We start from the raw sequence: 121,896 nt of genomic DNA, 5'->3' as shown, positions 1-121,896 counted from the left end.
CACAGCTGTTGCAATGTGAGTTGTAAATAAAATGTGCAAGAAAAGGAAAATTAGCAAAAAAAATGTAATTTGTTTCACAATTTAGCAAAGTACATCTGTTTGCAGCAATTTATAGCACAGATGCATCTGTTGTCTTCTGTCCTATGTTATATACTGTACTGTCAAATTAAATATGCCAGTATATGGCTGAAGCTCTAACTATTTACAGCAGTGTTGTCCAAACTTGGCCACTTTAAGATGAGTGGACTTCACCTCCCAGCTGGCTGGGGAATTCTGGGAGTTGAAGTCCACTCATCTTAAAGTGGCCAAGTTTGGACAACACTGATTTACAGGATAATTTGCTCCCGTAAAGTCCATCTAGCACACTTAGATCTTCAACATATTTTTATAGGTCCTCCTACATTAAGAGGCCTGTGAAAATACATTTTATTTATTTTCACAGGCCTCTTAATGTCACTGTTTCAGCATTCATGTTTGATATCAGTTATATTTAATTTGCTTTTACACGTGTTTTTAATGTTTCTTATATGCTGCCCAGCATCATCAAGGGAGTAGGTGGCACACAATGGTCTATAGAATGTATAAACAGGTAAAATCTGACTCTTCTTTCAAGGTCATAATGGAATTTCTAGATCCTTTCATCAGTAGAAGCAAATACCCAGGAAGAAAGTTGTAACTGTGGCCCCTCAGATGTTGCCAAATGCAAATCCCTCACTATTTGCTGGGGCTGTACCACGCATTCAGAAGTGCTTCACAAAGTATGTTAGGATAAACAAATGCCTCTCTTCAGAGCAACCACATTCATTGCAACACCTGCAGGGTTGTCCACAGGGTATGACAAAAAAAGTCATGATGGTGCTTAAGGCAGTGTGATAGAAGCTCTGCCTGTTTTTTATCTTGTTTGTTTGTACCATTGTGGCTGCCATCTGACTTTTTGACTAAAACCTCTGGACACTCCTGAAGGTTTGTGTGTAGCTGCTTTGAAAGCTGTTCCCAATTGTTTTTGCATGTGTATGCATTTTCAAGCACTTGCTGGCAAGTGCCACACATAGGTTGCCTAGGTATACCCATGTAAACCACTTGGCACAGCTTTCAAAGCACTGATACAAGATCTACAAAGGACACAGCGGCTTTAAAACTCCAAAGAGAAATGCTTCATTTGCATTAATGCACCTTGAGAAGTATTTCTTCAGAATGCTTTGTACAGCCCAACTATTAGTCAGTGTGTTAATCACTGGAGCTCAGTAACATGTGGAGAGCCACAGTAATGCATTCCTGCAAAAAAAGCTACTTCTGCATCAAACGTTATTATGAACAAGTTGGAGTGGGGCTTTGTAGGCCACAGTACACATAATCAGAATTCTTACTACATTATCAAGGTTTTTCTACTTTTCCACAATTAAGTATGGTAGGCTTTTGTCCCTGAATGCAGTGCTGTACTGGGGGAAGCTACCATATTTTCACCTATATTCAAAATACCACCTGTGTTTCTAACTCTGCACTACATAGCTGTCTACAAGAAACCTGGTGGGTAAACCTGGATGAGACTCTTATTTTAGTGAAGAGGTATATTCAGTTCTGCAGCTCATCCTGGTTTTCCATCTGTTTAGAATGCATAGTAAAACCATGACTGTAAAATCATATTGGTTTTCAACAAAGATGGTGATACACTACTACATGATTAAAAATCTATCCATGTTCCAGTTAAATCTGAGGATCTCATTCTGTAGGACTAACAGGAATGGCAAGGAAAGCTCAACGAGAGATTACAGCTGGGGTAGTGGTAGAGGGAAGCAACCATGCTTTTAAAATATTGTATTCTCTATGTTATGAACTGTAGCTAAAATCCGTTAAGCATTCATGACAGCTGGATCTCCATGGAAATTTAACACACTAAAAGAACATAGCTATTTTAAGAACTGAGAAGTTGGGAAATCTATCTGTGGGAAACAAGCTGCTTTTCAGTCCTCACAGTAACTCACTGGGAAGTGGCTAGGATAAATTAATTAGGTGACAAAAGTAACATAAAGGAAAATTTGCTCTCAGTTGGAGATGATCTTTGTAAATCAAGAATTGCAATGGTCTTTATATTCTCTGTCCTGGACAGTTTTAGCAGGATCTGATCCTTGATTCAGATAAATGACATTATGTAAAACAAAATATGATGTTATTCTTAGGAAGATGGTAACACTCAGCTGGCAATTATATCAGATCAATACATTTCTTTAAAAATCTGTAATATCTTAGTAGGTCTTTCCCTTCATGGATATGGTTTTACAGATACAGAACCTCAGTCTGAACATAAGAGCAGCTCTTGTTGAATCAGACCAAGGTTCCACCTAAAATCAACATTCATAAATGTCACTCTAATGTCTATGGGAGATGACAAACTGAACATGAGCACCAAAGCACTCCTGCACTTGCATTTCCCAGCAAATAGCATTCAAGGGAATACTGGGATTGAGAGTCAAATAAATAAACAAATATACAGCTACTGTGTAACAACCATCAATATCCATGCATTTATCCAAACTGTCCATATTGGTGGGCATAACTTCAACCTGGAGTAATGGAACATTTGTTTTGGAACTAATTTTTGTTTTCAATACCCTACAAGATCTGGCTCAACAGCAAACTCTGCTACCTTACTCATCATCCTTAACATTTACGAAAAAATTAAAATACAACAATTTCATAACTCACTGTATACATCCTTCTATCATGAGAGTTGTCAGGGTGTTATTACTCTCTGCTTTCTGTTCTTTAATCTCTCTTTTCATCCAATAATTGCTAAATTGGCTCAAGGGTCCTTGGAAAGGCACCTCTGAAAGACCAAATCTGTTGTAACTATCATATCCGATCATTATAGCCACATATTTGTTGGTTCTCTTAAAGAATTGTAAAAGGTTAGTGAGAGTAGACTTACTTTTGTAAAAGTTATGTTTATTCTTCTTCACCAGTATTTGTCCTTCTGTATATTTGCAAACTGTTTTCCATCAATGTAACCAGACAAGTGGTAACATTAACCAGCTGGTAATATCCAGGATGCTGCTGGATCTCTTAGATGGATACTACCTGGATTCAGTGCTTTTTCTCAATTTGTCAGTAAGGTTTAGGGCTGCCCTTTTTGATTCAGACTTTTTGTCTAAATTCTAAGTTCTTCAGTCTCTCATAAAAAATATATTTATTTATTTATTTTTGTGTCCCTTCCCCTAACATTCATAGACTGCATCTGGGAACACCACGTCTGCTGTTTGACTGTGATCTTGCTGTCCATTCCTTGGCTTCTACTCTCAATGCCTGATTATTGGATTCTCAGTGATCCTGTGCTCCAATTTCTGCTTTTGAACCCCAAGACAATGTGCAATAAGGTTGCCCTTATTCAAAAACTTATTGTGGGTGAGGATGCCTACTTGGTGTGCTTAACTTAGACCTGATTGGGCTCGGAGGGGACTGTATCTCTCTCAAAAATGTGCCCACCTAACTTTCAGGTCCTGCATCAGCTGAGACCCCAGGAGTAAGGGGTGTGTGTGTTGTCATCTGTGAGTCTTGAAGGCCCTCAGAGGCTCTACTCCACAGGTAACCTGATGTGAGGTGCTCTAGTTAAAGTTGGGCTCTAGGATTATGCTGATATACTTGCCCTCCCTGCTGCTCAGCATTGTCCCTGCCTGAGCTGCTGAATTCCTTTGCTGGGCTGGTGATAGAATCCCTGAAGCTATTGGTGCTTAGAGATTTTAATTTGCTACCTGGTAGCAATGAGTCCAGGGCACCTCTGTAGTTCGTAGCCTCCACAGCAACCATGGACTTGTCTAAAGTCATTGATGGCCTCACACATATCACTGGCCATACATTAGATCTGATCTTTGTCTCTGGGCAGTTGCAGTGTGATTTTATAGTGGAGGACATTAACATCAGTCCATTACCATGGACAGATCATTCTCTGATTGCCTTCCAGCTCACTGATGTCACTCTCCTCTGCGGGGGAATAGGTCCATCTGATTGGGCTCCCCCAGGCAACTGGCAGACCCAATAGATTTCCAGAGAGAGTTTGGGTTTTCCCTGAGGATCTGGTGGGTGATTCAACTGAAGCTTTAGTCACTTCCAAGAATGGGTGGATGGATGGAGCCTTGGACTATATCACCCCCTATGCAGCCTATCCCTGTGGGCCAATCCTGGGAGACATCTTGATTTACTGCAGAGCTTCAGGAAATGAAGCACAAGAGCAGATACCTAAAGTGCTATTGGAGGAAGACTTGGAGTGAGTCTGATCAAACACAGGTAAGAGCATTGATATTCCATTATACTGCCATCTACACTTTTTCTTTCTTTTTAATTTAAAAGGTAAAAAGCCACGGTTCATTAAGTACAGTATTTATAAAATATTTATAGATGTTACACATATAGAATCCCAAACCATAACTCTCATGAAAAAGGATGAGATAGTTCCTAAAAGCAATGAATACATTACCTATGTGCAGTAAAACATTAATAAACATAAAACATAGCAAAACATTGTTTGGATTGCTTCACCACACGACAACATCCCATTGTTTGGGATGAAGTCCATTATTGCCTGAAATCCAGATTTTGTCTATTATATCCAATATTTACTGCGTCAAAGTCCATAAAATTGAGAGTTTGTAAAATCAGGCATTGCCTAGATCCAAGCTGGGTTTGTTTCAGCAAATGGTTGCATGAAGGGATCTTAAATAATCCCATGAATGCCAGCACTGCTACTTACTCTGTGAATGGGACCCTTTAAAAAAAAAAAATCTGCACAGCCTTTTCTCCCTACATTTATTTTTCTTTAGTTCTGCTCTGGGGCACTGTGAGAAAATAAAATGGATCCTTTTAAGAGGGACCCACTTACTGCCCTTGCTGCCTTCCACTACAGTTAGGTTTCACCAGGCACTTTGTTCATAGCTCCATTCAGCTTCAGCAGCATAAAATGTCTCCTTCAAATTAATTGGAGTCAGAGTAATATGACAGGCAGCAGAAGGCAAATGGAACTTAGTTCATGTATATCTGTGGAACTGTGGCAATCAGAGATGGAGGATGTCAACACGTTGTTTAATAACCTTAAAAAATCTGCACTGGCCAATCATAATAACTTGCGTTTACTTTTTGGATAAGTATGACTGCTTTTTTAAAATTAGCAATGAGCACAGAAAAGCAGCAAAGATTACACTATACACTGCACAATGTTATTGCAAAGCTTTTTACATAAAGTCTCAGACAAATACAAAAATAAAAAAGCAATAATCATTGTGGCCAATATTTTAAAAATAATTGTAATTATTTTGTTGCAATTTAAAAATATATACAAAAACAAATTAAGAGGAAGACATTAATATACACACATCCAACAAATTAATTAGTTATTAAGTTATAATACTAAAACAGACAAAAGAAAAATAAACAAACTGCCCTAAGAATTAACATACTAATTTGACATAAATCACCTAAATAGATGACATATTCATTTAATAACAATATATCAAATTACACATAGAAACTTGTCTATTTTTGTAAAATATTATGAAATCTATGTCACAGGGAAACATATTGTGTCATATTTTGATTAGTAGAAAAAATAAAGCTAATGTGATGCATTTCTTGAATTCAGTCTTTGATATCTGGGTAATAGTATTTTCCCAGTCTCTCAGTATAATTCTCTTGGCTACTCCTCACACCTGATATAACCAATGTTCCTCAAAAATGGTCACATTCCAAAAAGAAACCAGAACTGGCCATGACCAAATCATATGAGTTACATATTCTCATATTTCTCAAATTTGTTATACTGCCAACAGAGAAAATCTACAGTCCATCCTTTTGAGACATTCTTGAGGAGGCTAATACACTGGGAATAAACTCTTTCATGAATTAATTTTAATCTCAAGTTTAAGACTTGCATGCATTGATATTCCATTATCTGATATTCCAACTCTTTATTCCATGTCAGAAATATCAGAAATTTCAACTTCAAATATATTTTTGAACTTCTAATATATTTCCAATTTAATTAAAAAAAGACTCCATAAAAATGATAGTATTTCAGGCTTCTTTGAAGAGGCTAAGGCATCTGGTCCACACTGAGCAATTACAACATGCTTAAATTGATTATATTGGCACAGTTGTTACTAGGCAAAGATAATTCTATGTGTAGTTATTGAAATTCCTTAAAATAATAATTACCAAGTAACTGATTTAGAGTAACTATTCCAGATTCTGCCATACTTTCCAACTGAATGTTTTACCACCTATTTTTAAAGAAGAATAAATTATTCATGAGACTCAGCATCAAAATCTAAATTGAAATACGGCCCAAATATGTCTAACTGCTTATAAACCAGGACATGAGAGATCTTGTTGACTACATTGTGACCCAAGTAAATGCCAAAGTGGCATTACAATGAAGTCAACATAAATCCAATATGTATACTATTTATTAAAAGCAAACTATAAGGTCTTGTGTGTGTGTGTAGAAGGTTGACTTTAAAAAAGGCTAGACTGCCCATTCTTTTATAGTGATCATTTTAATTTGACTCACAACTGTACCCAGAAATTTAATTCTTATCACTAACCTAATATATGTAGAACACACCTATTAATTAAGATCTTTCTGATTCTGAAAAGTTTTTGTTCCTGAGATGGACTGCTCTTTATTCACATTATAAATAAATTTTAAAAAAAGGAATTATCTGGAAAACAAGGCAATTATTACTAATAGATTCATGGTCCAAAGGAAATTTTATAGTTGCAGAAAATTTATACTCTGTTCTGTTAAAGAACCAAGTTAGTACTTTGTGCACGCTCAGAAATTATACACTTTGCTTCCCCCCTACCACCCGCCCAGTAAACCACCAAGTAAAAACATTTAGGAAACTGGGCCATTTTCTAGAAAATCCATTCTTGTTCTGATCTGTAATACAGTTATCTGAATGATACCTTCTGTGCTCAGCATACTTTTCAAATGTATCCAGCCCATATTATTTCCCATTCCCATAATTATTCACAACTTCCTTGCCCTTGAAGGAATTGACAAAGTTTTAATCTTTATAGCATTTATTCATCTCAGTCTTTTAAAACCAATTTTGGTTTAAATTAATTTTGCCTTAAGTTTCATAATGTATACACAGAGAGAGAGAGAGAATGAGAGAGAGAGAGAGAGAAAGAGAGATTTTCAGTCTTGATTAAACATTAAACTAGATGGCTTTGTGTACCAAGTCAAAGGATATTATGATGAAATCTGAGAAATGTTCATGCTGTTTCTTTTCAGGATTCATCTGGGTTTTTCATCAGTGATACTCCCTTTCACTAAAAAGACAAAAATAATATCCATCCTTATTACAGAATAATTAATGAAAAGTTACGTTGCTCAGGAACAGGCAACACACACTTTACTTCTGGTCTCAAACCAGTCAAGCCAGTCCCTCCAAATATAATGTGTTGAAACAAATCTCTCATCTTGTATGTAACACCAGGGGCTAAATGTATCTCACACTGAATAAAACCAAAGCATCAACTACATCTCTTTTGATGTACACAACGTGCTTCTCTTTAATATTTTAGGGAAGATGCCTTTAAATAGTTTAATTCTGTACTGTTGCCCTTTCTCCTTTGGAACAGCATCCCCCTGGATATTCAAATAGCCCCTTCCTTCTTAGCATTTTGAAAGTCTATAAATACTATTCAAACAAGTCCTGGGAGGTTGAATGAAATGTTTGTTCCTCTACTAACAGATATGGTTTGAATGTGGGAGTGGGTGGATGAGGTAGATTGCAGCTATGTTCAAGATCGTATATTGTGATTTTATGGTTTTGCTTTGTTGACTGCATTTTGTTTTGCTTTACTCTGCATGAAGAAGAGTAGGAATCACAGGCCACTTGTGACGTATAGCCCATAAACCTTGTAAAATAAATAAATAAATAAATAAAAGACACAAAGACTTTCAAATGTTATGCAGTTAACAAAGACTACATAGTTGTCCGTACTTCTGTTTAAGTGTGCAATTAAAATGCACTCCCTGTCTACAGTGCAAAAGGCACTAGCATCTCCATTAGTCCCAGAGATATTTGAAGATTATGGAGTGTTATGATCACCTGGTTTAGCAGATTAGTTTACAAGATTTAATGAATTGAGTCAGATACCCACCAGCAGAAAACTGAGTGTCATTTGCTCACTTTACAAAAAGAAACACAGATGTACAAAAATACCCCATGGTAATTTTTTCTCTCTCTCCTCAAAAATTTATGCCAACTTTTTCCTTGATTGGATTCAAACAAATTATTATTGGAGGAGTAGACTGGTTCCAGAGAAAGCTATAGTATCATCTATGGGTGCCTTAATCTGCCTTCCATTTCATATAAAACAATATATAATTATAAATATATAACAAAACGGACATAGACACTGTTGCTCAGTGACCACACACATACTTTGCATGCAAAAGCTTCCACATTCAATTGTTTGCATTTCCAAGTTGGGCTTAGAAAAAAGCCCATGTCTGAAATTCTGAAGAACTATTTCCTATGTAAGACAGTACATGCTGCTGTCTATGTTCCTATATTAAACCTACCGGCACAGCTGCCCTGCCAACAGTCCCATCCTCATTTTGGTGTTTCTTTTGAGGTGGAAGTTCTGAGCTTTCTCTATAATCACGGCCTTTGATGTTCTGCAGATCAAGCACCACCTGGCTTTTAGATGGAAGAGGTGGTTTATTTTGGCCTACTTCAGACCTTGTTAATTTGATGGGATTCTTGAATGTTGACATAGAAGGATCTGAACTGGAACAAGGTTTCTGCTTGTTCTGCATCTTTTCTTTCAGTGCACTATTTTCCTCAGATTGATTGGAACAGGTATAAGAACGAAATCTGTGTGTGGGAACAAGGAAAGGTGGGGAGGATTGTTGTTTGCAAGGTTTGCTGCCATCGGTCTCTTGTAGCTTGGTGAAAGGGAAGTTCTGATCAGGAATGGTTGGGAGTTCTTTCCGTGAAACCTTGAACAATTCCTGTTCTCTCTTAAATAGAGGTTTGTCCTTGGATTTTGTGAAGTCATATAGTGGATTATCAATCATCTCTGGTTTTGAATATGCTTCATCTTGCAGCAATGGTTCTACTGTGCTTTTCCTCACCTCACTGTATCTGCAAAAGTTATTGAATTAAGAGAAAAAAGAAGGCCAGGTGACTATTAGACAAAGTTTGGGAATGTTCTGAAAAGGTACACTAATTAATTAATTATTCTATTAATTACTGTTTTATATTGTTGGAAAGGGAAGAGAGGCACTTGGGATTATCAACTCTAGGTTCCAGAATAATTTGATTTGCCTTAGGTTTTATGCACCTTGAGCTGAATGGATTTGCCATCATTTGATATTCCATCTTTGGCAGCACAGTGTCTTGGGCTGTCCAAGGAAAGACTCGAAATGATGGTGAATGCATATGAAAATAAAATATTAAGAAGAAGAAGAATAGAAATGCTGGACTTCATACAATAGCATGACTATAGTAACTTCTGTTGCCTAAAATTTAGAAATAACTGAATGCTCTGCTAAAGGACAGGCAAAATATGGGAAATCTGGACCATCTCAAAGTGGTGCAAAAAAACTTACAGTTGATCCTTTCGGTTAGTTGCAGAGTGAGCAGCAACTCTTGGAGACCCAGGAGACAGAGTGGAAGGTGTAGTAGGAGACTCTTGTCCCAACAGTGGAGTATTATCTTTTGTCTGCAGATCATAATTCCAGAAGGTAGGTTGTTGATCTGGTGAAGGGATCTGCTTAAGCTGGGTTGTTGCAGTGAATGGCTGAGAGGCAGCAGCCACCCGTAAATAGCTGGCATTGTTGATGTCTGCGGCCACCGCATTGCTGAGGGAAATGTTAAGAGTGAGAGAAATAAATAACATTGATAGAGCATGTAGTTATTCTGAAGAAGTTCCTGGGTAGTTCAGGCAGAGTAAATTTGAAGTTTTTTTTTTAATGCTTTCTTTATCTCCTAGGCTTAAAACATGTTTTACAAACTGCTGCTGTATAGTTTCTCTAAGGTGATTTCTGTGGCCCTCCACACAAGAATCCTAGATTATTGGATCCCTTTGATTAAGGTCTCAGACCCAGACATGCAGCAGAAAAGCAATGGTCACTCTGGTCACAAAAGCAGATGACCATCAGAATCTGAACAGGTGCATACCCCCCTCCTGGTCCAAAGAAACCTCTCAGCACCCACCAACTATGGTATCCTTTTGGGTGTTGGAGGCACAGTTCTGCAATGGTTCTGCTCTATCTCAGTGGATGTTTCCAGTTGTCAGTCATAAAAAAGGAGTGATCAAACCCATGATTGCGCCAGTGTAGAATACTGCAGGGGTCACTTCTGTTTCCCATATTATTTATCATCTATATGAAACCTTTGGGAGAGATAATCTATCAGTTTGGGTTCAGTAATCCAGCACGATGGAAATGTCGTTTGCTCATAAATATCTAGGCTTTTCAGGATATCAGATACCGTTGCTCTAGGTAGGGTTACACTCCCCCAAATAGCATACCTAAGTCTTGGTGTTCCTCCTGCACTCACAGCTCCTGCCTAGCTTTGGCTGGTGCACCAGTTGCAGTCTAAGCCCTGGCAACAGTAACTCATTCCTTTACTACCACATGGTTGGACTATTGCAACATGGTCTATGCACGCCTGCCTTTGAAGACAATTTGGAAGCTAGAATTGGCATAGAAAGTAGCAGGTAGGTTACTAGAGGATAAACCTGCTATTGCAGAGTAACCCTATTTTGTGGGTGCACTGGTTACTAGTAGACCTCCAGGCCTAATTCAAAGTAGTGGTTATCGGCTATAAAGCTACGTACATATGATGTGGGGCCAGATTACATCAGGGACTTCCTCACCTAGTATGATTCTGCCCATCCTGTGCAGACACTAGGAGAAAGTCTGTTTAGGGTCTCACCTCTGTGAAAGGGCTTTGGACCAGAAAACAGGCCGTCTCCATGACTGCCCTTTTGGCCCCTTCTCTCTAGCATTCAGGAAGACATTGAATACCTTACTTTCTAAAGGGAGATTTGGAATTTAGCTGAGGATCATTGGCCAACGTTTTAGTTATCTTTTTATCATGGTTTTATATATATAAGGAAGATTATAAATAGGCAAGCAGGCAGGCAGGCAGGCACCAGGAAGCCTATAATTGTTGGAGATATTGATTTGATAAGGGATCATTATACTTTTTCAGTATAGACTGATAGCTTCAACATCATTTTTACTGGTGACCAACTTAAAGAAGGAGGAGGAGAAACAGCTTAAAGAAGAAGCACTGTTGGAAATTGAACACTGTTCTTGGTTGAAACTACTTCAAATCTTATGGAAGTGAGAAATAGTGAAGGGTCATTGTTAGCAGCTTCCTTCACCTTCTTTTAGCTTCATTGTGCTTCTCTGGCAGTTGTAATATATTATGTCCACAGATGTTTATGAGGATATAAACTAGGAATGTGCATTTTTTCTTGGCCGAAGATCTGTGCCTGGTATTTGTACCTGATGACATTCTGGGGACTGTACTCTAAAACATACTGGCTGAGGCAAAACTAAAACTACTTCATTTCATGTATATTTACTTTTAATTAATATTCAATAGTATAAATATTTCTAATCATGTTTTACTAATTTCATTTTCTGTCCCATTGAAAGTTATCTTCAGAATTTATTAGCAATTATATACGAAGCTGGACCCAAGGCTTTTGGAAGCTGCATATGAATGAATGAATGAATGAATGAATGAATGAATGAATGAATGAATGAATGAATGAATATACATACATACATACATACATACATACATACATACATACATATATTCATATACTGTATATTATATTCTTTACAAGGGTGATACATCATCTGCATTTGTCATTTCCAATGGGGTAAAACAGGGTTATCTACTGGCAAGACCATGTCTCCAACCTGGAGGTCTTGGATTGCGTGGAGTTTACCAGCATTGAGTCCCTGATTATCAGAGCCCGGATGTGGTGGGTGGGGCACATCATCAGAATGGATGACCACCGTATGCCTCACCAGTTGCTCTATAGCATACTGGAGTCTGGGAAGAGGCCTTGAGGTCGACCACACAAGTGCTACAAAGACGCTGTGAAAGAAACCCTACGCCTCTGTGACATCCAGCCAAGGGAACTAGAAGCTGCAGCTGCTGACAGAACCCGCTGGTGAGCCCTGTGCTATGAAGACTTCACCGGCTTTGAAGATAAGCGCTGCCAAAAACTGATAGAAAACTGTGAGCGGCGTCACAGAATAACACGCACAGTTACTACAACAATGGACTTCCTATGCCCCCATTGTGCTAGACTCTGCGCTTCCAGACTGGGACTGCAGAGCCACCTCCATGTCCGCAGAAGAACTGCACAACAGTGTGTCTTCTTCAAACCTGAAGGACTACCATATGATCTTGGGCTTCAAGTTGTATACTGCTTCTTCACTTGAAGAGCAAAAATAAATTCATATTATCAATTTGAACTTTTGCTGACAGGTCAGCCATAAAGTGGATAGAGAACCCAAAGATGAAAACTAGGAGCAACTTCATGTCTTGTTTAAGTATGTTATCTGTTCACCTAGTTAATTTTCTTCCATTTTAAAATTACAGGACATTTTAATACTCTGTAGTTTTTTTATGGAATAGGAGCTCACCTATGTGCTTTCAGGTGTGTCCTGTATTAGACAATTGTCCTGCCTAACTCACAGAATTTTACCAAGAATTCAGATGACAATATCTTCTATTTTTAACCATCCGGTATTTTCCCACTGTTTCTTCCATTATTTTTCTTACCATAAAAAAATCCATTCAGGAGGCAATGTTTTTTGATTGGTAATGCTAGAAGCCATTTGAAAGCACATTGGCTTATAAACTGGTGACCCTCCTGCTAAAATAACCCATGTGGAATATGTAAAGTGCTTCAGCGTCAGTTAATTAAAGCCAGGCCAACTGTAAATTCTGAAACTGAAGTCACCAAAATAAAAAATAAAGCCAGTAGTCAGAAACTCAAGTATTATTACATATGTTCACAAGTAATTTAGTTCAGCTTTCAAATTCATGTCTTAAAAATACTGTTCACTCTTTAACAGGGAAGCATAAACACTCATTTTTTCAGGGTCCTCAGGTTATTGGCCGTACAGTAAATACATCCAGTCTGTCAAGGAAAACATTTCCTTGCATTTTTGCTTGAAGAAGCAAAATTGTAGCATCTTTTATAACATGTCATTGTGCAAACTGTGAGTAAAGATTATTGTATTTCAAAATGCAATCAAAACTCTATCCCAGCTAGATTAGGAAACTCTTTCAAGGCTTCTACAAACTTTTATCCCTCTGCAGGAGTTACAGCAAAGGATTGTTGTATCCTTTGTTAATGTTAATCCTAGAACATTTCAGAATATGAAGTACAAAATAGAAGAAAAATGTGACTGTGGAGTATGCACAAAGGGAATTCTTATTCCTGTCAGTAGATATAGGAAAAGGGGGGGAAAATTATAAGAGCTCTAATCATCTGGAGAGGGGAGGGTTAAGACTTCCTTCCTTAGGCATTATGCCCCTAACAGAAATCTCCCCACTTGTCCCATGATTAAGATAACAAAAAGGAAGAATCCCATCATGTGGGAGCAAGCCACACAAGTGATATAAATGTACAATGAGGCTTCCTCAAAAGTGAAATTCTGTGGTTACCGCACAAGATCTTCTCTGCAAGGTTCATCAAGAGATGCTGCAGTTCCACGAAACCGAGCAATGGCGGCTGCTTCTTTGGCTACCAAGTGAGTAGATCTTCTGCTGGAAATAGTAACCCTTTCAGGGAAAAGACAGGTTAGAGAATTTTGAAATCTTCCGAAAGATATCACTTTTTTTTTTTAACTTCAGTGAACACTGAAACAATTAGAACTCTTACAAGCTTGACGACTTACGAGGACGGCAAAAATACACGGCCTCAAATATGTGTATATATATGTTCAATATTTACTTATTAGTATAGTACAGTATACTATTTGTTAGCTAGATTAGTATCTTGCCTTTCCTCCAGGAGCTCAAGGCAAAGTCACCCAGTGAAATTCTGTGGCTGGGGGTGGATCTGAACATGGATCACCCCAGTCCTTTCCAACACTTTAACCATCATGCAAACACTGTTCTTAGTGATTGAATCATGAGGAATGCTGAATAGCCATAGAAAAAGATTTAGAAGAAGAAGGAGAATGGGATGCTATTTGGAAATTTAAAATTTAAAAAATGATAGCCTTATTTAAAATTAGAGAGAATTCTAATAGCTAATGCCATGACTATAAACTATATTTACAAAGAAATCAATCCCATGAGTTTGAGGGATTCTATCATTTCTGGTGAGAACCTAAAGCCAATGGATGGCTGTGGTACTATGTCTTTAAGGAATACATCATGATTACAGAACAAAAATTTATCCTCTGTCCTAAATTAGTGTTAAATGAGGTGAGAATGAAAACATATTATGTAAAGAACTACTACTATTCCTGTTGACAGCTGTGAGACAAACAACTGCTAAAAACTGGGAAGGTGAACACTGAAATAATTGAATTTAGGTCACAGAGGTCTGGGATATAGCAGTTACAAAAACACTGATTAAAGGTGATTAATGTTCTAGGATCAACAGGAAAAAATAGTATTGTTGTACCACCTATACCAACAATCAAAATGGTTCTAGATTATTGGTATGCCATGGGTCACATTAAAAAGTACTGAAATGTTTTATTTTGATCATGTTGAGTGGATATGCTTGTTTTGGTTAACCCCAGAATTTTAGGTAATGTTTGGTTAATTTGGAAATTTTAGAAACTATCACCCACAAAGAAAGACATGGCTTAAAACGTACCAAAATCACCTTGAAGAAATATTACTTCCATATTTTGTTAATAACAATTCAGTAACAAAAGCTATTCTTCTTTCTTCAATTCCTAAATAATTTTTGAAATACCTTCTTAACAGCAGTCTTAATACTGGTGTCTATTATTTGAGTGTTGCTTTCTGTAAACTGTAAAGTAGTATGGCTTTTCCTCCCAACAAATAATAAATTAGACAAAAATGATTACATTGCTATTGTGATTGATTGTGAGGTTATACACACACACACACACACATATCCTCACAATCAATCACAATAGCAATTATATATATATATATATATATATATATATATATATATATATATGGAAAAATATATGGAAAAAATATTATCTCACTCTCCAGTCATAACCTCAGGTTTTCTTAGAGAAAATATTTGACATTTTTTTACTGTATTTTTATGATCTGCCAGGTAAGAATCCATAGAACCAACTTTCCCAGTTCTTAACGTGCCTATATTGTGCTACAGACCATCTCTGCTGAGGATGTGTCGCTGCTAGTCCACATATCAATCACGTTTGCATACAGGCAGTTATCTGCCTTCAACCTACTTGCTGATTTGTTCCCATTCTTTGGCATGGTCCATACTGCTCAAGCCCCTGATTGGTTTTTGTCCAGTGGTCTCGTCTCGTTCAATTTTCACAAAATCTGAAGGCAAATAGACCCAAATGAAGTTATCAGTGCTTCTTTATACCTTTATAAGGTTATACTTATAATTATCACTGAATAACATAAAGTATTCATGAAGCATATATTTAACCTGAGGCCCAAGGCAAGTACTGTAGCTGAACTGCATGGTGAAAATAAGAAAAGTACAGCTGGGATGCTACCAGTCAAATAAAACCACTACACTTCTGAGAAGGCCCAACTGCTGCCTGAGACAGTGGGAAGGAGGAAAGCAATGTGAAATCAGATGCTCTCACTGCTGATTGTGCAACTTCTCATTCACCTTAGAGGGAGCATGACTGGAGCCACCCATACATAAATTTCCTTAGGACATTCCCTATCTGGGTAAGCAACATTATGCACAATGCAGAAAAAGAGTAAGAAGTAGTGAGGAAAAGAAATTAAAGGCAGAATATAAAAGAAAAGAAATGGAAATCTAACTAAATCTAGTTTACACCAATCCCATTCACTATACTTTTCCATATCTTTCTATCTTGCAAACCATTCTTGCTTTCACCACATCTGCATACCAATTCACTCACTACCTTTTGTTCTTTAAACTTTCACCTCTCTTTTTGAGGATCTCATCAACTCCATTCAGTCAGAACTTTCTTGATCCTTCTTTGCTCTCAACCCATTCACTCTTCTTTCATATATATATTTGTTTCATGATTTAGTCTTCATTCATTCTCTCTACATGGCAAAATCACTGCACTTTACTTCTTTCATACTGGCTACTTCACTTCTGAATTCAATCTACATTCATCATCTATTCATATTTCTATCTCATCTTGTTTTACCACACACACACTTAACTGACATATTTTCACTGTACTCAATATACGTTTATGTTTTTCGTAACACACCCAATTCTTTTATCCATGATACAAAGTGAGAAGAGGCATGCTGTTATACACAGCCATTTTCACTTCTTTCCTTGCAACAGACTACATACTACCACTAGTTTTCCACTAGTGTTTGCACGTTTTAAAAATTTTCCATTTTATTTTAGCATCTTAATCTTTTGTAAATATTCTACTAAGCTGCACAAATTCATCTACTTGCTCTGTTTTTTGCCCTGTATGTATAATTTGCAATTGTCACTGTGTATTCCCTATTAAATGCAATTACTTTAATCTTTGATTCATTAATTCAGATACTTATTCCTCATTGTATCATACAAACATTCACTGCAAATCCTTAAGGTTCTCAGTTAACAACATGGCATAATTTGCATTAAAAGTATGCATAAATTCTCATCCCTAACCAATACTGTGTATCTCTAACACCTCACTGCAAGCGAGTGTTCTTGTGTATTTATTCAGAAATACACTGAACAGTCAAGGGGACATTATAGAATGTTCTCTTCCTCCCTGCTCAATGTTGAGCCATTCATTGTGCATTCTATTCATTCTTACACATCATTTTTGAAAGACCTTCTTAACACCCGTCTTAATATTGGTGTCTTTTATTTGAGTGTTGTTTTTTGTAAACTGTAATCTACTATGGCTTTTCCTTCCAATAAATAATGAATTAGACAAAAATGGTTTATTTCCATCATATATTGCTGTTCCCACATCTAACCTTCAGCTATATATTCATGTAAAGTATTCCATAATTCAAACTTTACTGAACATTTTTCTAAGGGTTCAAATCTTCTTTCTCTCTCCATAGTGTCACAACGAAAAGTCTACATTACAGACAGGCAGAGGGCTCCCTTTCTCTCATTTGCTTGGAAGCAGGAAGGGAAGGCTAAAACTAGATTCTGTACATCCCTATGTTTCCAAGGTTGTTGTTTTGATAATGGGGAATGTTTTTATTTCTAAAAAATGTGTATATGTTCTAATGCCAAGATCTTTTCAATAGCTATAGTTCTTTCCTTTCACATATTTGCTACCTGTCAGTCTCTGTGGAATGAGCATACAACTCTGATGTCACCACTCTGACAAGCTTCATCCACACCTAAGCTCTCTGCACAGAGATTTCTCAGGAGGTGAAATTCCTGCTAGAGAAGGCAAGCCCTCTTATTGGAATAAGTGTTGGGAGATCTGATGAAATTGAAATCCATGAATTGTTTAAAGCCACAGGATCAGGCCCAGGTCAGACTTGTGAATTCCATGACTTACTAACATATTCCTGATGATATGGCCACCCTTTAAAAAGTTTATTTTTTATGGATGTTAAAATGACAAACAGCAAAACATTTCCCTCCACCAGCACTCTGCACATCTTTTCCTTGACCCATATTATATGCTGTGCTTATACCCTCACAGTCTTTGGCAAACATGAGGTCTTGCCCCATAAATTCCAGAAGACAGTTTATTTCTCTGGCGCAGCCAAGGTCATATCCTGAACTAGACAGATGTCTTACATAAACAAGACCAGGTCAGTTGCCCAGCACCATAGAGGGAGTCTGCAATGGAAAAACACTAGTTTCTGAAACAAGTCTTATAAGCACTCTCTTACATAACCATTTTTGGCTGGTTGTAGCTACCAGAAAAACAAAAGCAGCTCTTTCAGACTTAGCACATTGCCCTTCTTAGCCAAAAGCATGACTGCATTGGAATACTGGCTTACCATATAATTTTTCTCTCTGTTTCCCTTGGGATGTCTGTAGCTTGAATTCACCTTGAAAGATCCCAGTCTTTTCTCCATGGTGTGTTAACACAGTTTGGATAGGGACTTGGGATTCTGCAGCTCCACTTCGAAGGGCAATGCAGCCTTCACCTAGAGAACAGTAAGGGAGCTGATTTTTATAGGATAGCAAGGGGCGTTTCTTGGCTCACATATAACTAAAGAGTCAGGAATATAGTTGCAATCTTATACATTCTTCCCTAAGTCTCATAGAGTAGACTTGCACAGAATTATACTGAGTGCAAACCAATGTGAAAAGGCATATAGAAGCACATGGATTAGTGATGGTTCTGATTAATTCCTTTGATTGGAAGCTCCCCAGAGGCATTTTGCTGGCCAGTACTAGAAGTAAGTAAATGTATCATTGGTCAGATGTAAGAGAATTTCATGCTGCACCCTAAACTGCTCATCTCCCATGCTGCTGCTGGCTGCTTCTTAAGACAACTTCAGAAATATCAGTCTGGACTGCAGTGGGTTGGCAATGGGGCCGGGTTGATGCTCAGACAAGACTATGGACACCACAAGTCCCCAGTGGTCATTCCACTGGATCATGTCCCTTTCCAAGTGAGGGAAGTCTCATGAGCTGGCTCCTGGGTGGACTGGCCTATCAGGTCCTGCCTTTTCCTTTTAGGAACTGTTTCCTCCTCACTAGTCCTTATGGTACCATTGTTGCTTTGATACTACAATAATCAAAGCAATGGGGAACAGGTTGTTCTTTCATTCCTAAGTTCCTCTGAAGATCCATGGAAACTGTCTAGCAATGAAGAACTAATAGTTCAGCTTAATTAAAAAAGTAAGAATATTTCTATCATTCAATTTAAAAATATTTTAAAAATAGAGGCAAGGGAAAGGAAGTTTTGCAATTCTATGGGCAGAGAATGGGAAAACAAGGGCAGTGCAGAAATGGAAGGGATGTCTACTGGAGATGTAAGCGATTACTGTCTTTGACTTAATGGGCCATTGTTGAGTCCTCTACAAGGTGATAAAAAAACCCCAGCAACTGCTCTTTAGCAGAAAACATGACAATTTGGCAGCCCAGGATCAAATGGCTGCAGAAGGCAGTGACCAGCTGCTGGAGGTCGGGTGATGTGCTAGGCACTACAGCCAATTGGAGCTGGAGCTGGGGCTGGGGCTGGGGCAGTTACTAGAACAGAATGTAGTACTGGAGACCATCTGCTGTAAAGAATTTAAAAGCAGCTTAGGCAGAAAATAGCAGTTTTGAATCGAAGCTGGAAAACGGGTGCATTTGCAGTAGGCTGGAGTGTGAGGATGATGACATTATCTGTTCTTACACTCAGGAAGTGTGAATGGCCCATACTGGTGTTGGGCCAAGCAGAAAATGTGGATCTGCCCTTAGTAGGACTTTTCACACTCTTCCATTCATTTTAGTAGGTATCATACAAAATAATTTCCCACTGGCCTATGGCCCAATGCAATCAATTTACAATATAGTAGTTGGCCATGTTGTAAACAATTTTTGGAACTGGCTGTCCTCTAAGTCTGATGGGACTACAATTCCCTTGCAGACCAGGCCAGGAATTTTAGAAATTGCAATCCCAATACATTCAGAGAGTGGCCATTCGGAAAAAGCTATTGTAAACACTAGAAGTACAAATATAGCTTGCTCTCTCCAGACAAGAGAAGCAACAAATTCTACTGAATGTCAACTTCGGAGGTCTAAGTATGTGGCATTCAGTGCGATTCTGATTTCAGTTTAGAGTAATGTAAGGTATGGAAAGGATCAATTCTAACACAAACACACAGGTATGGGGAGATTTAAACATTTTTACCTCCACACCATCAGTTACTTGCTTTGCAAAATATCCACCTACTCCTCATCTGCATGCAGGCTTTTAAGGAAAAACTGTGCTGGTATGATAAGATTTTTTTTTTCTTTTTAAAGTCCTTGCACAGGAGAGAGGAATTTTACAAAACAGGGGCTGTGGAAGAGTTTATGCTTCCCACACTGGTATTCTCCTTATATTACCATAAACAATAATCTGCAAACTACAGACGGTATGTAATATAATTTGAAGTTTAACCACAAATCATATTATCAGTGATGAGAGATACTAATTCCTGAAAAATGTATTTCCACTCCTTGTGCAAATATCATAGACCCTCTCCCCTATATGTAAGATTGCATTTTATTTACAGACACTACTGTAATAGATTTCTAAGCAAAAAAGAAAGCTTAGAATCTGAAATGTTTTATTGCTTTCTCTTTTACACTCTGAACAACTTGAACAAGTTGTAATGATGTTTGATTTGTGTAAACTTATCATATGTTTGTGTAAGTCTTACCATAAGATTCATCACTGTCTGAAGATTTAATGCTGATCAAAATGTGTTGGTCTAGCAGATATTCTGGATCTGAAATAATTGGAGTCAGCTGCAAGGAAAATTCAAGAATTCAATAAAACTAGAGGAAGAAATATATTTATGAAATCTAATAGTAAGCAGTATCTATTTCTTGTGAATGTGTCTACACTGAAGTTGCTATCTTACATGCATCATACATAAATTGTAATGAACTCTGGATTTCAAGGGATTTTTTCCTGGTCAAATATGTGCAAAATATGTACCTTTGCTCTGATTTTTTTTTTTTTCTGTTAGTACTTCATAAATTATACTGGCAGAAGGACATATATACTTGACAGTGAGCTTCAGCTAATCCTGTATCCTATACCTGTAGGCATGTATTTCTCCAAATTCAGTCAGGTGCACTTATTTGTTCACTTAAAAATATAAGAAATACTGAATGCTGGGAGTCTTAGAAGTATAGAGTATAGAAGTATAGACGTATAGGGTGTAGAGCTAGTTCAGTGTCATAGCTAAAAGAGACTGAGATGGAAATAGGTGTCCATCACTCAAAACATCTTGTTGAATTGAAGGAGAAGAAACTCATTGGGCTTTTTCCAAATGTTAATGTTGGAGTCTGGAATGTAACACAAAGGAAGTTAACTGGGCTTCCTAGATTTGTCTTGGCAGTGCTTAATTGGAAATCCTCTTAAAGACACCAGCTGGAATTTTATTTCAACATGTTCTTCCAAGCAATTTAATTACCCATGTGTTCATTTAGTATAAAGACTTGAAGCAAGACTCTGAGAAAGCTTTCTGTATTCTATTTTACTTCTTCCCAAACTAATACCCTTCAGATACAGTCTCAGAGAGTTAGAGATGGTAATTCTGGTCTAAAATATTTGAAAGGTTTCAGACTGGGGAAAGGTGGCTTATCTGGCACAATAAAATATCTAAGTTCCTGGAATTAGAGGGAAAGTAGAAGACAAATCACTCATGCAATGGGGTTTTTTTTTTTGGAACCCTGGAATTGTGATTGGCCTATGTGTTATGATAGTCATCATCATCATGGCATGACATCATCATGCTGCCAAAGACAGAATGGAGTGGGTAAAATGATGCCCCACCATCATCAAAAGGACATAAAAAACCATGATACATTGCACAATCATGAAAACAGCAGGCATGCTGAACCCAGCTCTCTTTCCCAGTTTAATTTTACTTTCAGTGCAGCATAGGACTAATGCTTTTTCAGAAAAATAGTAAGCCTGTGCTCAGAAAGTGAAATGTCTTTCAAAGAAGCATTACCTGACAGTCACTATGAAAAATCCTGATCAGGTATTGGTGGGCAGATGTCTCTGCAGAAGCCATGTGTCTGGCTCCACCTTCAGCCCAAGCCAAAAGGATTCTAGAGAGTAATAGGCAGTGGCTGCAGGGCCTAACATTGCCAATGGGACCTGAGTAGAGCCCAGTCCCTATCTACACCAGTAATAACATGGTCAATGAAACATGCAGTTTGCATTCATGGCAAAAATGGTGTTGGGATAAGAAGGAAAGCTCGTCAGAATGACTTTAAGATGCCTCAGGTATGGGCTGGGGATGAGACAAAGGTGGGGCGCGCACACACACACACACACACACACACGCATGCACACACACACAAGCTGGCCAAGAGCAGCCAGCAGAGAAAATGCCATGGTATGTTCATATGGTGGCAAGTGAGAGAGAGCCCTGATTGAGAGATTCTAACCATGTGTGGTGGGTAAGGCAGAAACATTGCCTACATCTTTTTGTACAGACCTCCATATTTCACATTTCAAGGTGCTCCAGATGATTTTTATGCAAGCAAATTACTTGCAGATTAAGACTTTAGAATCACATGGCAAGTAGCAACAATTGGTAGGTTGCTGAGTTTGATACCGTCTCATGGAGGAGCAGAAAGTATAGGAAGATGAACATCAGTACTCTTCCCCTATAACAAGGGAATATTATTGTGTTTTATATTGATGTTATATATTTATGTAACCCGTATATATTTTTTTATTTTATTACACAGTAATCTGAAGGACTATAATGAATCTTTGATACTGGTCTGAGACAGGAATAAAATTCACTGGTTCATCTGCATCATTGTTTGGATATGAATTAAATCAGTTATTATGTAAGCTATGTTCAAATAAAGCCTGTCAACCTACTTTAGGAAGGGCTTCAACAAACTTTACCACCAGTTCCCCTTCATTTCCTTCCTCATTTTCTCCCTCTTGGCTTTTTACAAAGCCTGTAAAAGTGTTAGAAAAGAAAATTAGTTGCCAGCTGAAAAAGCACAACCAAGAACACAGGCATTTGCAAAACTAAAAAACCGTAACAAACAAAACAAACTTGGCAGCAAAGGGAAACTGATAATTATTCCTGCTTCTGGACAGCAGAATGGAAAGCACCTGTGACTTTCAGCCTATGATCCTAAATGAGTGTTTAAGAAGTACATTTGTACATGACCTCATTGGGTTGTCTTAATATTGCATTCCAGTTAAGAAAATCATGAGGAGGCTCGGTAGTTGCACGGACAAGAGGAGAAGAAAAATATGACAGGTCTTCCTACGCCACTCAAGATAGCACAGTTGAAATTCTAATTTAAGATCCTTAACACATGGTTTCCATAGAAATATATGCAAATCTCTGTACAGCCTTTTTTGTGTGGAACATGGTTAACAGAGGTATATGACATATAAAAAATGGAAAGAGGGCAACAGAGATACAGTATACCCCCCCCCCCCCCCATCTGGTTTGGCCCTTTGACAAAGCACAACATACAGTAAATAACCCGTCCTGGACATATATTGTTTCATGACACAAATTGCTCAGATTTAGGAATTCAGAAATATAATCTTAAGTACCAATGTATATTTATATTCACAGAGTTATTCCGCAGCAATAATTTGATCCTTGTGTGTACATATCTTGATCTTGCAAAATCACAACTATTTTTAGGCTGCAAATTTATAATGACATTAAGCTTCAGCCCTTTAATTTGAATTCCAAAGACAGAAAAGATACTTATAAACAGTGATTTTTATAGCCACTGTAAATATATGTAATATAACTTATGAAAAAATATGAAGTAGTAACCATTTAAAATGAATCATTTTCCCTCAAAGCTCGGGCCAGTACACATGGCTTTTTATGTGTTACTTTCACAACAATTCTGCAGAAGATGTTCCAGGACAAGTTAATCTGAAATCTAATGCAGAAACTGGAGGACACTGAGGTCTGGTCAATGTATGAATAGGAAAGGGGCTTCTAGAAGGTCCACCTATTCTAATATGGAAGAAAAGTGATATAAATAGGCTAGAGATACACTCAAAAGCCAGGGATCTGTGACTAGGGTCAACTTTTTGCATTTATATCATATACAGCTGAGGCTTGCACCTTGTCCCTAGGAGAAGTCCCACTAATATGAATGACAGCTTCTTCTGAACAGAAATGTATACAATTGCAGTGTGTGTGTATATGCTTGTGTGGGTATACATATATGTTCGTACATCACATGTTCAGGTATTTATATTATATCTTTCATTGGTGGGTCCCTGGCAAAGTTGTATTATAATATCCTTTTTGGGGAAAATATGTGAGCATTCGGGTCTGGAAATATAAAAGTGCTTGTAAAAAAAGTACTTTTTACAAAATGTCAGGTGAAAACAACAAAGAAAGTTGGCCAAAACCACCAATGAAGACCAGAGATTTTCTGCATCAAAGATTCTTGCCTTTCAAATGATAATATAGACTGGATATATTAAGAAGCTTTTAAGAATTTATTTATTTATATTTATTTATATTTCAAATTTGTCACCACTCATCTCACTGTGGAGTGGCTTGTTATTTCATATTTAATATAAATATTTTGCAAAGCAGTGAATGGGATATTATCTAAAAACAGCCTTACTTCTCCCATTAATCCCTCCAATGCAGTTTCTAAATAACATAACAGCAACAGCATGAGCAACAGTACTTACTTTCTAGGCAGCTGGAGTAAAATTCAATGTAGAATTTTGTCTGTGACTTTGTCTTGAGGACAGCACTGCAATGGAGGAATTCAATCTGTCCCAGAGAGTCTGTGTACTTATCATCTGGGGAAAAGAGGACACGTGTTAAGGTTGGCAATGATAGTGTTCCACAAGATGGTTAAAGACATTTGAACAATGGTGTAAAGTTTTGCATCTTTACTTAGAAAGGGAAAAAATGCTCACCATTCTTAGAGACAAACTGAGATGTGACAGCAACTTCAAATGTAGCAAAAACAGGACTATGATCACTTGTCATAATGTCAGTTGTGCATCCTAAGATAGGAAAGACAGTTAAGGGTCTCTGTTCTTAACTTTCTAAGGGAGGAGCGAATAAAATAATTACTTGGTCTAACTGATCCTTAAGAGAACAAAACTTCTATTTTCAAGTGAGTTGCATACAGAAAGAACTCAATAGCCAGCACACAACTCCCAAGACATGTCTCTCAGCGATCTGGGACTAGGTTACCCGAAAAACTGCTCCAACATGAACCCTTTCATGTATCAGCCTTCCTTGGATTCTCCCACTTGCTGAAAAGAATCAAAGGTACAGCATCTGCTCTTTGGCATTATCTTCCTAGAGCTGACTTTGTTCTTCTTTCAGTGCTAGGCTTAAATTAATTTGTTCTCTTCCTAATGTAAGAATTTTGTTTTACACTGGCATTTCATGTTACTGTTCTACTATTTTAATTGTGATTTTATGTATTTTTAAATGTATTATGAAGAGTTCATGAAGAACAGGCTATAAACATCCTAATTTGGGATCTGGCCAGGAACCATAATTCCCCCAGAAATAATTACACATGCACGTGCGCGCGCACACACACACACACAGAGCCATTAACTGTGCTTTGTATGTGATTTGTTTTGGACATCAGACCTCAGCTACTTCACAATTTTTAACTGAGGGAAACAGAATATCCTAGAAATAATTGCTACAACTGAGATCCTTTTCTGGCTTAGCAACAGTGGGGGAAGAAGACATTCTAAGACTTGCAAGGTGTATTTCTCTCACAATTATTCACAGCCCATTCTCTTCCCCCCACATATCTTAGTTTAAGGAGAAAGCACTTCTCAAGGATAGGATGTCTCTTGTGGAGAACTTGGCAGTTAAAGGCAATTCTACAGATTCTGCTCTGAATCATTTCCGCTTAAGCCAGCTTGGCTGCTATTTTCAATCTGTTATCTACCCACCATAAGACTGGCACACCACATGCACCAAGGGATATGATTTCCAGAGCACTCGATCACACCAGGATGGCAAATTGTACTTCATCTGCAAACAAAAGACGATTCAATATCAAGAACACATCACTCTGTCAGAAGGTTGCCAAAAAGCCATTGATTTTATTTTCTTCATTGCAATGTCTATCAAAAGAGAAACGGAGCTGGCAACAGTTATCAATTGAAATGCTACAATATGCTAGAAGTTATGGCATACCCCTGTTGCTTTCTGCTTGGTGTAGACATAATTCTCCCTGGTGTTTCTTTCAAAGCGATAGGTTGGGGCAAATGTTATTTCTTCCTCCTCTGAAACAGACAGATGGCTGATTATTGTTTTAACCTAACTGAAAATCAAAAACCTGACAGTGCACTACAGCAACTTTATGCAGATCATTGTAATCATCTCCTATAGTAGTTTTTAGCACATGGTTTAGTTATTTGTGTGGAGCAATTTTCTTTATGCCATTGCATGGGGAGGGAGAGAGAATGAGAGAGGCAGAAAGATTGAATTCATACATCACATAACACCATAATTTGGTTTACGTTTCTGTAATGATTCGTCTAATTTGGTTAAGGAAGGAAACTATGGCTTAGTGTGAATCACAAATCAGTCAGATATATGTGAAGTTATACCACAGGATGATAGTTTCTATATCAAGCAATTACTCTGACAACAATGGATCAATTTGTCCTTCAATTATCATTCTCTTATCAGCTTGTTTTTCAGGGTATTTGATTTTAGGCTTAAGGACCGAACCAAGTAACAATCTTACCAAATTGCAGAAACACCTTTTGATCCTTCTTTTCAATGAGTAGCTGGTCAAAATTAAGCAGTTCTGTATACTGCTGCTGTTTGATTTTCTGAATGATATTTTCTGCTTCCTGAGAAGAGGGGAAGTGTTATAATTAACAGATACACCCATATCTCTTATTTGTTTTGTTTAATAAATGCTCACATATATAATTGATCTAAGTACAAAAGTAAGTTCAGGGTCAAAATTTCATATGTGATTAACTCTTAACACTTTTATTCTTAAAAATGTTTTAGTGCTGTTTAATGCTGTGGGGAAATACACTTGCCTTTATTTCTTTCCTTTGAAGGCACTAAACCAATTTACAGTTAAGAGAACATTAGAACAAAATGAAGGGAAAAGGTTTTTTAAAAAACCTGTTTCAAAACACCATGGCCTTGATCTCTACTGAACTTCTCTGTATCTGCTTATAACTAAAACCATAAGAGATTCCATCACTGATTTCCTGTCCTACATACATTTTGCATCTAACTTTTGTCAAAATTGTACCAAAATTGTTATATTATTACATTGGAATGTATACATCCAGAATAATGTAATGAAAAAGCAGAAATTCTCATTTTATAAACAGAACTAGATGCAAAGCATCTTGAGATAGCTAGACCTTCTGACACATTAAGACTGTAATGCTGTGTTCTTATTTGAAAGTAAGCCCCTTTTACAAACTCTGAGGTTTCAATCTTACAAACAGCCAGGAACAAATAGCATTAAATCAAATGGATATATATAGCATTCCATAATAAATATTTGGTTTCCTAATTATTCCATTATTTTTTTCTATTCTGCTCTTTTAATATCTTTTAATTTTTCAGTGTTATTTTTTCCAATTATTCGGCATTGGTTCCCATATACCTATAAATGCATAGATATATCCCTTCTCCTCTGTACACACATCCAAACTCATATTCCTAACAATCGTTTGTTCTATTTATCTTCCTAAAGAATAGGATCCTGTAGGATGCACAGTATTTGCTTGCTATAGCTAGAACAAAAAAGGCAAGTCTGCCTATTTCTTTCCAGTGGACAGCTTTAATATTTTGTAAGTGATTTTGCATCTTATTTTTTAACTGAGTTTTGTGGTGAGTCTATGTGCTTCGTTGCAGCAGATAAACACACATGCCTCCCTTCTTTTTAGAAAAAAAAATGTATATAGGGGATATAGGGGATTCCCCCCTCCCCTTATGAAGCTATTATTTATCTTCTGCCCTTGACATATAATATATAGGGACAGAATCCCATGTCACTGCTAAATTAGAGTGAACACTACTGTAACACCAAGAAGAAGAAAAAAACTGGGAGGTTCTGTTGCTCAGAATTACTCCACAATTTGGGGGTGGGGATGGATTTTCATTAATGGAAAGAGCAATACAGTATGAATCCTCACTGACATGAACTGTGCAAGCAGTTCAATAAATCAACATTTTCTAGTGAACTTTTCTTCTGAACAATCTGTTTCATTTATATTAACCACTGAAAATCCCAACAAAAGAAGATGGGTCAAGGTTTTATTGTCTCTGGGGGATGGAATGAATCGGTTGCAGACTTGTTGCTAAAGTCAACATTTGCTCTCTCATGTTTTCAATTCACCTTGGGTGAGGGTGATTGAAGCCCCCTTTTTTTTCTTTGTTCCTATCCAGTTATGTCATTCCTGCCATTTTTATTCTTTTGGTGTTGTTGTGGTGGTTGTTTTGTTTTTAAATGTTTTTAACAAATTGTAAACCTCCCAAAGTCACTGGGAGTTGGGCGACATATAAATTTTGATAATAATAATAATAACAACAACAACAACAACAGCAGCAGCAGCAGCAGCAGCAACAGCAACAAGAGCTTGGGGACAATTTCATCTTTTGAATTGATAGGACACTGTCCCTGTATATGTATATATCTTTTGAAGTGAGTGCCATGTAGGGAGGTAGTGGACACTCCTTCATTGGATATGCCCAAACAGAGGCTGGATAAACATATGGATTTCTGCACCAAGGAACTTTCCACTGTTTTTACACTTGAAAATTTAGGAGAGCATGAAATCATGAGGCCTCAGGATTTATATAAAAGCTTGTCAGTTAATATAGTGCACATTTAATTTCTGCTGATAACCGGAACTGATGTTTCCTAAGTACTGTGCAGGGAAGATTTTACATATGTGTAAAACAAAGTAGGAATATTTTAGTAATGGGGCTTGCATTCCCATTGAAAAGTATGCATTCCTGTACAATTCATAAGAGTATTTTGTGAGCAAAGAAGGTTCCAGTTCAAATCTCATTTTGGCTATGAACTTCCTCAGTCTCAGATTTTTATTTGCAAAATCTGAGAAATTAATGCAGATCAATTATAAAGATGATCAAAAAAATGCAAGTGATGTAAATGTAAATATTCTGAACATTTTAAGTGGACTTCACATAAATGCTAAGTATCATCAACAACAGGGAATTAAAATGGTTCTCCAACCGTTGGGGATAACTCTAAGCGGTAATTCAGATCTCCCAGCCAGAAGAGATGAGTAAAACGATGAGTGATGTTAAATGGACTCAAATTCTTGTCTCCCAGGGACATAAAGCGAAGAATACTCATGTAGTTCTGATTTCGCCTGATAAAATAAGAAAAGTATGCTCAAAATACTGTTACATTGCATAGTTCCTCATCACCACCCCCAGTAAAGACAGTTAACTGGAGGCAGTGTTAGGCTAGACAACCTCAGAGTACTTTAAAATATATTCTCAAACTTTCCTAAGGCATTGTACAAATAGATTATTTCTACATAGCAGTCTTCTCCAAACTGACACTCCCTATGTATATTATACAACAATTCCCATAATCTTATGGTGGGATTGTTGCCCAACAGATCTGGAGAGCATCATGTATAGGGAAGGCTGCTAAGGAATAAGCTGCTTGAAACTGAATTATCTTTCAGCATTTCTGTGCTAACTGAACTCAGCACTATTCACTGTACAACTTTCAGTGGAGGAAACTGCTACCTTTCTACAGGAGAGGTGCTAATTTGCTAATTTTTAATAGCCCTCACTTTCCCTATCAACTACAACATAGATCAGTGTGTTGTAGTGAGATGGACTATGGCTAAATGAGTCACAGGGCTCATCCTCAGTTCCTGCTAACTATGGCACAAAGACACCCAGCTATGTCCTCATGAAGCAGTCTTGGCTCATCCCCAAACCACCATGGAGGCAGCTTAAATTCGTCATTAGCTGTTCCAGCTGTCTTCTAAAGTAATCTAAACATCATTGTGCTGATATAACTGTATGTGTAACCATTTCTACAATTCAATAAACACCTGAAATATCTCTACACAATGTACTGAAATTACTGTGTTGTTGCTAATTTTCTTTTCTTCCTCTGGGTATAATGTGAAAGAAATTCCTTGCAATTCACTTTAATTAGAAACTACAGGGACTTCCAAATTATCAGCCTTTCCATCTCTTACCCCTTCTTAATCCAGTTAAAGGCTGATCCAGGTGGTTTTGCAAATTTATTTGGACATCATAGCATCAAAATGCTATGAACATGCATAAAAATCTGTTGGAGAAAAGGGGGGCAAATGATGAAATGTGTATCACAACATTGTCATGCAAATGCCACATCTTATGTACTTGGGTCAGATGTCAGGATGCACGTACGTGTGGGTGGTCCTTGTGTGATGATGCCACATGTTATTTTGGTGTCACTGTGGTTTGCTGTGGATGCCACTGTAAACATAACCATATCTGGATGTTTGGGAGTATAGAACTCAGATAACTGAATGCTCAGTTAGTGGTTGTCCTTTCTGACCAATAAGTAAGGACATGCAGGTTTTAGCTAATCACTGCTTGCTTGATGTAATTTCAAATTGTCCAATAACTGAATTCCTTCTCTTGTCTGTCCCCCGCCCCCCCGCCCCCAATTCTTCCAGGTCTGAAAGATTCATTCCCTCATTTCACACACAAATACACAAAAGATACTAAATGGCTAGAATTCTCCCTCTCTAGTGTTCCATGTGTTTGTGAAAATTTGACCACTGTTTTGCAGTAAATAAATAAATTTCCAAAAGCAGTTTGAGGGAAAGTTGCTTGTTAAAAATATACATCAATGCATTGAAAACCCTCAGATTCATGATTTGAAACAGAGGAAGAACAAATTAAAGAATGTATGCTAAAATGGGCCAAGAATTTTGGTTACAAAATTCAAATGGATCAATGAAAGAGACTATGGTGAAAAGGTCTGAAATTCACATTGTCTTAACAATTTAAATTTCACTTTTTTAAAATGATGTATTGTTCATATATGACACCAGAGAAATTGTCTAAGATGTATAAAGGTACTTCTAATCACTGTTGGAAATGTGAAAAATATGAAGGGACTTTTTATCATGCATGGTGGACTTGGGATTAGCATTCAGATGAAACCGGAACATTTCTTACTAGGGCTTATGGACACTCAGCTAGAAAAGGCTCATGGATGATTGGTTTTATATGCGGTAACTGCAGCAAGGCTATTATATGCACAAAGACCGAAGACTACAGAAACACCAATAATGGAGGAATGGATTATGAAGATGGCTGAGTTTGCAGAAATGGCTAAATTGACTTGTTTGATTAAGGAGGAAACTACGACTACTTTTATAAAAGTCTGGAAAACCTTTACAGACTTTTTCCTGAAAATGGATAAAAATGAACTGCTGATTTTGTGATTCATTGATTAAAAAGGTTTGTTTATGGGAAGAAGGGAACTATGATATGCAATATGGAAGAGTGGAGATGGTAATTACTGTGTTTGTGACTGCTGCAAAGAAGATCGGAAGTAGCTCCTTTAGATATCTTTCTTTTTCTTGCTTTTTTGTTATTCTTCACTTTTTCTTTTACCCTTTTATAATCTTTTTCTTTTTCTTCTTATACGTTTCTGTAGTTTTAAAAAACTTTGTAATTTTTTCTTTTAATAAAAATTATTCATAAAAAAAGAGAAAACCCTCAGACCACTTGTCAGCATCGTATGATGAACAGCGGGTTCATCTTGCTCAACTATCACAACTGCACTTTTGTCTAGAAGACCTCTATGTTTGAACATAAAAAGGAATGTGTACCCATTTATCAGGTATTCTCCTACACTTCCAAATCTTTGAGTAATTGAATCAGTAAAAATCTGGAACAGCAAACTCTGACTGTAGATCCTTACTTGTGTAAACAAGCAATAAAACCTGCTTGTGATACCTATTATGCTACTTCATTCCCTGTGAAAAGGAACAGTAGCCAGGAGTCCTGTTCTGTCATCAGAGTGGCTGTGCTAAAACAAGTTGAAGGGCAAATCCCCTTGCTTTCTTGTAATACAGAACTGCCCTGCCCGCCCCCCCCCCCCCAGTATAGGCCACCCTTCAAGCAATGAACATGCCAGGTGGACAGAAGAGAGGCCCTGCAGTTTGTGTTGCCATGGGAATGTGGAAGTGTGAAAGGAAGCTGAAACTGGGCCATAGAAAAGAGGGAAAGTATGGTGATTTAACACAGCTCATCTCCTTTGCTTTATATAGGCACATGTGCTGCATTTCTATTTCTAGTTTTAGTTCCATAGAACCAAGGAGTTATAGATTTGGCATACAAATCGAAATGATGAAGACTTACAATGGTCCTGGAAGAGGAATGTTCCCAGTTGACCTTGAGCAAAAAGAACCACAAACAAAACAAACAACCCTCCCCTTAATCATCAAGTATTTTCTTTTATGAAGAGACTTTATAATTTCAATGATCTCTATTCTTCCTCTGTATATGAGCCTGGGAATGCTATGCTTCTTAGCAACTTTGGCATACTGACTTTCTTATTTCTGAAAAACGAAAGCATATTTAAGCCTTAAGGGACTGTATACAGGTTGCCCATAACAGCCAAAGCTTGAAAGCTTTGTTTACATCTCTATCTTGACTATAGCTTTGGAAAGTATACTGAGTTCAACAAAGCTAAGATAAAACGTCAGCGTCTCTGCAGATAGGAAAAGAAACTTGTTGAAATATATTCTGTATGTTCCATACTTAATGATGGCTTCTTGAATCTATGTATGTAGTTCATGTTCTAATTTTGTATTAGATTGAAAATATGCTTTTGAATGTACTCTTCAGAAAAGAAGAAGAACAATTACACAGTGCTCCAGTTCAGATGAAAAGACCACAGTGTATGGAAGTGATTTTTCCCATCCATTTGTGTGTGTCTTTGGGTTTTTTCCTGTTTTTGGTAAAAGTTGCTCTCAACTGTTACTTCCCTCCAAAGGTGCTATTTCAGTAAAGTTCAGTTTTGAGAAAATGGGAGCATGAAAATAGCAGCATGGTGGTAATACTTTTTTTGCTAGGAATGAATGCTTAATGTAATGCAGCATCTCCCAAATGTCTGTCTCCAGATATGTTTCTCTACAAATTCCAGTCTTTGGTCAGCACAGCTAGCCTAACATTTGAATGCAGTTCAGGAAAACTGACATAATATGTACTTTCATTTAGCACTGTCCCACCTTACTTGTCGCACATTAAAACTGCCTCATTATTGAGGCAGAACGGAGATTGGTGGCAATAAGTGCAAGGCAATCTATGCAGCATATCTTTCTACTGACTCATGGATTGGAGGATAACGCTTTAACCCAGTGGTCTGGCTGTGTCCTTAGTCAGCATAGTAAACATGTTCAGTCTTGCAATTGTAGAGAATATATGTAGCTCAGGGTTAGAGCACTGGATTGTGGGAGTTTCCTGAGCATGGTTTTTCATTTGCAGACTTTTTTTTAATCGCTGAGGTAACATCTTCAGTGCTATGATTTTGGAGAAATGAGGTTTGTTGCCTAGTTGTGGAATATACAGTGGCCTATGCTATCAGCCTTGTATGTGATTGGGTGGACTACGTGTCAGTCACATAGCAACAACACCCAACAGCCTAGATGAGATAATTCCTATAACCCAACATGCTCAGGCTTTACCAACCTATTTTTGAGATATTCCCCTTAGATGGCTTTTCCCCCCTAAAGACTTTTTAATAAATCTGCAACCTTTGAATCTCTCTGAGCTTCTAATACTTCCATCAGATATGAAGATCATGCTATTTTCTTGGCATTATAAGGATCTTTACTTAGAAAATGAACATTGTTCAGTGTTCAGAACTGATATTTAAAAAAATACCAGGTGCTGAGAAGTAAAACAAAACCAAACAAAACCAAACAGGAGAGAACTGTTGCTCAAGACCACCTGCAGCAGAGATTTGTTAATAAAAGGGTTGGAGGCAGCCCCCAGAAATCTATAAAACTGATATAAAATTAAAAATTACAATTTGGTATCAGCTTTTACAGGTTTTTGGTGTCTGCCTCCAAAGCTCTTACTAATTGTGACAGATGGGGAAAGATATTAAACACTTCACTACAGAGTACTGTAATCATTAACTATATTTGATTTTAACGTAATGTAAATAACATAAAACAGGTATTACGATCCCATCTACTATTTTTTGGAGTGGGATCCATAGCATACTGCTCTAAAGCCAAGTATGTTGTTCAGTTCTGAGGTAAAGGATATTAGTAGTCACCTAGGAACACACAGTGATGAACTAGATCAGGATTCTGGATCCTCAGCCTAACCACACCACACCTAACATATTGGTTAGGGCAACATCTGGAGGGTTCCACATTTTTCATACCTGGAGATGAATCATCTAGCTATCTTTTCTGAAAAGTGGCTACAACAATTCATTACCAGGAGGAAAGAGGAGGATTCAAGTGCCCCTGTTCCACACAGAGATAAGCTTTGTACTTCTAGCTTTTTGAGTCTGGTTATCCATTTGTACTCAGTGGAAACTCTGTAGTAGCAAGCAACAGGTGCCTCAGGTGGCCCTTAGGAAGGCAATAATAATTTACCTCTGTTTCTTTTCACTTCCTGAAGTCAAATGGCTGTTCACAAACCCAAAGGAAGTTCCATTAAACATGAAGGACACCCCAACAGCTCCTTTGTTGCCTGAGTTGAAAAAAGAAAATGAAAGAAGAAGCAGAAATATTTTAAAAATAAATCCTCCCCCTTGCTATCTAAGCTAAAACACTTCTTTGAGGATGCAGAGCTGAGGAACAGAAATCTACTGAAGGTTTTCTCAAAAACTTTTTTAAAAAGTAAAAACTGAATTTCTCTTTACCACTCAACAAAACTCCATCAATCCATTAGAATTTTGTAAATAGACCGAGTACCCCTTATAATATTAATTTTAATTGAATGCACAGTTCCTGCAAAGTTATTTCTGAAAGTAAACTGTAATAGAAATATATATATATATATATATATATATATATATATATATATATATGTGTGTGTGTGTGTGTGTGTGTGTGTAGCAGCTGGATAGCGTAGTAGTTAGAACATCGCCTTTGACACAGGAGACCGGGGTTCAAATCCCAGCTGGTACCTACCTTACCAGTAGGGGTCCTTGGGCAAAGACCCTTAATGCTTCACCTGCCTACCTCAAATATGAGAGTGACACGAACTAAGAGAGTCATGCTGGCTTGGACGTCATCTGGATTAACAAGGTCCGCGTCATATGTTGGGGAACCAGGACAATCTGACAATAAGTGGGCTACTGGAACAACCATACATGAATGACACAAGAGAACTTGGAATTGATGGAATGCTACTACAACAGCAGACCTAATGAGAGGGGATATATGAAACCTATGAGGGAACTATGGATAGACAGAAGATCTACATCCACACTAACTGAGAAACAACTGTTACCCAGTGCTTCAACATAGTGAAGAGAAAGCTGCTCTCACAACTTGAGATAGGCCAGCTCCACATTACAACCTGGACTCAAGCAGACCTGGAAGAACAACTGGACGTGCAGCCAACACCAGAAGCTGGAATGTCATTGCCACCCCCTCCATTACAGAGCACAGCAGCTGATATGAGGCATAAGATCATGGATAAACTAGCTACAGTCAACCCTCGAGACCAATTACCAAGGCTCAGTGGAGAAGTACCACTGAATAGTATGCTAGAAGATGCTAATAGAGCTCTCCAGACAATCCCTACTACCACCATAACTTAAACCAATGAACTGATATATGCTACAGCTGCTGTAATACTGGAAATGCTTGGTCAAGAAGATCAAGAAGAACAGCAGTACATACACCCCCCCCCCCCCCGGAAATGAGATTGGAGGCTAAGATCAAGGCAACTCAGAGAGAAGTCAGTCAGCTGGTGGAACTATAGAAGGGTGTGGAGATTAAGGATAAGACTCCACCTGAAGCCCTAGAGACTGCTAAACAAGGGCTCACAGTACTGGCTGCCAGGCTAAGGAGATACACTAGAGAAGCAGAGGCCAAGAAGATAAATGCCCTGTTCTCCAAAGAACCACCCAAGGTGTACTCCCAACTGCAGTGCAACCACACAGTAACAGCAGAGCCACCAGCAGCAGAAACTGAACAGTACTGGAAGAACATATGGGAGAAAGAGAAGACACATAACCCCAATGCAAAGTGGCTGCAGGACCTGAAAGCAGACCACAGCAATCTCCCAGAACAGGAACCAGTCACCATCACAGTAGCAGACATCCAACAGTGGGTCAAGAACATGAACAGCTGGACAGCACCTGGCCCAGACATGATCCATACCTACTGGCTAAAGAAACTAACAGCAGTGCATGAATGCCTAGCAGCACAGATGAACCAGCAGGCTCCCACCCACACTGGTTAACACAAGGAAGGACAGTGCTGATCATGAAAGACCCTCACAAGGGAACAGCACCATCCAACTACCAGCCAATAACCTGCCTCCCCACAACATGGGAAGTTCTTTCAGGCATCATAGCCACCAAGCTGCAAGACCATATGGGCCAGTACATGAGCACAGCTCAGAAGGGCATTGGGAGCAACACCAGAGGCTCAAAACACCAGTTGCCCGAGACTCAAGGTCTAGGTAGACCAATCTGAGCACAGCCTGGATTGACTACAGGAAAGCCTATGACTCAATGCCGCACTCATGGATCTGTGAATGCCTGGTGCTATACAAAGTCAAGAGGACACTAATGCCCTTCTTCAAGAACTCAGTGGGACTGTGGAAGACAACACTGGAAATCAACTCAAGACAGCTTGCACAAGTGGCCATCAAGTGTGGCATATACCAAGGTGATGATAGTAAAGAAAGGGAAGGTAGTTAAGACCAATGGAGTGACCAGTGGGCCACATAGGTGACATAGAGACCAGCTATAAGTACCTTGGTATCCCACAGTCACATGGGAACCATGATGAGGAGGCAAGGAAGACAGCAACATCCAACTACCACCAAAGGATAAGACAGGTCCTGAAGAGCCAGCTCAATGGGACGAACAAGATCCACGCCATCAACATGTACACCCTGCCAGTCACCAGCAACCCTGCTGGTATAGTGAGCTGGCCAAAGGAGGACATGGAAGCTGCAATGTGAAGATCCTCACAATGTATGGAAGTTTCCACCCCAAGTCCAACACCCAGAGATTGTACACCAGCCGCAAAGAGAGCGGGCAGGGTCTGATGAGTGTCAAAACCGCTGTCCTGGATGAAACCTGGAGCATCCAGGAGTACATCATTAAGATGGCACCCAAAGATGAGCTGCTGAGAGAATGATTCAGGCAGCAGCAGGCATGGGAGGAAGTTCAAGTGGAGGAAGTACCATGGCAAGACAAGCCCCTGCATGGGGCTGAGGTGGCTGACATTGGGAAATCCTATCAGTGGCTGGAAAGGGCTGGACTAAAAGACAGCACTGAGGCACTGATCATAGCAGCACAAGAACAGGCACTAAGCACCAGATCCATAGAAGCAGGGGTCTACCACACTAGACAGGACCCAAGGGGCAGATTGTGCAAAGAGGCCTCAGAGACAGTCCAACACATAGTGGCAAGGTGTAAGATGCAGGCAGGAATGGCATATACTGAATGACACAACCAAGTAGCTGGCATTGTGTACAGGAACATCTGCACAGTGTATGGGCTAGAGCCCCCAAAGTCCAGATGGGAGATTCCACAAAAGATCATGGAGAACAACAGGGCTAAGATCCTGTGGGACTTCCAGATCCAGACAAACAGGCAGGTACTGGCCAATCAACCAGACATCATGGTGGTAGACAAAGACCAGAAGACAGCGGTAGTGATAGATGTAGCAGTGCCAAGTGACGGCAACATCAGGAAGAAGGAGCATGAGAAGCTGGAGAAGTACCAGGGCCTGAAGGCGGAAATAGAGAGGATGTGGAAAGTAAAGGCCAAAGTGATCCCGGTGGTGGTAGGAGCACTCGGGGCTGTGACTCCTAAGCTGAGAGAATGGCTCCCACAGATCCCAGGAACAACACCAGAGCTCTCTGTCTAGAAGAGTGCAGTGCTAGGAACAGCTAAGATACTGCGCAGAACCCTCAAACTCCCAGGCCTCTGGTAGAGGACCCAAGATTGAGGAAGACACATTCCACCCATAGGGGTGAGAGGGGAATTTTTTTTTTACCTGCAAAGATACCAAGCATTCCTGGATTCCGATCATATCTGAATTTGATTTATGAAGATAAATATATAATTTATCATTCAACTTAATGACAGTTGTTGATTGTAATGATTTGTGCAAGCACTTCCATAAGCGAAATCTTAGTATGAGAAGTAGTGTTAATCTCTATGAGGTTTTTGTTTGGTTGGTTTATTCCCCCCACCCTCCACCCATTATATTGTCTTGGCTCTCACATACATTATACTTATCCATTGTCCTTCCAAACTCCTCCTGTTTTTCCTATAATTACAGTACTATGCGTTTGTGTATAGCAATCAATTATTTTATAAACACTGGGTAGATATATTACATTGTTCCCATTAGCATAAGAATTCAGAGGAAAAAATGCATCTGAAAAAAATCTACCACAGTGGCATCAGTGGGGTTCCAGGGGAGGTTCTAACTAGGGAAACAATTGTACATCTCACAAATTGCTATGGGAACCGTACACAGTTCCTAATATTATTGCCAACACTTAAGACCATTTTCCAGGTATACAGTCTACATAATGTTAACAATTTGGCTGAGAAAAATGAAAAGAAAACAGTTAATTTCAAGAGGAATTGTGAGAAAAAATGTGATTCTTTCAATGACCATCTTCATCTTTTTCCTTTTAATGAATAGCCTTTGTCCCCTCAATTATAATACCCAATCCTGCAAAATATTTAATATTATTTCATTATGATTCAATATAGATAAACCACAGCAGATCCTGAAATCTTCAACCTTCAGAAAAATGTTATGCAAGCCAAAACAAGGCAAGTTCAGGTAGTACAAGTTCAAAAGGAATCACAGTTATGTGCAGATATAGTCACGGTCAGATTGTCCTTTCACTTTGGAAAGGAAGGGCGCATAGTATCAAAATGCTGATGTTACACGTTTTGTATATGTCGTCCTACAAGGCTTCTTTTGGAAAATATATCAGATAATAATCAGAAGATTATTAATTTAGTAACAACTGAAGGATTTGCATTTGAAAAAAATGGAAGTGCTTTTAAGGTTTGGATATAAAGGATTATTTCCTAATTTCAGATTACCCTATAATTTAACTAATAAGCAGATAGCTCTCTTTTCTGTTCTTAAGCAATGGCAATGAATGAGTTATGGATCCTAAAGCATGTTGCTAGAGATAGAATTTGATTCCCACTTTCCAGTCTTCTTTCCTTGGCCAGTGAGGTAGACCAGAAAAGAACTGAAGCCAAAGTGGCCACTTCCATCATGGGGGAACTCCAGAGATTTATTGTTAGGTCATTCGGACACTGCCTAAACTGAGATTGATTTTTTCCAAGCATGTTTCTCACAGAGTTCTCTTTAGCAAGATTTTCTGAGATGAAAGAGGCAAGGGTATAAGAATTCCAGCAAGTGAACTATTTTAAAATTTCAACCAATTATATATCTGTGTACATTAGAGCAGTGACTTTCTGAATCTTACAGCCTTCCTATGAACCAGTGAGGAGGGGCTTCTGGTAACAGGGAAACTTGTAGCTGGTTGGCTGGTGTGGGTCTTCCGGGCTGTGTGGCCGTGGTCTTGAAGTCTTGTTTCCTAACGTTTCGCCAGCACCTGTGACCGGCATCTTCAGAGTGCAGGAGCACAGACAGGAGCAGTTCTCTCTGTGCCCAGGGTGAAGTGACCCTTCTGTGGGTATTCATAGAGATCTGGGGTGTGTGTGTGTGGGGGGGGGTTGGGTTACTGAGTGGCTGCTTGTTTTGGAGTCAGCATCTGTGTGTATTTTCCTGGGGATTAGGCAGGGTTTTTCTTCTACTGAATTGTTAACGAGGGGCTGCTGGGGGTGATTAGCAAGTTCATTGTGTGAACTGTTCACATGTCCTGGTGGTTGAGCTGAGTTCGTTGACCTTTTGCAGGCTGTATTTTTCAGGATTGGTAGCCAGGTTTTGTTGATTTTTAGACTCTCCTCTTTTTTATTGAAACTGTGCTGGTGTTTGTGAATCTCAATGGCTTCCCGGTATAGCCTGGTATAGTGGCTGTTGGTGTTGTCCAGTATCTCTGTGTTTTCAAATAGGATTTTGTGTCCAGTGTGCTTGAGAGCATGTTCAGCTACTGCAGATTTTTCTGGTTGCTGTAGTCTGCAGTGTCTTTCGTGTTCTTTTATCCTGGTATGGATGCTGCGTTTTGTGGTCCCGATGTATACTTGTCCGCAACTGCAAACCAAAAGGGATCCCCTCACCGCTGCAGGAGTATACCGCATACCAAACACAGAGATACTGGACAACACCAACAGCCACTATACCAGGCTATACCAGGAAGCCATTGAGATTCACAAACACCAGCACAGTTTCAATAAAAAAGAGGAGAGTCTAAAAATCAACAAAACCTGGCTTGTTGTTGTTTAGTCGTTAAGTCGTGTCCGACTCTTCGTGACCCCATGAACCATATTGCGCCAGGCCTTCCTGTCCTTCACTGCCTCCCTGAGTTTGCTCAGTTTCATGCTCATTGCTTCAGTGATGCTATCTAACCATCTCATCCTCTGCCGTCCTCTTCTCCTTTTGCCTTCAATCTTTCCCAGCATCAGGGTCTTCTCCAAAGAGATCTCTCTTCGCATTAGGTGGCCAAAATATCTGAGCTTGAGCTTCATTATCGATCCTTCCAATGAGCAATCAGGGTTGATTTCCTTTAAGATTGACTGGTTTGACCTCCTAGCAGTCCAGGGGACTCTCAAGAGTCTTCTCCAGCACCACAGTTCAAAGGCATCAATTCTTCGGCGCTCGGCCTTTTTTATGGTCCAGCTCTCACAGCCATACATTACTACTGGAAAAACCATAGCTTTGACTATGCGGATCTTTGTCGGCAAGGTGACGTCTCTGCTTTTTAATATGCTATCTAGGCTTGCCATGGCTTTCCTCCCAAGGAGCAAGCGTCTTTTAATTTCATGGCTGCAGTCTCCGTCTGCGGTGATCTTGGAGCCCAAATAAATGAAGTCTGTTACTGCTTCCATTTCTACCCCTTCTATTTGCCAGGAATTGATGGGTCCAGATGCCATGATCTTAGTTTTTTTAATGTTGAGTTTCAAGCCAGCTTTTGCACTCTCCTCTTTCACCCTCATCAAGAGGCTCTTTAGTTCTTCTTCACTTTCTGCCATTAGGGTGGTATCGTCCGCATATCTGAGGTTGTTGATGATTCTCCCTGCAATCTTAATTCCGGCTTGTGATTCTTCCAGCCTGGCATTTCTCATGATGTACTCTGCATATAGGTTAAATAAGCAGGGTGACAGTATACAGCCTTGTCGTACACCTTTCCCTATTTTGAACCAATCGGTTGTTCCATGACCGGTTCTAACTGTTGCTTCTTGGCCCGCATACAGATTTCTCAGGAGACAGGTAAGGTGGTCTGGTATTCCCATCTTTTTAAGAATTTGCCATAGTTTGTTGTGATCCACACAATCAAAGGCTTTTGCATAGTCAATGAAGCAGAAGTAGATATTTTTCTGGAACTCTCGTGCTTTCTCCATGATCCAGCGAATGTTGGCGATTTGATCTCTAGTTCCTCTGCCTCTTCGAAACCCAGCTTGTACATCCGGTAGTTCTCGGTTCATGTATTGCTGAAGCCTAGCTTGTAGGATTTTGAGCATAACCTTGCTAGCATGTGAAATGAGTGCAATTGTGCGATAGTTTGAGCATTCTTTGGCGTTGCCCTTCTTTGGAATTGGAACGTAAACTGACCTTTTCCAATCCCGTGGCCACTGTTGCGTTTTCCAAACTTGCTGGCATATTGAGTGCAGCACTTTAACACCATCATCTTTTAGTATTTTAAATAACTCAGCTGGAATACTGTCATCTCCACTAGCTTTGTTGTTAGCAATGCTTCCTAAGGCCCACTTGACTTCACTCTCTAGGATGTCTGGCTCAAGGTCAGTGATCACACCAGCGTGGACATCAGGGACATTAAGATCTTTCTTGTAGAGTTCTTCTGTGTATTCTTGCCACCTCTTCTTAATCTCTTCTGCTTCTGTTAGGTCCCTGCCTTTTTTGTCCTTTATCATGCCCATCTTTGCACGAAACGTTCCTTTCATATCTCCAATTTTCTTGTAGAGATCTCTAGTCTTCCCCATTCTATTGTTTTCCTCAATTTCTTTGCATTGTTCATTTAAGAAGGCCTTCTTATCTCTCCTGGCTATTCTCTGGAAATCTGCATTCAGTTGCTTATATCTTTCCCTTTCACCCTTGCTTTTCGCATTCCTTCTTTCCACAGCTATTTGTAAAGCCTCATCAGACAGCCATTTTGCTTTCTTGCATTTCTTTTTCTTTGGGATGGTTTTAGTTGCTGCCTCCTGGACAATGTTACGGACCTCCGTCCATAGTTCTTCAGGCACTCTGTCTACCAAATCTAATCCTCTAAATCTATTCATCACCTTCACTGTGTACTCACAAGGAATATGATCTAAGTCATACCTGAGTGGTCTAGTGGTTTTCCCTACATTCTTCAATTTAAGCCTAAATTTTGCAGTAAGAAGCTCATGATCTGAGCCACAGTCAGCTCCTGGTCTTGTTTTTGCTGTCTGTATAGAGCTTCTCCATCTTTGGCTGCAAAGTATATAATCAATCTGGTTTCGGTATTGACCATCTGGTGATGTCCATGTGTAGAGTCGTCTCTTGTGTTGTTGGAAAAGAGTGTTTGCTATGACTAGCTTGTTCTCTTGACAGAACTCTATTAGCCTTTGCCCTGCTTCATTTTGTACTCCAAGGCCAAATTTGCCTGTTATTCCGATTACTCCTTGACTTCCTACTTTAGCATTCCAATCCCCTATGATGAAAAGGACATCTTTTTGGTGCTAGTTCTAGAAGGTGTTGTAGGTCTTCATAGAAGCGGTCAACTTCAGCTTCTTCAGCATCAGTGGTTGGGGCACAGACTTGGATGACTGTGATATTGAATGGTTTGCCTTGGATACGCACTGAGATCATTCTGTCGTTTTTGAGGTTGTACCCCATTACTGCCTTTCCCACTCTCTTATTCACTATGAGTGCAACTCCATTTCTTCTAAGGGTTTCTTGCCCACAGTAGTAGATATAATGGTCACCCGAATTAAATTCACCCATTCCCATCCATTTCAGTTCGCTGATTCCCAAGATGTCGACGTTCAATCTTGTCATCTCATGTTTGACCACATCCAGCTTGCCTTGGTTCATAGATCTTACATTTCAGGTACCTATACAATATTGTTCTTTACAGCATCGGACCTTCTTTTCGCTTCCAGATACATCCACAGCTGAACGTCCTTTCGGCTTTGGCCCAGCCGCTTCACTCTTTCTGGAGCTACTTGGAAATGCCCTCCGCTCTTCCCCAGTAGCATATTGGACACCTTCCGACCTGAGGGGCTCATCTTCCGGCGTCATATCTTTTAGCCTTCTAACATTGTCCATGGGGTTTTCTTGGCAAGGATACTGGAGTGGGTTGCCATTTCCTTCTCCAGTGGACCACATTTTGTCAGAACTCTCTGTCATGACCTGTCCGTCTTGGGTGGCCCTGCACGGTATAGCTCATGGCTTCACTGAGTTACGCAAGCCCCTTTGCCACGACAAGGCAGTGATCCATGAAGGGGAAAACCTGGCTACCAATCCTGAAAAATACAGCCTGCAAAAGGTCAACGAACTCAGCTCAACCACCAGGACATGTGAACAGTTCACACAATGAACTTGCTAATCACCCCCAGCAGCCCCTCGTTAACAATTCAGTAGAAGAAAAAACCCTGCCTAATCCCCAGGAAAATACACACAGATGCTGACTCCAAAACAAGCAGCCACTCAGTAACCCAACCCCCCCCCCCACACACACACCCCAGATCTCTATGAATACCCACAGAAGGGTCACTTCACCCTGGGCACAGAGAGAACTGCTCCTGTCTGTGCTCCTGCACTCTGAAGATGCCGGTCACAGGTGCTAGCGAAACATTAGGAAACAAGACTTCAAGACCACGGCCACACAGCCCAGAAGACCCACACCAGCCATCGTATGCCGGCCGTGAAAGCCTTCGACAATACATTGTAGCTGGTTGTTTATATAATGATCTTTTAAATCTGGGAAACAACTCTTACAGTTATATTAACTCACAAGTCCTTTGAGATGTCACAGATGGTGCCTACTCTGAAATTGCTTGTAACTTTAAAAGCCCTTGCCTGTGATTTAAAATATTATAGAACTACACACTTTCTGCAAAGACTTAAAATATCCCTTTGATGAAACAAAAGTGTGAGTTGACTTCCTTGATAAGAACATCACGAAGCTCAGAACAATAGTTGCTGTCATGAGAAAACAGTAAATCCGCTTGAAAGGGCTGAAAAGCAATGGGCTAAAGATTTTGATGGGTATTGAAAGGGAATAAAGATGTTCTAGATGAACTGATCTATTTACAAGCAATGTTACATAGAAATATACAAAATTATTTTCTGAATAATTCCTATAATGCTGGCTAGGTCAGTTTTGATGTTGTGTATGAAAACATTTACTTACTATGCCCTAAATACAAGCTAGATAGAAGCTGCATTCCATCTAGGTATCTCCTTTCATTCTTAATAGAGGGCCATGCCTATCACCTATGATACTTCGCTACTGTCAAAATAAGCTGGATCTTTGGAATGGAAAGACAAGGAGATAAATATTTTTTTCCAGATTTGATCCTTCATATACTTCACATATGCAAGTTGTTTAATGGGGCATGTTTAGTGGCAAGGCAAAAGGAGATGAACCTCTTTTCTTCTTTAACTATTTCTTAAAATTTGTTCCTAGATTCTGAGGTGCAGAAATTCTCTGTCTGGAAGCCATAAACATATTAATTCAGCTGAGATCAGAAGGGGAAAATGAAGTAGCAGCCTGTTTTCTTTGTATCCATTAAATTTACATTTTTTTTTAGAAAAGCCAAAATTGGACCACCTAGTCTGCAATGAGTTTCCATTTGGTTCCAGTGAGTTTCCATGTAGGATCCCATGTAGGGATCCATGTAGTTCTAGCTGTTTGTATCTGTGTGTGTGTGTGTGTGTGTTTCTGTTTTGTTATGAAATGCTCACACCCCTAGCTTTTCTTATTTAAATTACAACTTTCATATGAGGAGCAGGACTTCAACTTTCCAATTTCTAGCTATATCATTGGAAGTACTGTTTATTTTTACCTCTATTTCTTCATGAAACTTAAATGATTTGTTTCAAAAACCATTAGGACCAAAATTATAAATTTTATTTTATTATTATGATTATTATGATTATTTTATTATTTTATCCCAAATAATATCTTCATAAGCACTCAGTTCCTATTTTAGTTGCATTCATTTTTATGTAGAAGTGAAAAGTAGTACTAAGGTACATCTGGGAAACCTGTAATTAAATCAATGAATTAGCTTTCTACTGACATTGCAGAGAGCCTGATCAGTATACCCCCATGGAGTCAACATTTAATCTGCTGTTTAAGAACTGAGCTTTTTGTTTTATATATATTTATTATATTATGCATTTTTATTTCCATTTCTTTTCATTTTTTAGTTTTTATTTTCTTTTAATTTTTGCATCTGGTTATTTTTTTGTCTTTTTATTAAAAGCAATAAAAACATTTTAAAATGAAGCACATTGAGATTTATTTAGATTTTGAGAAAGCAGGAAAGAATTAAAGTTATGACCATAACTTAGCTCAAGTTATGTGGAGAACCAATGCGATGAATAGATCATGAGGACTAGTCAAGAATTGGGAAGACCTAGATTGAAGTGCACGGGTGGAGCAGCTCTATTGCCTGATTTAGGGCCATCTTCACAATATAGAGTAGTTAGTGAGCCTTAAAATCCAAAGCTAACTTACATCAGCCTGCAATCCTGCCTTGATAATGCAGAGAGCCTGATCAGTATACCCCCATGTAGTCAACATTTAATCTGCTGTTTAAGAACTGAGCTTTTTGTTTTATATATATTTATTATAATATGCATTTTTATTTCCATTTCTTTTCATTTTTTAGTTTTTATTTTCTTTTAATTTTTGCATCTGGTCTAAAAGCCTTATGGCTACTATTATCAGAAATACTAGGAAAACCCCAGCAGTAGTTTTCTAACCATGAAATTTGCCATTAATGAAATTTGATCAGCAGGATAAATGGAACTCTGTGAATCTATGCCAGCATGAGATTCCCTGCATCTGAAAGCCAGTGGAGCGATGAGTTTGAATTGCTCTATCATTAGATCATGTGATCTGAAGAGGGAGTTAAATCTGTACCCCTTGTCATAGTCAGAAAACACCCTGGTGGCCTTGAGATTCTCCTATGCTACCCCCCTCCACAGGAAGGCAGGACCCGTTCGATTGGTCTGTCCCCACCGACTGATGGAACTAATGGGTTATACCCAAGGATTTGCTGCACAGTCCAGCGGAGTCCCTGGCCGCCACCAGGAATAGGGAGGCCACCAAGGCCTTGGACAAGATCGTGCCTGTGTGACCTCTCTTGACCCATCAAACCCGATACTCCCTGTGGTTTACAGAGGAGTTGAGGGTCCTGAAAAGGATTAAGAGATGTCTAGATGTCTGGAGGAAAATAAGGACCAAACCTGACCAAACACAAGCTAGAGCCTCTATTGAGGCCTACCATGTGATGGTAAGAGCGGTGAAACGTCAATATTTCTCCACTCTTATCGCATCCACAGAACGCTGCCCAGCAGTCCTGTTTAAGATCACTCAATCCCTTTTGGGAAAGGTGGGCCCAGTGACCTACCTGCAGGGCTGTGCAGAGGAGTTTTCAGGGCATCTGGAGGATAAAATCACTTGGATCCATTCCCAACTGGATACCAAGTGTGTGGTATGGCATGTGGAGATGCCTGGGAAATGTACTTACCCTGTTATCTGGGAACAGTTTGATCCTGTTGGGCCTGAGGAAGTGGACAAGATCTTCCAGACTGTAAATGCCACCACATGTCAATTAGATCCATGTCCCTCCTGGCTGGTTAAGACAGCTCAGGAGGTGATGTATGGGTGGGTCCAGGCAATAGTGAATTCATCCTTGAGGAAGGGAATGTTTCCAGCTGCCTTCAAAGAGGTGCTGGTGCACCCCCTCCTCAAGAAACCATCACTGGATCCCATCATACTGAACAATTTTAGTCCAGTCTCCCACTGCCGCTTTCTAGGGAAAGTGATTGAGAAAGTGGTGGCGTTGCACCTCCAGAGGATCCTGGATGAAATGGATTATCTGGATCCTTTTCATTCAGGTTTCAGGCCTGAATATGGGAGAGAAACAGCATTGGTTGCACTTTTGGATGATCTCTGGCGGGAGTGGGATGGGGGTAGTGCATCCATCCTTGTTCTTTTTGACTTCTCAGTGGCTTTTGATACCATCAACCATGGTATCCTTTTGTGTCAGCCTGGGGAGTTGGGGTGGGCGGCACAATTTTGTGCTGGTTCACCTCTTTCCTCCAAGGCCAGTCCCAACTGGTGTTGATAGGGAATGAGAAGTCCAGCCCGCAGCCCCCCCCTTTGTGGGGTGCCGTAGGATTTGGTACACTTTCCATTCCTCTTTAACATCTACATGAAACCACTGAGTGAGATCATCTGCCACCATAGGATGAAGTATCATCAATACGCAGATGATATCTAATTATACATCTCCATCCTGGATGATTTAAGTGATGCTGTGACTACCCTTTCGCAGTGCCTGGAGGCCGTGGGGATCTGGATGGGGAACAACAGGCTTCAGCTGAACCCTGGTAAGACGGACTGGCTGTGGGTTGGGGGCTTCTCTGTATCCTGAAGTTTACCATCTTTGGTTCTGGATGGGGTTGCACTACCCCAGACAGACCTGGTGTGGAATCTCAGGGTCCTCCTGGACTTACGACTGCTGCTCAAGGAGCAGGTGGCAGTCGTGGCTAGGAGGGCCTTTACTCAACTTCATGTTGCATGCCAGTTACGCCCCTTCCTGGATCAGGAAGCCCTCCGCTTAGTCACTCATGCCCTAATCATCTCCCTTATAGACTACTGCAATACGCCCTACATGGGACTACCCTTGAAGAGTATCCAGAAGCTACAGCTGGTTCAGAATGCGGCTGCATGGGCAATTTTGGGTGCCCCAAGGATGGCACATGTAACACCTTTGCTCCAGGAGTTGCATTGGGTGCCAGTTTGCTTTCGGATCCAATTCAAGTTGTTGGTCATTACCTTTAAAGCCCTACATGGCATGGGACCAGGTTATCCGAGGGACCATCTCGTCTCTATTACATCGACCTGTCCCACCCGGTCAGGCAGAGAAGGTATATTGCTGTGATGGAATGGACTTATGAAGGCCAGGCTCAGGGAGATAAGCGTGTTCTTAGCCCCCAGCAGGAGCATGGGAAGTTCAAGAAGATGAGGCTGGCACCTCCCTAAGGAATTCACGGTGTTGTGGCTGGCTGGCTTGGGAACTAGGGTTCAGTCTGGGGAGATTTTCTATCTGGAGATTGTAGCTGTGATGGACTGGAATGGAGGAAGGGGGGTGAAGACGGTGCTCTCGTCTCCAGAGCAACGCTCTGGAGATAAGCGGAGAAAACTGGTGCATCCCTAAACATTCCAGAAGATAGTGAATAGCTGTGCCTGGGAACTAGTGGTCAGTCCGAGAAGATTTCTGTAAACAGGCGCTGGGTAATAAACCTTGCTGATTGAACCTGCATGGTCTCCATGAATTCTTTGGGCTAGGCCTGACATCAGCTAATAAACGCAACAGAACTGTATTTGCATTGTCTCTTGGAGTTCTTTGGGCTGAACCTGATAGTTGCGGACCCTATCCACGAAAGAATGTCGACTGGGAGGGCCCAGGAAGAGAGCCTTTTCTGCTGTTGCCCCTGCCCTATGGAACACTCTCCCCCCAATGGTGAGGTGGGCTCCCACTCTCCCAGCCTTCTGGAAAGGGGTAAAGACCTGGCTCTGCCAACTCATGTGGGGCAGGAGGAGGGGTAACCAACTCTGGGGATGGTTAGCACCCCAAAGAGGCTCCTGTAGACTAATACCTTTTCATTTACCATCTATTCTTGGAATACATTATTTATTTAAGAACACTTTTATTGTATTTTAATTAGTATTTATTCTTGTTTTTATTGTAAACTGCCCGGAGTTGCTCTTTGAGTGAGATGGGCAGTGACTAAATTTAAAATATAAGTAAGTAAGTAAGTACGTAAGTAAGTAAGTAAGTAAGTAAGTAAGTAAGTAAATAAATAAATAAATAAATGAGTGAGTGAGTGAGTGAGTGAGTGAATTATATTATGAAATAGATTACTGTTCAGAACTTTGGTTTATTTTTTGTAGTATAAAATGTTTTTTAAAAGCATGTTAACAACTTCCAACTAAACTGGCTTATTTTTTCAATATCCAGCTTAACTAAGATATTCCAAATCAAGTTTCGATTCTTATGGAGACAACCAATATTGTCCTCATATATATTGCACTGTCATTTAAGGACAATTTAGGAGGGGACTGAAAATGGGGAGCACTATTCTGCAGTGGTTCTTCTCCTTACTTTGAGGCTGGTTCCAGTAATATTAGTGGTAAGGAGGCATCTAGCCCTAGGCCACTACTTTGTGAAGTGCCTTAGGGATCTACTCTCTCCCTGCTCTTGTTAACACCTGCATGAAACCGTATCTATTGACCTCATGGGACAAAGTATAATCAGTGCTGATGTTACTTAATTATACATCTCTGCTTCTGATAAACCAGGAGATGCTTTTTGGTACCCAGAAGCTGTGGAGGTCCGGATGGGGAAAAACAAGCTTCAGCTCAACCCTAGCAAGACTGAGTAGCTATTGGCTTTGGAGTGCCCTAGATCTGGAGATCTAAATGAGATAGCCTTCCCTCAGATAGAGTTGATTCACAATATGTGCGTCCTTTGCCCAACTCTATTTTATCTGCCAATTGAGTCTGTTTCTAAATTGGAAGGGTCAGAATGAATCAGCAAAGGCAGTTTTGTGCACAGTGCAGTATGGCCATTGGAGACACCAATGCTCCATGAGCTGCACTGGTACCTAATAGGATTCTGGGTGCAATTCAAGGTGCTGGTTGTCACCTACAAATCCCTGCATGGCATACAGTTATTTGTTGGACCACCTATCTCCAATTTTCTCTGCTCATACCACTAGATCTGGCATACTTCAGGCAAGCTTCAGGTCCCTTTGTGAATCTGTGTCTTCTAATGGGACCCAGGGAATGTGCCTTCTTTGTTATGGCACCTGCCCTCCGAAACAGTGTTTCCCCTGAGATTTGGATGGCCCCAATCCCATTAGTCTTTAGAAGTACTTTAAACACATGATTCTTCCTCCACGTGCTGCGGCCAGAAACTTAGATGAATTAGACTGTATGATTGAATGAGATACAGTGCTTTTCGTGGGGTTTGGCACTTTGTATATTCTTTAGTGGTCTTGTTGTTATAGGCTTTGTTTTGTTTTTACATTTTTAGGTTGGATTTGTGTTTTTAGTTTTTTTAATGTACTGCTAGCCACCCAGAGTTGTGAGAGTAAGATGGGTGACCAAATAAATTGAATAAATGAACAAAAAAATAGATTTTGTTTGTAATTTCATAAGTAAATATATTAAAATATTTTATAAAAGGTAACTTTGTTCTAGTTTATTTTATACAGTAGAAAAGTCAACAGCTGAAAAATAGTGATTTAAAATGCCTTTTGGGTGTCTGCCCAAATCTTACCCAGCCTGTTAGCAATTCCAGTCTTCACAGTATCAATGCAGAGGTGGCTTATGCGATTTTCATGTTCAGGTTTTGCCAGTATAACTGTTCTGATGTTCCAGAGAGTATGGATTGCTATCTAATTTTAAAAAATAGTAAAAATCAGCTGCTGCACACCTCCACCTAAATCTAGCTATCTGTATTACAATAAGCAGAGACTTATACATAACCCTTCTCCAAGAACTTATATTGAGTTTTTACAATGTTCTCATGATCAGAGAACCAGTTGTGTTCAGAAATAATGTACTGAACAGAAGCAGAATGTTGAAGAGGTGTTAACACTATACATTCTATAAATATTTTTCATTAAAGAGTAGTGGAATGAATCCAAGTATATAGTCCCACTATTATAATGGAGCCATTAAAATCTTGAAAAACAAAGCAGGGTTGGACCTAGTTCATACCTGGTTCACCCAGGCCTTTGGCAAGGGAGAATGAGACCCCTCACTTCATCATGCTTGCCATCTTTTATCTTTCTTTTGTATGTTTTATTGATTTTATTGTAATTTCTTTGTTGGATTGTTGTGAGCCACCCAGAGTTGTTCGGTCAGACAGCAAACAAGTTCAAATAACAACAACAACAATAACAACAACATTGGTAGGACACCAGTAGAAATTTGAGCCCATTAAGCTAAAAAAGCAAAGCATGTAAAACAAGGCACATAGTAACTAAAATCTGCTGAACCTGCTTAATTATGGTCTGCTGTATATCGCTTATTCTTAGTTTATAACTGACTTGTATACATATATTTGGTGCCTTTGAGTTAGTTTTTTGGCCTGACGACTGCCTGGACAAATCCCTGCAGTTTTCTTGGCAAGATTTCAGAAGTGGTTTGCCACTGCTTGCTTCCTAGGGCTGAGAGAGAGTGACTGGCCCAAGGTCACCCAGCTGGCTTTGTGCCTAAGGCAAGACTAGAACTCATGGTCTCCCAGTTTCTAGCCTGGTGCTTTAACCACTACACCAAACTGGCTCTCTGTTTATTTTTAGCTAAGATTTATTTCATTTTAACTAAAATTTCTTTAGTTAAAATTATTTTTTAATTACCGTCTATCATTTCTTTTAGCCCTCTTAATTTCAGCTGTAGGACTACTTTTATATTTGCTTTGTGCTGGTTAATGACCAAAATAAAGACTGATTTAGTTATGGTCTGAAAGAGCTAAGCAACCCAGAAGGAGCAAAGGGAACCTTCTTCCATGTTGTTTATTTATTGGTTGCCTCAGTCCATATGGTCTTTGGGTGGTGAACAATAGTTCCAAAATCTAATTATTCAAAACCGTCAGTAATAACATTGATAATTGCCAGGTTCCCTTTTAATCAGTGAATGCATTAATGGAAATCATCCTTAATGCTTTTGATCCTCTTTCTAACTCTCTTTGTTAGCTGTTTATAGGATACAAACAGAATGTCCATCTATTCTTGTTATGCAAAGTTTTACAAACACCCATTCTCATTCCCAGGCTCAAGGAATTCCATTTCAATAATGATAAAGTTTAATGATGACCACCCGAACACAACAAAAGGTTGAAAGTCTGCTGTAATTGAATAGCTTTCAATTCCTTCTGAAAGCCAAGGAGGGTTGGAGGGATCCATGCTTCTAGGGGCAAATATGTGTTTCATAAAGTGAGGGCTGCCACTAAGAAGGCCTGTCACCTGATCCATACCCCATATACCTCACAACAATGGAGGGCCTTAACAGCCTCTCTCTAGATAGCCATACTAGATAAACAGGTTCTGTGTCTGGCAAGTTGTTGCCTGATATAATCCAGTGCTACTCCATAAAGGGTTTTAAAGGTTATGACAAGCACTTTGAGTAGGGTCTGGAAGCCTATTGGTAATCAATTCAGTGGCTTAAAAATCATGTCATTCTACACTTGATAAGGTTACCCTGTTAGCAATCTTGCCACGTTTTACACCAGCTGCAGCTTTTGAGTCACTTCCAAAGGCAACTTCACATACAGCATGTTACAGTACCCTAAAGAGGTGGTGATCATGAGTTACTGTCACCAGGTCATCTTGATCCAAGTGATTCCTAACTGGTGCTCCAGCTGAAGCTGGGCAAAGGACTCCCTGGCCATGGCTTACACCTGCTGTTTCAGCAGGAGCCAAGGGTCCAGAAGGGCCCCAGTTCATGAACTAAGTCTTTCAAGGGAGTACAACTCCATCCAGAATAACTATCAGGACTAATGTTACTGGATTGCCCAGACATTTGATGATGAACAGCAACTCCATTTTGGAACAAGCTCAGTTGGCGCTTATTCTGCTCCATCCAGATCCTTTAAAGTTTACTTGGCAAGGGAACTACATGTCCATGAAGTCACCACAAGATGAGCTTGATTTGGAGACTTTATTTTATCACTGGTGTAAATTATATCTAATGGTCTTTAGGAACATCTAACATATTCTTTCAAAAAAGTAAATATAAATGCATTTTGGAGGTGATGTATTGTTGTTTGCATGGAACAATAGAACAATCTATTCTCTGATCACATTTTAAACTTTAATAAAAATCCTTACCACTTTGAAGCTGATGCTGGTAATTTCCTGCAAGGAATGCCTTAGAATTTCTTGCCATTCTTTTTCACCCAAGGAGTCCTCCTGTGTTCCAATCACATAGATGTCATGTGGAATATAGTCAGCTGTCTCATCACGGGTCTTACCCTGTCCCTTGGAGAGAAACCAGGAACTGATCTTCTTTGGTGGAGGAGCATCACCTTGATTAGCAAATCCCAAACCAAAATGAGCATAAGAAACTACTATATTAAAGAATCAGCTAAATTGGTACTAAGGCTGGACAATCTTCTTTAAAGCTAGTGCTGGTTCAATTTTTATTCAGATTTTTTTTGCCTCTGAAGGCCACAGAAAGTATGCTAGTGTCTAGGAAGGGGGATAAATGAAAAATCTATGAAATTGGGGCTTTCAATTTACTATGTTTAATAAAGTAAGTTGCAGTAAACCTATCTAAACTTCTAAGCCAATTTGGAGGCTTTAAAAAAATAACTAAAAATACAGCCACAAAAAATGAACAGTTTGTCACTACTGAATTAGTAGTGCTCAGTGGCTGCAAAAATAGGGCCATAGATTATATGCCCCAACTTTTCCTTAAAAGACTTTTTAGCCCGATTTGATAATATTCAGGGATTAAAAGATGGAACAAGCACCGAGTTATTTCCCTATCCACTAGACCTGGAAGAAATATATGTAGAATCCAATTTGGTTACGGACAAAACCATACATGGAACTATTTATGTATTTATTGCCACATCCTACCTATATTACTCTCGAACAGGATACCCCTGTGTTTCCTAACAGGCAGCTTCATAATTAAATAAATGGCAAAGCGAGGAGAATCAACCAGCTTTTATAATATTTGCAGTTCTGACAGAAAGCTACACCTGTGGATTATTTTTCTCTGCCGTACAATTTTAAAACAAATCAAGAACACAGAGGAGCAAAGAAGCCCACATAGCTGTGAATAAGTGTGATGGAACGTGAGGGTGACCTTGGAAGATGGGGGGAAGAGATGCCAGCTAGACGATCAGATAGAAGAGAAAGGAGTCTGCAACAGACTAATGGCCAGAGAAAGAAACTTAGGAAGGACCCGCCTTAACTACCCAGGTGATATATAGGGAGGGCGGGAGATTTGTACTTTCAGACTTGCAAGATTCTGTTAATGTAACCTTACAATAAAGTAGAATTAGTTCATGTAGTCATGTTTCCTGTCTGGTTTACCTGGGAGGGCTGACAATAAGCCCCAATTACTCTACCATGCAAATGAAGATTAAGGGAACATCTATATGTTACAGTACATTAATCTTTAAACAATTGAACAATATAACAACCAGAGTAGCTGGAAAATCAGTGTTAGGGATGTAGAAATTAATTTCATCATTGATTCTGTTGGAAGCAGATTTGAGCATTCTGCTTTCAGCAGACTCTACACCAGCACAAATGTCAGCAGCAACCAACGTCTAGATAGCATTTGTCCCTTCCCCATTCAAACATGTCCACAAATATGCACAGGCACCCACCCCTGAAAAGAAAATACACTCTAAAGAACAGTACAGTAATTATGTTACTTACACTGGGAAAAGAAGCTGCATCAGGGAATAGTACATTATCAGAGCACTGTGATGTGAATTAGAGAAAATATTTTCTGGCAATCTATATTAACATTTACATAAAATAGGAGAAGATTAATAGAAAGGCTCAATATGGTATGTCAGGAACCAATACATATGAAAATAGAAATTTTTCAGTTTTTTTTTAAACCTCTAATAAGCTTGCCAGACCAGAATATTGCTCTACTAATGCAGACAATAAAATGGACCACATGTTTATTTTTCTGCACATCTCTAGTTATCACAGGTTGCTAGTCACAATGTGCAGAAAATCTGACCCAGAGACCTTTCCCCATTGGATTGAGATCTCCCTTTCCCCATTGGAAAGTCTTTCTGATTAAGATGGCAGTACAGAAATTTGTACAGCAGAGGCTAGGACCTAAATTTGAAATTTATACCCATATTCCAGGTCCCAATGAAGATGGTGATCATGTCAGGCTCTGGTTGTTCAGAGTGCTTGTTCTTCATTTGCTGTAGAAGCTGGCAGAAGCCTTCTCTTTTCTGAAAATGGAGGAGTAAGACAAGAAAAGAGAAAAGAAATAGGATAACTAACTCAATGCTATTGATCAAAGAGCCACTTCATTTGTTGTATGTAAGTGCTTTCACACTGACATATGTTAAGAGGGTAGAAAGTTTCAATGTAAGTAGCACTCATAGTGGCCTCTTTGATTTGGTAACATTTCCATTGATAATTAAGGCAATTTTTAATTATTTAGAAGTTGGAGAAAATGCTAAACATAGGAATGTTTAGATCAGTTCAAATCCTTCCTTTGTACATAGTTTTACTTCTGTCATGGTATGATAGCTGTTCAAAGAGTTTTCAGTGAACTGCTGTAGTAGAACTAAAGTTGGACTTCGTCGTCTTTAATCTGTTAGAATTTGAGGTCAAATTAGTCAGTTTCTTGCATTCATGAACAGAACAGGTATTGATATGGTATTATTCTTTTATGAAATGTTTATGGAATGTTCTCCAAATATACTTGGAACTTCTTTCATGGATAACAAAATAAGAAAAATCTAAAAATCCTGTATTCTGAATGGGCATAAACACAGAAAAAGAGAGAGAAAGAGTATATTGTGAGCTATTACTTTTTTAAAACAATAGTTGGAGTACGGTCCAATCAGAAGCCTATGATGGGACAGCCAGTCATACTGGAATGCAGTAAGGTCAGTTACCACAAACTCTGTTCGGCTGACAAGCACCCATAGATCTCCATACCCAAGGAATGGAATAGCTCCTTCCCTAAGACAATTTGGAGATGTCACAGACAGCTGATCTTGATGGATAAAATGTCTGCAATGGGGAGCTTTTGAGACATGCAAATGCTTCCACATGAGCTGATGCTCTGATAGAACAGAGTCCCAGCACAAATGCAGAAGCCTTACTGTATATGCAAAGGCACTTGTTGCAGATAAGACTGTCAATTCACTGACATCACAGTGTGACTGCAAAGAGGGGAGGGCTGCTCTTACCATGTCTTGGGCTATACAAGAAAATATAGTGTCTGATTAAGGCTTGTGACAAGAGGAATCTGCCCTTCTAGTTCTGAAGAAAATAGTTGGTGGGGGCATCCAGAGGAAGGAAAGGAAGTGGCCTTCTCAGTTCCAGGATTCATGGAATGACCTCCATAGGGAGGCAGGCCTTGAACCCAATGCAATGTCTTCAGTGCTGGCAAAGATATTCTTCTTTTTCCCAGGCATTTACTTTGTATTGTTTTAAGCATTCATGTTATACCATAAAAACAGCATTTATTGATTGATTCAATTTATTTCCTACCTTTCTTTCAAGAGCAAAAAGCAACATAATCATTTTTTTCTCTGTTGCCTCTTAATATATTTATTTGATTTTCTTAACTGGTTTTAATATCTTAAATAATTTCATAATCCACCCAGAGGACTATAACTATGACAAGATAGTTGTTAGTGTAATTAAGTATTTATAGCCACAGTTGATGTCATTATAACTCTTAACTTGGATATGTGGGAATCCAGGTTATGTCTTATGCCTATGGAGAAAGATAGTTATCTTTTTCAGAGAAGATTTATAATCTCCTTAAAAACTAGATTAATTCAGTGTTTAAGATGAGTTAGAATTAATTCGAGTGTCCAACTTCATTCCTTAAGAATGAAGCAGAAATGACTAGTGGCTAGACTGAATTTGCTGTGGTGGAACTTTTAATTATTATCCTGAATCCTAAACATAATTCACCCAAACAATTTGTAGGAGGGAAACACCTTGGATTGTTCAACATGGAAGAACTAAATCTTGATTCTTTGCCAGTAGAAAATAAGACTGATAGGGAACTCCAAACAAGGAACTGAAATTTCAAATGAATTCAAGTCAATAGTTTGAAGTAGCCTGATCATGTGACCTTCCCTGTATACATTTAACATAAGGCTGATTTGGGGTGGGCAGGAAGCCAGGCCTCAGATATGAAATAATAGACATCTGGGCATCAAGCAGAGACATGGAAAGGTTGGGCTTGTCACAATCAGCCACAATCAAAAAGTGAAATTACTGTGCTTTCTTGCTTTCTTGCTTTCAATATGCTTATTTCACTTTTCTACTTAATAACATCTTGATGGCTTATATGGTACTTACCCACATAATTCTGGAATTATGTTTTCTTAATTCATTTTTTTTTAACTGAGCACCCACTTCATTTCAGTGTTTTCTGAATAAACCTCCCGTAGTCCTTCAGATCTAATTTGTGAACTTTTTGTGTACTTATGTGTACATACCCAGTAAAATGCAATTGCAATGGTGTCCTATCCAATGTGCACAGATGTATCACAGTTAAGCTGTCTGGACCTCCTGAACTATTAAATTGAACATTCCTCTCTTCTAATTCACAATTCATTTTCTTTGTTTCTGATGATCCAAGCTGAACAGCTAGAGATGACTCTTTATTTATTTATTTGATTTGATTTGATTTGATTTCTATAGCTACCCAGATCATATATTTGACTCTAGGTAGTTTACAATAAAATAAATAGAATGCACAATATAAAAATAAAAATACAAGGATCCTCAAATACATCCCTTGAAAAGCTCTGTAAATTGTCGCAGTACCAATTTCTCTAACAGAAACAAGGGGAAGGTTTTGCATATATATGTATCGTTTTGCATTTGTAATGAATGAAATTAATGCCATAAAATAAATAGTAATGTGTCTGCTATGCTAAAGCACTCAGAAGTGAGCATTTTACCTTAGAGTCAGCAAAGACATACTCTTTTCTTTGTGCTTTCTCTTTTTCCGTCTCCAGAATAATCACCAGCTTGTTAGGAAACTTCTGAGACTTAATGAGCTGTAGGACTAAATAGAAGCAAAAACTAAGTCAATCTTACTTGTTTTAGGCCACAGAAGTTTTGAAACTGAAATTGCCCACGCTAATAAATTGTCCTCCCTCTCAGAACTTGAGTTGCACAATCCAATCTTACTGGTCTATGGGCATTTTTTAAAAAATTGGCAGTGATTCAAGACTAAGCCTCAGGTGCAAAACTATTATGGTTTTGAAGCCTCATCATGCTAGAATAATTTCTGCCCATTAAACTGTGGGATTGCCTAATTAGGAGAACTCTTGAGTGAATTCTATGTCTCACATCAATTCACCATTTCACACAGTGTTATGAGATCATCACAGAGGTCAGGACTGGTGATTAGGAAAGCTACTGATGTGCATGTTCCACAATCAGCAGAAACTAGATTCAAATCTAAACTCTCATCAAGGGAGCAACTCATGTTAGAAAAGGAATCTAGCAAAAGTGCCACTTGACAGCTTCACTATTTCTTAACAGCTGCTATGTATGTCTATCAATAAAACAGCTGAACATAAATAAGAATTTGGATCTTCTAAATATTTGGTTGTGGAGCACTCTAAATTATATGTCCATGTCATAAATTGATTGCTCCATATCAGTTTCTATAAAGTTCTTTCTAGTACATAAATCTTCATAGTTCAAGATACACTTGTTTAGAGAATCCATGTCATTCTCATGCTTCATCTGAACCTTTAAATAAAATGGAGAAGTAGGAACTAGGAACTAACTGCAGCCTCTCTGTTGTACCACATCATTTCTTTTCACCAAGGTTTAAAATATATTCTACCTCCTTCCTATGCTTTTGTGATGAAACAGCAACCAGAAGTAGGAAGCACCCTAAAGTTTCTCTTTAAAGCTAGCTCTTAGATAATGCCAGAGTATGTTTATTTCTATATCACCTACAGTTTTAGTCTGTTTATCCCGCAAAAATTACTATCACCAGTCAGAATCGCCAGTCTTCTCTCTCTGAAGACACAAACTGTAACAACCATTTATAATGAAAGTAGACTTCTTTCTGAACTGCTAAGGCACTTCACATATGAAATTTCACTTTCAAGTCTGTACGCCTTTGTCCATTGCTCAGTGAAAACACTATCTGCATGTATTCACTACAAATGTATTAGGAAGCTGCAGTGTAACCTTTGCAGTCATATATTTGCATATTCAAAATATCATGTCTGAAGCCAACCTGAAAAATGTAATTCCTCACACTGTTTTTCCCAGGTCTATAAATCTTCAGCAAAAGTGCTGAGTGAATGCAAATAGGATGCAACTTACTTTTTTTGTGGGTATAGAACTTATCTTCAGGACCATCCTTCGCTTTCTTAATAATAAGTTTTCCCATCTCAACATCAACTTTAAGATGAATTTTGGAAGAAATCCCAAGACAATCTGGCTTCACCTATGAGAACAGAAGAAATGTTATTTATCCATAATACTTCTCATATTACATGACTAACTTGCAGAGACATAACACTATCATAATAAACATTTTTTCAGTAAGAAAGTGTTGCCTTGGTACTGTATCACACCCAGTATGAACATGGATTATTATTTTTTTTAATAGGTGAGAGCATTGTACCAAGAATTATAAACATGGTGATAATATAACACTTAGAGTGTATAAGTATAATACTTAGAGTACTGCAAAGCTTCAAATTCACCTCAAAGGTAACAGGAGGGATAAGTGAACGTCGATGTGTTGAATCTGGTCCCTCAATCAATACTTTTTTCACCTGTAAAAATATAAGAATGACTATTTGGCAATCTATTTGGCAATCTCAAACTTTAATTGAAAGAGAATTTAGGAGATTTAGGAACACTTTATTGTAACCTGTACAATAGATGACACTGATGATAAATAAGCTCTCTGATTTAGCCATGACAATTGCCAAAGAAATTAAAAAAAAAAAAGCATTCTAACTTCTTCCAGCTCCAGGCTGTAATTGTATGAAGGTCAGTTCTCATACAATAAAGCAATGAATGCGTATCTACAGTTTCCTGTCCCCTGCATTTCTAAGAACCATAAATGCATATGTCACGTGGCCAGGTTATTTTCTGGGTTCACAAAGAGTTCACACAACAGAAAGAACTCCTAAATAAGTAACTAGTTTTGAAAATGCAAATTTGGTAATTTGCCACATGAGTTGTTAGAAAGGAAGATTCCTAATTAGTATAAGAAACAAATGGGATACTTTTTAAATAAAGAGTATTTTTTTAAAAAAATAAAATAATCAAAAGTATTTAAATAAGAAAATACAGTACATCTGAAGCCAGATAGGTATCTAAAAGTCACTATACCTTATCCTCTATGGAAGAAAGCAAACTTGCCAACTGAGCCAATTTTGCACGGTTGACTTCAAAAGATGGCTGGTAAGAATAGCATAGAAAAAGAAAAGTATAAGAACCAACAGAATGCCATTTTTCCCAATGAGAGTCTAGTATTTTATCATCTGCACATATATTTCAGAAAGGTCTGTAACCTTATATTATCCCAGTGAGTTATCAATAACCTGAAACAGTACAGACCAGAATGGAACTGAATTTGCAGAAAGGTTAAATGGAAAAGAATCCATTTCAAATCCAGTGCTTTAGTGAGAAGAAGTTGCAAATGATGGAAAGTGATCTTGTAATTATGGGTCTAGAGCTAAGCCGTGCAGAGAAAATAGTAACATTATACAGTCACAAGTAGGATTTTCCAGGGCTCCAGGCAAAGGAACTTTAGATGCTTAATTTATTAGGGTGGGTGGAAGGAAAGTTTTTCCAGCAGAACACAGGAAGAGGTGAACATATGAAGTAACAAAGCTGTTGTATACCAGGACAGACTACTTGGACAGACTAACCATCCTAGTATTGCCTGTATCAGCTTTCGTCAAACCGTTGTCCTCCAGATGGGATCCGATTGTAACTCCCAGAATGTCTAGCTTCCACTAAGCTGCAGACCTTCATCTCAAGCAGCAATGAAAAATCATACTTTCCAAAATGAAATAATAAATCCGAGGTGCTGGGTTAGTGACCAGAAATTTATTGAGGGAGAGGAGGGAGAGGAGAATGCAAATAGTTGTAGTGCAGATCATTCACTTATATGTTAAAAGCATTTACATTCTTCCATCATGCTAAGCATTTCCAGGCAGTGTGATTGATCTATGTGTCTAGAATTTCATACTTTAATATCAGCATTTTAAAATTGGCTCAGTAGAAAACTGGCACCTAGTCCAGGTCTTTCAAGAATAGTGTTAGAGGAGAGTGGCTAGGTGCACATTCCACACCATCCATAAGGGCAGCCACACATAATAATGAAGATATGAGGTTACCAAGGCATGAGTCATTGTGATTAAGTTATCCAGGAAGCATTCTAGCTGGCATTGCAATCAAATGTAGAAAAGAGGCTTAGTGACATTAAAGGTATTGTAAACTTCTCCAGACTACTTATCTGCTCCTGAAAAATGAATGCAACTCCTACCTATTTCCTGAATACTGCTAGGTAGCTCACATTAAACATAATGCAATTAAGAAACAAATTGAAAAGAAGATTTCAACTAAGAAGTATGTTCCTCTAACCATTGTCATACACTATGCAACCCACCCCCTACTTTTTTAGTTTGATACTGATTCTGAGACATATCTTGCCAATTCCAGAAGATCATACCTGAGAAGGTCGATGAGTACCTGGGGAAAGCTGCTGGTCAAACACCATCTGTATAGATTCCAGAGAAGGAAGAGTCCGAGACAACTCACTGAAATGCAAAAGCCAAATATATAAAGACTTTATTTTTATAACAACTTGGCTATGCAGTACTACAATAGCATTCTCCAATGCTGTCCTCTCCAAATGCATTGGAATGACAACTCCCAGAATTTTCCAGCCAACCAGCAAATAGCTGTGGAAGAGCATAAAGATTCTCTACCAATTTTCAAATAGCTTCAAACATCTACTTTCTAACAACATCTTCTATATTTCTTTCTGGTTCAGCTGCAATGTAGCTGAAAGTAAGCAACATCAGCTTAGCTAAGTGAAGGTTTGGTTTGGTTTGTAGACCCAGTGCTCTGCTTCTCCATTGGACAGAACTCCTGCCTCACCCTTTCTCTTGATTCTTGAGCTTTAGGTCATGGATAGGAATGCTGGTTTAAAGGTTTGGAACCCCCATCTTAAGAGCCCAGGCAAAAGAAGTAGTGGTGAAACTGTTAAAAGGTTTTGTCAGCCTCCCCCTTTTCTTCAGTTTCCCACCTGCAAATTGCCAGGCTATTGGGTTTTTTTTCTTTTTTTCTTTTCTTCTTCTGTGGAGTTGGGATGGTGGGATTTTGGCTGCAACGGGGCTTGCAGCAACTCACAGTGGGGCAATGATTTTTCCTCATTGTTTTCAGTATTTCAAATCATGGATTGACTTTGCTGCTTCTGAGGACTTGGAGAGCAAAAATAGTAGTGTCTGGAAGTGCCTTAAGAACACATCTGGAAAGCAGACAAGCTGTTGCTAAACAGTCTAAAGGCATCAGCTTAAAACTGCATTAGATTATTTTCTACATTAGTTGCACAGATTGATCTTAGGAAACACAAATGTTAAGTGAGCAAGGTTTTTCTGTGTGGAATGTCTTATGGGGATTGGAGTTACGGAACTGATAGCATGAGGGAATGTAGGATGATCTTAATTTTCACCAAAGACTATGAATTTTTAAGTCAATCAGTTGCTTAGAGCAAATAGAGATTCCCAGTCTAAAGAAAGTCAATACTGTCTCAATGACTTCTAACTAACTAGTCAAGAATTTATGTAGATAGTTATATACAGAATTCCCAAATTGTCCATATTGAAATATGCCTACAAATGAACTTGTGTTTACTTGAAGAGTCCTTTGCAGAGTCCTGCAAGTAGTTTCTTCAGCTGAGGGAGATTCCATGAGCCCAGTTGTACGGTTTCAAGATCATTGGTTATATGAACTCGCAAATAATCCTGGATAAGTTTGAGGTGCTCTTCTGGAATACTATGGAAGAAAGAAACAGCTTGAAAGACCAAATCAGACATTAAGCTTATGAACCTAAGCTATGGCAAATGGAACAAAAAGTCCTGGTTAGTGGGAATTACAACAGTTTTGTATAGCTCCTACTCAGTTCCTTGCTAATAAAGAATAAAGGTGAGGAAGAGACAAAGGAAACAATTGTGTCAGAAGGAATTCCCTGCTGACAAGGATGGACAATATGTGGCCCTCCAGATGTTGTAGATTACCAATTGCTACCTTGTCAGTAATGTGGGATGATGGGAGATTTAGTCCCATAATCTCTAGAAGGTCTGGATCAGATGCTGTCTACCAATAATTTAAAATTTAATTTGCAAAGGAGTGAGATGCTCAGGACAAAATACCAGCTATCCTTATCACTTTTGTATGAATGTATAGCATCTATCCTTTGCTTTCAAAATGCTTCACGGTAATACTGTTAAAGAAGATTAGTACAATTATTCCATCATTGGAGATGGTCTAATTGGAACTTGCCTAAATGTTTTTTAAAAGTTTACAGAAGAAACAAAAATAAAAGGACTTCCTGATTTGAACACAGTTGTGCATCATCTGAGTGTGTTATTCTGAACACAGTTGGAAGGGGAGGGGGAAGAGTCATTGAGGTTTACTCCCAAGTAAGGTCATATCAGATTGCAGCCCAAGCCATACATTCTCTTTCATCAATTTCTTGTTTGCTGATGTATCTTGCATGAATAGCTTGTTCTACCAAAGGAGGAAGGGTTCCTTCCTGTCTGCCACCCACACAAAACCAAACCTCCTAACCTTTTCCTGAGAGACCATCCAGCCAGCACATTTGTTGCTATCTATAAGATAATTTTGCACCCCACCCTCTTACCAAATGGGATCAGCCTTTTGATTTATCTGCCTCTAATATGGTCACTAAAATTGCTGGATTCTTATACATTTTAGAGATGAACAGAAAAGAGATCATTGCCAGTTACCATTTCTGCCATCACTGCAGCAGTACAAGCAGAAACATTTTACCTAGTAAAAATTGGTCCTCTACTTTTATAGAATCCCTCTGAAGAACATAAAGGCATAAGAACAGCCTGGCTGCGTCAGCCAAGACTCATCTTTTTTTCTCACAATGCACAACCAGATGTCTCTGGGGTACTTCTAAGCAAGACGTGGAGACATACTCTTGCCACACTATTATTTCCCTGTGTAGAGAATATAGTGGTTCTGTCTTGATGGACAGAAGGAAGATCCGTTACTGAGGCAACAACCAGATAAACATGGCTTGAGCCCAGTCCAAGAAAGAGATTTATGAAAATGTCTCAGAAACCCTAACCCTAACCCCCCTCACCCATTTACAAGAAAATAAAAGAGCCAAGAGAGAAAGCATATTCAGCTTGCAAGGCTCTGTTACTACAGCTGTTCTAATAAAAGTAGTCTTAGGCCCACATGGTGTCTGTTTCATAGTTTGGTCTACTTATAGGGCTGACATCCTGCATTTTGGAATTATGCTGCCCCCAACATTCACTCATCAAGACCAAAATACCTTAATAGACCTGTCTCCCATGAATTTATCCAATTTTAAAACCATCCCTTTTAAAATGAATTTCACATGTTAATTATGCACTGTGTGAAGAACTGTTTCCTTCTGTCTGCCTAAAATCTCTTTCCAAACAACTCTGCTTGATGGCCCTAATCCTAGGGCATTTTTCCTGTCCATTTTCTCAGTGCAATGCATGACTTTATACACATCAGTCATATCTCCTTTCAGCTGTCTTTTTTTTTTTTTTTTGAGCTAAAGAGTCCCAAGATTCTGGCCTTTTTCATATGGAAAATGTTCTGCACTTTCCCCCCCAGCTCTATTACATCTATTATATATTTTTAAGTGCGGCAATCAGATTTGGACACAGTACTCTAGATGAAGATGTACCATAGATTGTATAAGGGGAGTATGATGTTGGCATTTTTAGTTTAAATCCCTTTCTTTATTACCATAGCATGACATTTGCCTTTTTCCACAGCTGTCACAGAATGAGTTGACATCTTCACTAGCTATACACTCATTATAGCCCAAAGATCTGTATTCTGGTAGTTACAGACAGCTCAGACTCCATCAATGTTTATGTAAAGTTAGAGGTTTTGCCTCAAAGTGCATTACTTTTCACTTATAATTTTGACTTCCAATTGCCATTTCATTCATTTTAAAATGATGCTTCTGAAGTTGTTTACAGTCACTTTTGGCATTTATCACTCTGCATACTGTAGTATCATCTGTAAACTTGGTCAACTCACTGCTTGACTATAAGTCAAGATAATTTATGAACAATTTCAAAGCTTGTCTTTTAGGCAGTTGCTTATTTTTCTCCACAAAGAAAATTGTCCACTTATTCCTACTCTTTGCTTTCTGTTTTCTAACCAGCTAGCAATAAATAAAGGATAGCTTGTCTTACCCTATGGCTGATAAGTTTATACACAAAAGCTTCTGACAAAGACTTTAACCAAAGGCTTTTTGAAAATCCAAATATTCATTGTTGATAGGGCTACTTCCATCCAAGCTGACAATCCACAAAAACTAACTTCCTGTTGGTGAAGTAGGATTTACCTTTGTGGAATTGATGTTGATGTTCTTCAGCAAGACTTGTTCCTCCCTGTGCCTAGTTATTCATTCTTTGATTACTATTTCTACTAATTTGTCAGAAACATATGTTAAGCTCACTGGTCTGTAATTTCCCAGATCTCCCTTTTTAAAAACTGGTATCACATGGGCTAACTTCTGGTCTTCCACCATTGAGCCTGATTTGAGTGATGTTACATCTTTAAGAATTCTTGGCTAGATGCCATCAGTGATTTATTAGAAAAATGTCCTAGAACATTTTTGGAAAGTGGTTTTCAAACTTTTTTAGGCCATGGAACCTCTTTGTTAAAAAAGTCAAAAATCCTGGAACACCTGTTCAAGAGAGATGGGGCTTCTGAATGTCAGCTGACAAGCACTGCTATTTCTGCTATATCTTAGTGACTAAGGAGAGAAAAAAAGAAGCTCTCTGCAAGGGACTAAGGAGGGAAAAGGAAAATTCTCTCCAAGAGTCTAAGTCTTTTTTTCCCCTTGGTCCTGCAGAACCCATTCAAGACCTTGAGTTCATGGAACCCTTTTGGAAAAACCCATTCCTAGAATATCTTGTTATCTTCCTGCATGAGAAAATAAGTACAGTAAAATATTAACAGATCAATTATTATTCCTGAATGTCCATTACAGTGTAAATTATATCATTTGTGTCAATTTACATAATTTGCAGATTACACAAATGTGGTAATTTGTGTAATGATGTTATTATATAAATGATGTAAATCACCACAAAAGACATAAAATTAATGGAAATTTAACTCCCTCATCTGGATACTTTGGATGCAATAAATAACTCATGCATTATTTGGGGAAGATATCTGGACAGAAATTTGGTCCATTGCATCTGCAGTCTCCTAAAAGAGGTTTATTAAATTAAGGTTTTACTGTATATACTCAAATTCTTCTGTAAAATGAAAGATGCGAAGAATTCATTCAATTTCTCTGCAAATTCATCATCTTCCCTGAGGAAACCTTTAACACCTTTGTCATCTAAAGACCCAACTTTTAGAAATGTTTATTATTCTTTTTTATTTTTGTTTGCTATACCAGCAAGTTTTTGTTTTTTTGCATTCCATGTTATCACTGTACATTTTTTTTTTTTGGCCAAAGTTTTTGTTGTCCTCATTAGGACCGGCTTTCCATTTCCTGAAGGAAGGCTTTCTTAGCTTTTATAATTTCCTGGACACCTTTAGAAAGAAATGCTGGCCTTTTCCTAGATTTGGCTGGAAACTTTATTCAAGATAACTATGAGAGGAAATGAAGTAAATTCCAGATTTACTTCCAAATTCCGAATTCAAATTCTGAATGCTCGTTCTTCTTGAGAGAAATGGTGTTAGATCTTACTTGCTGGTATCTTGGTGCTGTAATCGCTGGAGCAAGATTTCAGAAAGAGGTGGTGTGCTGACTTCTGTCATCTGGGTATAATCATTGGGTGAAAGATCTTCCTTTGTTTCATTTACTGGAACTGAAATGCTGCGTGGAGGTAATATGGGTGGGACAGGCAAAGGATCTGTCACCAAAACAAGAAATGTACACCCTGTGAATCAGGAACTCCCAATCCCACTTTAATGGTTTAAAACATACTACTTTTCAATAGGATACTACTCTTAACAGAGAATACTTCTCTGTATGATAACATCTATGTAAATTGATATGGTGCAATGACAGCTGGATTAAGATTTTGGTGACTTAAGTTTAAATCGCCACGTAGACATGAACTAATTGAATGACTATGGTACAATCACTATGTTTCAACCTAATCTACTTGGGGGGGAAATATCATGCCTTACCAGATAATGGAAGAAGTTATAACCTTGATTGGACAATACCTTCTCTTGCAAACTAAGTATCATTAAATTCACAGCCAACAATATTGTGACTTTTACAAGTCTTGGACTATAGGAGACAAATCTGAAAGTATGTATAAAACTATAGTTAGTATTTCTCCTTCTATATGGCTGTAAAATAGTGAATGTACTACATGGCATATTAAAAAGTTAAACCATTTCAAACTCGGAAATCTGTGAATTATAAAAACAATTAAATGAGGAACTATAATGTTTATTAATGACAGTGTTGTTAAGCCAAATAGCTAAGCACAGAAGGCCACATTAAACAAAGCATATATGAATTTTTAATCTTAAAGCAATGTTGTATTGCCATTGAAATGATTCTCATCAATCAATCAATCAATCAATCAATTTTATGTTTTTGATAATTAGACAGGATAGATTATAGAAAGAAGAGAGTAGAAGAGTTATGTTGTAACCACAGAATAAGAGGTAAATTTATAATTGTACTTATAACTGCTGTAAAGAAGATAGAAAGCTACTTATTTGTATCTTTTTTCTTTCTTTTCTATTTTTCTTTTTTCCCCCTCTCCTTGCACTTTTAGCTTTCTCTCTGATTTCTTTCTTTCTCTTTTCCTTTTCTTACTTTATATTAGTTTGAATTAGTTTTAATCTTCCTTTTAAAAAATCTTTAATAAAGAATATATATATATATATATATATATATATATATTCTATATATATATATAATTTAATCTTCCTTTTAAAAAATCTTTAATAAAGAATATATATATATATATATATATAATTATATTATATATAAATAATTATTAATAAATAATTATTTCAGTCTTAGACCAGCTTAAGAGTAATAACATAACAATTGCGGTAAAATAGAAATAAAAATAAAAAGTCATAACAAAATAAGGTAAAGACAAAATTATTAAGGTGAAATTACAGAGAACAGGTTTTAAAACCCAAAAGAATCCTATAAAATTACGATGAATTTTACAATGAATTAACTAAATGCTATAAATAAGACACATAACTATAAAAGGACATGAGTAATACTAGAATTTATAAAACATGATGAGAAACTAAAGCTATACTGACTTATATTAAGTCTAATACTTGCTGAAGCCCTGCTAGGCTTTGTTGGAATTAAGACCATTAAGGTCCGGCCAATTATAACAAAGAAATAGCAAAATAAAACATAAGTGGTATGTGTACATTTAAAAGAAGAGGGAAAAGGGGTGGGGAGAAGGAAAGTTGGGGGGAAGGAAGAGAAAATATACTGAGTTATGGAAGTATAGCTAAGGCTCAGCATCACCTCTGAGTGGTTCATAAACCACCTTGGAGTGGTTTATGTTTAATCATAGCTCTGGCACAGAACCTGGCTACATTGTCTGAAATCCCTGCCACCTTGTTAGCTAGCAAGAGACTAAGGTAATCAGCCTCAAGGCCTCCTGGGTATTGTGTTATACGTGGGGAAATATACATTTCTGATAGATTTCTATAAAAAAGGCAGTGCAGTGGCACATGACCCACAGTTTCAATTTCCCCCTCGCCATAAGGACAGAGCTACAGTTCTTTTGGTATCCTTCCTTCCAAGAGGGCGGAGGGGAGGACATTACAGCAAGCAAGAGTAAAATCTCTTCTGCTGTTTTGGGGGACAATATTGTAGAGGTCATGGGCAACCCTTTTTTGTGGGTTCACTGAATTAATATATGGTGGAGCCTGGCTAAGATCATTTTGCAGGGCCATATTTCTGGCATGTTGCTTGAAAGATGCTTTGGCCTGGACCAATCCCGTTGGAATCAATACAGCGGGGGAGAATCCACAATGGCTTATGGTGGCACCAAGTAATTTTTCACCAAGTCTGGAATTTGTCTTGAATAGTCAAAGAAGCCAGGCAACCTGGGTTGAAAATTAGTTTGAGCCAGTAATTAATGTGTGCTATTTGGGCATGAGTTTTAATTGGAACCATTCCAGCTTCAGCCCAAAGGGTTGAGTTAGGAACACAAGGAACCAAAAACAGGTTCTTTAAGAAGCTTGATTGTATAGCTTCTAATGGTTCTAGGTTCTTATATGCACATATTTGGAAGCCGTAGGACAGCTGTGATATCATTTTGGCCTCAAAGCTTTTTAGTCTGCCAGGTATATAAGTACCTCCTATTGTGTGAAAAAATCTTAATATGGCAGCTTCACTTCTTCTGACTTTCTGTTTTAGGGACTGAATTTGGAGCCTCCGTGAGCTGGTGGCATGAAAAACAATTCCAAGTTGAATTGTATTTGAAGCCTGAGCTTGTTCAATATCATTCACATTTATTTGCCATCTGTGATTGCATCTACAGTAGGCTTCTCTGAAAAGATCATATTTTTTGTTTTTTCATAATTAATAATTAAATCGTTGTCTATGAAGGAGGAGGCAATTGATTTTAAGGCTCTCCTCAAAACGATGGGTGAAGTAGAAATTATGGCTCCATTGTCTTCATACAAAAAAAGAGTGATAGGTCTACCAGCCAAGTTGGGAGGATGATGTTCTAATTTTGTGAGTCTTGCCACCATATCATTAATATAGAAATTAAACAATAAGGGGACTAGAATACAACCTTGCTTTACACCCTTATAAGTAGGCACCATTGCAAGAATGGTCTCCTCTTCCAACTAGTACATTAATTCCCAGTAAAGATTCTCATGTGGAAGCATCTATAACGCAATGATATAAAATATGACTGAATCTGAAGTAAGAAACTTTAACAGACAAATCAAAGGTAACATTATGTATTATTCTGCATTTTATTTCTGTGCTCACATCAAATGCTTATTGTTGTAAACCCTGAAGTACCAGAACTATGATGTGACCTGTCCAAGCTGCTCCAGAGTTGCCTGATCAACTAGGATGCCCCAGTTGACTGAGTCCCTCTTTCTCTGGAGTTGGTCTTCTCTAGACCCATTCACAATCTGGAATCATGAAGAGAGCTATTCACATAATATTCAAGTGAATATAAACACAGTTCTCCTTCAGACTTCCCTCTGTACATGTGAAGATTGGAGAAAGGTAGAAGCAGGGCTGTGTCCATTCTCCCCCCCCCCCCTTTGAGTTCTCCAAGAATAAAAAAAAAATGCTAAATAGGTCCTCCATGGTAATGTCTTCTCTCTCTTTTTATTAAAAGGGATAAGCTTTCATGAGCTGCAGCTCACTTCATCAGATGCATTACGTAGGTGGACTGATGCAGGATTTAAATTTGGGTGAGGCAGGGGAGGGGGAAAGGAAGAAAGGAAAGATTGTTTTATGCAAACACAGGTTACATGAGAGACAGAGTAATTAATAAAGTGTTGATGCAAAGGATACGTAACAAGAGGTTGCACAAGGTTGCATCTATGAAGGAATCAGGGGAAACACAACCTTCAGACATGGGGTACAGTAAACAAGAGGTAGAGATCAGAAAAAAAGATAAACTATTATTGCAGAAAAAGGGTGAAATTAAATACCTCTGGGCAGGAGGAAGATTGACATGTAGGGGTTAGAAGTAGGATAGAAAACAAAAGCAAGAATGAGAAAAGACTAGGATATAAGGTATAAAAGTAGTAGGGAGCTAGGTGGGCAAAGTGGGGTGGAGCACAGAAGAGATGTTTGGCCAAGAAGGAAAAATGAGCCACAGCAAGGAAAAAAAAGGAACAAATGGGTACCTTAAAACAAACAATTTAAAAAGAAACAGAATAAAAGGTGAAAACACAACAGGGCCTTCCCTTCCTGCAGCAGGAAAACTTGAAGAGAGGAAACTGAGGGTTTTATTTTTGAGCTTTCTACTCAACAGATTCCCCTTTCTCCAGCAAACAGTGTGCCCAGGGATGGGACTGGTCACCTGCTTTAGAGGCAAGGCCTTAATTTCTAATAGCTATAACATTTACTCAACATGATAGTTAAAGGTTTCTTTCTGTTTTAATCACTCGTGTTTCCACACTGCTGTTGGAATAATATTAATAGAAAATCTGTTACTGTGTATAGCCATGAAATGGCTATTATTTTTATTTGGATTTCCCTGGGAGAGGGAGGGAAGAGTATCATTGAAGTCTCCCCTCTGGATGGAGGTGTGGCGCTAGGGTGTTTAAAGGAAAGTATGTAAGAACCAGGGGAGATTCTATGTAGGATTCACATGGAAACCAGTTCTCCAATTCAAGATTAGCCTCTGATTTAGATTGAGGCTACAACTGGGTCAAATGGATAATCTTGTGAGCTTCTGAAAGAGAGTTAAAGCCCTTCCCTTCTGAAAAGTTTTATATATTGTAAAGCATGTGCTGAATATGTTTCTACTGTCATGTCCGAAGAAACAAGAAAGACACAAGGAAACTTTAAGTAACATTTTGTGGATGTATTCATTCAAAATGTACCACCAGAGAAACTTAAAAAGTCGAATAAAAACAATATTAAGTACTGTAGGTATCAGTTTGACAGTATGATCAGTGAAGAGGATAATCTATGCACATATAACAATTCAGAAGTAAAAATAAAAATATTCTAAAGGGAATTATGGTTTAGCTTGGTATTTATGTCTAAAAGGAAGATGATACTTCAGAAACTAGTAGATCACATAGATCTGCTTGCATTATTTTATTATATATATATATTTGAAATACAACAGGGAAATATCTCAGGGTGTATGATTAGGAGACTGATAAAATGCTCTGCATTTTTCCAGAGCTTCCTATACTCTTTAAAGGACTCAGTGGTGTGTTAGATGGGATACTGCTTGCACAATATTCATTATAGTTGACTGACAGGCTATGTTTGGTTTGAAAGAATCTTTAGAGATGTGTATAGTAAGGGATAACGTTAAGTATTCAACAGTCCTTAATTCAGCAGGTCAGTTCAGATCCAGTGTAATACTGATTATTTCCTGCAAATTGGCAACCTTCAGATTAATTAGTAATAATATAAACTGATGTGTTTTGAACTTCTTACCCAGATCTTCTTCCAGATCATCTGTTGTCTCCTCTTCTTCATGTGGGACTGGGAATTTAAGGCTCCGGACTAGCCCCATATTGTCTTTCTTGTAAAACTCTATCAGTTCATCTAAGTTGTTGAAATATTGCACTGGAACACCTTCACATGCCTAAAGGAGAGAGAGAGGGAGAGAGAGAGCAGTATCAAATATTGCTGGAGATTTTCCACCAAATTAACAGGCATGTTTGAAGCAGTTAATAATACTGAGAAAGCACAGCAAACACAATTCTCAACACTTTTTAATGCACCTTTTTCCATCTTTTCTGTTAAAGCCTTTGCCATTATCCTTTACTCCCATATCCTATAACAACTTAAGCCGAAGCATGAATTCTTATTAAGCACTACCTTTGTGTCCTAAAACCCATTCTTCTTTTTCTCCCCTGCTTGCCCTCTGCCTACATTTCCCTTTCTTCTTCTGTAGTCGCCTTTGTATTTATTTGTAGATTGATCCCAGAAACAGCTTTTAACAATGGGTAACTAATTTGGTTTAATTTATTAATGATAGATGTTATTTTAATGTACATATGCTATACCAGTAAGGTGAAACAATGGCTGGTTTTACTTCTCTTTTCATCCAGACCAGTGTCAGATACCACACTAAAAACCACAGAAGCAGAACATGCTCAGTTCCAATCTGGAAAAAAACCCCACACACAACCCCTCTGCCTTTTAGTAGTGGATGGCAATAACACAAGAGTATCTTATAGTTACCTATAACCTGTAGCAAGTTCACAGGCACATCTAGACTATACCTGTGCTTCAAGTGCCTCACCACTAAGCTATGGGCTTACCCCAGAACAGACTCTCTTGCTCATCTTTCCACCCAGACATAACAATAAACTGTCAAGACACAACATGGCAGTATCAGCTGATCCAGGTTCTTTAATTTCTAACTCTACCAGTTCCATTTTCTACTATAAAGTATTAGATGGGTTTTTACAAAATATAAACACATTGTAGGATGGAAACTATACCATGACTGAAGGCAGCAATCAATGTCAAAGTTTTAAAAGACTTTAGTTCTTTGCTTCATCAACACAAAATTCAGCATTCTCTCTTCTTCCCACCTCCCCGTCTTAGCTTCAGGACTTCAAGCCAGCTGCCTTTTCCTGGCCATTTAAAGAAAGGAAAGGTGTGTGTTCTGTGTTCTTTCTAAACTGGAGAATAACACAACATTGTTCTTTTCTGACATAAGAGTCAGTCAATCTTTTTTGCACCAGGGGCTGCATCTTGATCTATTTGGCTGTTAAGGGCCTCAGGAGATGACATGGGATGAACCTGGAGGGAACAGGAATGAATGTTTAGCTTTTCCCCCCATGTTTTATGGGGTTGAGGATTTTTAAAAATAAGATGGACAAGAGATGCTTAACAAGTTCATTTTACTGCATTTTAATAAAAAGTGGAAATTTGCACTGCCACAATTTGGCAGTGTGCTCTTTGAGTATTGTAGGATGCAAAAAAGATGCTGGGACGCATCAGGAGGAAGGGCTGCAAGTTGTGAGTTGCTCCCCTCTGGCCTAGATCAGGTAAAGCATCTTGTCTACCTCTTTTGACTTTAAGTGGTTGGGAATGGCAGCTGAACCTGTTACCTTGCCTTGGTGTTCTAGGAAGAGCAAGCCGTGCACAGTGACAGTTTTCCATTTTAGCTGAACTTCCATTTATATCTGCAAGCACAGCCATTTAAAGGTTCACTTTCCCCCCATTCTCCCTTCCTCTATCTTTTTATTTTCCTTTTATGAATACTAACTGCTTCAGTTCTTTATAGTTATGATTCAGTTAGAAGCAACTTCCTCATTTTTTCTTCACTTTTTTAAAGATATAAAATGATCCTAGATAATGGAGACTGATAATAAAAGACATCTCTAGCTTTTGGAACCTAGAGATGGACAAATTAACCAATAAAAGTTTCACTCAGATGTATTATTTATTTGATGATTTATTTCACACATTTTGTATAACTTGTCAATCTATATGACTTCTAATTTTTTTCAAACTTTCACTGTCGAGCTTCCCATGGACCATTACTTGAACTCAAAGGCTAGCAGGCAAATATTCCAAATCACAGCTCCTTGGTGATGGACACTTTTTAAAATGAAATAAAACTTCCTCAAGTTTCTTATGTTTATTCAAAGGATTTAGCCCCACCCCTAATGTTGCAAGAGTTATTTGGCACAACTGAATGGATGGAATCTGTGAACAGTTCTGAACTAGATGGCTTTCCCATGGAATGGTATACAAACATAAAAAGAGCTTGGCTCCTCCACTGTTAGAGATATGAGGGGTTTTTTTCTTTCTTTCAAAAAAGGGCCCTTCCTTTAGCATTCTATAAGGCTTATGTAATGGTTATTTTGAAAATAGGAAAGGACAATACAAATTATCGCCCAATATCTTTGCTAAATATTTAAATATAAACTGCTGCCATTGTGCAACTTTGGCAGTATACAGAAACAGAAAATATTCATCATACAGTTAAATATGTAAAAATATAGCTGCAACAATTCTGAATGCAACTTTGGCACTAAGAGCACATTAAGTATTACCATCAATAATCTACCCTGAACAATCTGCTTTTATGAAAGACTATCAAGCTTCTGGTAATCTCAGATGATAGATAGATTTTGGCAATATACTCTGAAAATGAAGAAACGTCTGTAGTGGCTTCACTGGATGCAGATATGGTACAAATTAAATTTTCGGAATAATTTATGAAAAAATGGAAAATATTCTTCGTGGGAGATCTGAATATTTTAGATTGTAAAATGTAGATACAGTAATGGTGACATTTAATTGATGGTTGAAAATGTCTATAGGGCTATGGGAAAGAATAAGGTCTATGAAAATGAATATCTCCTCATAACTGATATGTATTCTAAGAAGGATGTCTGTGTTAATTCTACCTAGTTATTATAAACTAACTGTTAAATTAAAGACTAAATGTGTATGAAATGGTCAAACTCCAAGGCTCTCCCGTTCAAATGTATAGTTTTCTTATGAAAACAGAGTTTTTAATTTTCCTTATGTTCAATTATATCATTGGTCTGTCTTTCCTTCCTTCCTTCCTTCCTTCCTTCCTTCCTTCCTTCCTTCCTTCCTTCCTTCCTTCCTTCCTTCCTTCCTTCCTTCCTTCCCTCCCTCCCTCCCTCCCTCTCTCTCTCTCTCTCTCTCTCCCATCTTCTTGCTTCTATAGCTACAAAAACAAAACTATGTGGTCAAATCAATACCAATCACAATCACAACAATAACAGCATAAAAATCCAAACAAAACCCTAAAGTACAAATAAAAGGAAAAAATAAGGTAAGAGGTACAAAGATAAAGCAACAAATCCACCATAAAGAATAATGAAACAGGAAAAATTACATGATTGTTGCAAATACAAGGTTAGGAAAAAGCCCTCCAACGTAGTTCAGTTTTTAACATTTTTTTAACAGCCCTCAGAGTGCTGGTTGCTTCTGCAAGGACTGGGGGTGGGGGTGGTTCGGGGGGTGGGGATGGGTGTAAAGCTGCCATCTCTGTACTGCTATTGTAACGGGAGTGCTTGGTCTCAGGCTCTTTGTGTCTGACCTTGGCTTTACCTTTATTTATCCCGTTGGACAGTTTTTAAAGGATGCCTATAAAATGTTTATATATGTTATGTACATTTCTCCTAAAACACATTTTTCTTATTATGCCTTTTTTGGAGGCAGGTTTCCTAATACAATACATGCTTGTACTTTTTCTGTATTTTTCCCCATTGGAGAATAACTGCAAAATTCATAAAATTTCAAAATACAGAAAGTCTATTTGCATTAAAATGTGAATCCTCTCCTAATTTCTCTTGAATTTATATAATATTACAAGCAAGATGTCCCATCTGTATAAAAACTTATGATTTTTTCTCAGACTTGTAGACACTAAATGATGTGTGAAAATAACACAGCAGTTATTCTCAAATCACTTAATCTCCCATTTGTTTTGTTTGAAACTCTGCTTAATAATATCTTGTAAACTTTTGACAATAATTATCTGAGTGCATTTAACTTCGGTATGATATTTTTTTTTAAATGATGTTCCAGGATCCATATCATTGTGCAGTCTTTCTCAACATGAAGTCCTCCGGATGTAGACTGTGGCTCTCCAATTCCCATCCAATATGTTTAAGTGATTTGGAAATATTGGAAAAGTAATGAGCTGAGATCTTCCAAACATTCATATAGTATCAGCATGCTGAACTAACTCACTATTCATGTTCCTTCTTGTAATAGCTGCACTTTTCCTAAGTGGTGCTTTTCAGTGACTGTCTCTTATGAATTTCTACCTAGAAAACATCAAAGTGAAAGCTAGTTGGTCCAGCATTCTGCTCCCACAATGACCCAGCTGCTCAGGGATGCCCACAAGCAGGACATAAACACAATAGCATATTCTGTTTTATAATCCCCCAAAATTGGCATTTCATAGCATAGTGCTTCCTACTGAAGATAATATATAATGGTCACAACAGTGTTATTCTCTGTTAATTTGCCTAATCTCCTTTTAAAACCTTGAATATCATTTGAGCAATGTTTGTGTTTAGTTTATACCTCATTACATTTTGAAATAATAATAACCCCTTATGAAGTGCCTTTCCAACTTTGGACTCTATTGAAACTGCTTTACTATCATTCTGGCATTAGGCAAAGACATTATTTAATTATAGAAGCTTTTAAAAATCACTGTAAATGGGATCTTATTGTGTCTTTTAAAATTATGTAATATTTGTGATTTTGAGGTTACATGATGCTTGTTATATTTTAATTAGTAGTGATTAAAAGCATTTGTTATACTAAATTGATTTTTTCTTTTATTTTCCTGGCGATAACTTTGCCCCAAAAGCAATGCTGCTATACAACAATAAACAAATTCCAATTTAACAACAGTTGGATCCAAAGCTGTTCTTCCTCCAATGGAAGACCTCCTTTTGTTGGTAGAAGTTTCTTCAGAAAAAAGAGAGGGATAACACCTTGAACCTGTGCTGCTTCTGTTATATTCAGCTAATCTTTGCGACTTAGGAAATGTACTATTTTGATTGATTGTGCCAATGAAGTTTCAAATAGAACTGTCACTCCGTCTGAATCCATTGTTGGAATTTTCAACAATTACAGTTCATCACAGGACAGCAACCACGCCAGTAGCATGTAGACAGAATCACAATTTAGTGCAGTGTTGTCCAAACTTGGCCACTTTAAGATGAGTGGACTTCAACTCCCAGAATTCCCCAGCCAGCCATGCTGGCTGGGGAATTCTGGGAGGTGAAGTCCACTCATCTTAAAGTGGCCAAGTTTGGACAACACTGATCTAGTGAGTTCAGGTGCCACTAGCATCTGTGTCTTTTCTATCTGATCTTGAATACTCCCATCTTTGCTATTTGTTGGCCTTTGGACAAATTGGCTTGGGATGATGGGTTTTATAAACCCAAACAGTTAGAAAGAAGGCTGCACAGCCCTGAATCTTGAAAAAAATTACACTTATAGATAAATCTATTAAAGACTGTGGCAATATCCAACCAACATAGACAAATTAGAGGTGCACACTTATTCCCAGACGCATACTGCCTTGGTTTTATAAAATGAGGAACAGAAATCGAAACAAGCAGTTTGCGCAGAAGTGAGAAATAACCACAGAAAAGAAGCTGGAATGCCAAGTGCTTGGAAGTCACTATTCTCAGCAGATAAAAGTCCCCAGACAGCCTCTTCTTTTCTTTCTATTACTTGACATATAAATGGTTCAGTAGTACATATACTGAGTTTTAGAATAAGTCTTTGGGTTTAAAATTTATCCAGAATAAAAATCCATTGACTATTCTTCTGTGACCCTCTAGGTTAGATAGATTTAAGACTTTAAAGACCATCATTTCTCACTTTACAGCTGCCAAGGGAACAACTGGATAAATAGTTTTAAGAACCTATCTAAGAAGTACATGGTTTGAAGAGAATGGGGAAAAGTGCCATGGACAAGGGCATTTGATGGGAGGTGGAACAGGCGGATAACTGCTTTTAAGTGCCTTTCATCAGTTAAGGCTGGTGATACATCATTTATGGCCCAATAAGATAGCCTGCCTATAGTTACTCATGCTGTTGTAAATTCTAAAGTAGGCTACTGCAATGCAGTGTTCCTGGGGGCTCTCCTGGTACCATTAGGTAGAAACCAGCAGCTAATGTTAAAGAGGGATAGGCATAAGAAAAACATGCATCTTTAGTGCTTAACCAAATGTCTTGGTTCCTTGTTCATTTCTTTAAAATATATAATTCAAAGTATAATTTCTTTCTCTTATGCAACTACAACCTAGAACTAGGATACCAGCAGATACATTATCTCCCATAATAATCTGCTCATAGTGTTGATTTTATGGGGCAATGCAGAAAACAGAAATCTAAACGGTAGTGGTTTAGATTTTTTTTTAATGTTGATTTTGTGTTTCTACTGTCATGGAATGAGACAGAAAGAACCTGAGGCTGAAACTGCTAAGGTGAAATCAATAATTTTCTTAACCCCATTTTGGAGTTCATTCAATAACCTCTGTGGAATTGCTAGAGAACAAATCTACTATAAAATGGCCAGGGTATGTCCACATTGGCAGATTTTCATGAAATTTACTTTAGTCTGCCATAAAGCCAAACTCAAGTGGTAGCATACAATTTGCTGGGAATAATTTATGGAAAGTCTCTTTTCCCTTAGTCTAAAGCTAGCTTGACTTGCAACTCTCCCTCAGTAGCCCAGAAAAATGAGAAGGGGTGAAATTTAATCAGTTCCTTCCTCTTCTTTAGCATGGGAGGAACTGGCATGTAAAACCTCAAGCTTTTTTTTTTTTTTTTCCTTTTGCATTGATTAAAGTGGATTTTTGTTGCTATAGTACTTGCCAAGAGCTCAGAGTAAGGCAGGGATTTTTGTTCCTTGTTAGCATTTCAGGTTTGCAGAAATGAGAAGACCATCATGCATCTCTTTTAAACTACTTCTAGTGTCCTGAAAAAATATCCAGTGTAAGCTTTTACATTTCCTTCTGTGTAAGGAGCACCATAAAAATATAGCTACAGCAATTGCTTCAAAAAGAGGGTTTGGTGAAACCAAAATTACAAATTCTATGAAAAGGATTCATTCCAATATGCCTAAAAAGCTCGAGCCACATGCAAAATAATGTATTGATAATACACACTAGCTTTAATCTAAACAATGTATTTATTAAATATAAAACATATTACAAAAAGTGTCGCTAAACTTCAAGGGCTAGCTTCACAAACCTGTGCTTTGACTGAACCACTTCAGACTAATGGAAGGATCAGACAGCAATATTTCTCCATACAAACATTACTTAAACTTCGGGTTTGTGTAGTCCACATGCAGGCTTGCCATTTTATTTGTTGTATGGGAGAACTAGGCATATGCCAATTTTGCATGATCTAAAATGTGCCCAGCATTGTGCTAATCTGATATGATTATACATCAATATATACCATTTATACCTGGACTGGCCTCCTGTAAAGAAATGGAGATGAATTACTAACTTGATCATGTTTTGATCTACAGAAGATTAGTTTATGGTGCTGTGTCAAGACACAATAATTTTTTAAAGAGATTAAGAACATCTAATGTCTGTCTTCCCCAACATAGTGCCTTTCATATGTGTTGGACTACAATTCCATCATTGGACAAAACTGCTATGGATGGAACACTCAATCTATTACATGCTTACCCAAATCCTTGTTTTACAGAGTACTACTTTGGCAATAAGAAAATTCCATTACAAAGCAACTATCACATCCTCCAGCTAATCCAGGTTGGAAAAGTAAGCATTTTCTTATTTGTTGTTCTTCATTACATATTTCCCCATTATCACTGATTAAAATGGGAACAAATCCATTATGCCAACCATAGGAATGGAAAAGTTTGAAGCTAGCTTCAGGGAATTTTGGAAGAATGAGGAGGCTTAGGATCTGAGGATCCACAGCCACTTCAACACATATTATTTGGATTGCCATTACTAGCATTTGATTGGTTAGTGGTAGTGGTGAAACTTTCTGTTCACATATTGGGGATGGAAGATTACCATCCCACCAGCAGCTTCATTTTCTGCCAGCAGAGAATGGCAGGGAGGCAAAGCCTTCACCTGAAGCTTGACTGCTGATTACATGAACACATCAACACTGGCAGTATTTTAATATCTTTAAGAGTGCTTTGTTCCATCCAAGCATTTAGTCCTCAGAAATAAAGCAGGGTTCTGGATAGGGGCTTTAAAACTTTTCTTCAGCTAAAAGCCTTACATCAACATTATCTTAAGCTCTTCTGTAAGCATACTGTTGTGGTCCTATGACCTTAGAGAGACTTGCAGCTGGGAAAAATACAAGCTGCTTCCTAAAATACAAGCCAACCATAAGTTAGACTATTTTTAAGACATCTATGCGGAGGAAAGGAAAGCAGAATGAGGATGACAGGGAGTGTGATGTAGGCTGCAAGATCTGACAGTAAACTGTGTTCATAACTTGTCTTGGGTTTAGCTGTTCCTGAAAAACAAATATTTAAAAATCTGCTATTCACATTATATAAAGGAAGTCAATACCGAACATTGTACTACTGACATTGTAAAGGTATTCTATCTTTTCTCTCTTAACAAACTATGGAAAGAAAAAGAAATGATGGAAAAGATGGAGGGGAAAAAAAGAATGGATTAGGATTTGAAAATGGGAATATTCTGACCTCAACATACTTCAGGCTGTATGTTATCCAGGCAGGTAAACTCAGTTTCTACTTCCATGAATTTATTCATGAATAAATAAATCAATGAATTTTATTCACTTATTTGTCCTGGAGAAGTATAACTGGAAATTTGAAGCAGGTTGAAATAAAATAAATTACATGGATGAAATTCAGGATGATAGAGAACCATACCAAAGGGAATATTACCCAGCAGTGTAAATATTACAGTATTGTAATTATGCAATATTACACAATGTTGTGCAAACACATTCACTTCCCAACTTGTTTTCTTACCTGATTTAACCCTCTGTATTTAAAGTTCTGGAATAGCAAACTGACTCTGCATCTGATGAAGTAAGCCACAGCTCACAAAAGCTTCCCCAGTAGAGTTGGTTAGTCTTCACGATGCTAGCAGACTCCATGGCTCAGATTGCTTTGTTACTATAGACTAGCATGGCTCATCCCCCAATCTGATTTTTATGAGACCACAGGCAGGGGTAGGTTAACGCTGCCTTCTTGCTGACTATAATCCAAATCAAATGCATGCCTATGACAGAGCCTGCTACTCCAAAGTCACCCCTTACTTAGTAGCATTTGTCTGACATGGTAACAACAGTTATCCATCAGTGCTGGTGGCAATTATTCATTATTGTCATTTTCATGGTGGTTTACTAAAATCCATCACCTGTCATAATTTTTTGTATTTTCAGATTGCCCATGAGCTCAGCATTTCAAAAAATATAGGATCTCTTATACACCTTTTTTCCAAAAAATTTAAATCGCTTCCTACTGTGGTTTTTATTCTCAGGCATGCACAAAATACCTGAAACATCCAAAGGAAACACCCTTAGGTAGCTACATGTAGCCGTGGCTTAGGATAACACTGCATTGTTCTTTTTAAAATTATTTTAGCAACTGCAAAGACCAGATATTTGCTTTTAAAGCAAATGCTTAGTATGACAAGTTCTTAAATAACATCCACTTGTCTCTGCAAATCTTCTAGTTTCCCAGGGTTACCAGGAAAAATGAGTTCATACTGTATGTGCCTGTGGTAATCACCTAAAATGTGTTAAAAAGCAGATTATAATTAAATATCACATAGTACTTTCTCTTTCCAACAACTATTGACAAAATGTCAACTCTAGCACCCTTTGTATTTCTATGTTCAATTCTGTAACTGGAAAAACCATTGCGGTGAAGATTTTCTGCACATTGCTATGTGCTATATATTATGACTCCTTAATACCAAAGAGTAACATGCATGGAAAATATGCAGTAAAATATTTGCAATTCAGAATGGCAGCTATGGCTAACTGAATCTATTCAAAGTGAGGCAAAACTCTCACTTGGAGCTAATTTACTCAATCAAGGCCCAAAGATAATTATTCCAAAATTGTTATATTGGACAACTTTAATCTGTATCAGACTTCCCCAACCTGATAACTTCCAAATATGTGGAACTACAACTACCATAATTTCCAGCCAACTATTCCAGCTAACAATCACACTGTCTGGGAATTATAGGAGTCAAATATGACATCTCTAGAATTCCAAGTTGGAGAAAATTAATCTACATGAACAAGGAGTGCAGAAAAAAATGTTTTATTCTATTTAATAGTTAAACTTTCAATTCTCCATCCTATCTTTCTTTAGATGGTCTCCAAATGATTTATAATATAAAACAATAAAATACAATAAAAACAAAAAGCCGATAAAATGATTAGAACCACCCTGATAAAGTCTAAATAAAAGTGCCATAAATGTAATTAAAACAATTTTCAATAAAACTAAAATCTGATTAATGTATTAATTAAATATATTGTTGTTAAAGATTAGAATAATTTTAGTTGGTATTTTAAAGTTATAAAATAAGATGCTAAAAGATATCTTGGGAGGGCAGGGAGTGTGCTCATATTAATAGCTAAACCACAAAGGTTCTTTTTCTAGGATCTCCTTGCTTAATCTGTAATACAGAAAAGGGCCACTGGAGTTCTTAACTGACAGATAAGTATATGTAGAAAGAGGCAGTCCTTTAGTTATCCAAGATCTAGGTGATACAGATATTTAAAAAGCCAAAATACTCTTATTAATATATGGCTGTTTAGGGTTCTTAACACTTCATTTTCTAATGAAAGTTTGTTTTACTCAGTACAGGGGTAGGCAACCTGATGCTGTCCAGATATTTAGGACCTCAACTTTCAATGGGCCCAGAAAACATAGACAAATATAGGGAATTATAATCATGGAATTACAAAACACTGTGGGGTAGGCACCAGTTAGGCTGAAATTTATGACTGAAAACTATATCTTATTGTGAACCGATAGACAGCTGACAGTCACTGAACAGGTTGAAGGTGATACTGCACTTCTGCTCTCTACTTCATCTCTAGAATGCTTTTTCCTGTACTTCCCGGTGTACCAAAAATTTAGCTTTCCATTTCTCATGCTCACTTGCTAATAACCATTGCAGGTTTACATTCTCCAGTCCTGCTGTGACACTCTCTTGTCACTAATGGGACTGACAGTAATTTTCTTAGCCCGCTTCACTGTCTTGTTTACTCTTTCAGCACAGTGAAAAAATCTAATAGATTTTTGTTCTATTAGAATAAGATTTTCAAAGTTGGACAAAATGTCAGGGCTTGTAAGCAAAAACTGAATGAGCTATTAGTTCTGAATAGCAAAAACAAGAAGATAAAATGAAGATAATGCATTGTTATTCATATGACCAATCCTAAATTGTCCCCAAGTATGCACTCATATGGATAAATGTAGGGCAACGGAATAGTACGCATTCTGGGCTGGATTCTGAATTAGTCATGCTTAGTGTAGGACTATTGAAGCTTAATTCAAATAGGATTAAATCAGAATCTGCACCAACATTCCTGATTGCCTGACTCACATATTGTTAGCCATCATGATGATGTGCCAGGAATTGGAGAAAATATAGGTTGTGTTAGCTAGCTCAGACACTGCCACTGTGTTCTATACAGATGTGTGATCTTGATGTCCTAAATTTTCTAAGGCAAGTACAATATATTCTGCTGTTTAACAGCAAGCAAACAAGCTGGGCTAGATTAGAAAATTAAACTCGGGGACTGGCACATTTCCTATGTAGCCTGTATCCCCAGCTGTATCCGAGTACAGCTCACAGGAGATCTGACACACTGTACCCTCTGCACCGCTCAAATCTGTCTGTGACGTCAGTTGCAAGGCCAGTTGCAGGAAATGCAGAATATATTTCAAGTTACCGCTCCAGTCATACTAGAGGAACTCTATTTCTGCACAGTTACAAAAAGGCAGGAAAAAAAAGTCAGACAGTTGCTGTTGGCCAATTTTTGTTTGCGCAGGATAAATTTTATAGGTACTTTGTAGTTCTTGTCCTTGTCCTTCTTACATTTTAAATTTTACTATATATATATATATATATATATATATATATATATACACACACACACAAAATTTGTCACCACCCATCTCGTTAAAAAACAACTCTTACATAACTGAAATACTGCCACTTTGCTTATTCCCACAAATTTACACTGGAACTTACCAAAATATTTAGTGGGGTAACTTAATATGTAGCATTCCCCCCCCCCAATTTTAGAGGGAAATCCAACATCATGTCATGTTTATCAGCTCTTATCAACCTTTCAGTAAGCCAGTGTTTCTCAGCCTCCGCAACTTTAAGATGTGTGCACTTGTCATGTAAGATGTAAGTCCACACATCTTAAAGTTGCTGAGGTTGAGAAACACTGCAGTAAGCCAACTATTTCCTGTGTGATAAGAAAGCATAATCACTCCATGGCTGGAGCTTCATCTGGTCAACAAGGATCCTGGTTACTGGGCTACTTTTCAGATTATGCATCAATTTCCTATTACACACAGTCCTGGCCTCAGAGATAGAGCAAGATAAAGAGTGAACAGATACTCAAAATAAGCCCATGTTTTTGTATGCTTGGAGACAACCCTGATGTCTTGAGGTCAATTAGTGATGAAGAAGAATAAAATAAGAAGACTTCTGTGCCGGAATATGGAGGATATATGAAAAGAATTAGCAACGAATGAATGAAATGCTAGCGGATTATGCTAAATAAAGGATATGAGCATGAGAGGCATTCATCCTGTATTAGGCTGCACAGCCTTGGGTTGCAAGTTTTGCTTTCTCCTTTTAGATACCATGATGCAAGGAAAGAGCTGTGCTATAAAAGCTAAAAAAAAGGAGCATCATTTGACTATCAGACAAAAAAAGTATTATAGCAATACTAAACAAATTAAAAATAATTGCAAGTTTTAAAAATTGTGAATAATTTTTCAATAGGCAAAATAATTCGAAAGGCAGGAACACAGATACACACACAGATATGAATTTAACATGACAACTAAGAAAAATGTTCTAGGGTTCACATGACAGGACAATCCTTAGGACAGACTGGAAACTTCTTACTGTCTATAAGTTGATAACATTGGCTATATTTATTGGGGAAGCTGGGAGTTGAAATTCAGGTACAGGTTCTTCACCCAGCCTTAGAATAATGCTTCTTTTCTATCCTCAGAAGAATAATTCAGCAAAAACACTGGGCCATCTAGAAGTCTTTCTAGAAGCGAAGGAAATTCCATCTGGGAATCAGAATCCAAATTGGAAACCTAATATTTTGGCCTCAGATAAGGGATTAAGATTAGTTTCCTAAATAAAGCAGAATTTAACGCATAAATCAAGTACCTCCATAGGAATCAAGTATACACAGACAGATCAGTTGTAAAGAAATTAAATATATTTAGAACTACTAACATCAAAGGTGCACCTCCATAAGAATTTTTAGTATTACCAAAACACTGTTTTGGTGTTTTGGGTATTTTTTCCAAATGCATTTCTGCTTGGTGGCACATAATAATGAATACTATACATTAACTGCTATATTTATAATCTAATACAGCATCACGTCTCAATACATAGTGTTATAACTGTGGAAGTAGTAGGTTCAATATGAAAAGTCCCTTATGTGCAATCGTTTGCATTTAGAGCATAGGGATCTGCCACAAGCCACAGCACAATGCTGCAACAGCATAAGGAACAAGATTTTCTATTGCTCACAGTCTGGTAACAAGCACCCCTGCAGCTTTGCACAAATACATGTTTAAAATTTTTTAATTTTAAAATTATTCTGTGGTTGTTTGGAGTTGCTCACCTGTTTAGGTGCAAACTGAAAAACAGGCTCAGGCAGGGAAAAAAAACCCTACCATATTTCTTGCTGCATATGCCTTCCTCTTGCCTGAGAGCAAAAGGAAACATGAAGAACATATTGCAAAACAAATTTTGCAGGTTTATAACCCTTACTACTTGGAGTTGTTTTAATATCACTAGACTGAGTTATATCTAACTAACACATGCAACTGTTTTAACTTTTTTTTACAGAAATATAAAAGTATAGTTTGGGGTCAAAAACAAAAAACAAGGAATAAGTAGTTTAGCAAATAGAGGATGGGAAGTGTGCTGTGGGCCATACAAGAAAGCTAGATGTAATCTTAAGATAAAATGTTGCTGCAGATTGATGGCAGCTCAGTGACACTTGCAAATGATGTCTGAAGACCACTAATCAGCTGTGATAAATGTTTCAGGAACCTACTCCACTTACACTGACAATGGAAACACTGGACAATTATTTTAATTAATGAAATTGTTGATAATCATTAAAGAGCAGTATCTGTGGGAAGAGGGCATGGAGTTGAACATAGCATCACATCAGTACAATGGAAGCTCCACCCCTTTTCTATGTGCATCATGAACTGCATGCAGGTATGAAAGAGAAGGAGCTTCCGTCACAACAGGGTGGCACAGCTTTCATGGTTCTGACAACAGTAGTGGATTGTGTAGACCACGATGCTGCCAAGGGCCTCCAAAAGTAGTCGAAGGCTAGCCTGAGGACTAGGCAGGATACCAACTGTTCTTCAGGGTAATGAGCACTTATTGAACAAACTTACTACCCTTTCAAAAATATCTGGAGCACGCCAAACTCTGAGATTGTGTTGGATGCGGCAATTCCTACTTCAGTACTAGCTGGAAAAAGATGCCCTGTTCTGGGCTGAAAAGATATAAAGGAAAGGAGACCTACAAACTGATGCATGATGTATCACTTAGACCTTAGTTGAAAGTTCACTGAGAGGATAGCTAAGGTACTGCACCTTTTTTATGCCGGCTATATTCAACACAGAACCTCAAGATAGCCTCAGTCAGCCAAGCAAGAAACCAGAAAAGGAGGCAGAGTCTGACTAGCTTGGAAGAAGGCAGAAGTTGATCCTTGTCTGTTCTAGGCAGACTTACAGTACCAGGACCAGTGTTTGTAAGTGGGATGGAACTGTGACTGTACTGCATACAAGCCTATATCTTGCTGAAATGAGGGAGTTCTGTTTCTCTGCTGGTTTCATATAAGACAACAGACACAGGAAAAGAGACTTCCATACTTAGCATTCAACCTGGGCTTACCTGAATCACTAGTTTATTTTCTTTATTTGGTAGAATCCTGTAGGTATATACACAATTCCGATACCTGGAATACATGAGGAAAAACCATTAAAACAGTTCAGAAAGCAAAAAATAATCCTGGGAAACCTTCTAGCATTCTCAACGGTCCTTAGAGTCGCTTATAAGGTATGCCTCCACCCTACCTTCCCGTATGAAAGTGCTTCTGTCAGTTCTCAGACACTATACTTTTAGTTCTGTCTTGCCAACAGCAGTCTCCGGCATGGTTTTTGTCCTTTAAAGCCACATCTTTTTGTGATAAAGTCTTGTCAAGTTTCTTTCTTTCTATAGTATTTCACATATGATTACATTTCTATCTAACAAAGTTTCAGTCTTGATATTTATTTATTTCCCTTTTTCCTCACCTACTTGTAAAAATAAATCTGAAGACTTCATGTTAGCATTTTGTCTCCAAGAAGATTATGTTTAAAAGAACAGAGATCCCCAAAGCTTTAACCTATTCATGTGATGATTTCAAACTTGCTTTTAAAAATTTAAAATCAAGAAACCATTTTTAGCATCAAAAAGTACGTACAAAGTAATAAACAATTAAAGTATCTCTGAACATACGTACACTGCTTTTTCATTTTTGACAACTTACAATCTTTTTAAGAGCAGTTGTCAAATTAATCAGTCAAAGGATACTTCAAAAAATATTACAATGAAAGGGTTGCACTTGAAAATAAGCTGACAATTCCATTTTTCACTCAGCTACAAAGGAAGAGAAAGTTGCTGCTGCTGATTCTACATACACCGCCTGATTTACAGAGTCATTCATCTGTGTATCTGTGGCTCCATGATGGGCATAATTATTGCACATGCATTAGAATCCTTTGAACAGTGTTTCTGAACTGTGGCAACTTAAAAATGTGTGGACTTCAACTCCCAGAATTCCCCAGCCAGCCATGCTGGCTGGGGAATTCTGGGAGTTGAAGTCCACACATCTTTAAGTTGCCACGGTTCAGAAACACTGCTTTAAAACCATGGAATGGAGCAGGGCTTCCTCTGGCTTGACTGGCTTCACACTTCTCTCCAGCTAGGAACTGTCTCCAGCTGAAGTGTATGCTGATGCTTTAGCTGCTGAAACAAACTCTGTGCACTGAATGAATGCCAAAGGTGAGATATATTGGGTTCCAATCTGCCAGACTTGCAATCTGGATGTTTAGTTTAACTTGCTGAAGAGTCACTGACTGCCTTTCCCCGAGTGGCTTTAGATTAAATGTGAATCACTGAATCATTTAATGAAAATGGGTTTTGATTAAATGTGAATCATTATTCCCTTCAAAGGTAATAATGCTACGGGATTGCTCAGAAAAAGCTGCAATTGGCTTGTTCCTTTGGAATCTATTATGCCAACTGCCAATGATTTCCACCTATCATTGTTAGAGAAACAAACAACTCATGGATTGATTTAGGTTTGTTTTTCTGATTAACTATAAACCATGGTAAATGTGTTATATAATGCATCCCTGACAATATAGTTCAGATAGCTTTTTAAAAATTCTCTAATACATGAATGATACTACTTTTCTATTCATATGAACAAACAAATTTTATAGTCCATTCTTCTTTATTTTTAATTATAAATCTGAGTTAACTGTTCTTTATCTTAAATAAAGATTTTCAGTTGTGAGGGGAACAACGTTGCTGTTTATTCTAGAGAAAGACTTGTATTTGCATTGTATTCATATTCTAGTAAAACGTAAGGCATCTGCTTTGCCTCACTTTGGTTTGATAGCAATGTTTATAGTGTGGCTAGGAACCTTATAGGACCCTATGCCTTATATCAGTATAGTTAAGATGCTTAATGTCTAGAAAAGAATAGAAAACTTCCTGTTTCAGAAGAATGGAATTAGCAGAGAACAAGACTGGTCTATAAAAAATCCATTAAATTTGAATGTATTTCCAGCACATCCATAACTAAAAAAAAAGAAAGAAAAATGCCAGCACTAGTCTACTGATTGGCCATGATTCAGGAAAAATGTTTCAACTCACAATTTTAGGAAAAGTTACAATTTCAGAATAAATTGCTTAGAGGGAAAAAAGAGAAATAGAAACTAGGAAATGACAAAGGCTTAGAAATAAGAAATGATGGAGTTTCCTTCATAAAATTCTGCGAATCACACAAGGCAACCTGGAAGCCTCTTTTGAAACAACAAAGGGAGAGAAAACTATGCATTTGATTTTCATTAGAGTTGTTAATGAAATTCAAATTCAGTTTTAAAGACATTCAAAGTATCACTCTAAGAAACATCATTTTGTTCCAGCCCCAACTATACTTTTTTAAGCCACTTTTTAAAAAAGATATTTTCTTCAATATCTTTGGAGGCAATGGAGAATTAGCAGAAATGAGCAGAGATGGTCAGCTGTTCAAATCAACAGTTTGCTTCTGTATCACCTCCAGAAAGAGAGTGTGGATAGGAGAGCCACTTGACTGAAATGAGGCAAGACTAAAATAAATATGTGAGGATCATATCATCATCTGTCAAGGGTCTGTTTTTTGTTTTTTTAGAAAAGAATATCATAACTATATTCCAATGAATTTGGAGGTGAAGGTAAATCTGTTGCCTGTGTGCTGTTTGCGCATTTTAAACACATAGCATGAAGCTTTAAGACAGGAAAGGATGATATTTTGCAGCCATGTACCATTACACATCATTCTTTTGGGATAACCGTAGTGGGTGACATGGTGGTGAGAAGTAGACAGGACAATGTCACACATCTGGACATAAACCTTAGAGACCCCTTCTCCAAAGTGTAGACCTTGGCCACAAGAGAGTTGTGCAGCTCTGAATTTCTAACTAGTGTGGTGTAGTTTATAGCAAGATTAGGATTTTTAAAAAATTCTTAAGGCTGGGAGGGCAGGACCATCATGTTTCCAGTGCTGGGGGGGACTAGAGATTTTCCCCTTCTTTTCCCAGCTGTGAAATTGACAGAAACAATCCTCTCCACAATGCAGTTAGGGGCATGGAAAAAGGTTTCCCCTTTATGCCCGTGGAAGCTCAATTCCTATTGCTAATTGTTATCTGCACCATTTTCATCAGTACTACCATAGGAGAAAAAAGGGTTGAAACACTTTCCAGCATGTGGAATTCTTCTGCCAAGCACTTAGAATTGGGGGGAGAGGAAGAAATTGGTGTAGTTGCAGACCATACTTTTAGGGACAGGACTTAACTAAAATCATATATTGTGATATTCTTACTGAAGAGAAAAAGGTTTCTTGTATAACCCCTTTTTTGTACAATAAACTTCCCATAAAAGGAAGGTTAAAAGCTGAAATCTCTCTACCTTGCCTCCCTGAATCTGTCACTTCATGTACTTTTCTCTCTGTTCAAATCATTCCCAGGGCCAAGCGGGTGGGAGTGGGGAAGGGTGGTACATTTGGTTTGGGGCTATGGGCTGTAGTGATGTGTAGAATGGGGGCAAGGGAGAAGAGTTCAGCTTCCCTCACCCATAGGCCATCCCACCTTATTGCTATATACAAGATATTTGTTGGAAACAGATACAGGCAACTCCTTACAATAGGTTTGAAACAAGTCTGGGAGTCGGATTTAGGCAAACAATTGTATAATGCAATATGGCAATGCTCATGGAGGTCTGGGAAGTCTTTTCTGCATCATTGTAGGAGTTATACCTTAAGATCTTACATTAGTGGTATTTAACCCCTATACAAATCTGACACATAATGTATAATTATGCTATGAAGGGCTAGAGAGGTTATAATAAAAAATAGCCTCTCTTCCACTTTTGTAGGAATGCAATAAAGTCTTAAGATTTTGTACAGCATTAACCATACAAAGGACTGAATTCTCAACAAATTTAGGCTTGTTACATATAGTCAATGGAAGGAATAAAAAATTATGAAGCAAGAACGTTGCTGTTTACCTGCTTTTAGCAGCAAAGTCAATCAATGCCCACCAATGGAAATATGTGGTTAATGTTGAGAAGTGGTTTTATACAATTTGGTCATTTGCCCTGATTGAGGAAGTCTCTGATCAATCAATATGCTTAGAAAACAATGTAGGAAATCATTGTTTCATTGGGTTTGGCAATTTTATAACATAAAAAAAAAGTTTTATAACATAAAATTAAAACATTTTATGTTATAAATGACAAAATGAATGCTCATCATGATGTTTGGGAAAATTTAAATTTCAATGTCCTTAAATAAGTATATAAAAGCTATTGTTTGTAATTGGTAATATAATGTAATGAACATACTAGTACTACTACTACTACTAATATTCTATTTTTCAAAAAAAAAATGTTCAAGCTTAAAATTATTAAATTGCATCAAATATAGTTCTAGAGGAAGAATAACAATGACCAGAAGAAAAACAAATCTTTGCTTTTTAAATCTGCTATCGGTGGAAATAATACATTTAAGCTTAACTTCATAGCAATGAGAAAGTTGGAAGTTCCAGGGGCATCCAATTTCCTGAAAGACAATTAATTGGTTACTTTCCTTCAAGCTGGAACTCTTTAAATCATACTTAAATGACCTTCATGTTTATCTGGGTGGAGACTTTTTTCAGGGTACAATACTATCACACATTAGAATTAAATATCTTTACAACATTTCTATTTTGAATACGAAACTTACAACTTTTCCTAATCTACTTCCTTCCAGTTATGCTGAACTACAGTACAATTCCCATAACTGGGACCTAGAACTTATAATAGGCATGGATGATCTTGTATTAACAGTACAAAAGAGGCTGAAGACTTCTTTTACCCACTACATAATTTATCCAGTTCCAATTATTTCTGTTATAGACAAAATAGAAGCAGAAAATATAACAATATTTCTCCCAGCTGTCTTTATTCAAAGCTTGATTCCCCTCTGAGATCATGCTAAGAAAATGGCTATCATTTGTTTGGGTAAACACTGTACACTCTATCCACTTTCAGGTAATTTTGCTTGTTATATTTTGGCTAAACAAACTAGTCCTTGGGCTAAAAGTCCTTTCATAAGGCATAATCCAGAGACTGCGAAGTCAACCGCAGGATCACCGCAGAATGCCAAGAGTAGCCAGGAGCCAATCAGTGTTTCCTCCAATCAAAATGGAGAGGGAAGAGGGAATGGCTTTGAAGGACAGGAAGAAGAGCCGCTACCAAGGCAACAGTCAAATAAGCGGGGCTTGAGCCCCGGTCAAGAAAATAACATGAGAAAACCAGTCAGACAAGTCCTTTCCTAGTTCACATGAAGGTAAAGTGAGGGAGGGGGAAGCGCATTCAGACTTGCAAGATACTGATACAATAAAAGTAGCCCTGACCTACATGGCAGTGATCTCTTAGGCTGGTCTACCTTGTTGGGCTGACATAAAATGATAGCTTTGCAGGCAGCATGGCAGCCACAGGTATAGATTGAAGCATGCGGCTTCTCTGCGGTTCGGTGGAGAAAGCCGTGGATCTGCCCAGTGACAGAGAGGTAGGGAGAAGCAGGAATTAGCCACTGCTACCAACAGAAACAGCTGGGAAAATCTAGTTAGGCATTAGAAAAAACAAAACCAGGCATTGTAAAAGTGACTAGAAGCTGAGTAAAGTATTACGTTCGGAGTGCTGGTTCCCCTGAGAGCCTTGGGTTTGGGTGTTGACAGGGAGAGCAGAAGTGCCTAGAAATGAGGAAAAAGACTCACCCTTCAAATGCCCGCTGCACAGGTTGCAAAACAGAATTTTTTACCATTGGTTTAAGCTGGACTTCTTATGTTTAATCCAGTAGTATTCCAAATGAGAACTGTATCATATGTCTCATTCACAAAACTGCTACCCCCGTCCCTGCCTAAAAAGCTCTCTTAAGCAAGAACAGAGAAAATGCTTGCACAATGCCTTTGGATGGTAGGGCTAAAAGCCATTTTGACATACATGTTTCAAAATCACATACATAGATTTTGCTTTTCAGTTTTTTGAGTCATATCTTCACAGGCTATGAAGTGCTGCATGGCTCGACAAACTGTTCCATATTTTTCAGCCGCTAGCATTAATGATAAAAATTGCTACAATAAAAACAATGGAGTAAAATTTGTTTCAGAAAACGTAACATATGCAATTAGAATAAACTATAAAATTACCAACAAATACAGTCATACTCTGAGTGATTTCATTACTGCAAGTAAACTTTTATAGCCTCGAATTTTAATATTTGACCAGTTAATGTGCTTCTTCAACAAAAGGCAGAGGAACCTACTCTGTATATTTTTCAGTAACAGAGCTCTTTCTTCATGATAAAAAACCTAGTATCTTAAATTCCACAATAATACATTACCACATACTCCATCAAATGTAGCAGAGAACACTGAATAAAACCTTAAAACACAAAAAAGATTTCCTTGTTATAAATGAAGATAAATTGCTTAATTGATGGTAAAATTTCATCATTCTATAAACACCTTTTAAACACTTGCCATTAAATAAAGAAGACACTGAGCAAATACTTCTTTTATATATGGTGATAATGGAATTTATAGCTTTTGTCATTTTTCATTTGTGGAACTCTGAGAATACAGTATTAAGAATAGAGATGTACAGATAAAACTAACATGTGGGATCCATGAATACCATGAAAATGTGGAACTGAAATGTAGATTAAAAATGCTCCTTTCAGCTTCTAGTAAAGCTGAGGAGGCATTTCCTGCAGTGTTTAAAATTGAATTTAGAACACTATTTTGACTTTCTATGTTTTCAGTTGAAAAAGACCATCAAAAGCTTCAGATGATTCACACATATATAATCTGTAACTTTTAGTTTCAAGATTTAAAAAAACTGGAAGTAACATAATCTCATATCGAGGTGTTTAAATATAAAGGACAGGTGCTGGGCCTCTATATCAGCATTTTAATACTTATCTGTACAGTAAAAGAAGGTTTAGGCCATAAATAATATAGGCCTAACTATCGAAAGGACTACCTCTTCTGTTACAATCATACCCAGGCATTAAGATTTGCAGAAGAAGCCCTTTTAAAGATGTCTTGCTATTTCTGGCACTGTTATAGTTGAGGAGATGCATCTGCTTCCACCCCCAAGCACCTCGTAAATCTGCAGAGATGCATCTCTTTCCCCAGGTTTTAACTATCAAATGATTTTAGTACCTATTTTATGGTTAATTTTAAATGAGGCTTAAACTTTTTTTTAGTTTAGTGAGACAATTAAGAGTATTCACCAGAGTAGAAAAGCAGAGTATAAATCAAATAAGAATGATATCAGCTAATTTACCAAAGAATAGACTTATATGTTAGAACCTGGGTTTATATTCATTTAGGTCATTTTAAAAACCGTTTGACTGGGGGGGAAAACTGTTTCAGTGGATGGCTATAATTCTGCTGCAAAACTTGCACAGGGTATCCAGCTTTCATTTTTCAAAAAAGAAACATTGAAGAAGGTGTGGTTCTGCTTAAGAGACTATTAAGGGCTTCCCGCTCTCCAATCATGGAGGGTTTTGGTGTTTCATTTCCTTTGGGTGAAAGAAACCTTATGGCAAGAACTGAAATACTTGTCTAGACCAAGGAACCAAACTATTGAATTATCTTAGATTCTTACAGGAATTAGGTAGATCCCCCCTGCTCAAAATGCTGTCAGTTCAGCTCAACACCAGTTCAGAAATTCCTTGTTCTAAAAATGACTTCAGATTGTTGGGTTCCTTTCTAACTATCTAGAGCAGTGATTCTCAACCTTTTTGAAGCTGCCGCCCCGCTAAGGAGCGGAAAATTTTTCAACGCCACCCTTTGTGAAAATCCTGTAATTTACGGTATTGGGGAGGGGGAAGTTACTGAATTATAAAAGGCAAAAATTTTAAGTAACTTTTTTCAGTAGACTTACACACCAAATTTGTTCGATTTAACTCGATACTTTTGCCCTGGAAGGTAATTGCATTCCTTTTATTAAAATTAAAATGACTAATGCAAAAAAATAAAGATAAAGAACTAATAAGTGCACTTACCTAGCCGACTGGCCAAATAAACAATGAAAGTAAATCGAAACTGAGGGGAAAAAATAGAAATGAAGCAAACAAAAAGCAGCTCAAGAAACACGGGTCAAATCAAACATTCATATTGAAAGGACGCTCAACGCACGCACTGCGATTAATCGTGCGGGAAGACAGCTGACGCATGCGCTGCAATTAATCGCGCGGGAAGACAGCTGACGCATGCGCTGTGCTGGTTGGGATCAGAGAAGAATCGTAGAGTCGAGTTCTTCAAGGTCAGCCTACCTAGAATACAAATTCGTCTCACCATTCTTAGAAGTGCGTGAGGGCAGCCATCGCCTAAGTTCGTTTTATTGCTGGTACAAATGGTGTAAACCGGATAATCGATTTAATAAATTTTTTGGGGAGTTTTAAAATTAAGTTCGAATGCCAAAACATCACCCCCTACCGCCCAAAACATGCCCACCGCCCCCCTACTGCCCAAAACAAGTTCACCGCCCCTCAGCATCCTCCCACCGCCCCCCGGGGGGCGGTACCGCCCCCGTTGAGAACCAATGATCTAGAGGTATTACTTGGAGGTATTTCCAGAGATTGGAGAAGGATTTCAGAATATTATTTAATGAAGCATTATCTGCAGGGTGTGGTCAAAAAGAGTCAAGATGGTAGCCATGACAATGCAATTGAAGCTCTGCCTATTTTTTTATGTGTGTTGACCCTACCCTGTGGACACCCTTGATTTTTTACAAGCTGTTTGTTACTTAAGCATTATATCTACTCTTTGTCCTATCAGGAATTCAGCCTGGTATGCCAAATATAAATTAACCATCCAATAACATCTTTAACAATTATAAATTTTACAATAAAATTAAAATGTCAGAACAAATAACATTGTGGCCTAGCACTAGGAAGACGATAATCTAGGCACCAGACAAGCCTCTTTAGAGGAGTTACTTGACAACATCAAGTAGAGAGATAATGTATGTCAAAACAAAGAAAGAAAAACTTGGCAGAAAATACTACTATTTCTTTAGTAGTCAGACTATACTCTCCAGCAGCCACACAGTAAACTAGACAGAAAAATTCAGAATGCCAAGACTAATTGTTCTTTTGATTTCTCAAACTCTCCTTACAAACCTTTCTTTATTCATCAGGTGGATTCAAAGACTAATTTTGTCATAATAAGCTATAATGTATATGTTTGTGTGGGTGAGTGCTTTAGTTTTGATAAAACACAATGTTTAAACCTTTTGTTGTCACTATTTGAACCAACCATCATGGTAGGACCATCACCAGCTCCAGTGGAAATACAAATATGGGTTTATCTCACTTATTCCTGGAAGCCATAATTTGGAGGTTTCATTTGGAATTAATCAGTTGCACACTGAGAAAAATATTTCTAAGGGCTAGACTACTGAGGATCGAAAGCATCTTTCAGTCATCTATTATCTAATTTCTGCTGTGGAGTAGAGCTGAAAGCGAAACATTTCTGGCAAATGTTTTCTGCATAATTTTGCTCATTAAATTGTTTGTGAGGCTCTGTGTGTAGGGGACAATTTAGAATTAGAATTGGCTTTTGACAGTTCCTAGTTCTTCACATGCAGGACAGAAGTTGCACTACTACAAGAAGGGGGTACTCATGGCCCTTAGAAATTTGCTGAATTATAGGGATATAATTTGCCTGTCCTTCCACTACTGAGTTACATCATTCACATTAACTGACTTCCTATATAATTAAACAAATGGTCTTGAAATAAAAAACCCTTTTCTTCAGGTACTTTTCATATATTTCCAGGTATGCAGTCCACTAGCATACCATCCCCACACAAAAAAAGCAAGATCCCATTGGCCTAATATAAATAAAAAAGCCAATATGCTTTATCAACTTTTTGCATATGTTTGTAACTACATCAATCACATTCTCAGTTCCTAAGAAAATTGGTAGGTATTAAATCTAGTGCTTATTCTGACCTCAGTTTGTTCAAATCAAAAGAACAAGAAGATGAGATCTTATGGCTAACCCCATAATCGTTCTAAAATTATTCTTTGACCACTGCCTTCCTTTAAATATTTTACCATTTTTTTCAGATGACTTATTCTACAATGACAGTTAATTGGCCAAGTGCTTTTAATGCTACTTCCATACTCTTAACTGAGTACAAGCGTCATCACCCCATCATGTACAGACAAGATCCCCCTTGCAGTTCTCTGTGAATTAAAGCAGTAGAAGAGCAGGTGAGCTGAGGGGAAAGTAACGGCCGTACTTACAGCAAACAGAGGGCGTAAGCTGAAGAGACAGACTCACTGGCCCGAACGAGAAAACTTCCATCCTTGCCTACTTTAGAAAGTAAGTCCTCAGCTTTTGAACGAGTGATGCTTCCATGGTACCAGCACTGATCCATGTCTTGAATTTAAAAAAGAAAAAAACCCAAATAAAAAAATAAACCTTAAATTGAAGTAACATTAACTACTCCGTCAGCAGTTAAGTGGAGATCCCAAAGCTGTCTGTTCACAGAGCTCAGCAGCTGCTTGCTACTCACTCAGCTTCCTGTTTAATGGTGCTGAGAGAGAAAGGAAACAGAGCAGAGAACTTCCTCATAAAAAGCAAGCCAAATGAAATAGGCCAACTACACACACCTCCCCATTCACTCTCCCGATGCAACTATACTGCCTGCACCAAGTAGATGGGGTTCCATCTTAGTCCTTCCTTTCAACTTTGCAGAAATTTGAAGGGATCATCTTACGCTTAGTACATTGCCCCCAAATGAAGCTGTCATTAAGTAAACGTGACAGTCTGCTTTCTTCCATTTCCTCTGCTTCTGTTTTGCTTGTTCCTCATCTATTATTCTGACTTACAGTGTGAATGTTCATAAAGCTAGAGGAGAGAAAAGTGAATAAATCTCCATGGATATCAATAGGAACAATTGGGGCAAGTTATGCTTGCCCTCTTGAATGTGCTGGAGGATTTAAACCTGCTGGTGAAGGACAGCCCATCTCTGAATATTTTAAGACATTCTGGCTTGTGCTAACTATAGATTATCCCAAATAATAAGTATCCTAGTATTTGTGACAGAATGTATGCTGTATCTGATACAATGCAACAAGACTGGAAACATTTACTCTTGTGTTGAGAAACCATGACTCTCTTCCTTCAGTAACTGTCCTGATTCCTACTCCCTCTGCCTTCATAACTGCAGCAAACATGCATGTTCTTTGCTAGAACTTTGATTAGCAATTGATTTTTGTACAGGTTTTAACTTATGCTTCTGAACTTTTTCTTTTGTATTTCTTATTTTATGTATTGTTAGCTGCCTTGAGAGCTCAAATGAAGTAGAAAGGTGGGATAAAATCATATTAAAAAGGCATGTGATTTTTTTTTATTATTGTGCTCCTGGTAGTATTCATATCTCCACGTCTCCAAATGTGTATTCTAAAATTTCCTGTAAAACCTTTTCTCTCCAATCTAGAGGAAGCTATGGCACTGTCTTCAGCATTCACAAAGCAGGTTGGGCTCTAGATCCATCATTACCTCTGATTTTGCTGACGTGAAGAATGGCAGGTTGGCCAAAGCTCTTGCTCCAATGTTTCCCCTCCAGTTAATCTTTCCAGTTGGTTGTTCATTGCAGCATCCCTTTGTATTACAAAGGACCTCAAAGAGATTTAGCAGTAGGCCAGATTATTTAGGTGCCAAGATAACTACTATAGATTATTTTTGGAACATTGTGTGATGATGGAAGTTAGAAAGATATTTCCCTCCTGTTGCCGTTGCACTGGAAATGTGCCATCCAGCAAAATTATTATTCTTTCCAACCCAGTGGAATGTTGGAAAGAAACTATGAAGGGGTGTTGGGACTCTGACTATCTGCACAATAATTTGCTGAAAACTGAACAGAACAGAACCAAATTTGGTGTGGAGGGAGAAACTGGCAAAAAAAAAAAAAAAGATTAAGTTAACAGTGGCTGGGTCAGGCCAGGGATTAGGAAAGGGATTAGGGGGCTGAAACTTTCCTCCAATGCATACCCCAGGGACAGGCTCAGAAAGTTGTGACTGCTCCATTCTAAGCTTCCCCTCGTTCTTCCCTCCTGCTCATATGACCAAGAGCACAGCTGCCCCATGCTTTCCAACGCATACATACAAACACGAAGAGATGGAACAAAAGAAAGAGCAGGAACAAACACAGCGATGCAACGTATTACTTTATAACATAGAAGAAAATACAGATAACTCCTATGGTTGCTCTTGATAAAGGATTGGAAAGATTTCCAGAAGCCACAGCTGTGTGGTTTCCCCATCTTGTTCCAGATTGTGCAAAATTTGATAGATTTAATGGGGCCCTTTCACTGATGAAACTAATACCTGACTTCCATGCCCACCCATTGCACAGTCGGTACAATTTGGTTAGTATGTCTCAAAATAAAAATGGAAAGGGCAATCCAAACAACCACATACTTTATCTTTCCCGGCTTGAGTAAGGAGGGCATCTCTCACAGTGAGTTAAATGCTGTGAAGAATCCAAATGAAGACTGTTTAATTCCTTACTTGAGAGGTCAGGTGCATCATAATATTACCTAGATTTTGGATTGGGTTCAAGCACAGCATTGAATTGGCAATAAGTTTATCTGAAGGTTGAGATCAAAGGCTGTACCTTATTCTCTTGCATTTGTTCCCAGATTTTCAGTGCTACAAACTAGGAACAAGAAATGAGTGAGATTTTTGACAAATGTGTTCCAGAGTGTATAGTGGGGGGGAAAAATCTTGTGCTATATTTGGTAAGAAAGTTGACAGGTCAATACTATTTGCATAACTGTAAAATCTGTGGTTTCCTGTCTGCAGTGGATAGCAACTATGCTAAAGACATTGTCCCAAGTGTTTCAAACAGGGGTTGCAAGGCATGGAGTAAAATTAATTTTAAAAAACTGAATGGTTAGGTTTTGCCATCACAACTATATATCCAAGGAACTGTATGCTCTATAAAATGTTTTCTAAACATCTGTTCGAGGACAACAAATAAGGAACCTTGTTATTATTCTGTATTTTCAGAATAAGAAAAGATGCGTCACCTCAGGATAACTTGCTGTTGCTGTAGTTTCAGTATTATAAAGCTGCATCAAGTAGTAACATGGGCCAAAGAGGCCAAGTTCCATAACGCTTCCATGGAGTTAGGATATGTAAAAAACTAAACAGAACAGATCTGTTGAACAAACAAGTATATTAGTGTTTAAGAGCTACAGCCTTCTACTGTTGGCTGGTCATGTCCATAACCACAAGGACGTTTGAAGAACTAATATCTAAGATATATATATGGCCTATTTGTTCAACCTTCTGAGCTGGAATTTCATTTAGGTTTATGCTGTCCTGAAAGCAGCATTATGGCCTGCTGATTTGAGTACAAAAAGCATTGGATATCTAGTTTGATTTCAGCACAGGATATTGTGTCACTTTCATGTGGCTTTACTTATAGCCACTTATACTAAATGATTCTGTTTCATTTCATTTCCATATTAACTTTCTCCACTGAAAAAGCTTCCTGCTTTATAGATGGCTTATGGCAGGTGTTTATATTATTATGCAATCAGTTAAATACATGTGATATTTTGAACACTTCCTACAATTAAACAACTATCCATGGGCTCCTGGTACTTCATCCCATTATAGAATGGATATGAGGTTATATTACCTGGCATATGTTCAGTGGGATACTAGCAAATAAGGCTTCAAATTATTTTGTTGACATATATGGGCTACTTTCTGCTGTAATGCAGAGAGGTTGCATTTCAAGAGAAATAGGTCTAATGATGCAAATTAGGAAAGATTTCTTAAGAAACCTCCTTTCTCTACAATGTTGCCAAACATGCCAGTTTTCTAAGAACTGATGCCCCTAGTTTAGAAGATAATATACAACTATACCCAAGTAAAAAACAAACATCTACTATAACATCAGATATCTTCTTCCTGAGACTTCTACTGATAATCCCATTCTACTCTGCCAGAACTACAAAGCGAAGCTATCATTTTGCATTGGTTCCTAAGTTGAGACCTACAAAAGGAGGTACAGTAAATATCATGGCCCAGAACAGAAATATCTCCAGATGCCTTGCAAATGAGAAGTGGATGGGACTAACCTATCCTTCCAAGAAGTCCACACAAGCATCTATGTAGGAGTTCAGGTCTCTATAGAGCAATCTTTTTCATCATACATTTTAGCTGATAAACCCAATATCAGCATCATGAGGCCTCTCTCGGCTGGCAGTCTTATGGTGGAAGTAAGGGAGTGAAAACATTAGAATGAAAAGAAAATATCAGTATTAGTGTAATTATTATATGAAGTACAAATAAGATATATAAAAACATTGTGTTCACACATCAAACTAAGCCATTCTGTCATTCAGTAGGATATGTTATCCCAGCCATTGTAGTTTGTAAACCATGATTTATTATAGTACAGTACCTACTGCTATAGTTTCTTGATTCTTAACAAACCATTGTTAAAAGAATCCTGCTTCACGTGATGTACAAATACTCTCTATAGCTAGACATAGTTATTCCATTCTATTCCTATTTATTCAGTTTTCATTGCCCTGATTCAACCCAAGGCTACTAATAGCTTCTTTCTGTAAATGACACCATCTGGGCTATATAAGGAGCCACATACAGTATATTACCAAATAAAGGTAACTAAATAATCACACAACTGCTCTTAAAATATTTTGCTATTTCTCTTATAATTTAATCATGATCCTACAGCATCTGAATTTTGTTTTTTATTCTGCACACATCTTCCCCAAGTTTGCTTGCCTAAATGGCATCTTTGTTGATGTCATTTTTATTTAAAGAAATTGAGGGAGGTCCTCTGACCCATTGCTTTGCATGGACAACCTCATATGAAGAGTATAAAGCCATACGTTCAGAGTACAGGAAGAGCACTATTTTAAGAGTTTCAGTTTCTACTCACAGTTCAAAGATTTGCAGATAGATTTGGTTTACCTCAGATAAACCAGTACTAAATAATACTATTCAGTTCTCCCAACAACTCCTGTTCAATTAGCATCCCTTGAATGATTACTCCACCCTTTTATGCATATTTCACAGGTACAGCTAATCAGTTGTTTGTCAATAATAATCCTGCTCCCACTTTCACTGTTTTTGTCTGTGATTCATGTTTAGAAAGAAAAAAGCAAGCTACAGAAAATGATAATAACTAAGGTCAGATAGAGCAATTTTTTGATTTCCTTTGACAAATACATTATTGTTACTTAGGGGAAAAAATGGAAAAATCCAGGATTTTAATGTAACTATGACTGGAATAGTATGTTTTCCCCAAAGCAATAATTAGTGAAAAAGACAGGAGTTCTTGGGGGATTTTTTTCTGCTTCAGATTTAATTTTATGGCAGATTGATAATATTCCAGTGTTTGTTGTTATCCAGCCTCTTACCGTGTTTCTTCCTTTGTTTTTAGGAAAATACAGTTGCAAGGAAGCTATTAAGTTGACTGAAGCAGTCACAAGGATGGCAGAGAATGGAAGATTGTTGTTGTTCAGTCGTTAAGTCATGTCCGACTCTTCGTGACCCCATGAACCATATCGCGCCAGGCCTTCCTGTCCTTCACTGCCTCCCTGAGTTTGCTCAGTTTCATGCTCATTGCTTCAGTGATGCTATCTAACCATCTCATCCTCTGCCGTCCTCTTCTCCTTTTGCCTTCAATCTTTCCCAGCATCAGGGTCTTTTCCAAAGAGTCCTCTCTTCGCATTAGGTGGCCAAAGTATCTGAGCTTGAGCTTCATTATCGATCCTTCCAATGAGCAATCAGGGTTGATTTCCTTTAAGATTGACTGGTTTGACCTCCTAGCAGTCCAGGGGACTCTTAAGAGTCTTCTCCAGCACCACAGTTCAAAGGCATCAATTCTTCGGCGCTCAGCCTTCTTTATGGTCCAGCTCTCACAGCCATACATTACTACTGGAAAAACCATAGCTTTGACTATGTGGATCTTTGTCGGCAAGGTGACGTCTCTGCTTTTTAATATGCTATCTAGGTTTGCCATAGCTTTCCTCCCAAGGAGCAAGTGTCTTTTAATTTCATGGCTGCAGTCTCCATCTGCGGTGATCTTGGAGCCCAAATAAATGAAGTCGGTTACTGCTTCCATTTCTACCCCTTCTATTTGCCAGAAATTGATGGGTCCAGATGCCATGATCTTAGTTTTTTTAATTTTGAGTTTCAAGCCAGCTTTCGCACTCTCCTCTTTCACCCTCATCAAGAGGCTCTTTAGTTCTTCTTCACTTTCTGCCATTAGGGTGGTATCGTCTGCATATCTGAGGTTATTGATGATTCTCCCTGCAATCTTAATTCCGGCTTGTGATTCTTCCAGCCTGGCATTTCTCATGATGTACTCTGCATATAGGTTAAATAAACAGGGTGACAGTATACAGCCTTGTCGTACTCCTTTCCCTATTTTGAACCAATCGGTTGTTCCATGACCGGTTCTAACTGTTGCTTCTTGGCCCACATACAGATTTCTCAGGAGACAGGTAAGATGGTCTGGTACCCCCATCTCTTTAAGAATTTGCCACAGTTTGTTGTGATCCACACAATTGAAGGCTTTTGCATAGTCAATGAAGCAGAAGTAGATGTTTTTCTGGAACTCTCGTGCTTTCTCCATGATCCAGCGAATGTTGGCAATTTGATCTCTGGTTCCTCTGCCTCTTTGAAACCCAGCTTGTACATCCGGTAGTTCTCGGTTCACGTACTGCTGAAGCCTAGCTTGTAGGATTTTGAGCATAACCTTGCTAGCATGTGAAATGAGTGCAATTGTGTGATAGTTCCTATATGCAGAGTACATCATGAGAAATGCCAGGCTGGAAGAATCACAAGCCAGAATTAAGATTGCAGGGAGAATCATCAACAACCTCAGATATGTGGACGATACCACCCTAATGGCAGAAAGTGAAGAAGAACTAAAGAGCCTCTTGATGAGGGTGAAAGAGGAGAGTGCAAAAGCTGGCTTGAAACTCAACATTAAAAAAACTAAGATCATGGCATCTGGACCCATCAATTCCTGGCAAATAGAAGGGGTAGAAAAGGAAGCAGTAACAGACTTCATTTATTTGGGCTCCAAGATCACCGCAGACGGAGACTGCAGCCATGAAATTAAAAGACGCTTGCTCCTTGGGAGGAAAGCTATGGCAAGCCTAGATAGCATATTAAAAAGCAGAGACGTCACCTTGCCGACAAAGATCCGCATAGTCAAAGCTATGGTTTTTCCAGTAGTAATGTATGGCTGTGAGAGCTGGACCATAAAGAAGGCTGAGCGCCGAAGAATTGATGCCTTTGAACTGTGGTGCTGGAGAAGACTCTTGAGAGTCCCCTGGACTGCTAGGAGTTCAAACCAGTCAATCTTAAAGGAAATCAACCCTGATTGCTCATTGGAAGGATCGATAATGAAGCTCAAGCTCAGATACTTTGGTCACCTAATGCGAAGAGAGATCTCTTTGGAGAAGACCCTGATGCTGGGAAAGATTGAAGGCAAAAGGAGAAGAGGACGGCAGAGGATGAGATGGTTAGATAGCATCACTGAAGCAATGAGCATGAAACTGAGCAAACTCAGGGAGGCAGTGAAGGACAGGAAGGCCTGGCGCAATATGGTTCATGGGGTCACGAAGAGTCGGACACGACTTAACGACTAAACAACAAATTGAGCATTCTTTGGCATTGCCCTTCTTTGGAATTGGAATGTAAACTGACCTTTTCCTTTGCCACTGTTGCGTTTTCCAAACTTGCTGGCATATTGAGTGCAGCACTTTAACAGCATCATCTTTTAGTATTTTAAATAACTCAGCTGGAATAATGTCATCTCCACTAGCTTTGTTGTTAGCAATGCTTCCTAAGGCCCACTTGACTTCACTCTCTAGGATGTCTGGCTCAAGGTCAGTGACCACACCAGCATGCACATCAGGGACATTAAGATCTTTCTTGTATAGTTCTTCTGGGTATTCTTGCCATCTCTTCTTAATCTCTTCTGCTTCTGTTAGGTCCCTGCCTTTTTTGTCCTTTATCATGCCCATCTTTGCACTAAACGTTCCTTTGATATCTCCAATTTTCTTGAAGAGATCTCTAGTCTTCCCCATTCTATTGTTTTCCTCGATTTCTTTGCAATGTTCATTTAAGAAGGCCTTCTTATCTCTCCTTGTTATTCTCTGGAAATCTGCATTCAGTTGCTTATATCTTTCCCTTTCACCCTTGCTTTTCACATTCCTTCTTTCCACAGCTATTTGTAATGCCTCATCAGACAGCCATTTTGCTTTCCTGCATTTCTTTTTCCTTGGGATGGTTTTAGTTGCTGCCTCCTGTACAATGTTACAGACCTCCCTCCATAGTTCTTCAGGCACTCTGTCTACCAAATCTAATCCTCTAAATCTATTCATCACCTTCACTGTGTACTCACAAGGAATATGATCTAAGTCATACCTGAGTGGTCTAGTGGTTTTCCCTACATTCTTCAATTTAAGCCTAAATTTTGCAGTAAGAAGCTCATGATCTGAGCCACAGTCAGCTCCTGGTCTTGTTTTTGCTGTCTGTATAGAGCTTCTCCATCTTTGGCTGCAAAGTATGTAATCAGTCTGGTTTTGGTATTGACCATCTGGTGATGTCCATGTGTAGAGTCGTCTCTTGTGTTGTTGGAAAAGAGTGTTTGCTATGACTAGCTTGTTCTCTTGACAGAACTCTATTAGCCTTTGCCCTGCTTCATTTTGTGCTCCAAGGCCAAACTTGCCTGTTATTCTGATTACTCCTTGACATCCTACTTTAGCATTCCAATCCCCTATGATGAAAAGGACATCTTTTTTTGGTGCTAGTTCTAGAAGGTGTTGTAGGTCTTCATAGAACCGGTCAACTTCAGCTTCTTCGGCATCAGTAGTTGGGGCATAGACTTGGATTACTGTGATGTTGAATGGTTTGCCTTGGATACGCACTGAGATCATTCTGTTGTTTTTGAGGTTGTACCCCATTACTGCCTTTCCCACTCTCTTATTGACTATGAGGGCTACTCCATTTCTTCTAAGGGTTTCTTGGCCACAGTAGTAGATATAATGGTCACCTGAATTAAATTCACACATTCCTGTCCATTTCAATTCGCTGATTCCCAAGATGTCGACGTTCAATCTTGTCATCTCATGTTCTTTACAGCATCGGATCCAGATACATCCACAGCTGAACGTCCTTTCGGCTTTGGCCCAGCCGCTTCACTCTTTCTGGAGCTACATGGAATTGCCCTCTGCTCTTCCCCAGTAGCATAGTGGACAGCTTCCGACCTGAGGGGCTCATCTTCCGGTGCCATATCTTTTAGCCTTTTAAGATTGTCCATGGGGTTTTCTTGGCAAGGATACTGGAGTGGGTTGCCATTTCCTTCTCCAGTGGACCACATTTTGTCAGAACTCTCTGTCATGACCTGTCCGTCTTGGGTGGCCCTGCACGGTATAGCTCATGGCTTCACTGAGTTATGCAAGCCCCTTTGCCATAACAAGGCAGTGATCCATGAAGGGGGAATGGAAGATAAGAATAAGCTAATTGATGTCTAGAAAACTAGGGCTGCTAGTGATAGAAATATACAAATGGATATATTCATACTAATTGGGGATATTTATGTTAAAGGCTTAAATGATTTTTGCTCAAAAGGAATGGGAAGCAGACTGGTACAGAGAATAATGTTATGGTTATTAAGACACATACTATAATTAATGCTGTCTTCATATTTTGCTCAATTTTCAACAATTTAATACTGAATTTGTCCAAGCATAGGCATTTGGATTTTGACTGCTGCAACAACCTGTCTGAAATACCAGGCATATTCTTATATCAAATGTAGTACTCTTGGATTAGTGTGAAAGATCTACAGTAAAAAAACTGGCCAACAACCAATAAAATTTGAGCTATATGCACGATTTTGTTAGGTCTGGACAGTTTTTTCCATTTATTGCCAATTCATCATATAGATAAGGACTAACTTTCCTGGCAGTCTCATTTCATACCATTTGCCTTCTGATTATTATGCTTATGCCAGATATGCCTATAATTTTTATTTATTTATTTATTTATTTATTTATTTATTTATTTATTTATTGAATTTATATGCCACCCATTTCCCCCAGAGGGCGACTCTGAGCGGCTCACAATAAAAATCCAAAGCAGTAAAAACAATGAAAATATAAATATCCATATTAAAATTAGCTAATAACAATTCTATATAAAAAGACTATCTACAGTTCAAGATGATGGGTTGAGGGATCAGTATTTCTGGGTCCATACCTCATATCTGGATGTGTCTGTCTCATAAACTTCACTATGGGCTGTGAATAGCCCAACCCAGGACATGCACTCCTACATACAATACATTCAGATAGCAACAAATAAAGCCTCGCTTGTATAAATACCTTGTTTTAGACACATATAGTTTTAGAGGATGAGATGTCAGCAACAAACACACTTAGTACACTTTTTTTAGTTGACTGAAATAATTTTGCAAGGTTTACATGATAAGCAAGCAACTGATAAAAAAATAAGTAACAGCAAGAAAAGTTACAAGCATAAGAATATACCTAGATGCAGATACAGGTGTCAGATGGCCAGTTCTGCTTATAAACAACCTTGTAAATAGTTTGTTTTTGTTTCATAAAATTGCTATACAACACCAGTCAATCAGTGTCAGATATCATGGTTCAACATTTAGTAGAGATGACACACAGTTAGTTAACCCAAGTCAAATTCTAGTACCAAACAGGAAGAGAAAAAGAAATATGTATTGTGAGAAGGCAGGGAGAAGTGAGGGCCTCAAACGAACCATGTTTGCTAGGGGAGAGCGCTGTGCACCATGGGGCAGCCTTGGGGGGACGGCAGGAGGGAGGAAAGACTGCAGGCAAGAGGCACGATCGCACCAGAGTGAAGAGAAACGGCAGGGGGCGGCTGTCGGGTCAAGTGGGGATTGGAATGTGTATTGCGCTGATTGGATTCGGAAAGTGGAATGTCTGCGGTTTTGCGGTTAATTAGCGGCGCTCCGGGGCGGTAAAAAGGTGAGATTGTGAGCCAAGCCCTCGTAGGAGGGGGAGGACAGATAGGGGGTATAAAAACCTGTCAGACCTTGCTTCGGGGTTCCTCCATTGCTGCGGGAGGGACCCACCTTTGCAAACGTGCCCAATAAAAACTTCTGTCTACTGGATAACCGAACCCGTGTCTGTCGTTTTCTGACAAAATTGGCGAGCCAGCCAGGAGTCCTCGACGTGGACCGGACTGTGGGGAACCGGTGAGTAATCGGCCGTAACACCCCGTTGAGGTGTCTCCCGTTTTCCCCGGAGTCGGGTCCAGGACGGGACTCCAATCGCCAGTCAGACAGAAGTAAAGAGGAAGTCGGCCGACGAGGAGACCTCCGGGAGGTCTGGTGAGTACAGCCTACCCATAATCTCGGGGAGATTAGCGTGGTTACGAGGCGTTGGACGCCGCAAGGGGACAGAAGAGTCCGGGACCTTCTGTAAGGTGGGAAACGTAGTCAGGAAGGATGGGTAAGGCGCAGAGTAAGAGTGTAAGGCCAGGGGCCAATGGGAAAAACGCAGTAGGGGGAATCCCCACGGATTCTCCATTAGGACAATTGTTGCAACAGTGGGAGACACCCTGGTTGTGTCCATTCACCAGGGGTCTGGAAAAACCGACCATGATAACTTTGTGCACTAAAGAATGGCGAAAATATCCACTAGTGGACCCCGAATTCCCCTACCATTGGAATCCCCAGTAATTACTGGGTGACCCAACTAAAAAACTACATTGTGGAGCATAAAATGTTAACACAGGAACCCTATGTGGAAGTCTGGTTCCATGTTCATTGGGAGGGGCCTCGACCCAAGTTAGCCAAAATTTTTGTCCAAAAAGAACAGGAGGATGAGGAGGACCTCTGGCTGACTAGACCTCAATGGGGGCCGCCACCTCCTCCTCCTCCTCCTCTTCCTATCGCTCCCCCTCCGGCGCCCCCACCCTATCCCGGGCTGCGGAAAGAGCTGGACCAGCTGAACCAAGACATTCAGAACGTGCCCTTTAGTCTAAGGTTGGCCAGTGCCTTCCCCGTCCGGGAAGTCCCGAACGGAACGAACGCACAGGGGGTGGCCGTCACCAGTTACGTAACGGTTCCCATCAAACCCAGTGAGTTGAGGGAATTAAAAAGGACCCTCCCTCGTATGCAAGAGAACGCCCATACTGCCGCCGAACAATTGGAACTTTTTCTCGGCCCGGTGGAATACTCCTGGGGGGAACTGAATTACATTTTAGCCCACCTCTATACGCCAGAAGAGAGGGGCCAGATTCGGCGAGCTGCGCTCGGGGCTTGGGAGCAAAGGAATGCAAATGTCCCAAATGCCCTGGCCGCAGATACTAAATTCCCTCTGGCAGACCCAAATTGGGATCCCAATAATGCTGAACATCGGGAGAACATGAGAGGAGTTTCCCCCTGTACGACTAGGGGGGTCATGGTTCCCCAACTGGGACCCACGGGGAACCCTTGGTAAACATCACGGTGGGTCCCACCGGCGAGGAACAGCAGTTCCTCGTGGACACCGGAGCCTCTCGAACATCGCTGTGCCAACCGATCCCAGGGATTGCGAAATCCCGGGGCATGTCGGTATCGGTGATGGGGGTGGGAGGCTCTCCGGTCAAGGCAGACGTACTGGAGGGAGTGAGACTGGAGTGGAATGGGAAGGAGGTAACTGCAGATGTATTACTGATCCCACAGGCGAGAGTGAACTTGCTGGGAAGGGATCTAATGGGTAGTCTAGTAGTAGAGCTGTGGAATGTGGAACAGGCAGAAAGGATGTGTTTGTTGCGAGAGGCGGACGTGGAGGTTGTGAACCCTGAGGGAGGGGAGGGGGGGGCGGGGCGGTTTCGCATAGCCCCAATTAGCATCCCCTTGAAACCAGGGGTGACGGGTTTGCGGCAAGCCCAATACCCGCTGTCCCGGGATGGGAGGCGTGGGCTGAAGCAACAACTGAGATGGACGGTGCTGCCCCAGGGGTACACCGAGAGCCCCCTCTTGTTTGGACAGGCATTGGAAGAGAAACTCCAGGGGTTCCGGGCCCCTGGGGGTTCTCGGGTGCTGCAGTATGTGGATGATTTGTTGGTGTCTGGAGAGAAGGAAGTAAAGGTGAGAGAAGACTCAGTGGCTTTATTGAACTGGTTGGCTGAGGAAGGATTGAAGGTGTCAAAAGGGAAGGTCCAATTTGTGGAAAGGGAGGTCAAGTATTTAGGACATGTACTCCGGAAGGGCGAGAAGTTGATTGATCCTTCTCGGATACAGGGGATAATGCAGTTGAAGCCCCTCATACTAAAACGGAGGTGCGGCGGTTTCTGGGTCTAGTAGGATATTGCCGGCTATGGATAGATGAGTACATGAGCAAGGCTCAGTTTCTGTATGAGAAGTTGAAAGGATCATCTGACAGGGTAGAATGGACAGACGGGGACACAGAGAAGTGGGGGAATTACGAAGGAGCCTGGTGACGGCCCCGGCTCTGGCTCTACCGAACTTGGCCCCCCTTTCACCTATACGTTACAGCCCATGGGGGAACTGCCATTGGAGTGCTGACTCAGAGACGGGCTGGGAAATATCAACCAGTGGCCTTCCTGAGCAAAGCCCTAGAACCAGTGGTGAGGGGATGGCCGACTTGTGTGCAGGCAGTGGCTGCCGCTGCTGTGCTAGTGACAGAAGGGAAAAAACTCACTTTTGGGAGCCCCGTGATTGTCCATTCACCCCATCAGATCTTAAGTGTGCTTAGTCAGCAGGTGGCTGCTTGGATGACAGAAGGAAGGATGTTGAAATATGAGACAGTTCTCCGGATAAGTCCTGATGTGGTGGTAGGAACAGACAGGAATTTGAACCCAGCGGAGTTTCTTGCGGGGGAGCGGAAAGAATGGGAGCCGGCGGAGCACGAGTGCTCCACCCTGTTGCAGCTGCAAACAAAGACCCGGGAGGACCTGCAGGCGGTCCCGCTGGAGGAGGGTGAGGTCTGGTTTGTGGATGGGTCTAGCCGAGTAGAGCAGGGACAAAGGAAGTCAGGATATGCGATAGTGACGGCGGAGGGAGAGACAATAGAGAAGGGGGCACTACCAGCGGACTGGTCGGCTCAGCTGTGTGAAGTGCACGCTTTGAAACGGGCACTAGAGTTGGGAAAGGGAGTGTCCCTCACCGTCTACACAGACTCGCGATATGCCTGGGGAGTAGTGCACACTTTCGGGAAAATTTGGCTGGAACGGGGTTTACTCACAGCTGCTGGAAAGGGAAGGTTGCAGGGAGGAAGCAGGTCATTGGGTTATAATTGACGGGACCCCAGTAGTGAGCCGTGCTGACATGAGGGGGATGGTGGAGAAACTGCACGAAGGGTCTCACGGGGGGTGCAGGCTTTGGTAGACACTGTAAAGCTGTGGGAAGGGCCAACGGGGTGTTGAAGCAACATCTCACCAAACTGGGGCTGGAAACAGGGCTACCTTGGACAAAGACACTTCCGGTTGCCCTGCTTCGAATGCGGACAGCCCCTCGCAAGGATGTGGGGGTCTCCCCATTCGAGCTGATGATGGGAAGACCTTTCCTGGCTCCAATGGGAGAGCCTATCCCTGAGCTAAAGGATGCCTTCCTGAGAAAGTATCTCTTGGTACTGTCACAATCTCTCTTGTCTCTAAGAAAACAGGGACTCCTCGCTCAACGGCCCCCTTGCTGAAAGACCAACACCCCCACAAGCCAGAGGATTGGGTCCTGATAAAGACGTGGAAGGATGAGAAGCTGAAGCCGTCTTGGGAGGGACCATACCAAGTTCTCCTGACAACTGAATCAGCGGTTCGGACCTGACAGGGGCCCGACCATGGACTGCCCAACCGGGAGACGGACTCAAAGTAAAACTTAAAAGGAACTGAACTAAGGCAGGGGAGGAGATGACCAACATAAAGGCGTAGAATTGGCACAGACAGCTTTGATCACTGGGGATGATCCCCGTGGGGGGGGGATGTTCTATCATTTTGGGTCTTCTCCCATACCAAGACCCTGGACTAATCAAAGGCAAATGGCTCTAAATCTCTTGGGGATAACCAATGCAACTCAATGTGTATATTTCAACAATACCCAGAACCGTACCCCCCCATTGCCCTCAAAAGGTCCTGCTTTCACTTGTGGAGGGGTCTATAATATCCCTTACGCCTCAACCCCTCTATACCTACCTAAAGGTTTCTTTTTGTTATGTGGACATGAAGCTTACACCTATGTTCCAGCCTATAGTTCAGGGGGCCCTTGTGCCATAGGGCGCCTGACCTCTTTATATGCCCTGCCTCCAATGCAAGCGCACCCATCAAAAGAAAAAAAGAAAAAGGGAGCTGCCATCTGATTGTGAGAGTGATGTGACACTCTTGTCCAAAACAGAAGCCATGGCTCTGGCCCTCTCCTTAGTAGGGGTTCCTGCACTAAGCGGAAGAACTTACCTGGACCTAAGGAAGGTGGCCTGCCTCCTGGCTAAAAGTGTCAACCTTACATCCTCTCTCATTGCAGCCCTCACTGAAGAAGTCACTGAGATCAGGAGGGTGGTCATTCAAAATCGGATAGCTATAGACTATCTCCTATTAAGGGCAGGACAAGGCTGTGAATCTTTTCAAGGTCTTTGTTGCTTTAACCTAACCAACAATGAGAATTATATTGAAGCAAAACTAGCCAAGTTGAAGACCTTAGCCTCTCGCATATCCGAGGATCCAGAGGGATGGAATTGGTCGTGGCTCACTAGTTGGTTACCTAACTTTGCTTGGTTAAAACAACTTTCTGTACTAGCCATTGGCTTCATTGCCTTACTGGTCCTAGTATGTTGCCTAATGCAATGCCTCCCTGCTTGTGGGAATTACCTGTCCCAGTGTGTGAAGCCCCGGGTCCGGGACAAGGGAGCAATCCTGTTAGTCAGGTTTGAGGCCCAACAGAGGCGTGAAAAGAAAAAGGGGGGATTGTGAGAAGGCAGGGAGAAGTGAGGGCCTCAAACGAACCATGTTTGCTAGGGGAGAGCGCTGTGCACCATGGGGCAGCCTTGGGGGGACGGCAGGAGGGAGGAAAGACTGCAGGCAAGAGGCACGATCGCACCAGAGTGAAGAGAAACGGCAGGGGGCGGCTGTCGGGTCAAGTGGGGATTGGAATGTGTATTGCGCTGATTGGATTCGGAAAGTGGAATGTCTGCGGTTTTGCGGTTAATTAGCGGCGCTCCGGGGCGGTAAAAAAGGTGAGATTGTGAGCCAAGCCCTCGTAGGAGGGGGAGGACAGATAGGGGGTATAAAAACCTGTCAGACCTTGCTTCGGGGTTCCTCCATTGCTGCGGGAGGGACCCACCTTTGCAAACGTGCCCAATAAAAACTTCTGTCTACTGGATAACCGAACCCGTGTCTGTCGTTTTCTGACAGTATCAAGTACCATTCAGATACAATTAGGGTTACCAGATATCTGAACAGGCAAAGGAGGACCTAGACAATTGGAAAGGAGGACAAATGGGGGGAAAGGAGGACACACTAACTGCTTAACTTTCTTGGCATCCGCAACAAAAATTACAGTGAAAAACTGAAAAAAAAAAAAGGTACTTAGGTCTACATGTGTATGACATTACTTTTTCCAGCATCCGAAAGACTGGTTCTTCAATTGCAGACATATGCTAGAGTAGTGAGGAAGCAAAAGCCTTCAGCCTGTAACTGATTAAGGTCTTGTCATTTTCAGGCAGCAGCACAAGCCAGCCCATCAACTAATTAAGGTCACAGAGGGGAGTTAGCATTTATTAGGAAAATGCTGTGCTGGGAAGAAAAGCTGTTCAGGAAGAGATACTCAAAAAGCCCGACACTATTTGATTTTACAGTATGTCTGCCAGACGGAGGACATGAAGACAAAAAGGAGGACATGTCTTGATACAATCAACCTTGCAGGCCTAATGCAATTCACAGAAGTACAAAGAAAGATATTTATATCAGATTCAGTTCAGGGATAAGCAATATTTTAGGCCTCATTCAGTACTATACATATAGTGCTATAAAAGCAATATCAAATGCAACAAAGTCTAACAATGTCATGTCACAGAAGAAAACAGGTTTTTGTCCCCTTTTCTAGACCTACTATATCTGGGTTACAAAAATCCAGATGACTACTAGATATCACTAAAGAAATACAGAAAATTATAACACTTTGCTGCCAATTAGTAGTCACCCAGATTTTTACAGCCCAGATATGGTAGGCCTAGTTTAAGTTTTATAGTAGGCAGAAATGCAATAATTAAGCCTTTTTTTCTAAACAAAACAATGTGAGAAGCTTCATTCTATATATCAGACAATTTATATACATATAACTCACCAACTGATGTTTTAAATGTTGGTTAATTAATCTCCATTCAAAAATAAACCCTTTCCTCATGTATATTGAAGTAAGAAGCTGAAATAGGCTTAAGAGGCTACATGCTTTGCTTGGTCTTCTGCACCTTGATCAAATATAATTCTATTTAAATTATAGGCACTATTCCTAATTTTGCATACATGCACTTATGAATTTAAATATGCATTCCTAGTTTATAATTCATCCTAACACAAGGTCATATTTTATTTTAATTGACTTGAAAGAATAAGGCCACATCTAGGTGATAGGAGAACAATGCTGAGGTAAACAATTCAATATACAGTGTGAGTTCCCTATTCAACAAATTACTAGAACAGTGTTTTTCACACCTGGCAACTTTAAGATGTGTAGACTTCAACTTCCAGAATTCCCCAGCCAGCTTAAAGTTGCCAAGTTTGAAAAACACTGGACTAGAACATGTATTTGCTATCAATATTCATTTACATTAAATGAAATTATTGAAATATCTCAACCCTACATCTGATGTAGGTCTGTATAATAAACATAAAACAGCTAGCTGAGTAACTATTAGTATGCTAACATATTAAAAATACTCTTGTATTATCTTTAAGGTAGAGCTACCAGATCTGAGCTACAGAAATCTAGATGGTCACTAAACGTCAACAGAAAGTTTGCTTTCTGTATCTGTTTCCTGCCTTTTTGTGATCATTTAGATTTTTGCAGCCCAGATCTGATAAACCTATGTAAGAACTAAGGACCAGATGTGGGGGCTTTGTTTTGTTTTATTTTTTGTTTTGTTTTGTTTTTGTTTTTGCTTTTGTTTTTGTATGTGTTTGCTTGTGTGTGTGCCTTTGAGTCAGTCTTGACTCCTGGTGACTTTATAGACAAGTCCATACAGTTTCTTTGGCAACATTTTTCAGAAGTGGTTTCCCTTTGCCTTTTTCCTAGAGCTAAGGGAAAGCGACTGGCCCAAAGTCACCCATCTGGATTTGTGTCTAAGGCAGGACCAGAACTCTCCTGGTTTTTAGCCCAGTCCTTTTAGCCACTATACCAAACTGGTTCTCTAAGAACAAGTTATTCCAAGAAAATAATATTGATCGAGCTCATTGTCAAATAGGTATGTGCTACAGCTATCATTATTTTTAATAGAAGACAAGTACCTAGATATAATTAAACAGGTATGTGAAATAGACACTTTAAGACTCATAGTGGTATTCTATTTTAACATAAGATTCATAGAAATTAATCTCAACATTAATCTTTAAGAGAAGACTTTGCTAGTATTTAAACAGCCCTCATGCATTTAGGGTATGGGCAGGTCTTGGCAATAATGAGTTGACCACAAGAGGGCATTCTGGTCTTTGCCCATATATGGAAAACTATCAAAATTAATCTAACAAAGGAGGGTGTGATTAATTTCTCACCCAGCTTAGCTTATTAGTGGTAAGGTAATTCTGGACTTTCAACATTTGCAGTATGGCTTTGGTTGAGGGACAGGAAGCTAGTTCTGGTTTATTTGGATTTTACTTATTTATATTTTTATTATAACCCAATTTATTGGTTTCTTTCTCCAATATTCAGTCTGATTCTTTGTCTATGATCTGCTGATATTGATGGAGATGATAACACACTCTAGTGTTCACAACTAGGAAAATGGCAACATAATACTAGAAGATGAATTTCTCAAGTTAGAAGATAGAAGGTATCTAATGAGCTACTGAAGAAAACCAGAGAGGAAATATGAATTACACTGTTGCTTATGCAGTGGCTGGATTAAAACTGTAATGACATCTAGTTGTTGATCAAAGGCAAAACATTAAAAAAAATTAAAATGATGCTGCAAAGATACATATACTTTTAGTACATGGAATGTCAGAAACATGAACTAACACAGAATTAATGTTATCATAGCACAAATGATAACAAGACTAAGCACTGATACTCTGACAATTAATGGACTGAAATGGACTTTTCATTTTTCATCAGAGCAGCATTAAAGCTTCTATTGCAGAGAATAAAACCATAGAAGAAACAGAACAGCCATCATTATTAACAAAAAGGGGTACTCAGATACAATTCCCCAAATGATAGAACGATTTCAATTTGAATTCAAGCCAAGGCAATCAATATCATAATGAACTATGTCTATGCCCCAACCATAAAACTAGAGGAAGAAGAAATAGAACAGTTCTATGACAATTCACAGTACCTTGTCAACAGAACACCAAAAAAGATATATGCCTATTATAGAAGATTGAAATGCTAAATTTGGAAGTAGGCAGCATCTGGAATAATGGGAATACTTTGGTGTACAAAATTAAGCAGAAGACACACTGAGTTCTTCCACAAATATTCACTAACAAATAACTTCTCCCAATAACCCAAAAGGTAATTGTGTACATGGACATCACTGGATGGACAACACTGAAATCTGATGCAAAATAACAACATGATACAATCTTAGCAATATTACACATAATAATGAAGTGAAAGTAGATAATACATTAGTGGATTAGATTTGGTAAATAGAATTTCTGAAGAACTCTGGGCTTCAGAGATGAAGCAAACAAAAATATCCCAAAGAAGGTGAAAAGGCTGTCTGCTCTAATATATTTGTGAACATTTTTTTAAAAAACACACAAGTTCTCCTCTGCAAACCTCAGTGAAGTGAATTCTAGTGGTATAAAAATATCACAGAATCAGGATATCTCTTGCAACAGACAGAACAGCAAGCTTGAATACCCACAGGTTTATTTGCAGAAAATAGAGAACCACAATTTTAGCTTAGCATGTCATGACCAAATAGTTAATGTTTCAGTGTGTCATGTGAACATATTAGGTAATCTTGGGTGTGTCATGCAAACACAGTCATCCTATTTTGAAGCTTTCCAAGAGACTTTGAACAAGTCACTGTTACCTTAGTCTTATATCTCTTCTGCCATCTCCACTGTTAATATCAGTTTGGGTCATTTGTTCACAATGTAAACAAGCAGCATCTGGAAGACCACAAAGACAAAGGTAAATTCCCCAAGAAATTGCGAGCAGAGATTGAAATTGTAACCTGAATTATTATTGTAACCCTCTATTGTCTATTCCAACAGAAAACCTTTTTTGTTCTCTTTTGTGTCAGCTAATTCACCCCACGAATCTCTCAGTTGCTCTCCACTTGACCCATACTTTCTTTCAATGTGAATCAATCAACTTACTTCCCAGATTTCTCTTTCTCAATCTTGGTGGTCAGCTAGGCCAACTTACTTGCTAAATGTCTCTTTTTATGTTTTTGTTTACATATGTAGCTGGATGTGCTTGCCTGGGTACATATATATGTCCTGACAAACTCATTCTTTCTCCGCATTGTTAAACTGGGGAGCAAGTTCCCTGTCCTTCCCATGACCTTTTCCCCATCTTTTGGTGGTGGGGAGCTTCTATAATCCTATTCCACTGCATTCTCTCTTCCCCCCCACTTTTCCTCCTTGAGTCCTAGATGCCCAGGCACAGCCTAACCTGACTCACCCTTTTTCTGTGTCCTCCAAAAGCCAGGGGCTGTCCAAGCAGGATAGAAGTCAGTTTAGGCAGAAAAGATCCTGTGAAAACCAACAGACAGCAGAGTAACCCTCTGTGTTTTGTCTGCCATCACCTCAAAATGCGTGCTGAAGGTTTCTTGCTGAGAAATTCTTCTCGTCCTTCTTCCCTTATTATTCTGATGCATGAGCAGATTGGACTAGGTTCAAAGCATAATGAGGCTCTTCCACTTGGATCAAAGCTTCCCTTCTATGGTTCTTTTTCTACATGGTGGCAGAAATGCCCCAAGATCAGGCATTTCAGAACCTTGAGAGAATGGCAGGTAGATGGGAATGCAGAGCAGGAAGGTGGCCAATTATCCAAAGAGAAATTATTCCAGGGTTCACATAATATGAGGGAAGGCAGGCAGGCAAGCAGGCCAGTGACAAACACAAAGTACTGACATGAATATACTGACATAAGACAGAAGTTTTACAAATATTTTAAAAGCATTGATGAACTTTGTTACATCTCACTGTACCAGCATGGCATGTAGCAAAGAAAATTGAGCAATATCTAGAGGACATTGAGACCATTTTATCATTCAAAAGCCTCTACTGTTGCCAGGGCACAATTTCTATCTATAAGATACAACTTGGCACAACATTTAAAGGTGCCCTGGCTAACATACACAAAGCTCTGCACCAAAGCAACTTCCTGGCATATGCCCAAATTCTGATGCAGGTAAAAGATGTTGACAAATTAAGCACATTCCTCACATTGTTCACCTGAACTCATATTTTATGTAACTAACTGAAAAGGTAGAAAGTAGCCACTAGTGATCTCATTTCTTTTGAAGCAGATATGTTGTCCTGCTTATAAATCTTGATCTTTTGTACTATGGGTTGATGCACATTTTTATGGGGGCTAATCTGTACAAAACTGAGTTAAATGCTACATCTTTATTTTTTATGCATAAGAAAAAATTCCATTGGGATTAAGTAACTCTAAGAACAGGCCAGGCATTTTCAATTATACTGAGATTAAAAGGTTTAAAATGCATCTGTGACGGATATTTTGAATCAGACAATGAAAATGATTGATAATGACTAACTATTCCAATTATTTTTTAAAAAGTATCCTCTTGTATCTTTGTATAACATTTGTTTTAATTGGCTATGCTCTTCTTTAGCTGCCTCTAAACTGTTGCATTACTTTGTTTTACCAATATAATTAGTTATGCCCTTAGTATAAAACCTTGTTGTCACTGATGAGTGGTCCCTAATCTTGTTGTTAATAATGATAGTAATAATAATGTTCTAACATCACATAGAAGGTAATACAGATAGTCCTTGTTTAGTGACTGTGTTGTTTAGTGTCCGTTTGCAGTTACGATAGTGATGAAGAAGTAACTTTGTGACTAATCCTCATATTTATGACCTTCGCAAGTCTGTAAAACAAAGGAAAGCTGAAGTAAGATTATAAGCACAGTCATGGTTTCACTTAGTGACTGCTTCACTTAATGACTGAGTTGCTGGTCCCAATTATGGTCACTAAATGAAGCTACATGTAGAAAGTAATAGAAGATAAAGAATCCTGAGAAAATGTATGAAGATGCCATCAGAAAAAGCTAAAAAATGTCAGATTGGGATACCAATGTAATAGGATTTTTTTCCCATTTAATCCACAAAAAATGAAGGTATATAATAGCATTCCTATTTATGTTAATGCAGTTCATCCAGATTTTGTGCTCTGGAATTTCAGTGCGACTGTCCCCCATTTATGGTCATAGTGGCTACTGGATGTTTATACCTGCACTTGTGGATTCATATATACACATCTGAGTAAAGCTTCTGCAACAGAATTGCATGCATCAAGGACTCCATTAATGAAATGGAGTGTATTTCATCCCCTTGTAGACAGAAGATAATAAGCCAGTAGAGTTTATAGGAATTCAGTGATTTCCCTTGGAAGACTATGAACAACATATGTTAATCTCTTTCACATCAACCATTACCTTTCCAGTAAAAAAGCAAATTGCCAAATGCTGTAATTAACTATAAACTCTTTTTAAGCTAATGAAAAGCTTTCTGCTATAGGCCTGACTCCCTACTTGCTTTACTGAGATAAACTAGGAATGAGTCATTTGGAGATGGAACGATATGTAATCCAACAAGTGAGGACAAAATCAAGCTCTTCAACATCCATTGATTTTTATTTGTTACTTTGCTAAAATTAAGGTGGTTGCAGTGATTCTTTTTAGTTATAAAATGCAAATTGGATGTGTGGGTGCACTAATAAAAGGATTCAGAAATAATCTGAAAAAGAATGTAATGACAGCATATTGAACAATGGAGCACTCATTTGGAATATTGTATTCCATTTGTAGTGTCACTTCTTATGAAAGAGGCATCAGTAGCTCCCAATTTAAAAAAAAACTTGGAGGGTGAGTTATGAATATAAAGTATTGGTAAGTAATTCTTGAAATAGACTGATAATGGGACAATAACTTTAAAAAGGTATTTTGATTTATAACACAGCCTTAGTGTAAATTCCTATGAATGGGTTTTTCTTGCAAACTTTAATCTTTGATAAAATATGGATTTCTGAATCAACCATACATATAGTTTTTGCTCCAACATGTTATTATAGTGGACATTTTTTCAGTACATTGGAAAAGGTGACCCAGCAATCCAACCATTCTTTTAGAACATTCTTCTGAATTTTGAGTGAATTTGTCAGTTCCATTCATCTCTTGCCCAGTTGACAGACATATCCAGTTAACTTCTTTACTTTAGGGCACAGGCACCTTTGGCACTTGTTGTGTAATTCTTAAAAACTTGAACTGGAAATTCTTGTGCTCTGTGAGTGCCAACATTTACAAAATAAATGTCAACAATTCTCAGAAAAATTGGGATTAGCTGTAAAGCTGTACAGGTAGTCCTCATTTAGTGACTACAATTGGGACCAGCAACTTGATCGTTAAGCAAAGCAATCACCAAGTGAAACCACGACTGTGCTTATGATCTTACTTCACCTTTCCTTTGCTTTATAGATGTGTGAAGGTCGCAAATGTGAGGATTGGTTGCAAAGTTACTTTTTCATCACTGTCGTAACTGTGAACAGTTACTATACGAGGCAGTTGCCAAGCAAGGACTATCTGTATTAGAAAAGCAGTCAAATTTCATTATGTTTAATTTTAATAACTATATCGCACACTTTGCCTTCATCATATATTCTTTGATTTAGTCACTTTGCAATCTTCACATGTCAGTGGAGTGGCTTTGGGTTCT

General features: G+C 38.8%; 1 protein-coding gene across 1 annotated transcript; it reads right to left on the bottom strand.

Moving 5' to 3' along the window:
- Window positions 1–3,421: 3,421 nt before the first annotated feature.
- On the bottom strand, window positions 3,422–98,264 carry INPP5D (inositol polyphosphate-5-phosphatase D). The gene is made up of 28 exons (XM_088132025.1): window positions 98,001–98,264; window positions 87,779–87,842; window positions 72,552–72,702; window positions 67,140–67,305; window positions 63,044–63,184; window positions 61,857–61,944; window positions 60,509–60,577; window positions 59,872–59,943; window positions 59,486–59,609; window positions 58,096–58,202; window positions 55,284–55,386; window positions 53,282–53,478; window positions 50,728–50,845; window positions 34,463–34,559; window positions 29,053–29,191; window positions 26,566–26,674; window positions 26,010–26,098; window positions 25,763–25,844; window positions 24,755–24,844; window positions 24,521–24,634; window positions 22,706–22,788; window positions 20,514–20,601; window positions 18,153–18,302; window positions 15,461–15,557; window positions 13,713–13,829; window positions 9,614–9,865; window positions 8,582–9,146; window positions 3,422–7,320 (listed from the first exon to the last, which is right to left on the bottom strand). The coding sequence occupies exons 1-28, from the start codon at window positions 98,132–98,134 to the stop codon at window positions 7,318–7,320; spliced, it is 3,609 nt and encodes a 1,202-aa protein (XP_087988151.1). The 5' UTR covers window positions 98,135–98,264; the 3' UTR covers window positions 3,422–7,317.
- Window positions 98,265–121,896: the final 23,632 nt, after the last annotated feature.

The sequence above is a fragment of the Python bivittatus genome, unplaced genomic scaffold (genome assembly GCF_059951505.1).
Source record: "Python bivittatus isolate LINGU-HERP-01145 unplaced genomic scaffold, Pbiv_v1 ctg000980_np1212, whole genome shotgun sequence".
Lineage (NCBI taxonomy): Eukaryota > Metazoa > Chordata > Lepidosauria > Squamata > Pythonidae > Python > Python bivittatus.
This window is presented reverse-complemented; position numbering and strand designations above follow the sequence as displayed.

Coding starts and splice junctions, on each gene's coding strand:
- INPP5D (XM_088132025.1), bottom strand. CDS start 98,134: ATGGATCAGTGCTGGTACCATGGAAGCATCACTCGTTCAAAAGCTGAG. Junction 59,944..60,508: donor TTTCTTCCATAGAGGATAAG/GTATAGTGACTT, acceptor ATATTTTTACAG/GTGAAAAAAGTATTGATTGA. Junction 22,789..24,520: donor TTACTCCAGCTGCCTAGAAA/GTAAGTACTGTT, acceptor ACACTTTTACAG/GCTTTGTAAAAAGCCAAGAG.